Consider the following 129,969-nt stretch of genomic DNA (forward strand, 5'->3'; position numbering starts at 1 on the left):
AAATAATAATTAGAAAAAACTAACAAAATACGCTTTTATAGAAAACCCAACTAAAAAATAGAAAATAAATTTTAATAAATTTGAATTATAAGTAGTGTAAAAAAAAATTATTTTATTGTAAAAAAGCGTTTTCTATAAAAGCGTATTTTGTTAGTTTTTTCTAATTATTATTTATTTTTCATTTTTTAGTTGAATTTCAATTTTTTCAATATTTTTTTTTATATTGAATTGTCATCGGTCCTTAATAAGTATACCAAATTTCGAGTTAATGCGACGTTTTAAAGGGGGTCAAAATCATGTTCAAAAATTTCGTTACAAACATACATACGTCTGAAGCTAATAAAAGCGTATTAATATGCATAAATTGAAAATCGCGATTCATCATCATCATCAGCCTATAGCAGTCCACTGCTAGACATAGGTCTCTCCAACTGCTCGTCATAGAGCACGATCCTTGACTTCTCTCATCCAGCTTCTGCCAGCCACCCTGCACAGAGCATCACTCCACCGAGCCTGAGGGCGTCCTGAACTGCGTTTTCCAATTCGCGGTCTCCACTCAAGAACGCGTTTACCCCAACGGTTAACGGTTGTCCGGCTAATATGGCCAGCCCATTGCGCCTTAGAAATCGCGGTTACCTAACTTAATATTTATCAATATGCAAGATTTTTTGTTTGTATGATTAATAGTAAAATACTAAATAAATAGCATTTATTTGATAGAACGACTCACGAGCCACAATTCGCGAAGCTATTGCACTTGCGTTGTTAGGTCTCCTTTGGAGGCACTCGGGCAGCTGTTACTAAATCTTTTCCTTCAGTTCCCATCACATTCTCATTCCCATTCCGATCCCACACGTCCTTCCGGATCCATCAGATCCAGTAACCTTTGCATCTTCAGCTCTAACACTAGGAGCAGACTTAGGAACCCCTGTAACCGTACTCGTCGAACTCGGCAAAGAGTTCGACGTGCAACCTAACCCGTGCATCAGCCCGCTGAGTTTCTCGCCGAAACTTTTCAGCGAGTGGCGATTCCGATCCCGTGTTAGATTCATTCGCGAAGCAGCTGCTCTTGATTGGTTAGGTCCCCTTTGGAGGCGGTCTTTTTTTATTCCATGGATGGGTAGACAAGCTCACAGCCCACCTAGTGTTAAATGGTTACCGGAGCCCATAGACATCTACGACGTAAATGCGCCGTAAATACGTAAAAGTAAATGAGTTCTAAGGTCTCAGTATAGTTACAACCGCTCCCCTACCCTTTAAACCGAAACCTATTACTGCTTCACGGCAGAAATAGGCAAGGCGGTGGTACCTACCGATGCGGACTCACAAGAAGTCCTACCGCCAGTAGTTACGCAAATTATAATTTTCCGGGTTTGATTTTTATTACACGATGTTATTCCTTCACCGTGGAAGTCAATCGTAGACATTTCTTAAGTACGTATTTCATTACAAAAATTGGTATCCGCCTGCCTAGATACGAATGCACCGGACGTCTTATCCTTTAGGCTACGACGACTTTTCAGAGCTCAGGGAGCTCTTAGCAAATCTCTCACGCCTCCTGGTTGAGCCTTTGCTGGTCCACAGGTCCTTGTGAAACTGGACGGGCCTTCGAACCACCAGCAATCCTTTCTCAATAAAAAAAATCGTGTATCGATAGTACTCTACTAAAAAATGGTCAAAAGTGCCAAAAATAGATCAATCGTATCGTAACAACGACCGTGTGTACATAACACAAACATACAAAGTGAGAAACATTCCAATCAAACGTATTTTACCTGTGAACAACACATTTCAGCACAACGCATTGTATAACAACACCCTAAGCCCGTGTCAAGTAGGTACTGTTAGCCGTTGAATAAAATTTTACTAAGCATTCAGATTTTTTTGTGCTTAAACCCGTACTTAGATTAAGACTGGTTACAGTGATTAAGACATTTTTTTTCCTACAAAAGTGCCTTTAAAAAAAGAAGATCGTAATTGAACTGAACTTCGTGGTGGTTGTAATGCAAACGATACAGTAAAGGATGATTCTGTTTTAATCAATTTACTTAATACGATTTCAAATCATTTCTCTCTTCGGAATGAAACCGAAGAAGAAAAAAATCGATCTATCTTACACCATTATTCTTGTTTACGTAATAATTGAATGTGTACGTAACTATTCTAATAAAAAAATCTCACTAAGGGTCTCACAAACCCCGTAGATAGTTATAATTTTGGACTTGAAGTTTCGAATGTTATATTATACAATTGAGACTCAGACCTCATTGTCTCAAGGTAAGCAGTAGTACTCATGTTGTAACATCTATAGACTCCGGTCTCGTCAAGTTGAGTCCGCACGGGTAGGTACCACCACCCCGCCTATTTCTGCCGTGAAGCAGTAATGCGTTTCGGTTCGAAAGGTAAGGTAGCCGTTGTAACTATACTTGAGACCTTAGAACTTATACCTCAAGGTGGGTGGCGCATTTACGTCGTAGATGTCTATGGGCTCCAGTAACCACTTAACACCAGGTGGGCTGTGAGCTCGTCCACCCATCTAAGCAATAAAAAAAAAGGTAGGAAAAAAAAGGTCCGGGACCCCCTAATCGCCAGGTGAATTGTGAACTCATTTCCCCGTCCAAACAATAAAATATAATAACGATTTAAAAAAAGCGTAATCTGTTCTATAAGATTAAAGATTCCGTTTTGAAATTAAAGTAAAATAATAATGAGATTTTCGTTATCAGCTCAACTAGCAACAAGAATACGCGAACGAAAACAGATAACACGATTATTTAATTATATAAATTAGATTTTTAATGTTGTGGATAAATTTTCCACTTCGATCATTCTATTTCTGCGGTGAAGCAATCATACGTTTCGGCTTCAGGGCAGGACTTAGGTAAGGTAGGCTTAGGTACTTTTATACAACTGATCAAGCCGACCTTATGACTCATTATCCAAGAACAGCCTTTAAGTGCCTTTATGTACATTATACTAGAGTAAAACATTTCTAAATTATTTCTTTACAGCAATAATTAATGTCTCACCACGTGCTCCACCATCTTCATTTTACCACATCATAAAACGAGTATCTTTCGAAAAAATTTTTCCTCGTACAATCCGACTCTGTAATGAGTTCGGCATGTCTGTAACCTTGGTAGCACTGAGGTCCATGATAGATGACTACCAACAGGTGGTCCTTATGCTCATCTGTCTACAATGGCAATACGAACATAGTCCTCGAACAATGTTTGGTAAAAAGTCCCATGCGGCAGGCCACGCTCATATAATGTAAAGTGGTTATTTGGTTAGCAATACTCGTCTGTCTTCAGAACAATTAACAGCTTAAAATATTAGAGTAAGTCTCCAAGATATTACGAACGATACGTCCCTGTCTCGACCAATTTACTCCTTCATTGTTCCACACATAGACTTTAACAGTTCTTTTGTTCCCGTAAAATATTTTTACTCTCGAATACGTTCTTTCGTTACATAGCGACAATCACTGATCGTTGTGTTCTTTTGCCTACCTCTCTACCAGTATCACTAGGTCGGCTATGGCTGAGAAAATTGTGAAGAAATAAAAACATCACTAAGACCAAGATCAAGCTCGTTAGTACATTGAAATTCTCTAAATCTCTACAAGCTGCAGAGACGTGGACTATACCAGAAGTGGAAAGGATGAAAATAGACGCTCTGGGCATGTGGTGCTGGAGAAGAATGCTTGGGGTTTCGTGGATTGAGTTTAGCGTACAAACATCTCGATACTTTAAGCATGGGGGATAAAGCAATGTCTGCTTTTTATAATACAATCTCGAATGGTGGATTTCTTCGGATACGTATTGCGATGATACACAGAAATAATAGGTACGTGAAACAAATACTTTGTACCCCTTTTTACGAAAATTGCGTGGATGGAGGAGTATGAAATTTCCCACACTTATAGAGAACATAGAGAAGAAGTGCATGGTGCTAATATTTTTTAAAAATTATGCATTGAAAGAAAACATTACACACACTACCATAGTGTATTAGACACAACACATAAATAAAAATATACTCTTTGTGTATTGTCAATTGTGAAACTTTTGTTATTGTTTAAAGTCTGTGGTTAAATTAAGAATAGATTAATATTGTTTGTCTTTAATATTATTTGTCTGTAGTCTTGGCGAAATCTGTGATTAAAGAAGTATAATTGTCTATGACAATAGAACCTTAATAATGTTCTAATCTATAATTTCAACTAATTATAGTCGAATTTCGACTACTGCGGGACCACTAGTATATAGAAATTCTCGTCGTACAGGGAAGGGTGAACAGGTACGAGACCGCGCGGGAGCTCGCCAATACGACCAAATTAACCAACCAAATTAAAACTACAGTAGGAGGTCCCATAAATGTGTGCAGTAGGATGGCCTCAAGCAGAAAGACACGGCAGGACAACGTGAGACGCGTCAAGTCTGCCCCCTTTAATGAAGATCACGGCCATTCTGTCAAGAGTGACACGATTTAGAAAAATCTACCAATAGCCACGAATATCTATTCTGGCTTCAATAATACTGGTGGTTGAACTCACGAGGGCTTAGCCTGTAAGAATTTGCTAACATCTACTACAGCAAGGGCAGTGTTTCGCTGAATCTGTCACTGGGTCGGAACGACCCATTAAGAAGATTCGGGGAGTAATTGGATGGATTCTGTATATGGGGTATGTTCCACGAAAAAAACAAATAAAAAACAAACTATACGCGTAAAAGGACCGACATTGGATCCAGACGATCCAATAAGACATGTTTAAGGCGATGGTGGTTGTTTGTTGTCCTTTCGTCTGAGTCAATTATGTACTAGGTTGTTTTCTGCATCACCCTTGGTTGACTCTGCCGGCGATCCGGACGCATGTTTTCTTTATGGCAGAAACAAGAGGATTTTGTTACTAAGCCATGTGGGCTCACATTACTACCATTATTGAAGAATATCTACGTGTACAACTAGACCTCGAGACGCAGTAATATCGCCAATATTACCAGGTCCAAGCGTAATTCGTTCATCAGTAGAAATAAATAACACAGGTCAACACTAAATTTGACTTTGAAAATTTCGATATTTTAGATAGTAATTAGACGAAAAAAAAATACATGGCATGAAACAGTTTGCTTTTGAACTTTAATAAATTGACCACATATGAAACAAAATGCATCAGCATCGTATTTACACTGTCGTGATATTTTAAGTTTTTCTGAGCTTGTACAAAACACCTGATCGTTGTTTATGACTCGAGTGCCATCTAGTGGTACTGTGTAAACGTATACACCCCACTCTCATAGCGCGGTTTTTTTGAAAGTATTAAAATTAATTAAAATTTATAAAAAAATTGAAAAATGAGTATTATTACTATAACTATAAAAGCTAACGTTATACCAAAAAAAGGTATTTTATTTTCGTTTTTGTGAATAATTAACCGGAAAAACCTAGTATAAACGTTAGAACAAAGAACGATATTTTTTTGTAGAGCTGTGTAATCTATATATATAAAAGAAAGTCGTGTTAGTTACACTATTTATAACTCAAGAACGACTGAACTGATATGGCTGAAAATTGGTGAGGAGGTAGCTTAGAACTAGGAGAAGGACATAGGATACTTTTTATCACATTCCCGTGGGATTTGACATAAAACGTGGTAACTATAACAAAACGCAACTGACAGCTAAACGTAATAATATATTCTATGGTTAATTGTGTTAACTATAGTAGAATTTTGAAGTTGACTGGTTGATGTGTTTGAAACAAACCGTGTGGCGGAACAAAGTTCGCCGGGTTTGCTAGTAGTTTAAAAAAACTAGCCACGTTTTTTTTTACAGTAAAATAATTTAAATTTTGCCTTACACTATTTTTAATTCAAATTTATTTTGTATTTTTTAGTTGGATTTTCTATAAAAGCGTATTTTGTTAATTTTTTTAAACTATTATTTATTTTTCATTTTTAGTTGAAATTAAATTTTTTCAATATTTTTTTTAAATATTGAATTATCTTCGGTCCTTAATAAGTATACCAAATTTAGAGTTAATCCGACGTTTTGAAGGGGGTCAAAATCATGTTCAAAGATTCCGTTACATACTAACTAACATAGATACGTCCGAAGCTAATAAAAGCGTATTAAAAACAACAGTTAGGTACACAGTATTCATTTATTTGAAAACAATTACATTAACTTTATTTAAGAGTTATTTTTTTGGTTATTCATTGATCACTATCCGACCGTCAGTTTCAACGCTGAGTGGTGAGTGCTTCTCGACGTAGGCTCGGAAAACCTGCTGGTCACGGCCCACCACGACTTCATTCTTCTTATGGTCTTTGATCATCTAAAAATAATTTCCAGCCCTATAAAGGCTTCGTCAAACAGAACGCGTTCTTAGCGCTGCGTATTAGGGTTTGTAGCGTCGCTTTTTAACGTCGCGCTCTTTACATGTCACACAAATTGACTAGATGAGCCCAACGCTCCTTGACGCAGCGTAACGCCAAATCATAGTGCCTTTCGATAGCAGTGTGAAAATTTAAAAGTATTAAGATGTCGAGTGATTCAGATGTGGCATTGTATAAACATGGGTATTTCCTAACTAATTCTATCAATTTTTCGGGCATTATCCAGTATTTTAATACACATTCACTCAGACGCTAAAATAAAATTTGTAAAAAATTACAACGACTGACGTCAAAGCGTCCTTACGCCGCGACAGAGCGTTGCATACTTATAGCGCTGGGGCTCTGTTTGACGGTATGTTACCATAGTAGTACAACACATCTCGGCGTCATAGCGCGCCGTCAGTTTAGCGCTCTGACGCGCCCTAATTACGCGTTCTGTTTGACGAAGCCTTAATATCTCGAGAACGCCTCATTGGTGATTTCTTAATCAATCGATTCATAGGCGGGTGAATGACCTCTCAGGGCCTACCCCGCACTAAGTGGTTATTGGGAGCAAAGACATAAAACAACATGAAACTAGATGTGTATTTTTACTGGTTGGAGGACGTATTGTGAGTCCACAGAGTTAAGTACCAGAATCCTGCCTATTTCTGCTACGAAGCAACTAACTGTATGGATTTAAATAGATACTACAAACTCATATTTCATAGTGGCGACATTCACTTCGTGATATTTATGTGCTCTGACGGGCCATGGTGAGCCCAGTCTATCAATGCAATAAAATAATGTATTTATGTTTGTTTGTATTTCCGGAACTCGGGAATACAGGAGAAAGTTTTAACGTACCAAAATGCGCAGCATTCTCATTATTAATTTCCAAGTCATAATTAAACTAAAAAGTGAAGTCTAGGCGTTAAGACTTGAAGTGAAACACCAGGAAACTCATAGGCGACGTGATTCTGATGTTAAGATAAAAAAATTTTACCGTGAATCCATCTCCGCCATCACACAGGAATGACGTAGTAATCATATTATACATCTTCTCAACATCCAACGGTGTCTGGTTTTTTCCGACGACAACTGAGGTCACCCTGTTACCTACTGGTAGCGTAATATTGTATGTGACACGGAGACCTGACAATATTAAAAAATAATAATTACATAACGTTATGTATAGTTATATCTATATTTATAGCAGATTGGCCGTACTCGCCCGCTTCGCTGGGCATTTAAAATTAGCATTATTATTTATTTTCATTATTATTAGGGAGTCCAACACTCATATAAATATTAGCCTATCCATTAAGTACATGTATTGTCTACATGGATACTGAGTTTCAAGTCAATCAGATGCATGGTTTAGTAGTTATAACGGAACATCCGTAAAAATCACTGTAGTTTTATATATTGTAGCAGATATAACGTATGTGTGTTCACATAAAACTCGAGATCCATTAGGAAATGAAATTTTGCACGTATAAAAGTTGATATGACCACTCCGAAGAACATAATATAGTTACGTTAGCACCGGATAGGGGGGCGCTGGTGGCTATTACTTTGATCTTTTGAATCATAAGTCAAATTGATATCAAATTTTGTTTATATGTCGCAGCTTGTATCCCTACCTATTCTAGTCGCTAGTAGACCTCGAGGGGTCATACTAGATTCACCTAGCGAGTAGGTGAGCTCACGGGGCTCTAACCTGGGAACGTTGCTAACACTAGCCCTAGCAAGAGCAGTGCTTCGCAGAATCTACCACCGGATCGGAAACGTGACTCACTAAGAAGATCCAGTGAGAAACTCAGTGGGCTGTGTCTGTGGGTTAGTTTTCTCGCCGCCAAAAGCACCGTTAGTGGATCGAGAGGATCCGAAATTGGCTGAGCCTTTGCCTCCTGGCTGAGCCTTTGCTCGCCCACCTGTCCTGGTGAAACTGGAAAGGCCTCCGGGCCACCAGTAATGCTTCAATCATAAAAAAAAAAAAAAAAAAAAAAAAAACTTGTTTAGGGTGACGCGGACTGTTTGCCATTCGGTCTGCAGGATCGGGTATATGAGGCCTATAAAATCAAAGGCAGCTAATTACAAGTCTGCCAATTATTCAGGTAAACTACAAAAATCGGCCCTAAACACGTCATTACGGATCCTCCCGATCCAACGAAGTACTGCTCTTGCTAGGGCCAATGTTAGCAACACTCCCGGTTTGAGAAGCTGAAATAACTCTGTTCGAATAGCTACGATATTCTTTATTTTAAAGCAGATTTATAAAGATTGAGAATATTACTAATAATCTGAATTTTAAATGATAAAACTTCGCTTATAAGTACTTAGTACTGAGTAAAAATAAAATTTTTGAACTGAATTTGTTACAGATTTAGCTGCATTTGTTATAACATGAAAACACTAAAGGGTGTCCAACTAACTAAACAAGATAGCGCAATTGTTAATCCATTTTACGACATTATGGCGTTTAGCTGCCTTTGATTTTATAGGCCTCATATGTCGCAGCATTAAAGGCGAATTTACATTACGAAATTAGTGGCATGAAATTAATTTCGTGACATTAGTTTTACCAACAGTTTCACGTGTAATTTAATACTTTCGTAATGCATGCATTAATTTCATGCATGCAAATTAGTTTCGTGCCCTGCGCGATTTTTTGGTGAAATTAGTGTTATGCAACTAATTTCATAGTGTAGACGCGACGTGAAACTAATGTTGAGAAAGGGCCTGCGCTGTGCGGACGTGTGTATTGTTAGTCGGACGCGCTTCAAGCGTTGAAAATGGCAAACCAACGATGGAGTACAGAAAAAAAATTAGATCTTATTAATAAATATCAGCGACAAGGGTGTCTCTGGGATCCGAAACACCTACAGTAAAAAATTTAAATTATCTTCACTCATTCGAAAATAGTTTTTATAACTCTCAGGATCGTCATCTGCTAATGCAGAGACTAACTTCATTGCACCTAAATGCCTTCTTGTTGACCATCCTCGAATCTAAGTACCAGCTTTTTTTTTTCTTGATAGTCTTTTTTTAAGTTTATAGGTATATAAGCATTTCTTTAGCTACATTGAATATAGCAAAATATAGCTTTGATGCTAAAGGCGCCATGGTTACTGCGATACTGTGGATTTCGCGACACTATTTTTTTAACGAAACTACTTTTGCATATATCGAAACTACTTTCGTGAAACTGAGCTCAACATGCATGACACTAATTTCGTAATGTAAATCCCGCATAAAATACCAACGAATGTGGTTATTAAGACGAGCCAAGCGCAACGGGCATTAACAAGTAATGGTGTCTACGCGAGACACTGTGGCTTTATTGCGTTTATAATAAAACCAATTGAATTCTTGCCACTTGCTTTAATTACAATTTACAATGCTTTGTTTCTGATTGCACGTCGATGAATATATTGAATGTAAGCTTTCTCGAAGAGGAAGGATCTTGTCCAATCATGATTAATGTAAGGTATCTTAAGAATATTGTTGAATGCTGTCAGCGCGCGGTGCCGGTAGTAGTAAATGTTCTGGTATGACGTTTTGGCTGTGCTAAACGAGTCAGGCGCCGCGAAAAATGGTATAAATTTGTATGAATTTGCGTGCCTGAATGTTTGTTTGCTCGATCACGGAACAATGACCCAGGAGATTTGGATGAAACTTCGAATAAAGATTATTTATAGCCTGCATTAACACCAGACCCAGATAACCCCAACATATCTACTAAATTAAATACGACAGTGAGTTTATTTCGTGATGTTTTTTTTTTATATAGCTTAGATAAGTGGACAACCTGACAGCCCACCTGGTGTTTAGTGGTTACTGGAGCCCATAGACATCAAAACGTAAATGCGCCACCCACCTTGAATTGTAAGTTCTAAGGTCTCAAATATAGTTACAACGGCTGCCTCACCCTTCAAAGCGAAACGCATTACTGCTTCACGGCAGAAATAGGCGAGGTGGTGGTACCTACCCGCACGGACGCACAAGAGGTCCCACCGCCAGTAAATCGGGTAAAGCATTGGGTGGAGACGGGTCGAAGAAGATAAATTATTACCTGAGACTTGCAAGAGCCATGGACCTTTGAAGGGCTTGTATCCCCAAGCCTCGCTGACGCCTCTCTCCAGAGCCTCTAATATGTACTTCCCTTGTAACTCAAAAGTCTTCATTTTGTCATTGAAAGGTAACAATTCGAAGACAGCCCCTTGGGTTATATCTGGAAATTCGACACTCAATCATAAGTTTTAGGAGCACAATGTGCTATCAATAAATACCTAAACATAAAAACAACGGAACTATTATTTTATCTCGGTGATGCTTGTTGGGATATTAGGTCAAAAGCACAAGACTAGAAGTTGTCCAAATTTACTTATATTTTGTTACATAAATATATAGAAATATATATTCAGGTCAGGTTAATTAAATTTGTTACAATGTTTTTAATGCTCATATAGGTGGATGAGCTCACGGCCTAGCTTGTGTTAAGTAATTACCGGAGTTCAATAGACACCAATAACACAAACCCTACCACGCACCTCAAGACATGAGCTCTAAGTCTTAGTCTTTACAGTACAACGGCTGAAATAGGCAGAATCGTGGTACCTACCCATGCGAGCTTACATTACGCCCTACCACCAGAATGGTTTCATTGTGGAGATCCAAACACATTGAAAAACCATCAGAAAGTATCAACTACAACAGACCTTAACAAGCCTTTTGATTAAACATCAACGATCTCTTGGCATCTCCAAGCCTTCCCCCGACAAAAACCTAGTATAAGACTGACAAGTCCATTTTAACTAATCAATTTTGCTAATAAACGATCGTCGCAACACTTACCGCCTTCCATTATCGAAGCCCTTATATTGCCACGCTGCATAAGCGACAAGAACTCCTTGTCGGTGCCCGATTTAGTTTTGCCCTGAAAAAACAGTGGTTTTCAAAGACCCCGAAGGATAAATCGGTGATGCTTTTTCTCTTCCTAAACAGTGAAAAACCTTTTTTTTTATGATTGACTACTGGATTACTGGTGGCCCGGAGGCCTTTCCAGTTTCACCAGGACAGGTGGGCGAGCAAAGGTTCAGCCAGAAGTGAAAAACCGTCGAACGGAGTTAAATGCTGCGTGACGAAGGAAAATCATGAGATATACAAAAATGTTTCGTATTTAAAAGGTCACTAGATAGTTTTATCTTTTGCATCATACAAGTACAGCGGGCCTCAAATGCCAAATATTATTGCTGGGATATCTTTGGCGATCAAACGTCATTCCTGTGGCTGGTGTTACTTTAACAAGTCAGCGGAACTTTATTAGCTCCTTAAATAAGAGGATTGCCAATTTCCCAATATGAATTCGGTTTGAAGGGTATGACGTCTACGGACTCCGGTAACCACTTAACACTAGGTGGGCCGTGAACTCGTCCATCCATTTAAGCAATAGACTTCGTGTCACCCTCATAAAGATCCGATAATTCGGTTTGAAGAAGACCGTAAATTTCTATAATTAAATTATTTCGTCTACCGCTAAAAACATTTCCATTTTGAAGTCCCTTCTATCCTATCGCCCTATCCTATAACTAAGACTTTAACCTTGTAATTGAAACCTATTAAATTATTTCCTTCCCAGTAAAGAGGTTACCGTTCTAGAAATATTACGAGTTCTGGGGTTCTATTGCCAGTCGAAACCAGTGTAGTTGGGGTTATGATATAGTTTAGAATTAGTAAGTTTTGAAATTATACACTTTTAATGCGAAAAGACGATATATTTATTTTTACATTTAAAATCATTTTTGTTTATTTTTACTGTTATATCTGTGTTAATGAAATTCTCAAATTTATCAAACATCCTTTTCACAATTTTTGCTGTAGCCATTAAATAGAAGTTGCATAAAAATATGCAAGTTTTGAAGTCGTCGTGGCCTAAAGGATAAAACGTCCGGTGCATTCGTATGTAGCGATGCACCGGTGTTCGAATCCCGCAGGCGGGTACCAATTTTTCTAATGAAATACGTACTCAACAAATGTTCACGATTGACTTCCACGGTGAAGGAATAACATCGTGTAATAAAAATCAAACCCGCAAAATTATAATTTGCGTAATCACTGGTGGTAGGACCTCTTGGGAGCCCGCACGGGTAGGTGCCACCACCCCGCCTATTTCCGCCGTGAAACAGTAATGCGTTTCGGTTCGAAGGGTGGGGTAGCCATTGTAACTATACTGAGATCTTAGAACTTATAATTCGAGGTGGGTGGCGCATTTACGTTGTAGATGTCTATGGGCTCCACTAACCACCTAACACCAGGTGGGCTGTGAGCTCGTCCACCTTTCGAAGCAATAAAAAAAAAAATATAAACAGTATTTTTTTTTATACTCAAAGAAAAAAATTAAATTGCAAAACAATAAAGAGAATGTTATGCAAACGAATCTCAGTTTAGACCACTACAGTCTTTTGCGAATAATAATTGTCGAGCGCCTTACCCACTCCACAAATCCATCGACTAGCAAATCTCCAACAGTGCATTCACCGTACACGCAGTCTTCGAAGTGATATGTTTTGTTGCTACTCCCTATCGGCACGTTTTCAGCATCGTGCACGATTTTAGCGTATGGTTCTAGTTTGGCCTTTATATTTTCATCTGTAAACAAACATTCGACACTAAAATTCACTTATGTGTCTGTTTTTTAGTTCCTACGCCTCAGGGGGCTTGCGTTATATATGGAACTCGGTGGCCGATGGTAGAAGCCCATTTACTAAACGCATCCCCTGCACTCTGTCTGGTCGCTTGATCCCCGATATGGAACAACCGTTCAGGATGGAATAAGGCGGGGGTAGGGGTGTTGGGAGGGGAAACTACCGCGGTCAACACTACAACTATTTTTTTCCCTACCTATGCTGATAGCCTTGAGAGGCTATTTCAGCTTCGCTCTAACATGTAGGTGAACTCACGGAGCTCAAACGGGGAGTGCTACTAACACTGGCCCTAGCAAAAGCAGTGCTTCGCAGAGCCTACTACCGGATCGGAATCGTGACCCACTGAGAAGGTCCGGCGAGAAACTCAGTGGGCAGTGTCTATAGGTTAGGTAGTTTGCTCGTCAAACTCTTCGTCATAACCGACGAGTTCGACGAGGACGATGACCGGCGCTTAAGAGGCCTCGGCCACGAAAATCCGGGGGATCCCACAAGACATTTAATTATGTAGTCGTCGTGGCCTAAAGGTTATAACCTCGACCTCGACCTGAGATTCGAACCGGTGTTCAAATTTCAGGCGGGTACCAATTTCTCTAATGAAATACGTACTCAACAAATGTTCAATTTGTTTCAAATTATAATTTGCGTAATTACTGGTGGTAGGACCTCTTGTAAGACCGCGCGAGTAGGTACCACCACCCCGCCTATTTCTGCCGTGAAGCAGTAATGCGTTTCGGTTTGAAGGGTGGGGCAGCCGTTGTAACTATACTTCAGACCTTAGAACTTATATCTCAATATGGGTGGCGCGTTTACGTTGTAGATGTCTATGGGCTCCAGTAACCACTTAACACGAGGTGGGCTGTGAGCTCGTCCACCGATATAAGCAGTAAAAAAAAGACATATTTCGGGCGACGGCGGCTTGGCGTTGCCCCGTCGCGCAAATTTGTAGTCACTTGAGATTAGCACGGAATACAGATATACATGATCATATTTCCGTACATACCTAAACCAATAGATAGATCAAAATACGTTTTGATTGCATTAATTCAGAATCTTAAAATGTTAATGGGTGGATCGTGTCCGATACTAATTTCAATTTGAAGCTCCATTGAACAGATGTACCGTGAATTATTCTACAACTCTAAAGTAATAAAAATACAACGTAATAAAACGCTACATTGAAAACGCGTTTATCAGATTTATTTGAACAGGTGAACGCTAAACGAATTTACAATTCAAATAAAAGTACAGTGAATTATTGCAATAAGAAATAAGAAGTCTATTTATTAAATAAAAAAAACAGTCGCTTGATTTAATCAAGCTATACTCAGTCTAATTCAAGTTGGAACCTATGATCCAGCCTTCAGAGATAAGTTATGAACTGCCTCTATTGTTAAATAATATTATGACCACACGTGGGATTTTAAGTCGACTGTCTGTCGAATAAAATACGACAGTAAATAAAATTTAGTAAATTTGAATTAAAAATAGTGTAAGAAAAAATAATTTTATTGTAAAAACGCGTGGGGTACTTTTCAGGATATAATCAAAATAACCCTTCTTTCTACTCATATCTGTTCATAAAATATTTATAACTACCGATACCATGCACCCCACGCTTTTTTTACAATTAAATCATTTTTTCTTACACTATTTTCAATTCGAATTTATTAAAATTTATTTTTTAGTTGGATTTTCTATAAAAGCGTATTTTGTTAGTTTTTTTAAACTATTATTTATTTTTCATTTTTTAGTTGAACTTAATTTTTTTCAAATATTTTTTTAAATTTTTTTATTTTTTATTTTCTATTGTCATCGTTCCTTAATAAGTATACCGAATTTCGAGTTAATCCGACTTTTTGAAGGGGCTCAAAATCATGTTCAAAGATTCCGTTACAAACATGCATACTAACATACATACGTCTGAAGCTAAAAAAAGCGTATTAAAAATTATACACAACGAACCTTCCGGAATAGATCTGTTCAAAAACACCGGGCCCCCTTCCCATTGAACGTAGTCACCTTTGTAATCAAAATAAACTGATAAATTGCCCATGTATTTTGTAAAAGCCGAAGCCTGCACGATCAATACCTGAAAATGAATTTTATTGTCTCAGTAATAAGCATTAATTGCTCCTGATACAAAGATGTCACTTCTGGCCGGCAAATATTAGGAAAAAGATTTTTTCCATCCTTATCAACAAACAGACATAAATTAGCCCACCTGTTTTTTATAGACCCAAAAGCCAAAACAACTGCCCATCTATGGTACTAAGCAAAACTGAGACTTCGAACTAATGTCTTAAGATCGGTGGGGGCATGTATGTTGTCGATGACTATGGGCTCCGGTAACCCTTTGAGACCAAGTTGGCCGTGAGCTCGTCCACCTAACTAAGCTATAACAAAAAAAGACAGCTGTAGTTTGTGTGTATATGTTAAAGTGGTTGTGCTACTCTAGAAACTGTAACATATAATTACTTCGCGGCAGAAACAAGCAAGACGACAAATTTTTTCCCCTACCTATGCTGATAGCCTTGGGAGGCTATTTCAGCTTCTCCTTGACGTGTAGGTGAGCTGACGGAGCTCTAACCGGAAGTGTTGCTAACACAGGCCGTAGCAAGAGCAGTGCTTCGCAGAATCTACTACTGGATCGGAAACGCGACCCACTGAGAAGATCCGGCGAGAAACTCAGTGGGCTGTGTCTATGGGTTAGTTCACTCGTCGAGCCCTTCGTCGCGAGCGACGGGTTCGACGAGGACTATAACCGATGCTAGTGGTACCTAAAAGCACCATTAATGGATCGGGAGGATCCGTAATGACGTGTTTAGGGCGACGTCGACTGTTTACCATTCGGTCTACAGGATCGGGTATAAGACGACTCATAGCGCGCTCAATAACAACCACAAAATGTATAGAAAGTTTTAAATTAATTTCCGGATTTAAATTTAGATACAAATTCATAGCGGTTAGTTGATTGTATACCTTTTTTTGTGTCACGTAAAAAACCGACCACAAATAGTAAGAAGCATTGAACGAAAATAAAATATCTGTACTGAAAGGTGAATGCTGTCAGCGTTTCATTGTTCAAGGTCAACAACAGACAATCAATTATTTTGTGAGAAAAGGGACCGCAACCTTTCAAACATAGTCACACTCCATACAACGGTCAAACAAATATAAAATTTGGGGGTTGGTGCTTCCCGCTTCCGTAGGGGGGGTTGGTGCTTCCCGCTTCCGTAGGTTTAACCCGCGATTCCCTACAAGTGACCCCTGGGTGGTGCAAAACGGGAGCCGAATACATAATCGGTGGTAGGACTTGTCCGACTGGCTGGCGACCACCCTCCAACTAGAGTCCGCCGCCAAATAGCCTAGCTGTGTTCCGGCGTGTAGGTTGGAGAGCCAGTTCTATTCCTTCCCTTTCCTCTTCCTTGTTGGGGGTGAATCTTGATGACACCTGGAACATGCGGATCAGACGTGCGCGCGAGCTTGCGGGACGTGATTGTTTGACAGGGGTATAGGGAGACCCAGTGAAACGGTGTTCGCCGCCGCCCGCCGGTCAGTAGGGGACCTGAACCCGGGTGTCACTACTAAACTCCGCCCCGGGAAGCTGTCCCGCCAACCGGTGTAAAATCCTGTCGTGCGGTCGTCGTGCCGGAGTCGGAGACCGGAGTGGATCCCGGCGATCGTACGCAGGGTGGACTGGGGGCCCTTCCATGCCCTGCGTCGGACTCTCACGGAACCCGTGATCGACCGCACACTATGTTCCGCGCTTTATTCAGGTGTTGTCATGTTTTCACTCCGAACATCCTACCTCACCTTATCCCACTCTCCAAAAAAACAAAATGAAAATAAGAAAAAGAAAAAGGGCTATATCGGCGATCCCCTATTCCACATTTAATGTGGATTTCAGCAATGTCAGGGGCCTACATAGCAACCTTGACGCCGTACACCACCACCTTGAGACGGCGCAGCCTGCCCTACTGTTTCTGACGGAGACACAGATATCTGCTCCGGATGATACCTCTTACCTTGAATACCCCGGCTACGTATTGGAGCACAACTTCCTGCGTAAAGCCGGGGTGTGTGTATTCGTCCGGGCTGATGTTTGTTGTCGCCGTCTACGAGGCCTCGAACAACGGGACCTGTCCCTCTTGTGGCTGCGCGTAGATCACGGGGGTTGTACCCGAGTCTACGCGTGCCTGTACAGGTCCCACAGCAGTGATGCAGGTGCAGCTCTGATAGAGCATGTGCAAGAGGGGACTAACCGCGTGCTTGAGCAGTACCCATCTGCGGAGGTGGTGGTTCTTGGAGACTTTAACGCTCACCACCAAGAGTGGTTGGGGTCCAGAACCACTGACCTCCCGGGTCGGACTGCCTACGATTTCGCCTTGGCCTACGGCTTCTCCCAGCTGGTGACACAGCCCACCCGTGTCCCAGATATCGAGGGGCACGAGCCTTCTCTGTTGGACCTTCTGCTGACCACGGATCCGGCCGGATACAGTGTGGTGGTCGACGCTCCGCTTGGATCGTCCGATCACTGCCTTATCCGTGCTGCCGTACCACTCTCTCGTCCTGGTCGTCGAACGACGACCGGGTATCGAAGAGTTTGGCGGTATATGTCAGCAGATTGGGATGGATTGCGTGAATTTTACGCATCCTACCCATGGGGGCGGTTCTGCTTTTCCTCTGCTGATCCTGACGTCTGTGCGGACCGTCTTAAAGACGTGGTGCTCCAGGGGATGGAATTGTTTGTTCCCTCTTCTGAAGTGCCCGTTGGGGGTCGCAGCAGACCCTGGTATAACAATGCCAGCAGGGATGCTGCACACCTCAAGCGGTCCGCATACGTGGCATGGGATGATGCCAGGAGGCGTCGGGATCCTAACATCTCAGAGGAAAGGCGGAAATATAACGCCGCCTCCAGGTCCTACAAGAAGGTAACTGCCAAGGCGAAGTCGGAGCACGTTGCTAGAGTTGGCGAGCGACTAAAGAGCTATCCCTCTGGGAGCCGTGCTTTTTGGTCGCTCGCCAAAGCTGCAGAAGGAAACTTTTGCAGGTCTAGTCTCCCACCACTGCGCAAGTCCGATGACACTCTGGCCCACAGCGCGAAAGAGAAGGCTGACCTTCTGGTCAAACTCTTCGCCTCGAACTCGACTGTGGACGACGGGGGTGCCACACCACCGAACATCCCCCGGTGTGATAGCTCCCTGCCGGATATCTGCTTCACACAGTGTGCAGTCAGGCGGGAGCTCCGACTCCTGGACGTCCATAAGTCGAGTGGGCCAGACGGCATCCCCGCAGTGGTTCTGAAAAAGTGCGCCCCTGAGCTGACGCCTGCGCTAACGCGTTTGTATCGCCTCTCTTATTGCACTAACAGGGTTCCATCTTCATGGAAGACCGCCCACGTCCACCCTATCCCCAAGAAGGGTGACCGGTCGGACCCATCGAGCTATAGGCCTATCGCGATAACTTCCTTGCTTTCCAAGGTGATGGAGCGAATAATAAACACACAAATCCTGAAGTATCTTGAAGATCGCCAGCTGATCAGTGACCGACAGTACGGTTTCCGTCACGGTCGTTCAGCTGGCGATCTTCTTGTATACCTTACTCACAGGTGGGCTGAAGCCTTGGAGAGCAAGGGCGAGGCTCTTGCTGTGAGCCTTGATATCGCGAAGGCCTTCGACAGGGTCTGGCATAGGGCACTTCTGTCGAAGCTACCATCTTACGGAATCCCCGAGGGTCTCTGCAAGTGGATCGCTAGCTTTCTGGATGGGCGGAGCATCACGGTCGTTGTAGACGGTGATTGTTCTGATACCATGACCATTAATGCTGGCGTTCCACAAGGTTCGGTGCTCTCCCCCACGCTTTTCATCCTGTATATCAATGACATGCTGTCTATTGATGGCATGCATTGCTATGCGGATGACAGCACGGGGGATGCGCGATATATCGGCCATCAGAGTCTCTCTCGGAGCGTGGTGCAAGAGAGACGATCAAAACTTGTGTCTGAAGTGGAGAACTCTCTGGGGCGAGTCTCCGAGTGGGGTGAATCGAACTTAGTTCAATTCAACCCGTTGAAGACACAAGTTTGCGCGTTCACTGCGAAGAAGGACCCCTTTGTCATGGCGCCGCAATTCCAAGGAGTATCCCTGCAACCTTCCGCGAGCATCGGGATACTTGGGGTCGACATTTCGAGTGATGTCCAATTTCGGAGTCATTTGGAAGGCAAAGCCAAGTTGGCGTCCAAAATGCTGGGAGTCCTCAACAGAGCGAAGCGGTATTTCACGCCTGGACAAAGACTTTTGCTTTATAAAGCACAAGTCCGGCCTCGCGTGGAGTACTGCTCCCATCTCTGGGCCGGGGCTCCCAAATACCAGCTTCTTCCATTTGACTCCATACAGAGGAGGGCCGTTCGAATCGTCGATAATCCCATTCTCGCGGATCGTTTGGAACCTTTGGGTCTGCGGAGGGACTTCGGTTCCCTCTGTATTTTGTACCGAATGTTCCATGGGGAGTGCTCTGAGGAATTGTTCGAGATGATACCGGCATCTCGTTTTTACCATCGCACCGCCCGCCACCGGAGTAGAGTTCATCCATACTACCTGGAGCCACTGCGGTCATCGACAGTGCGTTTCCAGAGGTCTTTTCTGCCACGTACCATCCGGCTATGGAATGAGCTCCCCTCCACGGTGTTTCCCGAGCGCTATGACATGTCCTTCTTTAAAAGAGGCTTGTGGAGAGTATTAAGCGATAGGCAGCGGCTTGGCTCTGCCCCTGGCATTGCTGAAGTCCATGGGCGACGGTAACCACTCACCATCAGGTGGGCCGTATGCTCGTCTGCCTACAAGGGCAATAAAAAAAAAAAAAAAAAAAATATAGCTGATTATCTATATATTAATACGTGAAGCAAAAACTTTGTACCCCTTTTTACAAAAATTGCGCTGACGGAGGAGTATGAAATTTTCCACACTTATAGAGAATATAGAGAAGAAGTGCAGAATGCTAATATTTTTAAAAAATTATGGATTAAAAATACATTAAATCAATAAAGAAAACATTACACACACTACCATGTATTTGACACACACACATAATAATATACTCTTTGTTTATTGTCAAACTTTTGTTATTGCTTAAAGTCTGTAGTCAAATTGAAAGTAGGTTAATATTGTTTATCTTTAATATTACGAGTATTTGTCTATAGCATTGGGGAAATCTGTAACAATAGAACCATAATAATGTTCAAACTTATAATTTCAATTAATTATAGTCGAATCTCGACTATTGCGGGGCCACTAGTTCATATAGATTTTCATATTATACATGATATTGACACTGGTATTAACGTGTCATCGAACTATCAAGGCGAATGAAGCCGTAGAGAAAATTTCATTAATTTCAATGATAATTTAGGGCGTAAAATCTGAATGAAACAAAACGAAAATTATTTATATACCTTGTGTTTTTCATCAGCAGAATTTTCGACGAATACTGGATAGGGCCCCGCGACTTCCTCCCCACTGGGCGCTGGTCCATTCCACAGAAGAGAATGCGAATGACCTCCAACTATTATATCGATGTATTTTCCGTGTTCGCGAGCTAATTGTCTGTAATAAGCCGAATTACAAATTTACTAAATCCCTCTTTTTTTTTTTACTAGCGACCCGCCCTCGCTTCGCTTCGGAAACTGTAATTTATTATTGATTTCCCCACTATTTAATGGATGTTATTATATATATATAAACCTTCCTCTTCAATCACTCTATCTATTAAAAAAAGCCGCATCAAAATCCGTTGCGTACTTTTAAAGATTTAAGCATACATAGGGACAGATATAGGGACAGAGAAAGCGACTTTGTTATAATTATACTATGTAGTGATTCCTCTTCCCCTATATCAGGGGTGGCCAACCGGTAGATCGCGATCGACCGGTCGATCGTGGCTATTAGTTCAGTCGATCGTGGCAAGACAAAAAATATAAATACATAGAACAGAGTGCGCAACGTAATCACCAATCATAATCATACACGCATCATCTTCATCTTGTATTATTTGTTAATGACCATTACGTCACATTATTTATGCTCTCTTCTACACAATACTTCTCTTTTCTTATACTAATATTATTGAGAATTTAAGATTTGTTCGTTTGTTTGTATTGAATAGGCTCCGAAACTACTAAACCGATTTGAAAAATTCTTTCACTGTTTGGAAGCTACACTATTCCCGAGTGACATAGGCTATAATCTTTTTTGAAAAAAATTAGGGATCCTTACTAAAACTCCAATAATGTAACCCAAGGTGTAAAAAAATTACCTAAAATATTCTTTTCATCGCGTGCCCTGCGAAAACTATTGATGATAGAATAAAAGAATGTACTAGGACTTTGTAGAACAGATTATTATTTACAAAAAGTGTCGCGACAGCATATGTGTAACTATTATAGTTATGCCGCAATAAGTGTTCTTTTATTTAAAAAAATAAAACAACGTCAAATATCGTTGAAATTTTTGTTAAAGACCCGAGCGGAGCCGGAGGGGGCCGCTAGTATTATATAATTTCACGTTTATTTTAATATATTTAATAAAATAAAATATGCTACCTGCTTATTTGTATACTGAACTACATTGTTTCATTAAATTTCGAGGAATATCATTGGTAGATCGCAGAGCGTTTCGTCAGTAGACAGTAGATCTTGGTTCTAATCTAGTTGGCCACCCCTGCTCTATATTATATTTCTGGCGTGAAATATTTTTTAGTGCAGTTAAGTACCTACTCACACAATGTATTTTTAGATGTCTCTCGGGAACATCTATATTATATTTGATACACAAAAAGGCGTCTTTGTGATATACAGTTTGGAAGTTTAAATTCACAGTTACGTAAAAAATGTATAGAAGTTTTAAAATAAATCTACCGCGAAGCTTTCCTTCCACATGCAAAACGAGAATGCTCAAATCGCTTTCAATCCCACAATCCTCTGGTTTAATTAATTTATATTTTAAATGTTTTTTTTTTATTGCCCTTGTAGGCAGACGAGCATACGGCCCACCTGATGGTGAGTGGTTACCGTCGCCCATGGACTTTAGCAATGCCAGGGGCAGAGCCAAGCCGCTGCCTACCGCTTAATACTCTCCACAAGGCTCGTTTGAAGAAGGACATGTCATAGTGCTCGGGAAACACCGTGGAGGGGAGATCATTCCATAGCCGGATGGTACGTGGCAAGACATACTTAAGACAATAAAATCCTAATTCATAATCTCTCCGCTGTTAAAACTTTATTTTATTTTAGTTTGTTCGAGTTACATTCCTGTACTGTTCAACTAAACAAGTATAAAGGTAAACATTTAAAACTACATACTATATATGTGTATATATTTAGACGTATATAAGTATGTATGTCAGTCTCTGGTACCCATTACATAGGGAATCCTAAATTGGGGGCGGATGTCCGCGCGTAATTTGTTCCCAATTATTATTATTATATCAATACTAGCTGTACCCGACCGCTTCGCTGGGAATTTAAAATTATTTCTCACCCCCACAAACATTCACATCATTAACGCCCTCGCAACTGGTGTAGGGAGTCCAACACTCATATAAATATTAGTCTATCCATTAAGTACATGCATTTTCTACATGGATACCAAGTTTCAAGTCAATCGGATGCATGATTCAGTAGTTATAACGGAACATCCGTAAAAACCACTGTAGATTTATATATTAGTATAGAAGTATAGATAATAAATGAATCCTACATAGCCTGAGTCATGCAGCGGTGGTATAGCGAATTGTAAGCACGCACGGCAACTCTGCCCACAAAGCAGTCACTCATCCGTGATACACAATTCAAATGGTACTTCGACATAGTTTCTCAAAGTGGATGGCACCATTTACGTTCTAAAGTCTATGATGATCTCCGAACGCAAATCAAATTCAGTCCCTGCGACACTATATAGTCGGAATCGTTTAGACATCTCACGCGACAACAGAATGATTCCTTCCTGTCGTTTATTTAACCAATTGTACAAAGATTACACTTAAACGTGCGATTAAACACGAAGCCCAGTGGAAATAAACGCCCCTCTTTCTACACGGTTCGAGAACGATTTAATGACAATTTGAATCGAATTTATTTATTTATTTAAATAAATACTGCCACATCACAAACATTTAACATTGAAAATAACTTTAACTATTTAATTTCTGGCCTAATACAATAATAATAATAATAATAAGAAGAGAATACCTAATGAAAACATACTTTGAGAATTTTTTTTTTGGTTCCCTTGTAGGCAGACGAACATACGGCCCACCTGATGGTGAGTGGTTACCGTCGCCCATGGACTTCAGCAATGCCAGGGACAGAGCCAAGCCGCTGCCTACCGCTTAATACTCTCCAAAAGCCTCGTTTGAAGAAGGACATGTCATAGCGCTCGGGAAACACCGTGGAGGGGAGCTCATTCCATAGCCGGATGGTACGTGGCAAAAAAGACCTCTGGAAACGCACTGTGGATGACCGCAGTGGCTCCAGGTAGTATTGATGAACTCTACTCCGGTGGCGGGCGGTGCGATGGTAAAAATGAGATGCCGGTATCGTCTCTAACAATTCCTCAGAGCACTCCCCATGGAACATACGGTACAAAATACAGAGGGAACCGAAGTCCCTCCGCAGACCCAGAGGTTCCAGAAGATTCAAATTTAACAAATAAAACAGTAATAATTGTTGAAATATTAATATGAATATTTAATAAATGTCATGTGATATAAAAAAAGAAGAAATTACGAATGTCTTATTGTGTTTGAGATAAGAATGATGTAACAAAACATATATATATATATTTATTGCCTTTGTAGGCAGACGAGCATACGGTCCACCTGGTGGTAAGTGGTTACTGTCACTCATTGACGTAAACAATGTCTGGGGCAGAGCCAAGTCACTGCCGCCATATATTTTAATCGAATAAGTAAAAGTAATTGAAAAACTGAGAAAAACACGCTTATAGAGCAAGTCGCAACGAACACTAAAACGATCCATTTTTTTATACTAGTGTCCTTCATGGGGATATTAGACTAAAGTAATAAAACTCTTTTATAGTAATCGGTCGTTGATACGCGTGCAAATTTTGCAATTGAAGCCGACGTCTTGGAATTGGTGCAGATTATACCGAAATACAAAAACAGATAAGTCAATTAACGAAAAGTGTATAAATAGACTAGAATGTAGGTATCATACGCGGAAGGTTCAATAAATAATGACAACGCCATACTTTCTCATTAACAATTACATAGTAGTTGACAATTTTAATTTTAATAATTTTGATTTGGTTTAATTTTTGTTTGTTTTTGTTTTTATAGTACGAGATCCGACTGCAGGAATGGATGGCGGAATAGTGCATCGCTCAACACGAATGCACCGGACGTCTTATCCTTTAGGCCACGGCGACTTTTGAATGAGTTCCCTTCCACGGTGTTTCCCGAGCGATATGACATGTCCTTCTTCAAACGAGGCTTGTGGAGAGCATTAAGCGGTAGGCAGCGGCTTGGCTCTGCCCCTGGAATTGCTGACGTCCATGAGCGAAGGTAACCACTAACCAGCAGGTGAGCCGAATGGTCGACCCCCTGCTAGGGCAATAAAATAAACCGTTACGTAACGTAAACGTGGGTCAACGTGCTTTTTTTTTGACAATCTCATGACCCTTCCGTTATTAAAGGGTTACCGGAGCCAATAGACATCAAAAACGTAAATGTACCTTGAGACATGACTTCTAAATTTTACAGTGCAACTGCTACTCCACCCTTCAAATCGAAACGCACGCACTACTTCAGTGCAGAAATAGGCAGGGTGATGGTATCTACCCGTTTAGGCTCACAAGACACCGCACCACCGGTAAAAAGTGCTAACTAAATTGCTGTTAGAATTGACCAGCATATCAAAAGTGGGAAGGCGAAGATCATACCTCTTTTTCTGGGTCACCTGAACCTCGAACAATACAAAACTGTATCGAAGCAGGCTGGTGGCAAGGTGACTTTTTAGATGAAGTGCATCTCTTCACGCCGCCCTACCCTGCGAGACGTCAAACCGTCACCGCTACGACCGCCTACGAAGCTTCCCGATAGGCGGATTATCCAAAGCCCGCCTAGACTGTGCTCAGAACAATAAGATGCCTTATAATTTCGTACGTAGCCTGGTATCTGTGACTGTGATGTATTTGGTTAATCTGCGCATTTTTGTACAGAGGTTATCATTTAAAGCTATCAATGTTTCGTCTTAGCCATTATCTTCAACTATAAAGGTCAAATAAAACATCAAACTTTTAGCACGGAACCGAAATATGAAAAGCAAAAGTAATATTATAGAATAAAATGTGATTTCTACATTAAATATCAAATTAGGCCTTCAAATCTTGATGCAGTGTTTATGTTACTGTTTAAGACGAACTGAACGAAGTTAGTTGTTGTCCAATCTCACTGAGCTTCTCAACCGACCTTCTCAGGGAGTCGCGATTCCGATCCAGTGTTAGATTCAACTAAGCACTGCTCTTGCTAGAACTAGTGTTAGCAAAGTCTCCCAGACTGAGAAACCGTGAATTCGCCTACACGCTAAACTCTTGAGGTTACTAGCATTAGGTCTACCTATCCACTCGTTCTATTTCTATCTGAATAATGGCATCGGAGTAAATATGTATTTATACCTCATGATCTGAATCTACCGCTGCCATATCCCATATTAAATGCGCTATCATCATCATCATCATCATCATCATCATCATCATCAACAGCCCACAATCGTCCACTGCTGGACATAGGCCTCTCTCAATCCACACCACGGAGCCCGGTCTGCGGCTCTCCTCATCCACTTCTTGCCGGCCACCCTGCGGAGGTCATCGCACCACCTAGTTAATGCGCTATAGAACTTATGAAAACAATTTTTGAGTTTCCAAACATAGACAAAAAACATAAAGTATTTCTGAAGAAAATATTCTTTAAAAAAAAGAACTATTCATCTTTTTTTAATACACCCTTTCTTCATAAAACGGTACGTTCCAAACTATCAGTCATTTATCAAAACTGGACATTAAGGTTTCTCAAACATTTCAACATTGCGACACTTCTGGTCAACTTCTTATCGATCAATTTTCGCATCCCCCTTGGTATTCTTCATTGGCAACCTCATAAAACTCTGGTGACTGAGCTTTGTATACCTTTTCCTCTTTAAAAGCCTGAAGATCTACCTGAGTTCATAGGCAACGTAAAGCCCCAACATTAAGACATGGTTTAGAAACCTAAATTGTATTTATATATTAAAAACTTTACTGCCAAGCTATAAGTAATAGACCGACTGACTTGTCAACTTCAAGACCGCAATGTGAGAGAAGTATGATGATATCCACGCCTTTTTCATTCAAGGCTTCCGTTTCCCGCCTCGTGGCTTCGAATGGATCCGTAAAAATCACATTGCCGGGCAAGGACAGTATCTGGAATTGTAAAACATTAAAAAGAGGTGCTGTAAAAACTTTCCCTATGATCATTCTCCTGCCTTTCCCCAGTCACCTGGGGTCGGCGCAACATGTTTTCTCCTTCCATATTCCTCAATCATGTACCATATCTACGGTCACTCCCCTCTTACACATATCGTCTTTCACGCAATCCATCCATTTCTTCTTAGGTCTACCTCTTTATCTATATCCTTGCACACACATTCACAGTTAACACTCTCTTACCAACCTCATTTCATTTCCTCTCATCACATGTCCATACCATCCCAAACGCGCACTTCTCAACTTCTCTGTCACAGGTGCCACTTTCAGACTTCCTCTAACTTATTCATTTCGTATTCTATCCATTCTCATTACTCCACACATTCGCATCTCTGCTGCATGCAATCGCCTTACATCCGCCATTTTATTGGTCCAACAAGCTGATCCATACAAGACGGCAGGTCTTATTAAGGTCTTATATATCTTCCCTTTTAGGGGAAGAGAAAATATGTGTGAGTCACACGTGGTGCCCGTGACCTGCCGCCATCTGATCCATTCTGCGTCAATTTCATTACCTACAATTATTTCATCATATCTTTTCATAGTCGTCATATATTTTCACTGAGCTCTAAACATATAACTATAATTTAATACGAAATTTTCATTATATGTTCAGTAATGCTACGTGATTTTATTTTCACCGAGTCTACAAGAGTCTTTGAATGTATCGCAAATGCAAAAATTTCAACAACGATCCAATTTCTGACAGGGAAAACTATGAAACTTCAAAATAAACCAAAGCCATTAAATTAAGTAGCAAAATATAATATGGTTCTAGTGACAATGTTACATAATCTCGTGAACTACTTTAATCGTTTGATCACGACTTGTAAAAACAGATTCTAGTGTATGTTTATCTCGATTGGCGTCACGTAACACGGATATATGTAAGTATGTTGTTATCGTATTCAATTCTGCATTTATCTGGTATATTCTGTTTATTGCGTATCAAAAATCTTGAATTGTTCGATCTCTATTAAATTAATCGGTCGTAATTTTCATAAACAACAAAAAATCCGTCCTCAAAGATAGAGTTTAACTATGTCACGATAATCACAAAATGTTTGACATATTGTACTACCTGGGTATCAGTCGTTATCAAGCCAATGATTCCAATCTTCCTGCCTTGTCGTTCGATCACGATATGAGGCTTGGTTAGATTTTGTAGCGAAGGTTCTTTGGAAACATCCAAATTGGCTGCCACGACAGGAGCATTAAGAGCAGATAAGTATGGCGCAAGACCTTCTGGCCCGTCGTCGAATTCATGGTTACCTATGGCCTGAAAACACATAGACACTGTATTCAGGAGCGTATAGCCTTTGGCCGCTTAGTTCAAAAATATTCATGGCCTTCTAATGAATTCTAATTGTCATAAGTTCATTGCGAAAATTCACAAAAAAAAACTGCTACATATTTTTTTTATTGCTTTGATGGGTGGACGAGCTCACAGCCCACCTGGTGTTAAGTGGTTACTGGAGCCCATAGACATCTACAACGTAAATGCGCCACCCACCTTGATATATAGGTTCTAAGGGTCTCAGTATAGTTATAGTTATTTTTAGGCAATATAATATTATGGTAGCACTGAACTGAACTATGGATAAACATGAAGACAATAATGAAAAGCTTGAATGAAGAATGATAAATTCATCTAGTACGGACTCATCAAATATATTTTAACAACTCCCAATACCTGACCTCGAAATATTCCCAAACTATAATTAGAGATTTCAAACGAACATTTTTATGAGTTAAATTAATTAAAGAAAACAAATTGTATACATTACATGTGCGTCGTGAGGTAGCATATTCATGAATTCTTGAGTTACGTTCCATTTGAGCAGCGTATACCAGAAAGTTCCCTGGAAACTGTCACCCGCGTTCAGGAGTATTGAATGTGGCTTTTCCACTAGCAGTGTTTGGATGTGGTGGTAGAGCCTAGGGAACCCCCCCAGGCAGGCACTATCATTAGACTTGCATATCGGCGTATTTACCGAAGTCTCCTCGAATCTGAAATTATTGCTATGTTAAGCCGAGAAGAAAATTTCGATAGGCGAAAATATTAGCTCTGAAGAAAAGACTATACAGTTAATGTAGAAGTGACAATGTGCTAGGGTTGCCGCCACAGCTTTTTGGATGGGTATATTGAATAATAATAAATGAATATAATTCAAACTGTTGAAACATTCGTAGCTATCTACATTATAAACACTATTACACTATAATAAACATTATTTAACGCGTTCTTACCACATTTTTTACTGCGTTCAAGAAAGAGGGTAGTCAAATTTATTTGCTCCTAGCATCCTACCTACAATATCCAATTTACCCATGATCGTGACGCATGATGAAAAAATATGTTTTCGTATTGCAGGATTTGAACAATGTCATCACTCTGTACGAATACACCACAAAAATTTTAAGGTAAAGTAAAATGTAAATTCGTCTCCTTATTTGAATTATTTTCAGCAAATTAGAACCGGTTACGCGTTACACGTTACGGCTGATGATAACGATATAACTATATCAACCTTTCATGGTCCTTAATACCAAAACGTTTAGCGATTTTATTAATCTCTTTAATTTATATTTTATTGCTTATATGGGTGGATGAGCTCACAGCCCACCTGGTGTTAAGTGTTTACTGGAGCCCATAGACATCTACAACGTAAATGCGCCACCCACCTTGAGATATAAGTTCTAAGGTCTCAAGTATAGATACAACGGCTGCCCCACCCTTCAAGCTGAAACGCATTATTGCTTCACAGCAGAAATAGGCAGGGTACCTACCCGCGCGGACTCTCAAGAGGTCCTACCACCAGTAATTACGCAAATTATAATTTTTGCGGGTTTGATTTTTATAACTCGATGTTATTCCTTCACCGTGGAAGTCAATCGTGAAAATTTGTTTAGTACGTATTTCATTAGAAAAATTGGTACCCGCCTGAGATTCGAACACCGGTGCATCGCTCAACACGAATGCACCGGACGTCTTATCCTTTAGGCCACGACGGCTTCTAAGTTGAAATAAACTTCAATTGAATCTGTTAAGCACCGTTAATCGGTATTTTAGCTCTACCTATCGTTTGGCAGTGTTCTTACAACGGTCTTATGCAGCCCCAACAACCTATCTATATCTTCTTCTTCTTGCTCTTATCCCATATTAAGTGTGGTCCGTGCAGCATGTCCTCTTATCATGCTTCATAGGAATGGGCATGAGTTTTACGACCAGCCGCCTATCTGATACCAACCCCACTTGTATTATATCTCCATACATCCATTGCAACGCGCCATAGGAAGGGACTTTTCTATGTCACCTTTGGATGTCTCTTTAACTTCATCGGTTTTTGGTTCTCTGATTATCATTTTGTCATTAAAAACATTTGCACTAAAATTTCAATTTTCAATACCAAAAGCATAAAAATATCGAATTTAAAAAGTTATTTCTGTATTTTCATATAATGATGCACTATCAATCTATTAATATATTTATGTGAAAGTATGTTCCCTATAGACTCCGAAACGGTTGCACCGATTTCGATGAAATTTTCAGGAAACCTTCATGTGATCTCTCTTCTCTCTCTCTCTAGCTAGCAGATTTCCCTGTGAAGTTTGGTAGCGTCCGGATCAAACTCAAATAAAAACACGTGCGGCACTTGAGGACTGTCACGGTAAAGCTATTGCATAACATTTTTTATCAACTTATGCAATTTAAGTAGACAATAATAATTTAATATTAAAACAATAATAAAAAAGACCACGCTATATTTATAAACATTAACTAAAGCAAAACATTAACTGTCCCCTTCACACTCATAAGCTAGACCGCGCGAGAGATGGGCAGACTTTTCATGATGCGCATGCAGTGCGACGTCACGCCGGGCGCTTATTCACAAACACTACACAAGCGCAACGTGTGAATGTGTGAACGAGCTACAAGGTAGGCGGAGAGGTGTTAGGTTGTTTTCGTTACGGAATTTCTTGATTCGGTCGCAGCGCTCAAATCCCGCGATAAAATCTATGCAATAGCTTAAAAATTCGGCCAGTCAAGCGAGCCGCGTTTGACTAGTAGGTACTTTATAAAGATTACTCGATGTGTTAACATCGACTCTAATTAGCTCGCTGTTGCGATCTTGTTTAAATTAAAACATTTCTTTATTTATTTATTATTATTATTATTTATGGAACATAGAGAGCGACTTTGTTGAATAGGTATAGTAATGTATTTACGAGACTGCTTGTCGGTATACGCGTTGCTGTTGATCAAGATTCCGAAACTAAAACATTTGAAGGGCGGAACAGCTTTAATTAAAATGATAATTCGATGTAGGCTCATTCACTACTGTTACTGCGTAATACCAATTGGTCCGTGAGTCTGGTCAGCCTTGTTAATAAAAGAGATCGATTACTAAATGAATAATGAAATATCGATATCAATTAGTAATCGAATTATTACCATACAAATAATACGATCGATCCAAATAATACGAATGATCGATATAGTGAATTACCGATTGATATTTGAAGCGTGCTTTGAAGAGATGTAGTGCAATAATGAAACTTACCTCGCATGAAAGTCGTTGTAATGTATTACATCCAATCTGTACAATCCTTCGAAGGGTAAGACGAAATTGTACACATTACCCAAAAACAAACTAACCGTAACGATTATAAGATACATTTTCCTTTGATTTGGAAACAATAATTATTAAACGTATTCTTCTGTACAATATTTAGCGGATCGATTTATCAAAATAAATGCTCCTCTACAGTCTTCATCATTGTTCGAGAATTAATGGTGGTTTATTTTTAATATTAATTCGATTTTACAAAAAAATATCTTAAGTTTCCACAGGTCGGTCATGAAAACGTGGTCTATCTATTGAATTGTATCTCTTAGCACGACGTTATAACGTTATAAATGAGTGAATATTCATTTTAAGAGTTGTTATTAGTTACATTATCCAACGAACATAACATCGTTTTATGACTGACTTTGCGACCTTAACCTAATTGCGCGTAACTGTTTCTAATTTAAAATAATAATAATAATAAAGATCATTTATTGCCTTTCACATCATAAAATGAAATACAAAAAAAAAGAAAAGCAAAAAAAAAAGAGAAAAAGGCAAAAGGAGGTGGCTCAGCTATTGCTGTTCAAGGTTGATAAATCGAACAGCGCTGATTTTCAGTCACCCCCGTTTCCCTTTGGTTCTTTGCGGGAATGAAGACTCCGTACGTGTGTACATACTCAGAATATGGTATAAATTAGTAAAATTAGTAAATTATAAAAATTTAAAAAAAAAAAACAAATTAAAAATCAAATCATATTACTTTTATTTAAAAATAATGAACGGTTTATTTTCAATAAATGCACTGGGGTCCTACCTTGAAGTCTTATAGCAGGTCAACTTTGGCCGGAATTTGACCTGTCCTGCTATTTCGTACCATGAACGCGTTAAAAAAATTGGCAGCGAGCGACCACGTGACCCAAGTCGGTCAGAGGCCACGTGACTACATTTCAGTATGCTAACAGTATTTAAGCTAACGGTCTTTAATTTTAAAAAAACTCGAACTATTCCCAATTGATCAAAAAAACTTCTTCAAATTACACACGTCGTTACTTTTCCATTAAAACATAGTTTAGTAAGACAGCCTGGTCACCGTCCTCGTCGAACTCGTCGCTTGCGACGAAGGGCTCGACGAGCGAATTTACCCATAGACACAGCCCACTGAGTTTCTCGCCGGGTGATCTTCTCAGTGGGTCGCGTTTCCGATCCGGTGGTAGATTCTGCGAAGCACTGCTCTTGCTAGGATCAGTGCTAGCATCGCTCCGGTTTGAGCGCTGTGAGCTCACCTAAGGTTAAGGTTACGTTTAAATAGCCTCTCAAGGGTATCAGCTTAGGTAGGGAAAAAAATGGACTGCCAAAAAGCGAATGGTTGTTCAAATTTAAAGTGGTTAAATTATTTTTTATTCTTATTGTAACGAAACATATTTCCACATGAAATTTAAATCCCCTCGTACATAAATCAATGTAAGTAGACTAAGACAACACTTCAAATTTCAAAGTGATTTGCACCTTCAGAAAAGAGTGTCAACCACAAGTTTTTTTGGTTACGTATTATGGTACGTTATGAGGCTGTAATATCAGAAAATCGTGTATTATTTGTTCTTTAAAATTGTATCAATTAACATTAGGATAACATTAGAGTATTACAAATGATTTTATTGTTACTTTGAAATGAATCGAAAACAATAAAAATACCTACTCAATTTCGGAACGGAATTTTATTGACAAATTCAGCAAACGGGACAGAGACAACGAAGCAGGGTCAGCTAAATGTCAGGCAAAATGACTTTGGCACGAATTGAAAAAAAAAAAAACTGGTTACTGGTTTACTGGTGGTAGGGCCTCTTGTGAGTCCGCGCGGTTAGGTACCACCACCCTGCCTATTTCTGCCGTGAAGCAGTAATGCGTTTCGGTTTGAAGGGTGGGACAGCCGTTGTAACTATACTTTAGATCTTAGAACTTATATCTCAAGGTGGGTGGCGCATTTACGTTGTGAATGTCTATGGGCTCCAGTAACCACTTAACACCAGGTGGGCTGTGAGCTCGTCCATTCCTATAAGCAATAAAAAAAAAAAAAAAAAAAAAAAACCTGTCATATTCGACAAAAAGTTGAACTTGCCCGAAACTTGGCAGGTTTCTATAAAGTTCATGGTCAGGCCCTTGTTTACTATACGGTTTTTTTTTACAATAACCTAATTATTCGCTTGAATGAGAAATCGTCGTTTGAAAACTATTGCGCGTGCTTGCCTTGTACCCGTTATACGCTACACATAATAATCCAAATCATAGACAAACAAATAAAAGATTTAAAAAAAAATTATTTTATTCACGTATCATTCATTTGGCTTAACCAATCAGTACTGCTTTTTAGTCAGTTTACAAGAATAAACCACCAAAATCGTTAAAAGAAAACGCCTTACCAAAATAAAATAATAAAACAAACCAAGTATAACCCGACACTTTTTAAATTATCACTTAAAAATTCAAACGAATATGTATAATTTTCAATACCAAAAGCATAAAAATATCGAATTTAAAAAGTTATTTCTGTATTTTCATATAATGATGCACTATCAATCTATTAATATATTTATGTGAAAGTATGTTCCCTATAGACTCCGAAACGGTTGCACCGATTTCGATGAAATTTTCAGGAAACCTTCATGTGATCTCTCTTCTCTCTCTCTCTAGCTAGCAGATTTCCCTGTGAAGTTTGGTAGCGTCCGGATCAAACTCAAATAAAAACACGTGCGGCACTTGAGGACTGTCACGGTAAAGCTATTGCATAACATTTTTTATCAACTTATGCAATTTAAGTAGACAATAATAATTTAATATTAAAACAATAATAAAAAAGACCACGCTATATTTATAAACATTAACTAAAGCAAAACATTAACTGTCCCCTTCACACTCATAAGCTAGACCGCGCGAGAGATGGGCAGACTTTTCATGATGCGCATGCAGTGCGACGTCACGCCGGGCGCTTATTCACAAACACTACACAAGCGCAACGTGTGAATGTGTGAACGAGCTACAAGGTAGGCGGAGAGGTGTTAGGTTGTTTTCGTTACGGAATTTCTTGATTCGGTCGCAGCGCTCAAATCCCGCGATAAAATCTATGCAATAGCTTAAAAATTCGGCCAGTCAAGCGAGCCGCGTTTGACTAGTAGGTACTTTATAAAGATTACTCGATGTGTTAACATCGACTCTAATTAGCTCGCTGTTGCGATCTTGTTTAAATTAAAACATTTCTTTATTTATTTATTATTATTATTATTTATGGAACATAGAGAGCGACTTTGTTGAATAGGTATAGTAATGTATTTACGAGACTGCTTGTCGGTATACGCGTTGCTGTTGATCAAGATTCCGAAACTAAAACATTTGAAGGGCGGAACAGCTTTAATTAAAATGATAATTCGATGTAGGCTCATTCACTACTGTTACTGCGTAATACCAATTGGTCCGTGAGTCTGGTCAGCCTTGTTAATAAAAGAGATCGATTACTAAATGAATAATGAAATATCGATATCAATTAGTAATCGAATTATTACCATACAAATAATACGATCGATCCAAATAATACGAATGATCGATATAGTGAATTACCGATTGATATTTGAAGCGTGCTTTGAAGAGATGTAGTGCAATAATGAAACTTACCTCGCATGAAAGTCGTTGTAATGTATTACATCCAATCTGTACAATCCTTCGAAGGGTAAGACGAAATTGTACACATTACCCAAAAACAAACTAACCGTAACGATTATAAGATACATTTTCCTTTGATTTGGAAACAATAATTATTAAACGTATTCTTCTGTACAATATTTAGCGGATCGATTTATCAAAATAAATGCTCCTCTACAGTCTTCATCATTGTTCGAGAATTAATGGTGGTTTATTTTTAATATTAATTCGATTTTACAAAAAAATATCTTAAGTTTCCACAGGTCGGTCATGAAAACGTGGTCTATCTATTGAATTGTATCTCTTAGCACGACGTTATAACGTTATAAATGAGTGAATATTCATTTTAAGAGTTGTTATTAGTTACATTATCCAACGAACATAACATCGTTTTATGACTGACTTTGCGACCTTAACCTAATTGCGCGTAACTGTTTCTAATTTAAAATAATAATAATAATAAAGATCATTTATTGCCTTTCACATCATAAAATGAAATACAAAAAAAAAGAAAAGCAAAAAAAAAAGAGAAAAAGGCAAAAGGAGGTGGCTCAGCTATTGCTGTTCAAGGTTGATAAATCGAACAGCGCTGATTTTCAGTCACCCCCGTTTCCCTTTGGTTCTTTGCGGGAATGAAGACTCCGTACGTGTGTACATACTCAGAATATGGTATAAATTAGTAAAATTAGTAAATTATAAAAATTTAAAAAAAAAAAACAAATTAAAAATCAAATCATATTACTTTTATTTAAAAATAATGAACGGTTTATTTTCAATAAATGCACTGGGGTCCTACCTTGAAGTCTTATAGCAGGTCAACTTTGGCCGGAATTTGACCTGTCCTGCTATTTCGTACCATGAACGCGTTAAAAAAATTGGCAGCGAGCGACCACGTGACCCAAGTCGGTCAGAGGCCACGTGACTACATTTCAGTATGCTAACAGTATTTAAGCTAACGGTCTTTAATTTTAAAAAAACTCGAACTATTCCCAATTGATCAAAAAAACTTCTTCAAATTACACACGTCGTTACTTTTCCATTAAAACATAGTTTAGTAAGACAGCCTGGTCACCGTCCTCGTCGAACTCGTCGCTTGCGACGAAGGGCTCGACGAGCGAATTTACCCATAGACACAGCCCACTGAGTTTCTCGCCGGGTGATCTTCTCAGTGGGTCGCGTTTCCGATCCGGTGGTAGATTCTGCGAAGCACTGCTCTTGCTAGGATCAGTGCTAGCATCGCTCCGGTTTGAGCGCTGTGAGCTCACCTAAGGTTAAGGTTACGTTTAAATAGCCTCTCAAGGGTATCAGCTTAGGTAGGGAAAAAAATGGACTGCCAAAAAGCGAATGGTTGTTCAAATTTAAAGTGGTTAAATTATTTTTTATTCTTATTGTAACGAAACATATTTCCACATGAAATTTAAATCCCCTCGTACATAAATCAATGTAAGTAGACTAAGACAACACTTCAAATTTCAAAGTGATTTGCACCTTCAGAAAAGAGTGTCAACCACAAGTTTTTTTGGTTACGTATGGCTGTAATATCAGAAAATCGTGTATTATTTGTTCTTTAAAATTGTATCAATTAACATTAGGATAACATTAGAGTATTACAAATGATTTTATTGTTACTTTGAAATGAATCGAAAACAATAAAAATACCTACTCAATTTCGGAACGGAATTTTATTGACAAATTCAGCAAACGGGACAGAGACAACGAAGCAGGGTCAGCTAAATGTCAGGCAAAATGACTTTGGCACGAATTGAAAAAAAAAAAAACTGGTTACTGGTTTACTGGTGGTAGGGCCTCTTGTGAGTCCGCGCGGTTAGGTACCACCACCCTGCCTATTTCTGCCGTGAAGCAGTAATGCGTTTCGGTTTGAAGGGTGGGACAGCCGTTGTAACTATACTTTAGATCTTAGAACTTATATCTCAAGGTGGGTGGCGCATTTACGTTGTGAATGTCTATGGGCTCCAGTAACCACTTAACACCAGGTGGGCTGTGAGCTCGTCCATTCCTATAAGCAATAAAAAAAAAAAAAAAAAAAAAAACCTGTCATATTCGACAAAAAGTTGAACTTGCCCGAAACTTGGCAGGTTTCTATAAAGTTCATGGTCAGGCCCTTGTTTACTATACGGTTTTTTTTTACAATAACCTAATTATTCGCTTGAATGAGAAATCGTCGTTTGAAAACTATTGCGCGTGCTTGCCTTGTACCCGTTATACGCTACACATAATAATCCAAATCATAGACAAACAAATAAAAGATTTAAAAAAAATTTATTTTATTCACGTATCATTCATTTGGCTTAACCAATCAGTACTGCTTTTTAGTCAGTTTACAAGAATAAACCACCAAAATCGTTAAAAGAAAACGCCTTACCAAAATAAAATAATAAAACAAACCAAGTATAACCCGACACTTTTTAAATTATCACTTAAAAATCAAACGAATATGTACAATAGGGTTTAATATCAGAGAATATTTAAATCCCGGTTACAAGAACATTGTCGAGGAGCAGTTATTTCTCAATACGGTTTACGACATAATTAGAAATTTTACGTTCACCACGCGCGAGTACGGATTGTTCGCATTAGGCGAACGTCAAACTAGGACTAAGGTATGAATGATAACGTTATGTTGAACGTTAAGGCGGCGTCACGACTTTTAAGTAAATTTTTTAACACGTTCACGAAACACAACCCCATTGAGGCTTTGTTGGCAATAAAAAAAAAATTCACTGATCTAAAACGTGAAATGTTGTTATCACGAGACAGTTTTCAGTGCGGTTCTTGTAATCTTCAACTTTTAACAAAGAAGTGATTAACAAAATGACGTTAGGTTCGCGAATTTAGTTCTTTCGGTAAGTAATTGTTTGATTTGGTGACACTAAATAAAGCATTTAACTACGAAATGTAGATAATCTCATAAAGTGAATTATTGAAAAAATATTACATAGTACGATTTGTTAATTTCGTGAGTGAAGAGCCTTAAGACTTTGTCACATTAAATTGTCACGTATAGTGTCATAATATCTACGAAATGACAGTTCACCGTGACAAATCTTGTTGTAATTTTTTGTTTAAACCTTTTTGTTTTTAAAACGACTTCTACGGTTTTATCTCGCGTCTGTTAATTTTATTTCATTGTTTCGGGCATTTCGAATGCTTTAAACAGTTTTCTTGGTCACGGATGATTAAATTGTTGTATACTAGCGACCCGCCCACGCTTCGCTTCGGAAACTGTAATTTATTATTGATTTCTCCACTATTTAATGGATGTTATTATACATATAAACCTTCCTCTTCAATCACTCTATCTATTAAAAAAAAACGCATCAAAATCCGTTGCGTAGTTTTAAAGATTTAAGCATACATAGGGACAGACAGATATAGGGACACAGAAAGCGACTTTGTTTTATACTATGCAGTGATTCACATTTGAATATCGCTAAATAATAAAATGACAGTAATAAATGTGAGATTAAACTGTGAAAGCAGTTCTAATCGTGTCTGCGACTCGTGTGATGTATGCCGCCCACCTGCTGTACAAAGTTTCCCGAAATTCCTGATCCATTCTGAATGGATTCCTCGATTCACGAATAGCCAAATCGCTCTACGAAACTACATAAGCTATCTAGCAAGAGGCCAAGGTAGATCTTCATATTTTCTCTTGACAATCGATTAGATCAACCATTGATAGCAGTTTTTCAGACGAAACCTTAACTCGCTTGCTATTATCAGTAACGTGTTTAGATAAAATTTAGTCGAACGTGATTATGATAACCATTATGTCGTGACAGACGTTCGTTAAGACATCCGCATCCTCACAATCTATGCGAGATAAAATATATTATCAATTGATAATATTATAAAGCTGAAGAGTTTGTTTGTTTGAACGCACTAATCTCAGGAACTACTGGTCCGATTTGAAAAATTCTTTCAGTGTTAGATAGCCCGTTTATCGAGGAAGGCTATAGGCTATATATAACATCACGCTAAGACCAATAAAAGCGGAGCACCAATAAATAATGTTTCAAAATCGGTTTTTTCCCTTTTGAGAGCTTCTGCTGCGTGCGCTGCAGAAACGGTTAAAGTTTCGCAAAAGTAATGTATGACAGAATTGTTCCCCTTTAAAATATCGAAAAAAAAGTCCGCGACAGCGTATGTCTATATATTAAGGTTGGCTCACTATAACGTTTTTATGCTAACCAAATTTGTTCTACAATAAAGCATTATTTGTGAACGCGGACGAAGTCGCGGGCAAAAGCTAGTCAATTGATAAAACGAAAATAATAGACTCGCTGTTTGTTGACTTTGACGTATTTAAAATTACAAACGTTTCCGTAATTACGTACGAATAATAATTAATTATTTCAGTTTTATTATGATAATTACATATTTCAGATATTACTACTGACTTTTTTCGCTTATCATTAAAATAAAATTTACGATATAATTTCGCGTTTTTTTATCATCATACTACCAGACGTGACAGACGTTATCCTGTCCTAAATCTGAAAATTATAAAATCTTTTTCTCTTCGAAAATCTCTCTTAGAAAAATATTATTAATAAGAATTTTTTTTAGAGGACCGAATGGAAAATGTAAATCATTCTCGATTTCGTTGGAATACACACAAAAAAAACCATCAAAATCGGTCCAGTCGTTTAGAAGGAGTTAACTAATCTATCTAAAACTAATCTAATATACACACGGACAGAAGCATTACATAATATATTAAGATTATATGCGACATTTAGAAGACTTCACAGTTTTCGTGGCTACTAATCCGCGAAAACTGCAAAGAATTCGAAAAGTCGTATTGGTTTTCTTCTAGTGTTTCAAAATTTTATGAGTGTAAGTATATTTTCAATTGTAAATTCTCAGTCTTCAGTAGTAATTAGTATTAAAATTCTCGAGTCTCCTCTCGACAGTGCTTCTCAAAGTTTATTAAAAATCAATTATTTAACAAAGTACATTTATTTACAACATAGCTAATAAAATATTACAATTACATATTCATAATGGCGGCCAGTACAATGTAGCTTCGTTATGGGCTGACTCCGGAAGCCACTTCAGATACTCTTCAAGTAAGTCTGTGAAGAAAAATCAATGTTTTTTTCGGTATAGGTACCTATTTTTATTGCACACTAGCTGACCCGGCAGACTTCGTAGTGCCTCAATCGATAAATAAAATACCTAAACTTTTGTATAAAATAAATTTAAAACAAACAAAAGGAATCCGTCTGACGGGGGACACATCAAAGAAAAAACAAAATTGTTATTTTTATTTAATTCCGAGCATTTTCATATTTATTTACATTTTAAACTTTCTCTGGACTTCCACAAATCATTCAAGACCAAAATTAGCCAAATCGGTCCAGCCGTTCTCGAGTTTTAGCGAGACTAACGAACAGCAATTAATTTATATATATATAGATTTATTATCTCATTTATTCATTTTTTTTATTTAGTCATCACTATAAATATGAAAATGCTCGGAATTAAATAAAAATAACAATTTTGTTTTTCCTTTGATGTGTCCCCCGTCGGAGGGATTCCTTTTGTTTGTTTTAAGTTTATTTTATACAAAAGCTTAGGTCTTTTATTTATCGATTGAGGCACTACGAAGTCTGCCGGGTCAGCTAGTAAATAATAAAAATTGAACTTTTAAAAGTTTGTATTGTACCTATCTAATTACATTGTAATTAATAGTAAAATAAACCAAAAACAAAATTACGCATATGAAATTATTCTGACATATTTTAATGATATATGAAATTATTTAATTAATGTATTATACTTATTATACGATTTTACTCGGACATATTCTCTGAATCACTTGATTCTGAACTCTCTGACCTTGATTCGGAATCATCTTGTAAGTTTTTAATTTTTTAATGATTTCGTCCATCACACTACAAATGTCATATAAGCCGCACCAATAAACGAATCTAAAATGGCAGCGGCGATCATGCGCTCTCACTCTAAACTATTGCTGTCTTTAGTCGCATACGGCGCGTACTGCATGCAAAAAAAATATCAGTTCTGACTGGTAAATAATATGACCTCTCACAAACGAGGAAAAGTCCTTCACAGTGATGCCCGCGAAATCGTGTATAACGTTTTTAAATACTTTGAAGAGGAAAATAATCTCGAGAAATTAAAGAAAATAAATCCTCATTTGTTTTTTTATATTTTTTTTTTAAATAAACAACTTTTTCTTTCTATGTTTCTTTTTGTTTGTTGACCCTGCCATCTATCAGTGCAGGTACATAGACGCCATTTTCGATTCGTTTCTGTATTGGCGCGGGTTATATCAGTAATGACAGCAAGTGCCCCCGCCTTTCCGTCCCACCTCTCAAATACCTAAGGCGCGGCCAACTAGTTGCGCCCGTACAATAATTCATCGCTGATCTAATGCTAAGTGTTCCTGTCCAAATTACCTACGAGTCAGGGTTCGGTTCATAAGTGTCTTTATTAGACATTCAGCCATTGCCATTGTCCATAATACACGGGAACATACAAACTATGGGCCGTTGTATAGGGGCCGTACATTATTTGAGATGCGATACGACACGTCCCAAGGTGAGGGGACATTCGCGTTCTATGAGCTCCGAAAACCAACTCCAACGTACAAAACAAACACTATAAGCCGCATAAACGTATTTTGTTAAAAATCACTAATAGAAAAAATAGCAGAAAGAATAGCACGAAAACTTATTTAATTAAACTTACAGTTTTTCTGGTCTTCCCAGATTTTCCTCAACGACTCCCTGGTACTGGTTCTTTTCATTAACAAAGCTTTTAATAATATCTCGGTTCTGGGCTGCAGCTTCGCCCACGATTTCACCATCGTCGACGGTGGTGACAACAAAGAGGGCGTGTACTTCCGAAGTTTGGGAAACACTGACCCCTCCAGTAAGAAACGCGCGAACCATCTGTAAAATGGTATATTTTGTACAAACGTGTCCAGATCATGAAATCAAAGTAATCTCTGCACGGGTTCCAAAAACCCATGCCTAAGAAGAACCACCGAATCTAAATAACCAGTCATATAATTTTGTTGCTATGTAACTAATTTTGTGAATTAATTCATTAGCAGCAAGGCAGTAATATATTGAAACAAAAAAACTGACTGCTAACTTATGAAGTTATTTTTGCAAAATAATAAATTTTAGGCTAATTCGTGGATAGTTTATTTTTTTCTTTATTGTACTTTGTAGACAACATATCAGTATCATATAGTGTCAGATACATGGTAATGGTGTGCAATGTTTTTTTTGTTGATTTAATCATTTTTAATGCATAATTAAAAAAAAATATTAACATTCTACACTCCTTTACTGGTAGTAGGACCTCTTGTGAGTCCACGCGGGTGGGTACTACCGCCCTGCCTATTTTTGCCGTGAAGCAGTAATGCGTTTCGGTTGGAAGGGTGGGGCAACCGTTGTAACTATACTTGAGACCTTAGAACTTATATCTCAAGGTGGGTGGCGCATTTACGTTGTGGATGTCTATGGGCTCCAGTAACCACTTAACACCAGGTGGGCTGTGAGCTCGTCCACCCAACAATAAAAAAAAACCTTTTCGATATAAACTATAAGTGTGGAAAATTTCATACTCCTCTGTCCGCGCAATTTTCGTAAAAAGGGTTACAAAGATATTGCTTCACGTATTAATTTAAATAGATTACACTTACCGGTAGCGTTCAATTTTTTCGGGCATTTCGATTTCAACAACCGGCAGCTCCCAGCCCGCCTTGCCGAACGTGCCTTTGTAGTGACATAGGACTTTACCAGTTACGTCTTCGTAACGCGGCTCCGGATCAGACAGAGGCTCACCTTTGTAGTAAGAAATATTTACTTTATCATATATAGTAAAACATATTTATTCGCGGGATTTATGTTTATGTTTACATTGTTGTTTACATGTTTATGTTTACATTTTACTGGTGGTAGGACCTCTTGTGAGTCCGTACGGGTAGGTACCACCACCCCGCCTTTTTCTGCCGTGATGCAGTAATGCGTTTCAGTTTGAAGGGCGGGGCAGCCGTTGTAGTTACACTGAGACCTTAGAACTTATATCACAAAGTGGTTGGAGCATTTACGTTGTAGATGTCTATGGGCTCCAGTAACCACTTAACACCAGGTGGGCTGTGAGCTCGTCTACCCATCCAAGCAATAAAAAATAACGAATTGTAGTAGCCAGGATAATGATAATGAGATGAGAAAGAGATAATGCCTACAATATGTCTGGTCACGAAAAAAAAACAGACAGTGTGGAGAACGACATACAAAAAAAAAACCATTTTTTTCAGTCAGTGTTGCAAGTATTTAAGGAAAAACTTTTTTTGCGACTACCCACTTTTAGTGAAGCCTTATTATGGGTTTGAATTTACGCGGTGCAATAGATAATCAAAAGGAATTTTCGGGGGCAACGCGAGGAGCGAACTTGTGTGAATTGTTTTATTTTGTCTATTTAGTGTTTCTTCAGATTACGTTTTTTTTATTGCCCTTGTAGGCAGACGAGCATACGGCCCACCTGATGGTGAGTGGTTACCGTCACCCATGGACTTCAGCAATGCCAAGGGCAGAACCAAGCCGCTGCCTACCGCTTAATACTCTCCACAAGCCTCGTTTGAAGAAGGACATGTCATAGCGCTCGGGAAACACCGTGGAGGAGAGCTCATTCCATAGCCGGATGGTACGTGGCAAAAAAGATATCTGGAAACGCACTGTGGATGACTCCAGGTAGTATGGATGAACTCTACTCCGGTGGCGGACGGAACGATGGTAAAAACGAGATGCCGGTATCATCTCGAACAATTCCTCAGAGCACTCCCCATGGAACATACGGTACAAAATACAGAGGGAACCGAAGTCCCTCCGCATGTGTTATAACGGTGGTTTATTAACTGTTTAGAATCCGTGAAAGTGCACAAATTTGGGGAAATTAAACAAAGCTGCTGAACGTAGCTTCTAGAGATCCTCCAAAAAGTCCAATGAAAAAGTCTCAGTAAATGACCACCATTTTACTGATATTATATTTCATCACATATCATCTCATTGGTAAATGTAATTCGTTTTTAACCTTTTGACTGCTGTGTAGGTCACTGGTGCCCTACGTGGCGCACTAAGGTAATTATGTGGATTTCTATTACTAAGGCGTCGGAGTATCTAGTAGACTCTGGGAAATACGAATACGAAGATACTGAGAATGAATATATTTCTAAGAGACCTAAAAGACTAACATACATTAAAAACAAAAGAAGGCAAATTTAGGTAATCCAGGCGCCTCAGTAACAGAAATCGACACAGTTGCTTCAGCTCGCTACGGAGGGCACCGTTGACCTATATGGCAGTCAAAGTGTTAATTATTTATGTTATGTCGCGATTAGTTTCCTTCGTTTTTTATTATTCATAAACTGTAAATAAATAAAACTGCGAATTATAAAAATCTTATTAGGTACTTGACACTGGCTAATGCACAAGCCGTGCCGGAGCAAAAAAAGAAGAAGATAATCAATATAGACTTAGAAGCTTACCTAGATTGCACAGCTGCGGCACGTAGACGGGCAGCCATTCCGGTTCGATGGCCGTTACGTTGCTCATCACCATCTTCCTTCGTTCCTCGGCGCCCGTCTCGTATAGCTGCTGGTACACCACCCACTCCGGTATCGTTTTGCGGAGCACCGAAGCCGAGTGCAGATGCACGGGCTCCTCCAGGTCGCCGCAGTGGTAAGCGTACTTGAATTTCCTTTTGTCTTCGCCTGACGTCGATTATGTTAATCTATACATCGACGCTTGAAAAGCAAACGTGACCAAGCGACAATAACTGCTTTATACATAAATGATAGGCAATAACCATATTCGATGCGCAAAAAAAAATATTTCTAGGTCTATTAAAATAATTTCTATCCTACAGCTAAATTCGTTAAAATAGATTTTTTTTCAGATATTTCAACTTTAAATTAATCTACTGTAAAGTTCACGCATTGTCGCTTAGTAATGTTTGCCTTTCAAGCGTCGATATTAATACGTGAAGCAAAAAAATTTTTACGAAAATTTCACGGACGGGGAAGTATGAAATATCCCACACTTATAGAGAATATAGAGAAGAAGTGCACAATGCGAATATTTTTTTTTTTAATTATGCTTAAAAAATACATTAAATCAATAAAAATAAAAATTACACATACTACAATGTATTTAACACACACACACGCATGCATACTATTTGTTTATTGTCAAACTATATAGAGGTAATGCCTTATCTTTATATATATTACGATAAATGTACTTGGGAAAAGTACGCTTTTACCGTAAATGTGCACATTTGCCAAAAATATAGGTATATGGGAACTGTATATAATTTATATGTACATTTCCCGGAAAATGTGTACTCTTGCCTTTACGTTTTGATAAAATTGCACACTCTTACCTTCATGTTTTAAGAAAAGTTGGAATACAAATAAATTAATAGTGTTGTCGCAGTAAAAAAATATTTATTTAAATAAACATAATACAAAAGGCTTTAATAACGGAAATAATTTTAATTAAAAAATGTAAATGACAAACAAAACATACTTTTCTTTGCATAATAATATTGTAGTGGTGCGCACCACATTACTAGCACTTGCGATTTCGGATTTTGTATGCCATGGTCACATTTACCAAAAGGACATGGTCATTGTGAATTCAAAGTAAGTATTCTTTGAAATTGTAAATGTTAGTTGAATGCACATTACCCAAACGAGGAGGCAAATGTGCACATATACCGGAAAATGTGTACATTTGCCGCAATCTCTACTTATATCGTAACATAAGATATATACAAAGATAAGGCATTACACACGCTACCATTTTTAGGGTAAGATCACAATTGATGATTTAGTTCGACCTTTAGTAGGTCTGGTGGTAGGACCTCTTGAAGTCCGCGCGGGTAGGTACCACCACCCTGCCTATTTCTGCCGTGAAGCAGTAATGCGTTTCGGTTTGAAGGGTGGGGCAGCCGTTGTAACTATACTGAGATCTTAGAACTTATATCTCAAGGTGGGTGGCGCATTTACAAGGTGGGTGGCGTATAGTAGTTGTCTATGGGCTCCAGTAACCACTTAACACCAGGTGAGCTGTGAGCTTGTCCACCCATCTAAGCCATAAAAAAAGTAACTAATAAAGAGCGTGCGTGATAAATATACGGTGTAAATAGATTCAATGGTCAAATTTTAATTGAATATAATTAAAGGTTCTCTTACGATTTAATTACAGGTTTAATTTTTAATTAAGATTTACTCTTTTCCTGACGTCACCTTAAGCCGTAAACGCAGTTCTAATTAAGTCTACGACTAATTATGTCTATGTCTACGATGGCGATAAGGAAAATACTAGAAGTATATATATAAATAAGTACCTTCTTTGACCTCGTCCAGGCCGATTTTCCTGCCGACCTGATCTCCGAGTCCACTAAGCACCAATTGCCTGAGCAGCCTGGCTTGCTTTTCATCTGGGGGCTTCATCTCGGGGTCGACGGAGACGTCCACGCCGGCAACACTGAGATTTATCTCCGACGCCAGCTGCTTACGTATCTTGCGTATTTCTTTGATCGCCTTAAGCAATATGTAGATGTTGACAAATAATGAAGGCTTCAACTTAATCTGTCTTAAGTTATAGATTGTGTTGGGTCTTAAGTGGATACACTGAGCCCGTAGACAGCAACAACGTAAATACCGTCACCCACTTAGAGACAATAGTTCTACATCTGTTTTTACAGTACAACGGCCCCTTCTCCCCTTCCCCCCACTCCTCAAACCGAAACGCATTACTGCTTCACGGCAGAAATAGGCAGGGTGATGACACCCACAAGAGATCCTACCACCAGTAATTACGTAAATTATAATTTTGCGGGTTTTGATTTTTTTTACACGACGCTCTATTCCTTCACTGTGGAAGTCAATCGTGAACATTTGTCAAGAACGTATTTCATTAGAAAAATTGATACCCCCGGCAGCCTCGCCTGATACGAATGGACAGGACGTCTTATCCTTTAGACTACGACGGCTTTGAAATTATTTTTTAAGGGATTTTATGACCCGGTAACTAAGACATTTAGGTCAAGTCTTATTTTAATTTTAATGATAACTTTTTTATATGAAAAATGATATTATGAAACGAAATGAAGTTGATTATTATGAAACATGGCATGAAATGAAATGAAATGACTTTGAATGACTTTTTCAGTGAACTTTTTGGAGGATCACGAGAAGTTACGTCCAGCGGCTTTGTTTCATTTTCCCACATTTGTCACACTTTCACAGATACTAAGCAGTTAATAAACCACCATTATTACACATTTAAACCTGAAACATTTAGACCTAAGAAACACTAAATAAACAAAATAAAACAAATCACACAACTTCACTCCTCGCGTTCCCGCCAAAAAGTCAACGACTTTGAAACTTTCGAGTCAATGTTGCCATACCTTTTCCCTCAATCCGTATTTAGCACAGAATAGCTGTTCTTCACCCTTCCGATGTGCATATTCAGCCGCGCCCACAGCACGGAGCAATACTCCGGGGTCTCCCAGCAGCAGCGTGTGTCCCGTCGCGGGCCAATTGTCAGCTTTCCCGGACATCACCTGTAAATTTGCGTCCCTTAGGTATATATTTCTTCCAAATCTTGTGTGACCTAAAATATGACGACCCTACCTCATCGCGTGGGTTTCATTAGGATAATGAGCAGCAGTATACTCTGATACAAAATTCTCCAAAAAAATTCAAATAGTATATGAGAGGAAGTGTAAAAATAGCCCCAGTGATTGATAAATTAAATGGTTTAGCGTGGTATGGACGTGTGATGCGTAGAGGGGAGATGCATGGGACTAGATGTATGGAAATGGTAGTGCAAGGTAGAGGTGAAGAGTTCGAAGAAGACATGGATGGAGTGTGTGAATGACGATGTGAGAGAGGGAGAGGAGTGAGTGTTGAGATGACGGCTGATAGAGAAGAATGGAATAGAAAAATTCGCTTTGCCGACCCCACCTAGTGGGATACGGTGGAGAAAAAGAAGAAGCGTATTTCTGACATGAAGCAGTAACGCGAAGTGTTACTTGAAATCCTAGTGCACGATCGGATTTGAAGACTTATACTACAAATTATTATAATGAACTAATCAATTGCCATCACATGTCCGTCTGTCTGTCTTCGACACCGATAAACATCCTATATGTACTTAAAATATCTAAATATATATAAAATGGGCATTAATGGTGTAAGTTCATAAGCCTGCACAGTAAGATACCATTATTCGGCCTATTACTGTAATAATAATGCATTACAGTTTGAAAAGAGGTAAATCATCGTATAGATTCGATATCGTATCTCAACGTAACTGGTGGAATTCACGTTGCGATCTCTCTATGGGCCGTAATCAAAAGATTAACTTAAATAACTTTTTACTGGTGGTAGGACCACATGTGAGTCCGCACGGGTAGGTACCACCACCCTGCCTATTTCTGCCGTGAAGCAGTAATGCGTTTCGGTTTGAAGGGTGGGGCAGCCGTTGTAACTATACTGAGACTTTAGAACTTGTATCTCAAGGTGGGTGGCGCGTCTACGTTGTAGATGTCTATGGGCTCCAGTAACCACTTAAAACCAGGTGGGCTGTGAGCTCGTCCACCCACCTAAGCAATAAAAATAAAAAAACTTACCTCTGGTACTGTTAAAGCGGCCACCAAAGCTATAGTGTACGGTAACAAGGCCTGCTGATGACTGAGCGCCAACATTTTCCCGTAACGCGGAAGCAAAGGGAACGCCGAAACAGCCTTACCTAAAGGCGTCACTTTTAGTATCTGTGGAAAAGAAAATATTTTCACATCATTCGTTTTTTTTTTTTTAATGTATTTCAAAAGAGTCTATTATGTTGTATTTATATCGAGGGGCAAAGGGTTATTTAGTTTAAAAGACCTTTCTACAACATGACAAGAGTGCCGTTTGAAGTTTAAAATTTGGAAAAATAAATCATCACAAAAAAACTTCTTCAGCTATTTGAATGAGGTAAACTTAATTGAAATTCAATTTAAAACATCGGACTTTTGATGCTAATACCAAATAAATCGGACCTTTACTTACAAAGACAAATGTCGCGTATTAAGCTAAATGTTGTTTAAACCAAATTATTAATCAACCCTCGATATGAATGTCTCAATCAGTTTTTATAAAAGCCTGTATAGGTGTTATTTTTCGACTTCCTCCAAATAGGTTCAAATACTTCTACCTAGATAGTGGTATTTGCAGTCGCCACAAGTTTTTTTTTTATCGCAAACTATTTTATAGTTTTCCTTGAAGCGAGCCAGTAACTTTCCGACGGGCCACGGCAGTTAAGCATTCGTGTGCCTGATTCGGTTAAATGGCGCTCAACAAAACATGTCCGATTACGGTGGTCAATACTTTTTTTTTTGTTGCTTAGATGGGTGAACTAGCACACAGCCCACCTGGTGTTAAGTGGTTACTGGAGCCCATAGACATCTACAACGTAAATGCGCCACCCACCTTGAGATATAACTTCTAAGGTCTCAGTATAGTTACAACGGTTGCGCCTCCATTCAAACCGAAACGCATTACTGCTTCACGGCAGAAATAGGCAGGGCGGTGGTACCTACCCGTGCGGACTCACAAGAGGTCCTACCACCAGTAAATCGTTGATTACTAATAATTATTCGACCTCCTCTTGGCAATTCCTGCTTGCGTTCTTCGAGTCGTGCCTCTCGAGTATCCCGAGAGTTTCAAGGCGTTTTTCGGCCAAACGTAATTGTAAACGATCCGGCGCCGTCGGGAACGGAAAATTGACAACCTGCCAAATAAAAAAAGATTACTTAATAAAACTTAACATACACACACATCAATCAATATCCGGGTCAGCGAGTCGAGATCACTTTTATTAAGCGACTCGACTGCATAGTCGGCGACCATTTTCAGGAATCTCCTTTTTTTTAGTATGGCAATCGGTTTTTTGCGTTTCCGTTGTTGCCATAATTATTAATTTAAATTATAAGTTTGAACATTATTATCGTTCTATTGTCAAAGACTTTACTTCTATGATCACAATTTCGCTAAGGCTACACTATAGACAAATAATATTAAAGAAAAACAATATTAATCTATTCAAAAGTTGACCACAGACTTTAACAAGTCAAATACACGTTAGTGTGTTTCCTTTGGGTTACCATTGGGTTAATTTATTTTTTATGCATTATTTTAAGAAAAATATTAGCATTCTGCACTCCTTCACTATATTATGTATAAATGTGAGAAATTTCATACTACTCCGTCCTCGCAATTTTCCTAAGGGATACAAAGTTTTTGCTTCACGTATTAAATATATAGATTTTAAAATAATGACGTCATCAGACCTTATCGATGCCCATGCACTTCATCATGAGGACCAGGTCGTCGACGGGCCTGCGGCAGAGGTCAGGCGCGTGCTGCGGCGGGCAGTCATGCTGGTAGACCGCGCTGCTGTACAGCCGGTACACGTGGCCGGCGCACACCCGCCCCGCGCGCCCCGCCCGCTGCCCGGCGCTGGCCTGGCTCGTCCACACAACGCGCCACGCGCTCGCGCCCGTCACGTGGTCGTGTACCCTGCGACACACGATCCACCACGGATGCAGACGCTACAGATATCGCTTTCGGACCTTGTGAGTCGCAAGAGCCAAAAATTTCAATATTCAAAGTTTCAAAGTTTTTTTTTATTGTCCTTGTAGGCAGACGAGCACACGCCCCGCCTGATGGTGAATGGTTATCGTCGCCCATGGAGCGGCTGAATGCCAGGGACAGAACCGAGCCGCTGCCTACCGCTTAATACTTTCCACAAGCCAAGGAATGAATTGAGAATTTTAAAGTGTTGGTGAAGTGTTTTAAGTGTTCTAAACGTCAATACAGTCTTAATTTAAACTTCGGTAGATAAATTATTTTATTTATCCCGAACTCAAGCACGTAACAATATATTATACAAGTACTAGCGACCCGCCCTCGCTTCGCTTCGGAAACTGTAATTTATTATTGATTTCTCCACTACTTAATGGATGTTATTATACATATAAACCTTCCTCGTCAATCTCTCTATCTATTAAAAAAACCGCATCAAAATCCGTTGCGTAGTTTTAAAGATTGAAGCATACATAGGGACAGATATAGTGACAGAAAAAGCGACTTTGTTTTATACTATGTAGTGATTTGACCTTTCGCAGTCGAACATAGTGCCTATTTATAAAACCTAAAATCCGGATTTTTACTTTCATATTTCATGTATTACATACAAGCTACTTGTTTTTTTTTTCTACCTATTCCTAAGAGGGTATTTCAGTTACGCCCAGAGGGGTAGGTGAGCTAACGGGCTTAACCTGAGAGAATTTGCTAACACTAGCTCTGACAAAGCAGAGCTTCGCAGAATATACCAACGGATCGGAATCGCGACCCACTGAGAAGATCCGGCCAGAAACGCAGTGGCTTGTGTCTGTAGGTTAGTTCGAGGTGGAGCGTCACTCCAGAAAAAAAAGATGTGTGGTGTCGTGGGACACCGGATAGGAACTAAGTTCCTTATTTATAAAAATATTAATTTTAAGTTATATTAGAGGTATAAAGAAAATAAAACTGGAGGTTTCGCAACAACCCACGGTCATTCGGTAACGCGCGAACTTATTGTGGTACACTTCATTCACGGTTGTTTGCATAAGATTTAGTGTATTGCACAAACGAACGCTCTGAGATCGTGGTCAATGAATAATAAAAAAATATATTCTTTTTTGTTCGTTATTACAAAGTTAAGTATTACACTGTGTGCGTTACTAATAAAAATCTTACGTTACGGACGTTTTTTCCCGGTTAAGGTACCCCTCCGCATCGTCCCATAAGGAACTTCGTTTCAAAAACCCATTAAAACAAAAATATAAAATCACTCACTTCATTTTCTTTTTTCCAGTATCGACAACGTATTTAATGGCCGGTATCGTTAGAGACGTCTCCGCGACATCCGTGCTGACCACGCACAGCCTGGCGCCCACCGGGGGAGGTTCGAAGACCCGAGCTTGCTTGTTCGAGTTTAGCATAGAGTACAGAGGCAAGACCCATAGAGGTTGACGACACGACTTTATTTCCGGCATCAGGGAGTCTTCCTCTGCGTCTGCGTTTAAAAATATATTATAACGAGGTGTGAAAGGATATTTGATTTATGCGATATTCCACTTAATACGCAACATTTATCTATGCATATTTTTAGTATTTATTTGTAGATAATCGTAGGTAACTCTATCTTATATTATATTTATTTTTCACATGTGTATATAAGGAAATTATTTTTATGTAAGTTTATTAAGATATAGCACCGTCCATGCTAGTTTGTTTATTCCTCTCCCTGCAAGGTTGCCTGGAAGAGATCGCTTTCAGCGGTAAGGCCGCCAATTTATGTCACCGTCTATTTTTTGCTTACTCTGAAACTTGTCTATTTTTTTCAAAGATAATATTATTAATACGCTTTCTTTATATAACTCAATTCTGGAAGACGTCGTGGCCTAAAGGATAAAACGACCGGTATATTCGTATCGGGAGATGCGATTGTGCCGGTGTTCGAATCCCGCAGGCAGTCCAAATATTTTTAATGAAATACATACTTGACTCATAATCACGATTGCGGAATAACATAATGAGCAAAAAACAAGGAAAATGAGTAATCACCATAATATAATAATCATAGACCTCGAGTGTCATTTTCAAGACCCCAAGTCTCAAGGTGTATGGCGCCATTCACGCTATGAGGTCAATGGGCTCTGATAACAGCTTAACTATGCCGTGAAATGGATCACCGGTGTGTCACTATGCAATTGATAATATAAATTCCAGACCTGACATAATCAAGAGGTTCAAGAAAGTTCAAGTGTTGAGACCATATGGTGGGTTATTGGGCAAAAGAAATAATAGACCGGTTAAGTAACTAACCTGAATCACTCAAGTGCCCCTCGCTGTCGTCATCATTGCCCACCAAATCAGCCTGACCATCATCTTCAGGCATATCATAATCATCCAAATTGATCTTTGGTAAAGCTTTAACTTTCTTTTTCGCTTTCCTCCTGGCTTTGCGGGCCCTTTTCATCTCTTTCTCAACCTGTATGGTATAAATTATTAGCAGATAATGTTCAAACTGGCTTTAAAAGGATACTCATATAATGAATAAATAAAATAAAAATACTTCTAAAGCGTCTCCTTTTAACAATATGCAAACATGCAGGCTGTTGCAAAATATTTGACCAAATGTAAACTCGAACCCTCAAATTGGTTTTATTTATTTATTTAATCATGATTCAATAATACAATACCTCGTCATCATCAGAGTTGATGTCATCTGGTTCTGAATCGAGAGCAGTGTCAACCTCTACTCCCTTAGTGTTCTTAGTGATCAACTTTGAATAATCCACATCTTTGCGGTACGGGAAACAGGATTTCAATTTCCGGAGTAGATAACGTACCTGAACACAATATAACGATTAGTTATTGAATACAACAGTAAATAACCAAATTTATTGGAATAGCCAAATTAATGAATAGTTTTTTTTTTTATAAAGAATCTGGCTCCCAACGCCTTAGGCATTGATTTTGCCAATGTCAAAGTATTTACAAAAAGGGCAGGTGTTTAGTGCTTAAAAAAAAAAAAAAAGGTGCTTAGAGAGGAAAAAGTTACTAAGTCTAAATACAAATAAATTTGGTCAATAGTTATAGAAACAGTAACACATTCCGTTGAGAACAAAGGTCATTTGTTGAAACTATTTGTATGTCAGCTATCATAATATATTGATGGTATTGTCACCAAACCTGCCCTAAAGTACAAACAACTGAACCAGGTTTAAATAAAACAAACCAACTGTTCCAGATTCCAGATTGGAGAATGAAAAATTTTTTTTAACTATGCTTATTACTTTAGAGAAAAATGAAAGACTTAGATGTAGAAATAATATAATCCGTGTCAATTAAACAAATGATGGGGTTTTTACCTCCTGTTGCCCCGTGACAAATATAAGTATTCCACCCTCAGGCAACCTTGTATGTATTTTTACTGTTTTCCTGAATGCTTCCTTCAAATAATCCTTGTATGTGTTTTTGTTAAAATGCACCGTAACTGGGAACTGTCTTGATTCGATCTGCCATATTAAAAGAAAAATCATGTACATATATTTAAATATTTTTTATACTTATTTTTATTTATACTTATTGTACACAAAAAAGAAAATACAATAAAAACAGATTTAAAAGAATGTCTAAATACTAAGTACAAAGGCAAGCTTAACTCATTCATGAGTTTTCTTCAGGAAACCATTTGCAGAGAGAAATACGATGTGTAAGAGGGGAAAAGTGTGCAATATAAAAGGTATTAAAAAAAACACAACCATTATGACACAAATAAATGCGTAATATATCTAATATAAAATGAAAAATTCATATAAATAAACATACATAAAACAATAACTTAAATACAATTAAAGTGACAGGAAATGTTTCTTCATTTGACTCTTAAAAACATAAAAATGTAAAAAATACATATATTTTTCTGGGAATAAGCTGAACACGCCTGTGGATTTGTTTACCTTTATAACAGGCGGGGGCTGTTTAAACAATCTAGTGTTCTCCGTAAAGTCTTCAACTCTCAATGTAGCCGACATAATGATTAAACGAAGCGGACTGCCTCGTTTACACCTCAACGGGACTATTCTAGACAACAAACCCAAGAGTATATCTGTGTATACGCTTCTCTCGTGAGCCTCGTCTATTATCACAACCGAATACTTGCTTAATAAGAAATCTGATTGAATCTCCTTTAATAGTACACCTGTAAAAAAAAAAAAGATATTTCTATTCATTACCAAAACCAATAGACATCACAAATTGCATTACTAATTTTGAAACTATCAGATATATTATGTAGAATGGTGGCACCCTGCCGTATAATTCTTGACAATATGTATATTACAAAGAACGCTACAGTTTTCACTTACCATCAGTCATAAATTTAATTTTTGTGTCCTTCGTAGTGTTACCTTCAAAACGCATTAGATACGAGACCTCTTTGTTAGTTAAAGCCAATTCATGAGCAACTCTAGCAGACATGGCTACCGTAGCGACACGCCTAGGTTCTGTTACAGCTACCATTTTCTTCTCTGCATACCCCGCTTCATAGAGGAACTGTGGTATCTGAGTTGTCTTTCCACTACCTAAAAGATATAAAAAAAATTATAAAACAGCACCGCACCAGTATAAATAAATAAATAGAAATGAGGTTGTGCCCGCATCACATAAAGTGAATTGAGTATATTTTGGTTTACTTCTTACTCTCTGTACTTATCTAAAAAAAATGGTCTCAATTCCATCAATTTATATAAAAATAAAGAGACTATGCGGTAGTACTTGACAAATGACATAATTTATTTTCTGAACTATGCTATGCATAAGGTTGAAGTGAAAAGTTATTATTACTTTCACAAGAAAAATAACCATCTGATTAAATAATAGGTGTACAATATACCTGTTTCACCCGCAACAATAAGAAATTGATTCTCATTCACTAACTCCATTATTCTCTGTTCCTCGCCGAGTACTGGGAGTTTGAGTCTTGCTACCTGCACTTTAGGGTCTCTTTTCACATTAACATGCACTGTGGGGTGTTCTAATAAAGGTTTTTTTATTTTCACTTTATCTTTAACACTTTTACTGATTACTTTTAATTTATCAGTGATATTATCTTCTTTCTGTTCCTGTAGCGTAGTACTTGTTTTCGTATTATCCAATTTTATAGTTTTGTTGATTTCATTAATGTTGTTGGTGGCCTCATTATTATTTTTAGTCATACTTTCTGTAATATCAATGACATTTTGGGATCCATCTTCAATTGTGTTTGTCACTTCGTCTGTACTGTCAGAATCATCAGATGAATTTTCATCTTCTTCGAGTTCCAATCCAACCACATTGGGATCGTATTTTGATTTCTTCTTTTCGGACTTCTCCAGTTTCAGAAGACGTAAACGTTTTTTAGCACCTAAAATGTTGTTTTCAAATCATTAAACGATTTTTCTAAAATGCAGGGCGTATAGTAAAGCTTTTTAAACACGAAAAGAGAATATAATATAATTATATGGTATATGCAAAAAACTATATTCTTTTGTTGAACACTCCTTCAAGCTTTTTTTTTTATTACTCTTGATTGATTAGTTTGTTTTAAGTTATGGTGGATAACAACCACTGACAGTTGTCTTTTATAAAAACAATTACATACCTAGTATTAAGCCATGTCTAATTGTTATACATTCACATATAAAAATCATATTTCTCCTGTATTCCAAAAGTCCATGGGCAATGGTAGCCACTCACCATCCTGTGGGCCGTATGCTCATCGGCCTACAAGGACAATAAAAAAAAATAAAAAACTTGAAAAAATTTACCAGCAATACTGCTGATCTTCTTGTGTTGTGTTACCTCAGGTTTATCAAAGCTTTCGGTCATAAAAGCTTCGACACTGAACTCATTAAGTTTCCGCAACCCTATTGTTTGGACTGCAGATATGGCTGTTAACTGTTTCACTTCCTCGGGAGTTGCTTGTACTTGTGAAAGTGATTCTAATAGAGCAGCTCTCTGTATTAAATATATACTTGGTTACTAATATCTCAGAACAAACTTCATTGTTGAATTTTTTTATTGCTGTAATAAAGAGAATGGAGCTAACAATCCTTCTCGTATTAAATGGTCACTTGAGTTCACTGACATGAGATTAATAAAATCCACTAGTAATGCAAGCTTGAAACTTGAGTTTGATATCTCAGTTGCATTGCTTTAGATGGATTGACAGCTCATCTGCTCTCAACAAATAATTAATAAAAAAAGAAAAACACAATAATAAGGTTTAAAAAAGTATACATATTTAAATATAGTATGTGCTCACATTTTCTTTTTTCTTTTTTTTATCAACAATCTTCTCCAATCTTTTCCTTTGAGCTTTTGACAGAAAATGTGTCTTCTCTATTTTCTCTTTAACCACCCTTGTTTGCCTCTTCTTAGATGGCAAAGCCAGTGCATTACTGGCATCGGCATTTCCATATTCAGATTTTGCAAATTCTAACTTAATCTGAAAAGAGTTATATTTAAAATTTTATTATTTATATTTATAAATATCTATATTTCTTTATAATTTATACATTAATTATAACTAATTATTTTATTATAATTTGTTTTATTGTAATTTATAATTTATAAGTATTTATATTTATAAATATCTATATTTCTTTATAATTTATAAATTAATTATAACTAATTATTTTATTATAATTTGTTTTATTGTAATTTATAATTTATAAATATCTATATTTCTTTATAATTTATAAATTAATTATAACTAATTATTTTATTATAATTTGTTTTATTGTAATTTATAATTTATAAATATTTATATTTATAAATATAAATAATTCAATATTCACAATTAGTTGGTTTTCATTGGTTTTCCAGAAAAAGATGTTTAAGGGCTCTTTATCACCAAGTGTTTGAGGATGAACAGTAGCAGGAGGGGGAATGAGAGAATTACTCAAACGTCGAAATATAGAGCTTAGCCGAAATATTATGACAAAAATTTAAAAGCTTTTATTCATAACCTACTGTTAACTTTAGCTTAAATTATCATTACACTTGACAGTGAGACGCGAGGTCACCGGCCCATATCTTAACACATTAAAAGATGTAATAGCATTTCAGTTGTACAACCCTATCCATACATTTCTAGTTTCTTGATGTAATTCAACATGTTATAAAAATTATGTACCTCATTAGTTTTTGAATCATCAATATTTGTCTTTACAACTTGTCGTGCCTTACTATTGTATCTAGACTTTCCCATTTTTATTTTTTTATGGAAAAGAAATTGAAAATTCTAATTTGGATATAGCTTTTCTCTTTCACATGTCTACAATGTGGTTTATTTGTTTTGACTTTTGGTTTGAATTTTTTTCATTTGATTCGTCTACTGAGCTGGCAATGGGAATTTAAATCATAGAATATATATTTATAATAAAAGCCGAAGGCAGGTCTGTTGGGTTAAATAAAGCCGAATGAAATGAAATAATTGATTATATGATAAAACAAAAAACAAAGAGTTCCTTAGCGGCTTATAAATCTTATGTTAGGTACATGCTTAAGCTTAACATACTAAAGTAAATAAATAAAGCAATTTATACAACATGACAACACTTTCTCGCCACAAAGAATAGCAAAAACATCTACTTAATAATTATAAATTTTAATTTATACCTAATGATGTTAAAGATGATTGTATAATAATTTCCATGTATCTGTTTTATTAAGTACTGGGGGTTTTGATACACAACCAAATATATTGTACACTAGCTGATCCGGCAGACTTCGTAGTGCCTCAATCGATAAATAAAAGACCTAAACTTTTGTATAAAATAAACTTGAAACAAACAAAAGGAATCCGTCCGACGGGGGCCACATCAAAGGGAAATTTTATTTAATTCCGAGCATTTCATATTTTTCTACCTTTTAAACCTCCTCTGAACTTCCACAAATAATTCAAGACTAAAATTAGCCAAATCGGTCCAGCTGTTCTCGAGTTTTAGCGAGACTAACGAACAGCAATTCATTTTTATATATATTATTATATAGATAGAAGATAGATATATAGATTTCTAAAGTTCAATCAGTCCCATAAAGAAGCATTTCACATAATACCGAAAAAATAATAAATATGATAAGAATGAATATTAAAATAATAATAAAATCAAGTACCGGTAAAATGGGGCGATTAGGGATTGAGAGGCGAATCGGGAAAAAACCGGGAAAATCTTTCGACGCTCAATATAAGTTTTATATTCGTTGCAAAATCTTCCATTTTTTGTAGTTTAATAGTAGAATGTTGAAAGTTCACAAAACAACTCTGAACATGCATGATAATAGCTGCTAACTTATAAAAAATCGCGTTTCAAATTAACTTTCTGTGGTGGTAATTATTTTAGTGCTAGAAACTTTGCTCTCTTTGATTTATTTGATAATAATAACGACTATGATTTATAAACGTTATTTAGTGTTTGAACCAGCATATATATTAAAGGTAAGTCTCAGTTGTTATTGGTTTTAATGTATTTGATTAAATAAAAATACATGTACAAATCTGTTGTTTTTGGGGATATTGGGGACGTCTTAGGTACAAATAACAACGAAAAAGAGGTCAATTGGGATGAGAATACGTGAAATGGAAACGACCTAAGTATAAATAGGTACAGGTTTGTAGGGTTGTCTATGTAGTTATAACAATATTTTTTAAATTTGTTGGTACAAATCTGGTTTATTCGAAGCGAAATTGGGAATAAGTCTTTAGTTGAAATAGATAAGCAATTTAATATAAGTAAGTCGATTTTGCAGAGACATGTAACAAGATCAATGAAATCTCAAGGTGGACAAAAATGTCTAAGTAATACATAATAAAATATTTAATATTTGTTCAGAGTAGGGGTATTCATCTGATTAATCCATGGAATAACCGACACACCTAATCTCTTAACCCAGATAGAAATATCAGCACTGTCGATTGCACCTATAATTGAGGTGATGTCTGCCATGTACTTTTGTCAGTTTTTCAATTTTTTTTATTGATGATCACTTTGTTGGTGCAACTAAATAAATAAATAAATTAAAACTATATATAAAAATAAAAGTAGTACCAACCCTAGCCAATTTCTCATTTCGTCCCAATTAACCGCAATTTTCGGGTAAATAGGGATTACACCTATTTTTGCATTTTTTGCTTAAACTGGAATGCTAGTTGCATAATTTTAAATTAGACAACAAAGATGCCCCCAAGACTCAATCATTTTGATCCTTATATAGCATTATATACATCAACAACTACCTTAAAATTGCTCATAAAGTTGGAATTTGTCCCTAATCGCCCCATTTTACGGTATGTATGCTGCGTTTTAAATTTCTGATGCTAATATTTAGTGAAAATAATTATTTTATCAAAGGCAAACATTGTATATACAACACAATAATTTGTAAGCCGGTTTTCTATTTTAGTTAAAACAATAAGATTAAGTTTTTTTTTATGAAAAACAAAATAGTCATGATTATATACAAATTAGATATGTAGAGAAAACAAATTAATCATTGGACGAACTTTATTATTTGTCGTTGACAATGATGGTCAAAAGTCATTCGTTAATTTAGAACATAGTTTAGGCATTGTCTTAAAGTGTTTTTATGTTTAGATAATATAGTTAAAATTTGATAGCCTATTATTTAAAGTTTTATTTGAGGAAACGATGTCTGTATGATGTCCTCAATTATTCATGTTTCTATTAAAATTTATTGCCCATTTTATATTTGAGCATAATTATTACTCAACCTTTTTTACAAGTATAGCTACCCATAGGTAATATGTATTCATAAAATTAACAATTAATTATAAAAACTAGTGGAATAGGTGAGGGATGACGTTATTTATTCTACATATTTAGTTATTCTAGTATTTTTCCCACATTGAGCGTGCAATGACCAACGAATAAAAAGAAATGTTGGCTTATTGACCATATTGGCATCTGTGAAAGTGCATAAATATGATATATGCAAACAAAACAAAATCGCTGGACGTCGATTTACGGGTTCTTGAGACTAAATTGAACTCAAGAACCTTCAATTCAAGAGTTGATTGAGCTCTCGTCATTAATTAAGAGATAAATTAATTATATCTCCCCCAATATTCATTATTCCCCCATTTAATTTCCTTTATTGATAATTCTTTTTAATTTGTTCCATTTCACTTTCCAGATTTTAAAACAGACATGGCTTCAGTTTTTTTTGAGTTTCTTTAGCTGTTTAAGCTTTGTTTCTTTTGCTTGATAAATTGACACTTGACATTGCAAATATGTCATTGTGTGACATTTATCGTCTTCATAATTTCTAGGTTTCCTACTTCATTGATAATTTCAAACATACTTTAGTGATTTCATGTTAAAAAAACTATTGTCCTTTTTGTCTATTTTCGAAAGATAGTTATGAAAAACATAAAAAATGAATCAAAATATACTTTTTGAAATTCATAGACGCTCAATAACAATTAATAAAATAGAGGAATCGACGATATCGTGGCAAAAAAACGTGCTAGCCGTTCGTCATGATAAAGGAATACAAATGTATGAATTCTCACTTAATTTAGAATGTATCGACAAAAATATTGACTGTTCAGAAATTCATGTACCAACTACAAAGACGAGTCCTGCTGAAAAGCTGTTCTCTGGTCAAGTGTTTGATAGGTACACTCCAAATATGTTGTATACAGACATGCTTTTGGAACCGGCGATGTGGGCACATAACCCAACGATGCTAGACGATTTGGTGAACATAAGCCATTTTTCCTGGTCTCCAGTTGGTTTCATACAAAATAACGAATCTGCTTTAGCTATCTTAAACAATGTAGGCCAGGTTGATATTATTGCTCCCAAAGAAAATAGATGGGTCAATGTGTTCAATCTTTCGCCGTATTTGAGTCATTCTCTTAAAATACAAGCATCTATGAGCCCACAAAGCTTAAAACAAGAGGCATTCAAAGTATCTATATGTGCAATGTCTTGGGCTCCTGTCCTTAATCTGAATCGAACATGTTTTTTCGTTACTGCTCAAAAAGATGGCTCCTTATACTTCTGGTGCATTCAAAACATAGACTTAGATGTTAAAGCCTCTTTGATTGGTGAAACAAAATGTGAATGTTTTGAAATAAATTCTATATTGTGGGTCCCTAAAACAAATACTGAATTTTGGTTGATATGCCCTGATGTGACTGGTGAAATAATAGGATTTGAATGCTCATTTGAAAACAATTGTATAATTCATAAAAATGAAAATAATTTGTGGCCACATAAAGACAAAATGATAGCCCATAATTTAAATTACTTTACAATAGACAATAAATATGTACTAATTTACTCTAAACACAGACATTTGATTGTACAAGTTCTGGATAAAAGTCTCAGAATTTTAGTCCAATATGTCAAAAACGTCAATGACTACAGAATAAAAAACATAACAAACACACTTGATGCATTCTACATCTCAACGTCTAATTGTGAAATATTTAAAATTGATGTTTATTTAATGGACACAAAATTGGATGTAGTTATTACTAAGCAAGAAGTCAAAGAAAAAGACTTGGGAACATCATACGAAATGCTCGGTGCTGTTTTCTCACCGAACAAAATTATTTGTGCAATGATCATGTTCAACCGACAAATTTGGTATAGAAAATTGAGGAACCGTATAGAGACATGCTTTATGACAACTGAAAATACAATGGACAACGTGTTTTCAGTTCTCCTGGACAACCCAACAAAGAGCTTACTGAATTATCGGGATTGCTTAAATTTGCTGAGGTATAGAACTATGAAATTAAAAGAATTGCCGTCAGCTGATTATGATAAGCTATATCAAGATGGACATACAGATGTTTACAAAATGAAATTGTATTTAATATGTTTGATTTTACATAATAAATTAAAAAGCATAATGAATATCAGTATGGAACCACCACTTCCTGAGACATCTATAGAAAAAGTGAAAGATTTTATATTATTAAATCATGCAACCAAAACTATTAACAATTTGTATGAAATTCTAAATGAGAATGGTCATACAGAGTTTCAAATTGAATGTTTCAATGGATGCAAGATGTTTATAGAAGATTATTGTGAGAGAAATGAACGGAAAGTTCAAAGTGTTTTACATCTGGACTTAATCAGGTTTGTGACGGAAAGTGAAATTTTAATATGTCAATGCTGCGATGAACAATTGAATAGATTTTCGTGTAAAGAAGGGCATTTGAATATGTTTTGCTCTTTAACATTTACACAAATAAATAGTGATGAATATTTAGTATGTAAAGCTTGTAATGCTACAGCGAGATCCGAGCTGTACAATATTGATCCAATGTGTGTTTTTTGTGATTTGTATTTACAGAAAATATATAGAAATACATAAAAGTTGCAGTTTAAAACTATTGTATTATTTTCTCTTCTCAATCGTGTTTCGTTTAAACTACAACCCACTTACATTCTCTCTGAACCTGGCAAAAGGGAAACGGGAGGGGCTTCACATTCCAGCGAGGTCCACAGATATTGTAACCGAGCTATACATTTTGTTTTTACATACATTTAATATCTCAATGAATCATAAGTTATACATTAAATGCATATATTTAAATAGTTTAAATAGTTTTTCTTCTTCTCAATCGTGTCACTCTTGAGAAAGTGGTCGTGATCGTCATTTAGTGTTGGAAGGGGCAGACTTGATGCGTCTCACGATGTTCCGCCATCTCTCTGCTCGAGGCCACTACTGCACTCACGGGACCTCCCATTGCCGTTTTAATTTGGTCGGTCCACCGCATTTGTGACCTCCCGTGCGGCTTGTACCGTCAATCCTTCCCTGGACAACGAGGCGTTCTATGAACAGGCAATCTCGTCGCGAAACGTGTCCGAAGAAATCCACTTGTTAAGTCAGTTTTATACTTACTTACTAAACATGAAATGAATTTAAAACAAATTGAAATTACCTTTTTAAATACTTTATAGTTTTAATTTAGACTTTTTTTATTGTCATTTAATTATTTGCGAGGTTTTGAAAGGCATTTATCTTTGGGCATCCACGAACGGAAATCTTGGCCTTGTCCTGCTATGTCATACGTCATCGCTGCACTCACCCTTCTTTTGCATAACCTCTTTCACGCTTTGCGATTGCCTTACACGGAGATGCGATGCATTTTTATGTTATCCGAATACAGATATTTTTATGCCACCGATATTTATCAAATTGTAATTCAATGATAATGAGGTAGCTGGCGTGGTTATAATCAGGAATGGAAGAAAGGAAAGCAGGCTTAATCACATAATTGATATAAAATACGCGAGAAAATAAATTTAGTGTAAACTTAACAGAAGTTTTTTATTGTAAATTAAAACTTATTGACAGATTTTAAGGAAAATTAATGTTAAATAAAAATATTACACTTTGTAGAATCTCTTCGCGACACCGTCCCAAGAAGAGTTCGTTATTGTCTGAAAAATTGAAACGCATATTAAAATATATGTATATATATTTCCGGTTTCATTTAAAAGTCAATCGTATTTTTTATCCGACTCATAATAATATGCAGCCAAAGAAATTAAAGTTTTCAATTTACTATCGTAAGGAAACTCCTGGGCAAGCTCATGTTAAAGTGCTACCGGGGTCTACAGGAACGCGAATGTTCCTACCGAAAGACCTAGGAATAAAATCTCAATTGAATACCTATTAAAATGGTTCTCCCACCCTGCAAACCAGAACGCGTGACTACGGCAGAAACAGATGGTACTTGATAAAGCAGAATCAGATGCAGAAGAGTATAACTAGAGAAATTGTAGCTCAGTAATCTGTTAATATGCATGTCCAGTTCGGGTCAATCACAAAAATAAGCTATCAATCGATGATCGAATGAAATATAAATAATACTAGACTATTTTTTTGTTGATAACGCCATCTTGTTGTGTCTTTAAAGCGGTTAGTTGCCCTCAATTATGAAAAATAGTATTATTATTCGCCAATAGATATCGGGAAGAGTTGATTATTGAAAACACGAATAAAACAACATTTTCTGAAAATAAATCATAGCTAGAACGATTTATCGCCCCCGAAATCCCCTGTATACTAAATTTTATGAAAATCATTGGAGCCGTTTCTGAGATTCAGATTATATATATATATTACTAGACAAGAACAGGAACACAAAATAAAATAAAAACTCACCACAACAAGATCATTGCCATTGAATTCCCTCTTGAATGTGATCACTTTGCCGTCATCAAACTTTTGGACTTGAGTCATCACATTGCCGTCCACAGTAATTACTGTTTTACTCTGAAACCAGAAAAATTGTCGTATAAATTATCGTTGAAATATCCTAAATTTTAATATTGTTGAATTATCATCATATTTTTTTTATTTTGTCAAGTTCTAAGTTAAATTATGTGTTAAATTTAATGGCCACGTTCACATTACAGTGAGGAATAATAATAATTAAGATAACTTAAAAGCTTTGATTGAAAACGCCTTACTCGTCCCTAACCACGGATACAGTAAAGAAGTAATACGACAAGTCTGTAATAATATCACAAAAGGCTAGATTAAATCGGAAGACACTCTGCAAGTGGAACGCTAGCTTTTTGGATGGGCCGAGCATTACAGTCGTCGTTGTCGGCAGCTGCTTTCCACATGGCTTGGTGCTCTCAATCACGCCTTTCGATTGTATATACATCATATGCTATGCATAGAGGGCATGCATGGCTATGCGGGTGACAGCAGGGAATGTGTAATATAGCGGCCATTGGCGTCTCTCTCTGGGTGTGGTTCAGGAGAGACAACCGAATCTTGTACCCTGTCTTGTGTCGACAGCTCTATTGGACGAGTCTCCGAAGAGGTTGAATTAAATTTAGTTTAATAAACCTTTTAAAAACGCCACAGGGTTGAGGGTTCACACCCTTTTATCATGGCGCCTTAACTCTGAGGAAAATTTCTAAAACCTTTCGGGAAATATGGATTATTAATGTTGACATTTTGACCGGGGTTCAGTATTGAATTTATTTAAAGGTTACAGTATCTAAAGCTCAATAAATCACAAGTTCGATCTGGAAAAATATTCGATGTAGCACCAGTTATGTCACGTTTGTTAAAACAATATATTTTATGTATCTTAGACCTTTAAACGAGCAATTCTTGTATATTAATATGTATATAATCTGAATCTCGGAAACGGCTCCAATGATTTTCATGAAATTTAGTATACCTAGCTACGATTTATTTAAAAAAAAAAGTTTTATTCGTGTTTTCAAAAATAAACTCTTCCCGACATCTATTGGCGAATAATAATACTATTTTTCTTAATTGAGGGTAACTAACCGTTTTAAAGACACAACAAGATGGCGTTAGCAAAAAAAAAACGAGCAAAGCTCGGTCATCATCTAGTTAGAATAATAATTTCCAATAAAAGTATTACGTAAGTACATGTACATATGATGTTCCAATTATGACAATTTTCGACGATTCATATCTCGGATATTGCTTAATATACCAGATAAAATTTGCACATATCCAGTAAGTTTAAACGACTGTTTTATCTTATCCTTCCGATAGATAATAATGTGCACTTAGTTTCAAAGTTCAAAGTCCGGGTATAAAATGTGCGAGTCATATTAAGTGACTTAAAAACGGAGATAAAATCGGATAGAGGATTTGTTAAAAAATTTTAAGCACTAGGTATAAATTTCCGAAGTCCTATGATTTTTTTTGATTGATAAATAGCCCTAATTGTGTACAATAATCTTCACGGGTCATGCACGGATTTCTTTCTGTGTCACCGGACAGTATTCTTATTTTTCTCGGTGACAGCAGGTCCCAGCATCTGATAGCTGCATAGCAGGAATTAAGCTTACAAGTGTGTAACGTGTCTAGAGAGACACGGATTGAATGCCCTGAATATTTTGAATATAAAGGCGCCCATTTCAAATTTAATTATAAATTACTAGTGACAAGATCAAAATTAATACATATAATAATAACCCTATTCTGCCGAACAGATGAAAAACTTGAAGCACGACTTCGCGACGAACGTGATGACAATTAGTGCTGTTGTAATGAAAACTCTTACAACAGTTTACCTACAGTTTAGTCTTTAATTTCAATTTCACAAAATTTGTAGGGCTTAGATGAACTATTAATGCGTGATGAAGATGATTAAACTACCGTTATCTTTTGTTATTCAGGTACAACTTTTTTTATTGCCAGATTAACGAACGCGCTCACGGCCTACCTGGTGCTATGTGGTTACCGTCATCCGTTTTGAGATATCAGTTCTAAGTCTCAGTGGTTTTTACAGTATAACGTCTGCCCAATACCGTCTTTACCATAAGGGCACACGGCATATACTATGCCTATAATAGAAGATTTTGCTCAACAGAAATCCCGAAAGAAACCGTTATCAAAATCGTAACCAAAAAGCCAGCAGCATTCTAATATCATTAATTACATATTATATCATACTGTATTTGATTACCTATAATAAATGGTCATAATCAGTAAAAAAATGTTATTATAATTCGCTTTTTTTACTTTCCAAAAGGGCCTCAAATTCTTGTGTGCCCAAGGGCCCCATCCTAGTTTAAGACGTCCCTGCGTCTGCCCCACACTTCAAACAAGTAACCGAAACGCATTACCTACCACATTTGTTGGAAATAGGTAGAATGGTGGTACCTACCCATGAGTGCTCACAAGTAGCCCTACCACCAGTGTTACTTATTGATTTGATTAAATACTTATATCATATACATACATATCGCACACACGGTGCTATAAAGTCACTTATGCAATTTTTGTTAACACTGAAGTGAGTATGAGAATATACATTTTTTAATAGTTATTAGTGAGAAGAGAGAGATGTTTGCTGTTACTGATGAAGTTTGTAGTTAATTTTATTTCTATAGCCTAACAGAACTATTTAAGAATTATATAATAAGATGTTGAATTTTCCAACGCTTCTCCTGAAAAATTACATAATTTGCTTAAGTGACGTTATTGCACCGTATGTGCAATATATAATCAAAGATAGGCTCAATTTTCAGTTAAAATCCACTTACATCAAAATCACCGATTCTTTCGTCGAATTCAACGCCAGACTTGAAAACCAACTCCCTATTCCATTGATCTGATGTAGTCGTGTAAACGTATCTGTCGCCGTCTTTCATTAATTTCTGACATGGCTTGAAATTTATGTAGCCCTTTGCCTGCTCTTCAGAAAGTCCTGTCAATATTAAACGTCATGAAAAACGTTTGCGCGCAAAAAATATTGTAATACCTATATTGCAATGTGCTGCCGCCTTTAGCAAAATTAATGAGATTGCTTGCTACGCTATTTATTTTGAGAGTACATAGCCCTCGAGAAAGTCGTTCATGCGATATTTTTGTTCCAAAATGAATGTCTGTGAAGATCCTCTCTCGTTCTGTACCACGAATTGGTAGCTCTACTTTTGCATTAGATTATAGGGAGAGACAGAGAGAAATTCCTAGAGAATACCTCTCAGAGACTCTCTTCAGAGCGTTGTATCCATAATTCTGATGTTTGAAGGATGATAAAATCGACATAAAACGCCAAATTGCGTTTTTTTTCCTACCTATGCTGATAGCCTTGAGAGGCTATTTCAGTTTCACCCTAACGTGTGTAGGTGAGATCACGGGGCTCAAACCGAAGTGTTGCTAACACTGACCCTATCAAGAGCAGTGCTTCGCAGAATATACCACCGGATCGGAAACGCGACGCACTGAGAAGATCGGGCGAGAAACTCAGTGGGCTGTATCTGTTGGTTAATTTACACGTCAAGCCCTTCATTGCAAGCGTTCGACGAGAACGATGACCGGTTGGACTCTGTCAGTTGAGAGTGACATTTTGTACGCGTACACTCTACCGACGTCAACCACGTAATAGCGCGCTGAGAAACATGTGGACAGTAGTATTGGTCGAGTGCTCGTGAGCGCCTTTGATTTGTGCAGAAAAACCGACAGCGCTCCGAAGTGCAGCAAGTGGTTGCGAGCGACCGCAAGCTGTGACAAGCTAGGTACGCCAAATGAGCTCTATCACGTTGGCGCTTGACTTTACTCGGGTAACTAGGCAAGCGACACCGAGCAATGGCAAGACAATGCAAGTATACTGCCTATACCAGCCTTTCCCAAAGTTGGCGATAACGCCCCCTTGTGGGCGCTAAAGGGGGGCGGTAAGAGACCCAAAAAAAACGGGGGCGTTGGGTAGAGGCTTGGGAGGCGATTGGGATGTAATTTCATCTAGGAGGACTCTTAGACACCGCCAGAGCTCTCGCTGTAGTGGTTTTTAAGTAGATGAAAAAATGGGGGCGCTACAAAATAATTTATCCCAAAGTGGGCAGTAGACAAAATAAGTTTGGGAATCTCTGGTCTATACGTTATTATTGGCGTTCACTCGGCGATACTCGGCCAACATGTATTGCAGCCTTTAAAAAGATACAGCAGATATGTTTGCCGTACCTCCCTCGACTATTAACGGATTCCCCACCTTTAAAAAAATGTATATTTGTGGTGTACAATAATTAACAATATTCAGGATGATCTAATAAAACAAATCGAACCTGTAAACATACATATTTTGAAATAATGAAGAAAAATAAAAGACATAATATACCTAAATACATATACCTAGTCAGGTCATAAGTATTGTCACACAGTAAAAACTTTTCTTTTAGAATGCTGGGCACAAAAAAGTTTATTGAATTCGAATTTCGAATTGTTCATGAAAATAAAAATAGTATACATTTAGAATTTTACTCATTTTTAAATATGGAGTGGACGCTTAAAGAAGACCGTGTTGCAGTTATTGCGTTGCATCGTTGCGGTTACGCGCCAATTAAAATTTTTAACATACTGAAAAATTTGAATACAACCAAAAGATTCGTTTATCGTACCATCAAACGATACAATGAAGACTCTAGTGTAGATGACAGGTCAAAAAGTGGTCGCCCTCGGTCTGTTAGGACTCCAGCAGTGATAAAAGCTGTGAAGGCGCGAATTCAAAGAAATCCCAAACGTAAGCAGAAACTGTTGGCCCTTCAGATGGGGTTAAGCAGAACCACGGTGAAAAGGGTGTTAAATGAAGAGTTAGGGCTTCGGGCATATCGAAGAAAAACAAGACATCGTTTGAATGTTCGTCTAATGGACCTGAGACTGAAAAGATGCCGCGCTTTGTTGAAGCGGTACGCGGGAAAAAAATATCGGGAAATTCTTTTTTCGGATGAAAATTTTTTTACAACACTTGGAGGAAAAGGCGTGCTCAAAGCCTCATCCCAATATGGAGTCACTCAAGACATCCTTGATTAAGGCAGCCGTCGATATTGACATGGACCTCGTTCGTGCTGCGATAGACGACTGGCCGCGCAGATTGAAGGCCTGTATTTAAAATCACGGAGGTCATTTTGAATAAACTTTAGTGTCATAGGAATCTATGTTTTGTTAAGTTCATTTTGGTATATGAATGGTTACATAATGAATAAACTTGTTTCAATTATTTTACATTAAACATGTGACAGAATTTATGACCTGACTAGGTAATATACGTCTTAATATGTAATAAACCTTACCGCAAGAGTTAACAAACTCTTCGAAATTCTCACTTCTAACATATTTATATTGTTTTCCTAAGTAAGCCATTCTTTTCAAGTTTTAACTGAAAACAAAGCTATCAAAATTGATTATTGCATCTCTTTATATTAATCCTGGTGGGCTGATAAAGTACCTACTCGTAAGTTTTGATAAATTATTTACAAACAATTTCAGGGTTATCTTTGAAAAGGATTTAAATTCAATAAAATTTTATTTAAGGTGATGGGTGTTTTTTTTATATATGTATGTACCTTTACAACAAACAGAAGTTTTCCACGAATTATCTATATAATATTGGCTTTGGTTCGTAAATGTGTATTTATTTGTATATTATTTGTATTTTTATAATAAATCAGTCTGTTCGAATATTAACAAAAAGTTTATACTGGTGGTAGGACCTCTAGTGAGTCCGCACGGCTAGGTACCAACCACCACCCTGCCTATTTCTACCGTGAAGCAGTAATGCGTTTCGGTTTGAAGGGTGGGGTAGCCGTTTTAACTATACTGAGACCTTAGAACTCATATCTCAAGGTGGTTGGCGCATTTACGTTGTAGATGTCTATGGGTTCCAGTAACCACTTAACACCATGGGGGCTCGTCCACACATCTAAGCAATAAAAAAAGTATCCAATCGATTTTCATAATGCTACTGTGTTCAATAAACTTGGAAAACGGTAAACAAATAAATAGATGTGGCGGGTAACCATCATACAACGCAAGATATTTGACTGATGCCTGAATCTCGCTTACGACATTTTCAAGATAAGCTTGAATATATACAAAACAACATTTGGACCGTCGGTCTACCGAGCAAAATATCACCCGCTGGGTGGAAGATCTTCCCTTTGTCGTTTAAGCCTTCCCAAATAGGTATTTTAAAAAAACATAACCAGTACAAGATGAGCTCCAATTTTAAGTGTTCAAAACTTAATTTATAATAGCAGATATGGAGTCGTCTTACGCAACTGCATTTGTTTTATTGCGAAATTTATTTAGTACAGAAATTAATTTAATAACATTAAAACTTCAATTGCTTACAACAGCCCTTCGTTGATAAGATTAAATTCATTTGGTTATAATTCTGTTATATTACCTTAAATAAAGATAATGGGATCAGAAGTTTTGCTGAGTAACGGTATCAAGTTTGTTTATACAATAACCACTAATAGGTGGAATTTGAATACGTAAAATCCAACGCCATCGAAATTGTCATGGTCTAGAGCAGTGACCGACATTTTTTCTTCTTCTATGATTGTGTGTTTTCTGATGGCCCGGGGGCGTTTTCAGTTTTACAAGGACACGTGGACGAGCAAGAGCTCAATAAAAGAAAAAGCAATAAAAGTTTACTAAGCAAGCAGATTTGGCTCCCACCTTTTTTTTAAATTGTTATAATGTTCATTTTTGGATCTTTGGCTAATAAGTTTGGCGACCACTGGCCTAGAGTATGACTCCCAAAGAACTCATCTCAAGCGAATAAACTGAGACTGAATTTTAAAAACTTATAACTCAGCTATCAAGATGGGCAGCGACATTAAAGTAGTTGATGTCTATTGACACCGGTAATCACTTAACGGTGGACCGTGAGTTCATCGTTACACATGGAACACCGCTACACTTGGTAACAATTTAAAAAAAAATTAAGAGACAATGCTGTCGTTCAAATCTCTCAGATCTTTTTTTTATATTGAAATACATACACAGGTATATGTACATGCATATAAACACAAATAAACGAACAAAGGCCGTATTCTTGACCGACTTCTAAGAAGAAGGCTTACATCGTCTAAAAATAATCGAAATAATAAAATGTATACAGCACCCCGCTTATTTACGCTCAGAAGTTTAAAATATGTATATACTTCGAGCTTGTGTCTCATGGTGCGTAGCGTCATTTAGCACCTAAGGGTGTGAGCGGAATATGTGGCACTCGATCGCTTAAGGTAGTAAAGATCAGGGGGGCAGGACACTTCCTACAGGGGCCAGGGACCGTAGAAAAATAAAAGAAAACTTTTTTAATAAAACGCATACTATATTTATTAGACATTTTTTATTAATATAATTATTTGCATCTATAATAATATATTAATACGTGAGGCAAAAACTTTGTACCGAATCGGATGTTGTGTCAATTTTATTCACTTTTTTGTAAGCTGTGTTTCTAAGAGGATTTTGGCGTCACACGTCTTTTGTGTTTTCCAATATTACGTATTTAAATATTTTCAAGGCTTATTAGAAAATCGTCAAAGAAGCACGTTCACGAACATCAAATAATTTATAATAAGCCACAATTTATATTACATATTACCACTCGAAAATACACAAATTAAAGAAAATAATACAATGAGGCGACATGTTTTTTTTTATCACGTTGGCGCCAAAACTCCGATTTCGCAATCCAGGCAAAATGACACAAGCACGTTCACTTTACGTAAACTTCAACAGAAGAAAAAAAGAGAAAAAACATGGCTGACTTTAAAGTACAGTCATTAAAGTACTTTTTAATCACACCAATTTGCAATCCTCGCTGTTCAGTTTGCGTTAATTAATTATATGTTATTTTAATTAAATAACTTTTTTAGGTCTCCGGAGCTAATTAAGTACATAAACTTTAAACGACTTGGGGCAGAAATGAGCCGTCTCCTTTCCCATTTGAAAAGATATTGAGAAGGAGTGCAGATAATTATAAATAAAAATACATTAAATCAATAAAAAATTGACACACACGCGCATATACACATATATTATTTCGTTTATTGTTAAATTGTGGTCAAATTGAGAATAGATTATTAGTGTTTGTCTATAATGTAACCTTGGCGAAACCTACGATTAAAGAATAGTCTTTGACAATAGAACCTTAATAATGTTCAACCTTATAATTTAAAATAATCATGGTCGAATTTTAGCCACTTGGCGACCACTAGTAAATATAAAGCCTCTTTGTTTACAGTCCGCTTCAAATATATCAAAGCAAAGTGTAATCATTCTAGCTACCTAAATTATTCATAGCGGATACTTACTAACTAAGAAATGGTTACCAAATTATCAGATGCGCTTAGAGATACCGAATTGGATAATGTCGAAATAAAACGAATTATTAAAAAAAATAGTAACTGTATTTGGAAATTAAAAATGTAAATAAATAGAATTTATTTAAACTTTGTAGTATCGATAGGCAACGCCGTCCCATTTATCGGCCGAGATAGTCTGAAAAACAATAACATTAATTAAATCAAATTACGTACTTTTTACATCATTGTTTTGTAAATTTTTAGGAGTCAATGAACCAATGTAGTAACGAAATGTTGTAGTTTAGATGTAGTCACTAATTCAATAATTTTCCGTTTTGGTTCTTGGACAGGCGATACATGCCGCTCTAAGCACGCCATTTGATGTTTCAGTTAGATTAAAATAGTGCTATAATAAAATTAACTAATTATAAAAAAAAAATCCTATCTAGACTAGAGATACAGGGTATCTTTTAATCCCGCGCGGTGGTAGCACTGCCATGCCAGTTTTTGTCGGAAAGCAATAATGCGGTCCGGCTTAGGACATTTAAGTTATAATACACTATTGATACTACGAGTACTTGATGATACTTACACACAATATTTAAACCTCATGTCTCAAGATAGGTGACCTTTGTGACCTTCACAAAGTGTGTGGTTTCTGTTATTAAAGCGTTATATTTGAAAAAAAAAAAGGAAAATAATAGTGAGAATCTAACATAGTTACTAGTACGAACACTATAAAGTATATCTAGACGAGGCTAGACTCAAGGATTGCTATTAATTTCTATAATATTATTCATCGTTTAGCATCTGTGTGTGAAAGTGCAAAAATATGGGAATCTATAGTAATATTATAAAGAGGAAAGATTTGTTTGTTTGTTTGTTTCGAATAGGCTCCGAAACTACTGGACCGATTTGAAAAAATCTTTTTCCATTAGAAGCCGACATTGTCCCTGATGAACATAGGCTACTTTTTTTATTTTTTTTTTGATTTTTTTTTTGGTTTCATGTGTGTTTTAATGTTTCCGAAGCGAAGCGAGGGCGGGTCGCTAGTATAAAATAAGGTCGTGGACATAGCTTTTCGGGCTCCTCCAAAAAAGCCCACTGAAGTTTTAATAAATATCCATTTTATTGAGCTTATATTTCATTCTACCTCATCTCGTTTAGTTTAATTTTATCCCAGTTGATGACAGTATCAAATAATTCAACTTCATAACATTTCGCTCTATATCGTTATTCAAATAACAGAATATGTACGAGTATGTAGGTATCTGTTTAATAATTGAGGATTTTTATAAATTTAACGCTGGCAACAATAGCCAATTGCCATACTTGAAAAAGGAAGAAGCAGAACCATCAATTCTGAATATTAGAATGCCTAGATTATTTAAATAATCAATATAACATATACAAAATATATGAAATAATAATCATTATACTTCATCAAATAACTCCTGACCCTGACCGAGTGTATCAACTATGCTTAAGTTACAATTTATTTTGTAAAATACGCGAGACACATACATAGTTCTAAGTCATATATTCATAATAATATACTTCTGTAAAATCTGTTGCTTCCGGAAAAATATTTCATAGAAGTATTTCAGCAATTCGGTTCTTTTTATCAATCTAATTCAGTTTTAATTTTACAATAATATCTATTCTGTCATAGATTATCATGGAAATAGGAAAAGACAATGAATATTCATAAGAAAATTACAAGTTTTAAATTCAAATGTAATAAATACTATTGTTTTTTTTAAAAGGTATTTACGATCAGGCTGGATGAGAATCGAATATTGTAGAATTGATAGAATTATACTTACAACTTTTAGTTCGGTGTCACCGTATTCCCTTTTGAATGTTGCTGTGCCATTGGGATTCTCTACAACATGAGTTACGGTGTTTCCATCAACTGTGTACGTGGTTTTTATCTGGAAAATGTAAATTTCACTGAGGTGTAAAATTAGTATTTCTTCAGTTGCTCCAAATACCATTAGTTAATACTGCTATTTTTTATACAATCCGTAAATGCATAAAGCATTTGATGTGCTAATAGATAAATTAATAAATTATCACATCAAATGGCATAAAGGATTATAAATATCTCATTGCAGATTTCACTTAACGAAACATGACTAAGCTTAGGTGGCTACCGTTTTATTGAATTAAAGCCTAGAACTGCTCAATATCTATTGCTTTATTTCGAAATTTAATATGAAGATTATTCTAAACATTCCTGAAGATAAGGTAGTTTTAAAAAGGTATTGTGTTATTAACATTAAAAACGTACTGCACGCAATGTAACACAGAGAACAGAAGACGTAATGGAATTCAAATTTAACATTTCGTCACTGTCAGACCTTTATCTGCTATGTGCAAAAACTCTATTTTGAATTACCGACTAAAAACGTATTCATATAAAATTTTATATGAAAGTGATATTACAAAAGCTATATCAATAGATAAATATTAATGCTATACACATAACACTAAACACATACACATAACAGTTTTTTTTTATACGGTAGATAGGGCTGTGAACTATACGAAAAGGTCAAAAAGTTAAAATCTCAAAAAGTGCACATAGCAGATTTTGGTTTGACAACGACGATTTGTAAATTTATCGTCAAATTGAAGCTGTCACATAGTAAGCTTATCAGATTACCGTCAATACACCATCGATGGTTTCGTCGAAAGGCACACCGGACTCAAAAACTGTCTCCTTTGTACCGTTGCTGTCGACGGTGATGGTCTTGTATTTGTCGCCTTCCTTGATCAATGTAGTTGTAGGCTTGAACTGCAAAAGTTTCCGGATCTGGTCTTCGGGGAGACCTGGAACCGTTGTATTCGTGCCTCTTGAGTTTTTCTTCAATAGTCATTTAGAAAGCAATGGAAATGAAATGTTTATTTTATAGACGAAATACTTAAACATTCTTATAAGATAGATAATATTTTAGACTTCGTCTGATTCAGTCATAAGATTGTCTAATATTATCTATGGTAAGACTAGGTTAATCACAAATGTTACAGAGTGTTGCGATTCGCCTGTTTTTAACGTCTTAAGAACATAAGTACGAAAGTTGTAGACTAAAGCTATTAATGATGGTGTGATCTCACAGTTCGACTGGTGCCCACTGAGTTTCTCGCCGGATCTTCTCAGTGGGTCGCATTTCCGATCCGGTGGTAGATTCTGCGAAGCACGGCTCTTGCTAGGGTTCGTGTTAGCATCGTCATCAGGTTTGAGCCCCGTGAGCTCACCTACTAGCCACGGTTACGCTGAAATAGCCCCTAAGGCTATAAGCTTAGGTAGGGAAAAAAAAAAAAAACGACTGGTGTTAAGTAACTAGACTAAACATCAACAACATAAATGCCGCCACCCACCTTGAGACTTGAATTCTAAATCTTAATTTTATAGTAAAGCGGCTGCCCCATCTTTCAAGCCCAAACGCATTACTGCTTGGGTGGTGATATTTATATTACCACCAGTAATTACGCAAATTATAAATTTTGATTATTATTACCTACCCAATGCAATTCCTTCACCGTGGAAGTCGTTCATGAACATTTTTAAGTAAATATTTCATTAGGAAAATTTGTACCTGCCTAGGGGTGTCGAACACCGGCACAGAAATGAATTACACAAATGAAACATTAACTTAATTATGTATTTCAAACGAATGTTGTTTTCGCACTCATAGACATAGCCCACTGAGTTTCTTGCCGGATCTTCTCAGTGGGTCGCGATTCCGATCCGGTGGTAGATTCTGCGAAGCACTGTTCTTGCTAGGACTAGTGTTAGCAAATTCTCTCAAGTTGAGCCCGTGAGCTCACCTACCTCTCCGGGCGTAGCTAGAATAGCCTCTTAGGCTACCAGCGAAAAGGTAGGGAAACCAAAAGATGTTTTCGCAATGAATTGTCCAAAACAACGAACAACAAGAACTTTCCAGAAAGTACATCACCATTTTTTGCATTTCTTTGTTTTAATCGAAATGTTCATATCTCTTATTGCAAAACTCCAAAATTCACTTGACGATTAGATTAGTGATTTCAATCGACAAGGGATTTTCTGCCCTAATTCAGTACAAATTACATTTAATCTATTATCGTCGTATCAACGAAATAATATCATCTTATCAGAAAGTTAATGGCTGCATGAGTAATGCGATATAGCATCTTAATTTTTTTTTAAACTATTTTCTAGCGCTAGCTTTTTTTTTTTGGTCAGGAGGACATCGTCGGACTCCCGCCCTCTACTAGGGATGGCGGGTGGAGTATGTCGGAGTCGAACCGACTAAAGCCTCCTGTCGCTCAACAACCAACGTCCAAACCTCGGATGAGACAGAACTCATGAAAAGGCAAAGAGGGCAAAGTACACATCTCTCCCATCACCCTCCCCTTTCTAGCGCTAGCTATCATATCATAGAAGAGATGTGGCAAAAATCTAAATCGGGCTAACGACATTTTCAAGATAGGCTCGCATACATACAAGATCGAAACAATAGCATTGAGACCATCAGTCTACCGAGCAATACATAATACGATGGAAGGTCTACACTTTGTCGTTTTTCTTCACATAACATTCTCTTAGACTAACCACCGCAAACGCAAACAGGGGATCGAAGCTCCGTGATGCCGAACGCCCGGTGATATTAGTCTCAATGAGACTATGCTTTGCTCAAATCCAGACACGTGTCTGTTACTCTAAAGACGTATTTAAAGAAGAAGGATTAACATGGCGTATCGCCCCTGTTGGATGTACCACCTTAGTGCCTTGAAGCAGTGGTAACTTGTGTCTCAAGGTACGTTAGAGTCCTAGTTATTATGTCTATAGAACCCGACACATTAATATCAGTTAATCGGTTCTAACTAACGAAACGACACTGAAAATATGTTAAAAAAACTCACCGACAAACTTAAGGAACCCATCGAAGTTTTCTTCTCTATCGAATGTGTATTTTTTACCCAAGAAAGACATGGTTGCGTTGCCCAAGTTGAAACGTAAATAGAATGCAACTTGTAACGATAAGCCTCTTATATTGATCAGTATCTATCTGTAGATATGAAATTTACACACTATCTATATATTAATACGCATGAAGCAAAAACTTTGTATCCCTTTTTACGAAAATTGCGCGGACGGAGGAGTATGAAATTTTCCACTCTTATAGAGAATATAGAGAAGAAGTGCACAATGCTATTTTTTTTTAAATAATGCATAAAAGATACATTAAATCAATAAAGAAAACATTACACACACTACATACCATGTATTTGACGCACACACGCATGCATACTAGGAGTGGGTAATATCGGTTTTGCCGCGTATCGAATCGTATCTATATATCGAGGATCAATATCGGATATTGAATCTATATATTTTCTGAATCTATATATTGATGGATGCTAGTAGATTTTCTCGATTCATGATATTTGAGATTTGAAACGATACACTGATATAATATCGTAGTAGATATAGATTTAAGTCAACGTTATACGGTTGGTTTTCTGATATCAATTTATATATATGATCTTAAAGTAATAAAAAGAACATGAAAATAAAAATATCAAAAAAACTTTCCTTCATGCTTTTACCAGGCTTAGGACTGGCTACATTATTTTCAGTTTTTAGTATTTTGTGTCTTAATTTAAAATTACAAAATATACCAAAAGAGTGTAGATTTCAAAAGTTTAATACAAACACAAGAAATAAACTCAATTATTTGGATTCAACTAAAAATAGAAAAATGTGTACTTTAAAAATCAAACACAAAAAACTTTTAAGTATTTATAAACACTTGTCCAAAAATTCTAGTTCAAGGTCAAAAAGCGCGTGAAATTAAATTCAACGATGCAAATAGGCTATACTGCATTCAAGTTAGGGTCGAAAGTTGAAACTTCTTTCCTTAATTGTATCCTGCTGATACGCTAAGAATAATCTACAGACATATGGACTTAAATATAAGGTTTACAATTGTATGGATAATGCCTGTTTCTGTTTCATTCATCACATGATATCCCTATCGTGCGCTCACTCACTCTGGCCGATTCGATACGAACCAAACGAATATTGCTGATATTAACGAATCGGTACGATATGCCGATGCGCATCACATCGAGCAATATCGTGTATCGGCTGATATCGAAATATAGATTTCGATTCACGAATCGGTACGATATGGCGATGCGCATCACATCGAGCAATATCGTGTATCGGCTGATATCGATATATAGATTTCGTGCGGGGCGATATCGGATTCAACGATATTGCTGCGATATATAGATATTGAATCTATATACGATTTATATCACCCACTCCTAATGCATACTATTTATTGTCAAACTTTTGTTCTTGACGTCTGTTGTCAAATTGAGATTAAATATTGTTTGTCTTTGTTAATATTTTTTATGGTGTAGTTTTGGCAAAATTTGTGATTATAGAAGTATAAAAAACAATCATAATAGTGTACAAACTTACAATTCCAATTAATTATAGTCGAATTTCGACTACTGCGGGACCTCTAGTTATTATTAATTGTTGTGTGACTGATATTTATTCTGCGGCTTTATTTAATGTTTTTACCAAAAAGTTTCAGTATACTTTCATGATAACTATCTTACCAAATTTATTTATGTAAAATTTTACACTGAATGTCGTTTTGACGAGGTTTGGGGGTAGCATATAAGCTGTGCACGTCTGTGCACTGAAAGACAGAAGTTGGATAGGAAATATTACACTTTATGTATTGTATTATAATGCAAACATTCACAATCTGTGTAAATATTTAAACTGTTCAACATAACATTTCAATACTACAACTTTTGTTGTTTTGAATTGATATATTTTCTTCTATACCTACTATTCCGTAATTCAAAAGTTGAATACGACTAATTTTTACTTTACAGTCACGGTAGGGAACTGAATAGTTCTTATTCTATTTTTTATTTCTAACTGTTTAGAGCATAGGTATAGCTCGTTCAAGCTGGACCAGCCCTTCGAAGATACAAGCGAATAGTTTAAGCCAGCGGGTATTAAAAAAAGTGCTAAGTGCTCAAAAAAAAAAGCATTTCTTCATTAAGATTGTCAACAAATTAATGCTAACTAATGATGAATCAGGATTTATTTCGTCATAATTCTCTGATAAATGATGTAACGAATCGCGACATGGTATTCGCAGTAAAACGATAAATTCTGAATCATACGTTCGTGTATCAATATATTTGTCTAATCTACTTCAAATTAGCAAAATTATATTAAACTAGCTTAGTACATTATGAATGAAGAGATTTACAAGAACAGATGAGAAGAAATTTCAAGTGGAAATTGTATATTAGTAAAATAAATTCAAACAATCCAATTTACAACTTCACTGTGTAAAATGAAAAAAAAACCACTCTTAATTTGTGAAGCATTAATATTATTATCACAAATGCGGTGATACTCCAATCACGGAAATAAGCATTCGACTTAGAAACAGATATCTTTATAAAAGTTTTTTTTTTGTTTCAAAAATTAATCTGATTAAGATACGCAGTAATTAACTCCGTATCCGTAATTATTGTTTAACAAAGTCAGGGCCAACTTGCCAGTACCGTTTATTGCCATTATTTAAATATGAGCGCTCGTGAGCACACTGCACTTAACCACTTGTGACTGCAAATTGCGATTGTGACCTACATGGAACCTTTTGTTTGATATGGCTACATAACGATCTTCTAACAGGAATAGATGTAAGAGTAAAATATGTAGGTATACCTATTGCACTTTCTCAAAATATCACGTTTATTTTGAGGGACATATAAATTAGATCATTCGTTAATTTTATCTTGAACAAGCACAATAAAGTTAAAAGTTGCGTGCATCAGCATGAGTTCTACTCGTTAAGACTTGGAGGCGAAATGCCCAGTCAGTTTGTGTGTCACGATTTATTTTTATTTTTATGAATGAGGGTTTACTGATGACCTGGGGGTGTTTCCAGTTTCACAAGGACAGGTGGTCGAGCAAGGGCTCAGCCAGAAGGGACGAGATTTGATAACAGCTACCCGAGCGCCTCCAAGGGACACCTAACAACTCAAGAGTAGCTGCTTCCAATGAATCTACTACCGGATCGGAATCGGGTCGGCAGAGTGCCGCTCCGGAGCCGCAAGTGGCTATTTGGCTCCTTAAGTGCGACTCTGCATTTAGGGTACTACTTATTTAGTGTAATAAAAGTTTATCAAACAAGTAGATTTGGCTCCCAATTTTTTTAAATTGTTATAATGTTCATTTTTGGATCTTTGGCTAATAAGTTTTCCGACAACTGGCCTAGAGTATGACTCCCGATGAACTCATATCAAGCGAAAAAACTGAGACTGTACTTTAAAAACTTATAACTCAGGTATCAAGATGGGCGGCCATATTAAAGTGGTTGATGTCTATTGAATCCGGTAATCACTTAACGGTGAGCCATGAGCTCGTCTACACATGGTAAAAATAGTATAAACAAAAAATTTAAGAGAAAATGCTGTCGTTCAAATCTCTGAGATCTTTTTTATATTGAAATACATACACAGGTATATGTACATACATATAAACACAAACAAACGAACAAAGGCCGTATTCGTGACCGACTTCTACGATGAAGGCTTAATATCGTCTAAAAATAATCGAAATATTAAAATGTTTACAGCACCCCGCTAATTTACGCTCAGAAGTTTAAAATATATACTTCAAGCTTGTGTCTCATGGTGCGTAGCGTCATTTAGCACCTAAGGGTGCGAGCCGAATATGTGGCACACGATCGCTTAAGGTAGTAAAGATCAGGGGGGCAGGACACTTCCTACAGGGACCAGGGACGGTAGAAATACAAAAGTTTTTTGTTTAATAAAACGTATAATATATTCATTAGACATTTTTTATTAAAATAATTATTTACATCTATATATTAACCCATGACGCAAAAACTTTGTAACCCTGTTTGCGGAAATTGCGCGGACGGAGGAGTATGAAATTTCCCTCATTTATAGAGAATGTAGGGGAGTGCATAATGTTAATATTTCTTTAAAATTATGCATAAAAATACATTAAATCAATAAAAAAATTTACACACATTTTCATGAATTTGACACACCAACGCATATACACATATATATATATTTTTTTTTTATGATTGAAGGATTACTGGTGGCCCGGAGGCCTTTCCAGTTTCACCAGGACAGGTGGGCGAGCAAAGGCTTAGCCAGGAAGGGTGGGATTTGCTAACAGCTACCCGAGCGCCTCCGAAAGAGACCTAACAACTCAAGAGTAACTGCTTCGCGAATGAATCTACTACCGGATCGGAATCGCGACCCGCTGAGAAGATCCGGCGAGAAACTCAGCGAGCTGATTCATGGGTTAGGTTGCACGGCGAACTCTTTGTCGAGTTCGACGAGTACGGTTACCGAGGTCCCTAAGCCTGCTCCTAGAGCTGAAGGCGTCTAGTGCAAAGGTTATTGGATCTGATGAATCCGTAAGGACGTGTCTAGGGCGTCGACGGTGACTGGCTCCTGCATGATCAGGATTCGGGGAGTAGTCAGCGGCGGCTACGATAAGGCGATTATCATGACGGATAGCCTTATCGAAGTAACGTTCCGACACTGACTTCATCTATTTCCGGATTAACGTGCCCAGATCGACGTGTAGGTCAACGTTCCTCACGAACCACAGAGCTCCGACGGCTAGCCTGCAAAAGCGGGATTGTAGAGATTGAAGGGTGTCTATGTGTGTGCGGGCCGCGTGAGCGAACACCACACTCGCGTAAGTCATGACGGGCCTTATGCAAGTTTTGTAAAGTGTCACCTTGTTCCGAAGGGACATTTTACTCCGCTTACAGATCATGGGGTAGAGTCTACCGAGAATAAACGCGGCACGGTCACGGACTGATTTTATATGCGGGCGGAATGTCATCGATGCATCCAGGGTAACGCCCAGGTACTTGACCTTCCTGGCCCAGGGTATGGATTGACTAAAGAGAGTAATCGGGGGTGTGAGATTCCTCCTCCTAATACGGGAGGAAATCCGTGTGGAGCTTCCCCTCTGAAATAGCACCGCAGTACTTTTCGCTGGGCTGATGTCTATGCGCCATTTTCGGAACCACTGTCCTAGGGCTAGGGCTGTGCTCTGAAGCTTCTTCGCGATTAGGGACTTGTTTCTACTGGAATAGTAAACAGTCGTGTCGTCGGCGAATAAAGCTAAATGGGTCGGCGGCGACCGGGTAATATCGTTAACGAATAAGCTAAATAGGAGGGGTGAGAGGACAGAGCCTTGCGGGACTCCAGCTGTGAGAGGTCGTGGGGAGGAGCGGGTTCCCTCGACTCGATATCGAAGAAGTCCCGTATGATGAGCACGAGACTATCCGGCACACCCATGTTGAATAGTTTGAAAATCAAACCGTTGTGCCAGACTTTGTCGAACCCTTTTGCGACGTCGAAGAAGAGAGCTCCCGTGTATAACGGTTTTGGTCGATTAAGCCCCACAAGAATGTGCTCCGTGAGGCGGTGCACCTGTTGAATGCATGAGTGATTTGTACGGAATCCGAATTGTTCATCGATGAGAATGCCCTTGGATGAGACGAAGTCTCTGAGGCGTTTGTAGAGCAGACGCTCATACAGTTTGCCTAGAGACATGAGGAGGCTAATCGGGCGGTAGCTCGTCGGATGATTTTTTGGTTTACCGGGTTTATGTATGCCGATAACGTCCGCTTCTTCCCACACCGCGGGAAAGATACAGTTCGCCATAGCGGCATTGAAAATAGATGCCAACATCACGATGAGTTGGACGGGTAGAAGTTTAATAACGCGGTTGGATATACCGTCGGAACCGGGATCCTTGCGAGGACGTAGGTCTTTGATCAAGTCTTTAACTTCCATCGGGGTGACGGGTGGTAACGCATCCGAGGGTGGCAAGGAGACTCTGCGTTCTACCTCACTGTCTACTAATTCTACATGAATAGGGTCCACGGATTGAGTGCTGGGCGTGCACTGGGTTTGCAATGTATCGGCTAGCAGCTCTGCTTTTTCGTCATCATCGAACGCCGCGAGTCGGCCTGAGGGGCCTACGAGGGGGGGCATAGTTACTACCGTATCCGATTTGAGAGTACGAGCTAAGCGGTAGTAAGACCTTTGGGAGGGCGCGAGTCCTTCTAAGAAATCAGACCATCTGGCATCTCGGCGATGCGAGACTTTAGGTCGCGTTGTAGGGCACGCATTCGAATACGACTTTCCGCGGTAGGATACCTGTCGTAGGCGCGTATTGAGGCGTTCTTAGCTCTTAGGAGCTCCCTAATATCGTCGGACAATTTGAAGCGGTGAAGGAAGTCCTCCGCTACAACTTGTTTCGATGACCTATCTAATGTCGAGGTGATGTGTGACGTTAAGATGTCTATGGCTTCAGCGGTATCCTGAGGAGACGGGGTAGAGTCCGGGCTAAACGGGAGCGATGGTGGATCAGATTCAGCCAGGCTGATGCCCAGCGTGTGCCAATCCACCACAGTCCTCGTGACGGGAACGGAATCGGGAGCGCGACCGAGCCTCATAACGACGGGACGGTGGTCTGAATCTAACTCTGAAACTACTTCGATCGAGTGTAAGCGCAGAGTTACGTTTTTTAATAACGCCATGTCGAGTATATCCGGGCGATGCGCGATATTTAGCGGGTAGTGAGTCGGGGTTAGCGGAGCGACAATATCGAAGGCGAGATCATCAACTAACGCGTCAAGCAGCCTGCGATTCGGGGTTGTGGTGTGTGAGTTCCACCTGATGTGCTTACAATTTAGGTCGCCCGCCAGAATGACAGAGCTTCCCATGCCGAGCAGCGCCTCGATATCACTGCTTAGAACGATCTTATCCTGTGGAAGATAAACGGACGCGATAACGATCGGCGCGTGTCCCGTCAGTGAGATTCGGCACACTGATGCTTCGATATTAGCGAGCGCGGGAGGATCGAGTGGGACGCAATGCAGGGCTCTTCTATAGTAAATGACGGTACCACCACCACGAGCAGAGAGCCTGTCGTTCCTGACCATGTTATAGTTCGCGATTTTAGGGTCACGGCGCGCGGGCTTAAGTAGGATCTCCTGCACTAAAAAGATATCAATTTGATGGTCACGCAAAAAGTCAGAAACCTGATCACGTTGATTTGCGAGAACGTAAGCGTTAAAAAATCCTATCGTTACGGATAGGGGCTTTATTCTACTTATATACGCCATTGATTACCGGCGGAGTGAGGGGAGGACGTACGTATTTAAGGACGCGTATACGTCGGCGTATTCTTGCACAACGGCGATAGTGTTGTGCAGTGGAGGCAGCGCGAATGGCGTCGCCCAAAGCGTTAACGCGCTCAAAGTTGATCGACTGAAAGAAGTCGATCGCTAAAGCGAGATTGTCGGACGCGGTCGGAGGGCAAGTCGCGGGAGAGGGACGAGTTGCGGGGGCGGGACGAATCGCGGAGGAGGGAGTTGTAACCGTGTTCGTGTACGGCAGCGGTTTCGCCCAAGCCGAGACACTGGGCACCGACGCCGGAACGAACGTTGGCTTAGCCTGCGACATAGAGGGTGCCGAGGCTTTGATGTCTTGGCCGGAAGCTCGGAGGCGGTTTTGGCGGGCGACGCGGCGATTTATTTTCGGGGCTCGGGGGCATCCGCGGTAATTTGCGGGGTGACCCTGTGTTTGACGCAGGACGCAGCTAGGCGGTTCCGTCGCGGTTTTTTGATCGCGAGTGCATAGGGCCGTGGCGTGATCGCCTAAACACTTGACGCATCAGGGGCGCGCGTGACATTTACGGGAAGAATGCCCGTATAGTTGGCAGTTATGGCACTGGCTAGGTGTGCCTTTTTTGTGTGGGGTTTCGACGGCGATTCCGGAAAGGCTACAGACCGTTCGGATGTTGAATATTTGCTTACCCTCGGGGGTAGGCTGGAGGGCGACGAGAACCATGTTATATGGCTCCCTTCTGCGACCTGTGCGCATGCGGTGTACGGAGTTAACCGGTAGGCCTTGTTCGAGAAGGTCGGCCTTGACGAACTCGGCATCCAACTCTTTAGGGATGCCACGTATGACGGCACGGAGTTCGCGCTCCTCCTGGAGCGTATACGTGTGGAAACTTATACGCTCCTTACGGAGGTAAGAAGAGAGTCGTCGGGTGTTCGAACCTTAATTTGAATGCCGTTTGCGAGGTTACGGGCATTCGTGAAGTTGATATTTTTGGCCTTAAGGGCCAGGGAAACTCGATCCCAAGCTGCCTTCTCTTGGAGGATTACCGGGGGAGGAGTCTGGGTTTTATTTTGTGCCACCGGACGCGGCGATGGAGTGGCACGGGCTGGAGGCGCAACGGGAGTCTGAGGGTGGGGGCGCGACGCGTTCGCGGCTTTGCTAATTTTAGCGGCCGCGGGAGCTCGAGACTCCGCGGCACACTTCTTACCCTTTTGTACCAGGGTGAATCCATCCGTCGATGAGGCGGGGGCGAGGTCGACCTCCATCTCCGAGTCAGACTCGGAGGACGAGGAGGCGGGCGCAGGTGACCTAAGAGCAGGAGTTTCGGAGGGCGCGACGGAGGCCGCGGATGATCGCGCTGCTGGAACGGTGGCCACGGCGGACGACGCAGCAGTTTTACTCGCCAGTATAGGCGACGCGGGAACGGCAGGCACGACGGAGGCTGCGGTGCTCGATGTAGAAGCTTTGCACGCAGGTACAGGCGACGCAGGAGCAGCGAGCTCAGCGGAGTCCACGAGAGGGCTCGCGATGTGATCGGCCTTGAAGGCCAGAAACTCAGAAGTGAACTTTGGGTAGCGAATCCGGAGAAATTCCGCAAATACAGCGTCCATGATGGCTACGTGCCCAGGTGGGGCTACCCCGGGTCTTAGAAAACACTCGCCTTGCGGCGAGGCCCCAACTTCTCGGAACTGAGCGGTTCTATTGACCACAGGTGGCGATGCGGCGCGATTACTACAGGACAAAGAAAAAAAAACACTACAAAACTGAAATAACAAAAAGAAACAAAACAATTAAATACTTCCAGGAAAATAGTTTGTCGGCAGATGTACCACGAACACAGAAATAACAAAAGGAAACAAACAAATAAAAACTTCCAGGAAAAACACTTGGTCGGCAGATGTACCACGAACACAGGCCGCGCGAACAATGGCCGGGCTAACAAAAGCCGGGCGAATAAAGGCCGGGCGATCGAGTGGTCGATGAGCACGTCCGCGCGTGACGGGTGCCTCTATCGGAATGATATACACATAATATATTATTTTGTTTATTGTTAAATTGTGGTCAAATTGAGAATATATTATTAATGTTTGTCTTTAATGTTATTGGTATATAATGTAATCTTGGCGTAACCTACAATTATATAAGTATTATAGTCTTTGACAATAGAACCTTAATAATGTTCAACCTTCTCTTCTTTTTCTCCACCTTATCCTACTAGGTGGGGTAGGCACAGCTAATTTTTGTCTTCCATTCTCTTCTATCAGCCGTCATCTCAACACTCACTCCTTTCTCTCTCATATCGTCATTCACACACTCTATCCATGTCTTCTTCGGTCGACCTCTTCCCCCTCTACCTTGCACTACCATTTCCATACATCTCCTAGTCACATGCATCTTCTCTCTACATCATATGTCCATACCACGCTAACCTTATAATTTAAATTAATTATGGTTGAATTTCGACCACTGGGCGACCACTAGTAAATATAAAACTTCTTTATAATAATATATAGTCCGCTTCAAATATGTCAAAGCAAAGTGTAAGCATTCCAGCTACACACATTATTCGTAACGGATACTTACCAACTAAGATATGGTTACCAAATTATCAGATGCGATACCTAATTGGATAGTGTCGAAATAAAAAGAAGAATTAAAAAAAATAGTAACTATATTTGAAAATTAAAAGTGTAAATAAATAGACTTTATTTAAGCATTGTAGTATTGATAGGCAGTGCCGTCCCAATTTTCAGCTGTGATAGTCTGAAAAACAATAACATTAATTAAATCAAATTACGTATCTTTTACATTATTGTTTTGTAAATTTTGTAGGAGTCAATGAACCGATGTTGTAACGAAATAATGTAGTTTAGATGTAGTCACTAATTGCATAATTTTCCATTAAAATCGCTGGAAATAGCTTTTCGGGCTCCTCCAAAAAATTCATTGAAGTTTTAATAAACAACCACCATTTTATTGAGCCTTTGTTTCATTCTATCTCATCTCGTTTCGCTTAATTTTATCCCAATTGATTATAAACTATGCTTAAGTTAGTTTATTAGTAAAATACGCGAGATACATAGATTTAAGTCATATATTCACATACTTGTATAAATCTGTTGCTTCCGGAGAAATAATTCATAGAACTATTTCAGCAATTCAGTTCTCTTTATCAATCTAATTCAGTTTTCATTTTACAATAATATCTGACATAGACTATTATGGAAATAAGAAGAGATAATGAAAAGAAAGAAAATTACAAGTTCTAAGTTCAAGTGTATTTTTTTTTAAAGGTATTTACGGTCGAGCTGGAAGAGAATCGAATATTGTAGAATTGATAAAATTATACTTACAACTTTTAGTTCGGTGTCACTATATTCCCTTTTGAATGTTGTGTTGCCATTGGGATGCTCTATAACTTGAGTTACGGTGTTGCCATCGACTGTGTACGTGGTTTTTAGCTGGAAAATGTAAATTTCACTGAGTTGTAATAATAATACAATACATTAGTATTTCTTGAGTTGCTCCAAATGTTTTTTCAATAATATTAGTTAGTACTACTATTTTTCCTACATTCGTCAATGCATAAAGCATAATTTGATGTGCTAATAGGTAAGTTAATCAATTAGCTCATCAAATGGCATAAAGGATTATAAATTTTCATTGCACAATTTACGACTAAGGTTAAATGGCTACCGTTTTATAGAATTAAAACCTAGAACTGCTCAATATCTATTGCTTTATTTCGAAATTTAATATGGAGATTATTTGAAACATTCCTGAAGACATGGTAGTTAAATAAAGGCATTATGTTATTAACATTAACGTACTGCACGCAATGTAACACGGAACTGAAGACGTAATGGAATTAAAATTTAACATTTGTAAATTTATCGTCAAATTTAAGTTGTCGCATAGTAAGCTTTACTGGTGGTTGGACCTCTTGTGAATCCGCAAGGGTAGGTACACCACCCCGCCTATTTCTGCCGTGAAGCAGTAATGCGTTTCGGTTTGAAGGGTGGGGCAGCCGTTGTAACTATACTGAGACCTTAGAACTCATATCTCAAGGTGGGTGGCGCATTTATGTTGTAGATGTCTATGGGCTCCAGTAACCTCTTAACACCAGGTGGGCTGTGAGTTCGTCCACCCATCTAAGCAATAAAAAAAATAAAAAAAACAGAGGAGTATGAAATTTCCCATTTGAGAAGATATTGAGAAGGACTGCAGAAATTTATGAATAAAAATACATTAAGTCACTAAAAAAAATTTACACACGCACGCATATACACATATATTATTTTGTTTATTGTCAAATTGTGATCAAATTGAGAGAGAATAGATAATTAATGTTTGTCTTTAATATTATTTGTCTATAATGTATCCTTGGCGAAACCTATGATTAAAGAATAGTCTTTGACAATAGAACCTTAATAATGTCCAAATTTATAATTTAAAATAATTATAGTCGAATTTCGACCACTGGGCGACTAAGATACTAGTAAGTAAAAAACTTCTTTATTTACATGTCTATGAGCTCGATAACCACTTAAAACCAGGTGAGCTGTGAGCTCATCCACCCACCTAAGAAATAAAAACAAGATTATCAGATTACCTTCAATCCACCATCGATGGTTTCGTCGAAAGGCACACCGGACTCAAAAACTGTCTCCTTTGTATCGTCATTATGGACGGTGATGATCTTGTATTTGTCGCCTTCCTTGATCAATGTAGTTGTAGGCTTGAACTGAAAATGTTTCTGGATCTGGTCTTCGGGGAGACCTGCGAGACGGGAAGACGAATGCGATATAGCATTCAAATTTTTTTTATTATTATTATTTTGTAACGCTAGCTATCATATAATAGAAGAGATTTGGCAAAAATCTAAATCGAGGTAACACAGCCTTTTCAAGATAGACTCGCATACATATAAGTACATGACCATCAGTCTACCGATCGATACATAATACGATAGAAGGTCTACACATTGTCGTTTTTCTTCACATAATATTCTCTTAGACTAACCACCGCAAAAACAAATAGGGGGCTGAAGTTCTGTGTTGCCTTAACTACGCCCGATGATATTACTCTCAATGAGACTATGCTCTACTCAAATCCAGATACGTGTCTGTTTTTCTAAAGACGTATTTAAAAAAGAAGGATTAACTTTTTTTCTACATAAGCTGATGGTCTATAGAGACCATGTCAGCGTCGCCGGGCTTAGTAGATGAGCTCACGGGGCCCAAACCTGACGATGTTGCTAACACGAACCCTAGCAAGAGCCGTGCTTCGCAGAATCTACCACCGGAACGGAAACGCGACCCACTGAGAAGGTCTGGTGAGAAACTCCGTGGGCTATGGATTAACATGGCGTGCCGCCCGCACGGGATGTATCACCTCAGTCCCGTGAAGTAGTCGTGAGTTCCAGTTTTGAATTTCTATTATTTGAGACTTCGAACTTATGTCTCAAGGTACGTTAGAATCCTAGTTATTATCTCTATTGAACCTTTTTTTTAACGCTGGGGAACCCATTTACAGATACCCGGTTGAGGGGGGTAACGGACCGGGTTATGTCGGACCCAATTGCCTCCTGAGAGGAAGAAGGGGAGAAGAGAAGGACCGAGGTCCTCCACCTCCCCCAAGTTCGGCCGAGCTCCTCCAGCAAGCGCTCTCTCCACTTAGCATACGCCAGACTACGCGCAGCACGCCTCCGGGCCGGCCGGGTGTCCGTTTCTGAGTCGAGGACTGTGTTCTCCGTCGGTATGTCGCAGCCAAGATTTCAGCTTTGAGGTCCCAGGGAGGGGCCCGGTGAGAGCACAGGCCACATCCTGAGAGATGGTGCGGTACCCCCTGATAACCTTCACCGCGAGCGCCCGCTGAGCTCTGAACAGCAGAGCCGCGTTTTGCGCGGTAAGTGCGGGCGACCATACGGGAGCACCGTACAAGGCCATACTGCGCACCACCCCCAGGTACAGTCCCCGGATACTGGCGCTGCATCCACCGATGTTGAGAAGAAGACGGGTAAGCACTCCTGCCGTCCCCATCAGCCTCGGAACCAGCATTTTAAAATGGTGGTCGAATCTCCATTTGCTGTCCAGCATAAGGCCCAAATATTTGAGCTTCGGCTGGACAGCAATGGTGACATCCCCGACTACGAGATTCGCGCCTTTAGGCGGCCCCTCCCGAGCTGAGTGGAAGCACACTGCTTCGGATTTATTGAGGGCCACCTCGAGGCTGAGTCTCTTTATTCGACACACCACAGTCGCTACACCCGCCACAGCCAGGATGGCCGCTGACCGGTAGTCGTCTCCGCGGGCCGTCACCAGCGTGTCGTCAGCGTAGCAAACCACTTCGACGCCACGCAGGTTAGCCCCATGGAGGACCCAGTCGAAGCCCACAGGAACGAACCCAGTACCGACCAATGTGGAAGCCCGTGTTTTCCGTCCCCACCCAATCCGCTCGGGGAAGATCACAGACCGCCTTGAGAGATAATTTGGCGTTCGTGATATCGATCGACACAGCCAACAGCACGCCTCCCCCAGAGCACGCCTGATCGGTAAGGTCGCGAACGCGCAAGACCGCGTCCACGGTCGACCTACCTCTCCGGAAGCCAAATTGGCTGAATGCTAGATCAGGCCCGATGTTCTTCAGATGCTGAACAAGACGCCCGGCAACGACACGCTCAAGGAGCTTACTGGCCTCGTCCAACACGGCTATCGGGCTATACCTGGAGGGCTCATCTCTCGGGTGATCGTCCTTCGGGATGAGCATCAGCCGACCCGTACGCCACGGCTCTGGAAACCTGCCCTCTCGGAGGCACTTGCTAAAAAACCTACGAAGTGCAGGCGCCACGCCTGGACGACAGCCGCAGCCGCTCGACATCTAGGCGCTTCTGGGCCCAACGAGGACCCTCCGCGCCTCCACCGAAGGACGAAGACATTGACACTGCTTCTGGGGTCACAGGTGACCGTGGACATCTCTATTGAACCTGACACCGTAATATCAGCTAATCCGTTCTAGCTAACGAAACGATACTGAAAATATGATAAAAAAACTCACCGATAAGCTTAAGGAACTCATCGAAGTTTTCTCCTCTATCGAATGTGTATTTTTTACCCAAGAAAGACATGGTTACGCTGGCCAGGTTGAAACGTAAATAGAATGTAACTTGTTACGATAAACCACTTATATTGATCAGTATTTATCTGTAGATATGAAATTTACACACCATTATTATTAATTGTTGAGTCACTGATATTAATTTTCGGTCTGCGGCTTTATTTAACGTTTTTCCCCAAAAAATTGATGAATTAAATCAAATGGCAACTGAAAAAAACTATTAGATTTGAATATACTTTCATGATACCTACCTATCTTATCAAATTTATTTATGTAAAATTTTACAATGAATGTTGGCAGGGCAGGACCTTTCATTGTGACGAGGTTTGGGGGAAGCATATAAGCTGTGGACGTCTCCGCACTGAAAGACAGAAGTTAGATAGGAAATATTACACTTTATGTATTGGATTATAATGCAAACATTCACAATATGTGTAAATATTTAAACAGTTCACCATAACATTTCACAACACATATTAGAACTTTTTTGTTTTGTTTTAAATTGATATTTTTTTTGTCTATAATGTTCCGTAATTCAACAGTTGAATACAACTAAACCATTTTGACTTTACAGCCACAGTAGGGAACTGAATAGTTCTTATTCAATATTTTTTTAACTACTTAGACCAGTGATTCTCAACCTTTTTTTTGTTGCGGCACATATTTAACGATTTCAAGATTTGGCGGCACACAAAAAAAAAGATAAAAATTATTTACTTACTACAACACACTGCATAAATAGTTTATCAAAAAATTTTAATATACGAAATAAAATAAAATATACTATAATTTTTTTTGTGGATTTAAATATATATTCATGTTTAAAATATTTTTCTTTTAAAATGATATAATTTAATAATATTAACATTATTATATATTCGCAAAATTTGGCGGCACACTTTTGAAATTTGGCGGCACACAAAAGTGCCGCGGAACAGTGGTTGAGAATCACTGACTTAGACGCTTGAACGTGCATACAGCTCACCAGTAATCCGGTAGGTAGCTTCGAATGTCTACATCAACAATGTAATTGGCAGCACTCACATTGACTCATAAATTCTAATTCTCAGTTCCATAGTACATCAGCTGCGCCCCGCTTTCAACCTATTTCTGTTTCGTGGCAGAAATAGACAAGGCGTTAATTAGTGGACCAGTGGGGGTCTCAAGATACCCTGCTAGTGTAATAAGACCAGTAACATCCCCGGAAACTGTTATTTCTAACTGTTTAGAGAATATAGCTCATTCAGACTGGACTGGCCCTTCGAAGATACCAGTGAATAGTTTAAACCAGCGAGTATTAAAAAAAGTAGTTAATGCTGAAAAAAAAATTGTATTTTTTCATTAGGATTGTCAACCTATTAATGCTGACTAATGATGAATCAGGAATTATTTATCGCCAAAGTTCTCTGATAAATGATGTAACGAATCGCGACATGGTATTCGCAGTAAAACGATTAATTGTGAATCATACGTTCGTGTATCAATATATTTGTCTAATCTACTTCAAATTAGCAAAATTATATGAAATTAGGTTAGTAAGTTATGAATTAAAATATTTACAAGAACAGATGAGAAGAAATTCCAGTTGGAGAAATTGTATAATAGTAAAATAAAGTCAAACAATCCAATTTACAACTTCACTGTGTAAAATGAAAAAAAAACCACCCTTAATTTTTTTTTTTTTATATATATATATTTTTTTTATGATTGAAGTATTGCTGGTGGCCCGGAGGCCTTTCCAGTTTCACCAGGACAGGTGGGCGAGCAAAGGCTCAGCCAGGAGGGGTGGGATTTGCTAACAGCCACCCGAGCGCCTCCGAAGGAGACCTAACAGCTCAAGAGCAGCTGTTTCGCGAATGAATCTACTACCGGATCGGAATCGCGACCCGCTGAGAAGATCCGGCGAAAAACTCAGCGAGCTGATTCATGGGTTAGACTCTTAATTTGTGAAGCATTCATATTATTACGACAAATGTGATGATACTTTAATCACGGAAATAAGCATTCGACTCAGAAACAGGTATCTTAGTAAAAGGTTTTTTTTTTTTCAAAAATTGATCTGATTAAGATACGGAGTTAATTAATTATCGTTTAACAAAGTCAGGGCCAGCTTGCCAGTACCGGTTATTGCCATTATTTAAATATGAGCACGTGTGAGCACACTGCACATAACCACTTGTGAATGCAAAATTACGATTGCGACCTATATGGAACCTTTTGTTTGATATGCCTACATAACGATCTTTCATATTACAGCCCCCATGACAATTTTGAAATGAAAACAATAACTAAAAATTTCATTTTAAACATCATTTATTCAATGTATCAATGTAATAATACCTATAGTAGAGTTATTTTGTCGCTGCAGTTTAGGTCATAAAAAGTCGGAGCTGTGAAGAAAATATTTCGCTCTCTCTTCCACTCACGAGCCTTATGGACGGGCATAGTGATGCGCAGTATTGTTGTCGATAAGCGTTATCGATAGTGTATTTAGTTTTATCGGATGTCAGTAGCCAGTTTCATGGAAACAAAATTTCGCAAATGTATTTGACATTTCAAAAAACCGCTCGCGGTTACGCATACTGCGTGCACGGATACCTAGTTCTATGGTTTACAAATTTTCTTGCGGTTTTTTCCGCGACAATTTTGTAACATTTCGCGGTTTTAAAATCAGTCGCGGGAAAAAACCGCAAGTGCGGCCGCTTGTATTCGTTTTCGTCTTTCATAAACTCACACGGTTAATAAACGCTGCGGTTTCACCGTAGTGCCGCCTAGGCCTAATACGCACACACTACAATTATTAACCGCGAATTCTCCCGCGATTTTCACAGTTAGAAGATGGATACATTTCAAAAGAGCAGTAGCAGTGTGGCTCTGGTACTAAGAAATAGGTAAAAAGACAACGAAAATTTTACAAATGTTGGGTCTATCCACTTACTAGCCGTAGATTTGAGAAAGGTTTCGTTCATAAGAAATATCGAAATTTAAGAAAACCCCTAGTGAAATTTTTCAATTACTATTAAGCATTACTGTTACGCATACTGCGTGCACGGATACCTAGTTCTATGGATTACAAATTTTCTTGCGGTTTTTTTCCGCGACAATTTTGTAACATTTCGCGGTTTTAAAATCAGTCGCGGGAAAAAACCGCAAGTGCGGCCGCTTGTATTCGTTTTCGTGTTTCATAAACTCACACGGTTATCAACCGCTGCGGTTTCACCGTAGTGCGACCTAGGCCTATGTCTCATGGTGCGTAGCGTTATTTAGCACCTAAGGGGGCGAGCGGAATATCTGACACCCGATCGCCTAAGGTAGTAAAGATTTGGGGGGCAGAACACTTCCTACAGGGACCAGGGACGGTAGAAAAACATTTTTGTTTTTTTTTTAATAAAACGCATAATATATTTATTAGAATTTTTTTTTTTTTATAATTATTTACATCTATATATTAATACGTGAGGCAAAAACTTCGTAACCCTATTTGCGAAATTGCGCGGACGGAGGAGTATGAAATTTCTCTCATTTATAGAGAATATAGGGGAGTGCAAAAATACATTAAATCAATAAAAAAAATTACACACATTACCATGTATTTGACACACACATACGATTAAGCACGTATATTATTTTGTTTATTGCTATTTAGCAATGATAATAAAATTAATAATTTATTTTTAATTATTAGAGAAATAAATAAAATAAAAAATAAAATAAAAAAAAAGAAAATAAATTATTAATGTTTGTCTTTCATTTTATTGGTATACATATAATGTAATCTTGGCGAAACCTACAATTGTAGAAGTATTACAGTCTTTGACAATATAACCTTAATAATGTTCAACCTTATAATTTAAAATAATTATGCTCGATTTTCGGCCACTGGGCGACCACTAGTAAATATAAAGCTTCTTTATTTATAGTCCGCTTCAAATATGTCAAAGCATAGTGTAATCATTCCAGCTACCTAAATTATTCGTATACTTAAATTATTCCTAAATTATTCGGATACTTACCAACTAAGAAATGGTTACCAAATTATCAGATGCGCTTAGAGTTTAGAGATACCGAATTGGATGGTGTCGAAATAAAACGAATAATTAAAAAAAGTAGTAACTGTATTTGGAAGTTAAAAGTGTAAATAAATAGAATTTATTTAAGCTTTGTAACGTAAACGCACCCATTACCAGTTTAAGCCAGGTTCAGATTGATAAGTAGAAAATAAGTAGTTGTTCAATCACTGGCTCTATAAATTTTTTTTACGGTTCCGTAGATAGCTCTTTTTTTAAATGCAATTAAGGAACAACTATCAAAAATAAATTAAAAAAGGCAAAAAATAAAAATTTATGGGAAGGGCCATATCCCTATTACCGATCCAATGTATGGGGGGTGTTCCTATTACCGTATTTTTGGCACCTATTACCGACCGCTAAAGCAACAGAATTAGTTATGTTAAACAAAAATTATAATTTCAGTTTAATTTTTGATATGAAGCAACAGTCCTTTAATTATTAAGTCACAATTCTCTTGATAATCTCTTAAAAATAAGCTAAACGTAACCAATACTCATGGCACAGTTGGGATAATGTTTTTAGGCATGCGCTTGTAGGGGTAAAAAACAACAGGATTTCATAGTCAGCAGAAACATTAATTAATACAGTTAAACATTTTCATCATTGAAGACTCGAGTCTCCAATACGATTCGAGTTTCAATACCTCTATGGTGCTTCATTGTACGACGACTCGTTTTGTCTTGGGACACAAAAAGAATCCAGTTTCGTGGCAATTAAAACTTCTAGAAGAATTTTATTTTTGAGTACTTGATTTTATTCAAAATATTGATACACATCAGTAAACCATGACCTTACAGTTTCTGCTTTCAGCTGCGGTAGGCAGCGGCTTGGCTCTGCCCTTGGCATTGCTGAAGTCCATGGGCGACGGTAACCGCTCACCATCAGGTGGGCTGTATGCTCGTCTGCCTACAAAGGCAATAAAAAAAAAAAAAAAACTTCATTTCTATACGTTGGCAAATTTTGGACAGCTCGTTATTGATATTGTGGGATGGCTTTGATGAAATTTTGAAGCCTGTTTCTTCCTGGTACTCCGTCTTTAATTGGGTGTGGGAGATTTAATGTTTCCACTAATTTTGACACCGTCTCCAATAGCTGGGTTTTTTACAGGAAAATCTAATCTTCCCAAATAGTGAATTCAGTCTATTAATTGGCGTTGTTCATCCCTAGTGAGAACGGTTTTAACTCCATAATATTCTTCAGCATACTTGTGATCTTTTTTGTTCCGAGGAGTTGTTCTTGGAATCCGTCATCTCTTCGAGGTTTTATATACATTTATTTGCTTCTATATTATTGTTATTTTTATTGCTTAGATGGATGGACGAGCTCACAGCCCACCTGATGTTAAATGATTACTGGAGCCCATAGACATTTATGACGTAAATGTGCCACCCACCTTGAGATACTCGTATACGTTATAAGGTCTCAGTATAGTTACAATTTATTTGTTAGTTATAGTTAATGGTCATCAATGCAGAGTCAAGTTGACTAGCTATAGGTATATTGTTTACGTCTTGGTGGTTCCATGTTTCTGAAACTAATTTATCTATCGAGTCGAATATGTGCAATAAGTAAATAATATTTTTAAATACACTCAAGTAGAAGTCAATAGGTGATTATTAATATAGTTATTTTTTTATTCAGTAATGAATTGCTGTTTTATTTAATTTTTTTCTATGTATTTTAAATTTTTATTAGCCGATAATGTAATCTTAGTTACATTATATTTACGTAGTACTAAAAATTAATAAAATATATTAACACACTATTAACTTACACAGTTATATCATACAGATGAAAGGACTATAACTTTATAGAAAAAAACTATATGTGTTCCTTTTTGACTACAGGACATTTAAAACTGCAAAAGTACAGATAGATCGGTATTAGGTTATATTAAAGGACATCGTAAAACTTATTACCGACTCATAAAAATGTGTATGTAATGTGTAAACTTAATGCGTTTCAGTATATTTCTGAAATCACCTAGCTACATTAGTTATGAATATTTAACGATAATGATATTTTAACTTAAAAAATACAATATTTGAGAATTAAGCTTCGTATATTTACTAAAAAAAATACTTAAGAAAATTACTGATTTTCACAACTATCTGTACTTCTAATTATATGGCTTTAATAGCTCATATACAACTTGACATACTAACTAATCAAATTAGTATAGCCCATTAGGTACTTATTAATTCATATATCATAATGGAAAACATAGTAACAAAAATATTCATCTAAAACCAACATGGGCCGGTAATAGAAACAAAATTGTGATAAATGTTCCTATTACCGCTACTTTTAAATATTTAATTTTAGACAAATTTAGGCTCTATCACATGGTAATTAATTGTTATTTGTGTTTATTAAAGTATTAAGAAGACATAAAAAAAAATATATATATAAGCTGCATTAGAATGTTTTACTATTATATTTTTTACTAAAAACGAAATGAGTATATTTAAGTAATCGGGACCGGGTTACTATGAAATTTGTGCTGTCTCCGTACTCCAACGACGAACTAGCCAATTATTCTTTAATTCATTGGCTTAGGCACACGAGCAAGTGATGTGTATTTGCAATACAAATACATCTATGTTTTCTATAAAGCAACCACTGGTCTAAGTTTAATACAATAGTTTAAAATTATAATTTTACTAGCTGACCCGGCAGACTTCGTAGTGCCTCAATCGATAAATAAAAGACCTAAACTTTTATATAGAATAAACTTAAAACAAACAAAAGGAATCCGTCCGACGGGGGACACGTCAAAGGGAAAACAAAATTGTTATTTTTATTTAATTCCGAGAATTTTCATATTTTTATACCTTTTAAACCTTCTCTGGACTTCCACAAATAATTCAAGACCAAAATTAGCCAAATCGGTCAAGCCGTTTTCATGTTATGTCGTGACAACGGAAAACGGGTTTCATTTTTATATATATAGATAAAACGGACGGTAATGGGTGCCGATTTTAAGGGGTCGTTATTAGGTGCATTTACGTTAGTGTCGATAGGCGACGTCGTCCCATTTATCAGCTGTGATAGTCTGAAAAATAATAACATTAATTATATCAAATTACGTATTTTTCACATTATTATTTAGTAAATTTGTAGGAGTCAATGAACCGATGTTGTAACGAAATATTGTAGTTTAGATGTAGTCACTAATTCAATCATTTTCCATTTTGGTTCTTGGACAGGCGACACATTCCGTTCTAAACACGTCAATCGATGTTTCAGTTAGATTAAAATAGTGTTATAATAAAATTAACTAATTATAAAAAAAATCCTATCCTGACTAGAGATACAGGGTATATTTTAATCCCGCGCTGTGGTAACACTGCCATGCCGGTTTTTGCAGGAAAGCAATACTGCGGTCCGGCTTAGGTGATAGGATATTTATATCATAATACACTGTTGAGGCTTAGACCTCATGTCTCAAGATGCTCAAGATGGTTATTGTTAGTTTATATGAAACTAACAAATTTATTGTTAGTTTCATAGTTGAGGATTTTTATCAATTCAACACTGGCAATAATAGCCAATTGCCATACTTAAAAAATGAAGAAGCAGAACCATCAATTTTTAATATTAGAATGCTCAGATTATTTAGACAATCAATTTAACATACACAAAATATGAATCATTAAATTTCATCAAATAATTCCTGACCGAGTGCTTAAGTTACAATTTATTTTGTAAAATACACGAGATACATACATAGTTCTAAGTCACATTTTCATATACTTGTGTAAAGTCTTTTGCTTCCGGAAAATATTTCATTGAAGTATTTCAGCAATTCGGTTCTCTTCATCAATCAAATTCAGTTTTAATTTTACAATAATATCTGTCATAGATTATCATGGAAATAGGAAAAGACAACGAATATTCATAAGAAAATTACAAGTTCTAAATTCAAATGTAGTACTATTGGTTTTTTAAAGGTATTTACGGTCAGGCTGGATGAGAATCGCATATTGTAGAGTTGATAAAACTATACTTACTACTTTTAGTTCGGTGTCACCGTATTCCCTTTTGAATGTGCTGTGCCATTGGGATTCTCTATAACATGAGTTACGGTGTTGCCATCAACTGTGTACGTGGTTTTTATCTGGAAAATGTAAATTTTACTGAGGTGTAACATTCGTATTTCTTCAGTTGCCCCAAATGTTTTTTCAATAATATTAGCTACTATTTTTTCTACATTCGTAAATGCATAAAGCATTTAATGTGCTAATAGATAAATTAATAAATAGGAATATCAAATGGCATAAAGAATTATAAATATATCATTGCTAAATTCACGAGTAAGCTTAAGTGGCTACCGTTGTATTGAACTAAAACCTAGAACTGCTCAATATCTATTGCTTTATTTTGAAATTTAATATAGAAACTATTCGAAACATTCCTGAAGAAATGAAAATGGTATTTATATATAAAGGTATTGTGTTATTAACATTATTACTGCATGCAATGTAACACAGAGAACAGAAGACGTAATGGAATTTAAATTTAACATTTGTAAATTTATCGTCAAATTTAAGTTGTCGCATAGTAAACTTATCAGATTACCGTCAATCCACCATCGATGGTTTCGTCGAAAGGCGAAGAGAGAGGTCGTTCGACTATAAATGCAGGTGTAGATCTTATTAAAAATATTTTTCAGGCTTGGGCGGAATCGCCTAATGCCCTTGGGGTATTCTGCGACTTATCTATAGCTTTTGATTGTGTTGAACATAATAAATTGTTGAGGAAATTACACCATTATGGTAGGTGGTAGGGTAGACTCCGTAACGCCACAGTATAAAATGGCGGTACGTGGACAGAGTCGTGGCATTCCGTGTCAGACAGTCATTCAGTCCGTATCGGACGGTCCGTCCGTCTCAGTCAGTGAGTCTCTGGTAGTCAGTCAGTCGGTCTGTCGGTATGTGGAACGAAACTGTCGGTTTACCCTGTCATTGTGTAAGTCGTGTGTGTTGAGTTTCAATAATTATTATTCAAAAGGTTTTGTTGACTTTTTATAAACTGAGTTCAACCAAATACGAGTGATGACGGAAACTACCGCTTAGCCATCCCTGGCGCGCCGCAGACATATAAATTTGTAAGCTTGCGGGTAGACATTATCTTGTTGAACACCAAGTAAAACGATGTCACTTTTTGGTTCCTGATTTAATCAACAATATGTTATCTTAACAATTCACTTTAACACTTGTCCAACTTTAACCAGTACGTACAACAGTCACTGAATCACACAACGTAACAAGGATATAGTAAGTGCACCAGGCAAGCGCAGTCCAACGAATGTTCATTTCAAGGCACGTTCCGCCTTTTTATACTAGCCGGCGCAGCTGGCTTATGAGTCACTTCTGTTGCAGCTATTGTTTACGAGTGGAACGACACGGCCGGCGCGCCTGGCTTGTGTGAGTCACTCTATTGCACGTGCTATATAACATAAATATCGTTAACGCCGTCAAATTTATAAATTAAATAATAAATAATAATAATAATTTAATAATTAAAATATCTTATTAAAAGGAGTCCCTTTAGGCAAGGTTCCGAAGATACTGGCAGCGTTCCCCCTTTGAATAGCTAGACTAATTCTTTGTCCAAGGTAGCTGCTAGCTCTTCGGTCTCCTGTGATATCGACTAACCTTTTTGCTATTTCCTCAAAAAGCCTTATAGCGCTAGTACCCACGGACCAAGGGTCTCGACACCGAATGGGACAAAACATTTTCCGAGCCTAGACCCTTGTATTTGCAAGTTTTGGCTTTTTCAGCCGCTTCACAAGCCGCACTAGCTCTATTGTTAGTTCCATGTAGATGGGAAGGGGCGTATCTGAACAGGTTGCATCCCATACCAGCACCCGACCCATCTTCCATGGAATCAAACCCATACCGTCCGGTCTCTTGTCGTTCGTCTCTTGCAATACCAGTCGGCTCAAGTAGACTTGGCACGTTGACGGAGGCAAGGGACCGACGTATGATATCATTAAGTGCGGCATGTCTCGAGAAGCGGCCTGCACTTTTTTGGCATGACAGTCCGTGATGTCCTAGCTTGTCGACATCACTGCCACAGAGACATTTATGAGGAGCGCAGACCGGAACCCTAAGCCGTAGACAGGTAGCGATTCGGAGCGTGTCAGGCTCAAAAAATGGTCCTGTATTTGATGAAGCTGTATTGACTCACGGCTCAAAATATTGTCATATGTCAATTTGCAGTTTATGTCGTCCCAGCTCTTCTGTGAATTTAGAGAAACTGGAAAAAAAAATCCGTCTTTTTTTGTGAGGGCAATGAGGTTCGCACCGAAAAGAATGGGAACAATTTCTGGATCGACATTACCGGAATACATAAAGTTGATTAATTTGTGATCGAATTTACAAGTTGCTCCCCTGCATCACCCAGAGAATGCAATGTTAAGTCTTTCAAATGTTGGGGTGAGATTCCATCCAAACCTGCAGCCAACCTGGTTTAAAAGATAAAATCCATAACATTTTTTATAAGAAAAAATCCATAACATTTTTGTTTTGGATTTGAAGGAAGGAATACTTGGCTTGCTGGGTGGGTTGAGAAAATATGTGCTTATTGGAGCTGGAGAATGTTTTATCCGTAAGGCCTGAAGGGTGTCAGGGGTATCTGGTGATAGCACGTCGTTGGAGAACAAAAGGCGAGCGGCACCTTTTAGATCTCGTCACAGATTTTGTTTTCGATGATTTTGTTGCGATTACGAGGGGCATCATGTTTGATTTGAGGTGCGGCAAAAGGCGAGAAGCTTACAGCACATCTATTCTTAATCTTTTGAATCAAGGATAGATTCGGTTCATCAGTTTTTATTGTGTGTGTGTGCTGTATGAAAATAAAAATAAGTTCTGCCAGTCTTGAGTAGAGTTGCTTACGTAACATATCTGGATTAATTGTGACAAATGTGTGGCAACGGTTATTCCAGCCCCTCGAGGGATTCTTTTAACTATGGGTAGACTATTTTTCAAATTGCTTAGACATGTGTGGAAAGGAGTTGGATCGTTGGCAACATTAGTAAGACTCGTTGGCAACTCGGAATTACGATTAGATTAGTGATATCAATCGACAAGATTTTCTGTCCTAATTCAGTACAAATTACATTTAATCTATTATCATCGTATCAACGAAATAATATCATATTATCAGAAAGTTAATGGTTACATGAATAGTCATCATCATCATCATCATCATCAGCCTTTATCTGCCCACTGCTGGACATAGGAATAGTGCCATATAGCATTTGAATTATTATTTTTTACTTTTTTCTAGCGCTAGCTATCATGTCATAGAAGAGATATGGCAAAAATCTAAGTCGAGCTAACAACCTTTTCAAGATACATACAAGTACATGACCATGAGTCTACTGAGCAATACATAATACGATGGAACGTCTACACATTGTCGTTTTTCTTCACATAATATTCTCTTAGACTAACCACCGCAAAAACAAATAGGGGACTGAAGTTCTGTGTTGCCTTAACTACGCTCGATGATATTACTCTCAATGAGACTATGCTCTACTCAAATCCAGATACGTGTCTGTTTTTCTAAAGACGTAGTTAAAGAAGAAGGATTAACTTTTTTTTTCTACCTAAGCTGATGGTCTATAGAGACCATGTGAGGCTCAAACCTGACGATTTTGCTAACACGAACCCTAACAAGAGCCGTGCTTCACAGAATCTACCACCGGAACGGAAACGCGACCAACTGAGAAGATCCGGCGAGAAACTCAGTGGGCATGGCGTGTTGTATCACGGGATGTATCACGTCAGTGTCGTGAAGTAGTCGTGATTTCCAGTTTTGAAGAGTACTATTTGAGACTTCGAACTTATGTCTCAAGGTACGTTAGAGTCCTAGTTATTATCTCTATTGAACCTGACACCTTCTAGCTAACGAAACGATACTGAAAAAATGTTAAAAAAACTCACTGATAAACTTAAGGAACCCATCGAAGTTTTCTTCTCTATCTAATATGTATTTTTTACCCAAGAAAGACATGGTTACGCCGGCTTAGTTGAAACGTAAATAGAATGTAGCTTGTTACGATAAGTAAGTTATATTGATCAGTATTTATCTGTAGATATGAAATTTATTACACACTATTTTTTTTTATTGCTTAAATGGATGGACGACCTCACAGCCCACCTGGTTTTAAGTGGTTACTGGAGCCCATAGACATCTGCAACGTAAATACGCCATCCACCTTGAGATATAAGTTCTAAGGTCTCAAGTATAGTTACAACGGCTGCCCCACCCTTCAAACCGAAACGTATTACTGCTTCAAGGCAGAAATAGACAGGGTGGTGGTACCAATGTGGTGGTACCAATGTGGTGGTACCAGTGGTATTATTATTAATTGTTGTGTCACTGATATGTATTTATTGATCAGCGGCTTTATTTAATGTTTTTAGCAAAAAAGATGATGAATCAAATCAAATGGCAACTGAAAACTATCATATTTCAGTATAAATTCATGATAACTATCTTATCAAATTTATCTATATATTAATACGTGAAGCAAAAACTTTGTACCCCTTTTTACGAAAATTGCGCGGACGGAGGAGTGTGAAATTTCTCACACTTATAGAGAATATAGAAAAGAAGTGCACAATGCTAATTTTTTTTTTAATTATGCATAAAAGGTACATTAAATCAATAAAGAAAACATGTATGTAATGTTTACCATGTATTTGACACACATACGCATGCATACTATTTGTTTATTGTCAAACTTTTCTTATTGCATAAGGTCAAATTGAGAATAGATTAAAAATTTTTTGTTTTTTTTTTATATTTGTCTAAAGTGTAGTCTTGGTGAAATCTGTTACTATATAAGTATAATAAATAGTCTTTGACAACAGAACCATAATAATGTTCAAACTTATAATTTCAATTAATTATAGTCGAATTTCGACTACTGCGGGACCACTAGTCTTTGTAAAATTTTACACTGAATGTCGTTTTGACGAGGTTTTGGAGAAGCATATAAGCTGTGGACGTATCTGCACTGAAAGACAGAAAGGAGACTGAAACGATTACATAATATATTTTTGGTCCCGAATGTAACGTGATGAAACTAGTATGAATTAATAGATTCAGATTTAAAAGTACCTTGCTGAAAATTCTAAAAGTTTTCTCAATCTGAGAGCAAAGATAATAAAGATTTAGTAAAAGTCAGGTTATGTTACAATCTCTATAATGCTGAATAATAACTTATTTAAGCATAAGTAAAGTTTATTATATCCATTGGATAATCTTTTAAATGTCTTATTATGAATGAATATCAATGATATCAGATATGGATTTACCTAAAAGGCGTCGAAAAAAATAAAACACAACATATTGTCTACCTAGTGCATTCACCTTCACTTATTATTAAAATGTCGTTCAGGAAGAGTGCAGGGAGAACAATATTATCTTGGTATGTACCTAGCCCAGCTAAAGTACTAGGCTGCACTAAAAGTATCGGGAATGGAATATTTCCACTGTTCCTGTCATATTAAAATCTTTTTAATTGAAAACTCCTTGGTTTTAAAAATCGAATACCATTTATTTATTTAAAAAAATATTCTCGGTCTTGTCACGAGGTTTTGTCAAACTTGTTTAGTCGTTGAGAAAATGGAATTGACTCGAGAAAATTCAAGAGCGATGATTTATTATGACTTTCGAAGTGGTTTAACACAAAAACAGTGTGTTGACCGGATGATTTCTGCATTTGGTGATGAAGCCCCATCCAAAACCACCATTGCTGGTTTGCTGAGTTTCAACGTGGACGTGTCAAGCTCAGTGATGATCCCCGTCAAGGTCGTCCAAAAACAGCAGTCACCCAAGAAAACGTTGATGCTGTGCGTAAGCTGATTGAGGAAGATCGACATGTGACATACCGCGAAATTCAGGCAACTTTAGATATTGGCAAGAATCAAATACAAATAATCTTGCATGAACAATTAGGTGTAAAAAAGTTGTTTGCCCGATGGATACCGCATTCGCTCTGTGATGAGCAAAAAGCGGTTCGCGTTACTTGGTGCGTCAGAACTCTCTAAAGATTCCACGCAGGATCCTCAAATGCTGTATACAACATTGTATCAGGTGACGAATCCTGGATATACGCGTACGAACCCGAAACAAAAAACCAGTCACGAGTTTGGGTGTTCGAAAATGAGTTAAAGCCAACAAAAATTGTTCGTTCACGGAGTGTTGCAAAAAAAATGGTGGCCACGTTTGTCTCCAAAACCGACCATGTTACGACTATTCCTCTTGAGGGACAAAGAACGGTTAATGCAGAATGGTATGCTAGCATTTGTTTGCCACAGGTCGTTTCTGAACTCCGTAAAGAGAACTGCAACCGCCGCATCATCCTCCATCACGTCAATGCGAGTTCTCACACCGCGCACAGAACAAAAGAGTTTTTAGAGCAAGAAAACATATAATTATTAGACCATCCGCCGTACAGCCCCGACCTAAGCCCTAATGATTTCTATACTTTCCCTAAAATAAAGAATAAATTGCGTGGACAGAGATTTTCATCATCTGAAGAAGCTGTGGACGCCTACAAAACGGCCATTTTGGAGACCCCAACTTCCGATTGGAATGGTTGCTTCAATGATTGGTTCCATCGTATGGAAAAATGTGTAAAATTTCGCGGAGAATACTTCGAAAAGCAATAAATACATTTTTAAATAGTAATGTTGTGTCACTTCGTTAATTCCCGAAATTTTTAGTGCCGCCCTCGTACCATATAATACCTACTGTCCCCAAGGGTCCAACCATATAATATAATTCAACCATATAATACTGTAACACTGTCCAAGGGTCGACGGCCTATGGAATTGCTATGATTAATTGCTATCCAATAATTCACACAGCGATCCATAATTTCAACAGTATCCAAATCAACAATTTCAAGTCAAACGTGTGAGCATCTTCTGTGTCCAATGTAAAAGCAATTGTCGTACAAGGTAGACAGGGTTAGAATCCGTAATAAGAAAGTAGTGATCGTTGAAAATAAATAAAAATTGCCAAATAGATACACACTCAAAACGCGTCGAAAATAAAAAAACGAGTAGAGCAGAAAAAACCAACAAGCGCCAAATTCATTGTATAATCTAAGAACAAGCGTCATGTCAGCTTATTGTCAAAGCTGTCATTAAAAATCATTGACCTATATAGTATTAAAAATACAATTGATCGATTTGAAATCGATAATCATATTACTTTGTTAAGTAATAATAGACTTTTTCTTTATTTATGTATATAGTCGCAATTAAATTAGCCGTATACCGCACTTATGTATAACAAGTATAAATCGCTCATTTAATTACTTTGCATTCATTCCCTAGTGCAATGTTTTTCTTTTTATAATATTGTAATCGATTAATTAAATCGATCATACCGCTAAACCGACAAAAAGTAACTTTCTCATTTTTCCCCGGTCCCAGTAAAAGGATTGAGGTGATTTTTTATATTCTTATATAAAAAATATGACAAATTTTTTAGACTATATTCCAAGTTATTACATTTTTGGCCAACGATTTTCCGTCTCCTTTGGATAGGAAATATTACACTTTATGTATTGTAATAGGCGGCGGAAAACTTTCTTCGCATTTTTTAAGAAAATTCACAGCATATATTGTTGAATCAAACCTTCTTTATAGTTTTTATGAACGGCGTGCTTACGTGCCCTCAATGCGCAAGGAGTTTTGCCGCGAAGATAGGTTATATATCTTCGAGCGCACGAGCGCCAAATCGACATCGGTCGGATGAATCATCACACAACTCTGTTTTATTCTTTTACTTGTCACCTTGACTTAATGTCATTCTCTCTCCATAAAATAAAATGTTCATTGTGTTACTTTAAATATCGTTTATTTTAAAATCCACAACAATTGGTAGCAGAGCGTGGTTATAGCGATATGCAAGTAAATGATGTAATCATTATGGTAAGTTCCGCATACCGTATAGAAAGTCTGACGAAAAACAACTACGACACATGGTGTTTACAGGCGCAAGCTGTCCTCGTGAAAAATGAATTATGGGACTACGTATCCGGCAGAGGTGTAGACAGCTTGGAACGTCTGATGGTCACTGGAAAAGTAGAAGGAAAACGTCCTAGAGGCCGGAGCCCCAAACGTTGGTCCGACCAGATCTCCGAGCAAACCAGCGGACCACTTAACGCTGCACTACACCAGGCAACTGACCGGAACCGATGGAGGCTGGCACCTTATTTTTGAATTCTTTGAATTTTTCAAAAACTTCATCTTTGTGTCTTAAGAAAATACACGCAGCAATATTTTGAAAAACCGTCGATAAAGGTTACGAAATATTTGAATCCTGCAATAGTTTCCGTCCTCATTGGTCCGCACACATCACTATGGATTATTTCCAGTGGTTCAATCGATTGTGATCCTTCTATGGATGTGTATGGCAACTGATTCATCTTACCTGTTATACATGTTTCGCAATTGGCAATTTTTCCGAATTTTCGCAGGCTTACGCCTCTGATCAGTTCGCTTTTATCAATTAGTGTCATAGTAGATATCGAAATGAAACCATCTACATCAAATAAAAATAAAAAGGTACCACCTCCTACCATGCTTGCCCAATCTGAAAAAAATCCTGCAACTACTTCTCAGAGTAATGGAGACGAAGTTGAAAGGGTAGAGGATAGAGATATAGACCAGGATAAAAGGAGTTCACAAGGTAACACTAGATCTCAAAGACAAAGAAGAGTATCAAATTATTTAAAAGATTACGACCTTGATTCGCAACCTGATACTTCCGGTGGTTTTCAAGAATCAGTAAATCAAATAACAAATGAACACCATACCTTGTTGTGTGATTTCGAAAATCCAAGCGTCACTGACGAGGATTTGCGAGAAGCTATTAAAAAGGAGATTAAAGCGATAACAAAGCCGCAATTGAAATTAGTAAGAATAACATCGTGAGCAACAAAACCAACATATCGATATTCGAATTTATTTCCTTCGAGAACATGTGAGAAATGGAAATATCGATATTAAGTATTTGGAGACGGCAAAAATGGAGGCTGACATCTTTACCAAGGGTTTACCAGGACCTCGTTATACCGAATTAAGAAGCCCCCTCGGGTTACATTGAAAGTAGGCACAGAGCTGTGAGGAAGAGTTTGTTGAATCAAACCTTCTTTATAGTTTTTATACACAACTCTGTTTTATTCTTTTACTTGTCACCTTGACTTAATGTCAATTCTCTCTCCATAAAATAAAATGTTCATTGTTTTATGTATGTATGTATGTCCAAACATCTAAGCAATAAAAAAAAAATCTCAGTTCCATAGAACCACAGCGGCGCTCCGCTTTCAACCTATTCTTGCTTTGTAGCAGAAATACAAGAAATAGACAGAAATAGAAATAGACATGGCGTTAATCAGTGGAGCAGTGGAGGTCTCAAGTAACCCTAATAGTAATAAGTCTAGTGACTTTTCCTGAAACCTTGCTTAACTCGATCGAACGGAACTTTGTTACATAATTTATAATATATATGACCTCATTCGCAGCTGAAATAGCTGGCGAACTAACGATAAGTTATCAGGATACCTACATACTTGAGCATTTAACCTAATTTTTCATACATTAAAGAACCGACCGGAAATTGTAACAATTTATGGACTTTATTGCATAGAATAGTGCAAGAGCCCACCCATTTACCCGGTTTAAATAATTACCGGATCTCATGACGGCCTTTTAATGCGGAATATAAAGTTACTGCTTCACGACAGAAATGGACAGGGTTGCCCAGGGAGGACTTACAATACGCCCTAGCACTAGTAAGTACGCAAATATGAGTTTTTGCCGCCTTAAGTTTTATTACACGATGTTATTCCTTCATCTTGATGGTATTTTGTGAAACTTTGTCAAGTATTGTGTATTTCACAGGAAAAATTCAAATGCTATCAATTTTTTTAAACCTTCAATAAAACCAATATATCACCCATATGTGCAATAAGCAAATATAGTTTAAAACCTAAACATTAAATAAGTATAATTTTTTATTGTATTTAATCCGCTGTTCCTGTTATTTTCCTGTATTACTATATTAGACCAAAGATACTGCATTGTCATGGTCGGGAATAGCTCTGCAAATTTCCAAATTAAGCGAACGTCATGAAATTAATGATCACTGGTGTAAAAGATTCTATAACATAAGTAGATTCATTATCATCATCATCACAAGCCTATAGCAGTTCACTGGTTGACATAGCCATCTTCAATCACGCGCCACTGAGCACGATCCTGGGCTTTTCTCATCCAGTTCTTGCCAGCCAACCTGCATAGAACGTCACTCCACTGAGTCTGAGGGCGTCCTGCACTACGCCGAGTAGGGTGGGGTCAGTGGGTCGCGATTCCAATCCAGTGGTAGATTCAGCGAAGCACTGCTCTTACTAGGGCTAGTGTTAGTCAATTGCTCCGAGGGTGAGCGCCGTGAGCTCTACGGTGCCTACCAACCCGGAAAAGCTGAACTAGCTCTGCGAAGATACCAGCAAGTATTAAAAAAAGTGCTAAGTGCTATAAAAAAAAAAACTTAGCATTTCTTCATTAGGATTGTCAACGAAATAGTGCTGACAAATGATGAACCAGGATTTATTTCGCCAATATTATCTGATAAACGATATCGCGAATTCGCGACGTGCTATTCGCAGTAAAACGATTAATTGTGAAACATACGTTCTATTCGTGTATAAATAGATTTGTCTAATCTACTTCAGATTACCATAACCATATTAAATTCGCTTAGAAACTTATTAATGAAGGAAGATATTTACAAGAACAAATGAGAAGAAATTTCAAGTGGAAATTGTATAATAGTAAAATAAATTCAAACAATCCAATTTACAACTTCACTGTGTAAAATGAAAAAAAAAACACTTTTAATTTGTGAAGCATTAATATTATTACGATAAATGCGGTGATACTCTTATTATGGAAATAAGCATTCGACTCAGAAACATTTATTTTTGTAAAATGTTTATTTTTTTGTTTAATTTTTTTCTTTTAATGCGCTCACAATACACATCAGAAGCTAACAAGATACATAAAAATAACAACAAGTAAAAAAAATACACAATCTGGCTTGCAACATCAGCAATGTGCACACGATTAAGCAAGACAAATGTGCTGAATTTGTACACAATGATCCTTAAAACTTATCTCCACTCCTATTTAGTTTATTTATTAACGATATTGCACACGCTCAATAGTGTTAATCAAAGTGTATAATCTATGGTGCTATGGTGTTAGAGGACCGTATTGGACTACCGTATTCTAATACACTTTAAAAATTAAGTTATCTGATTGAGATTCGGAGTTGATTAATTATTTATTGTTTAATAAAGTCAGGACCAGCTTGCCAGTACCATTATTTAAATATAAGCACTCGTGAGCACACTGCACTTACCCACTTATGACTGAAAAATTGGGATTGCGACCTACATAGGTACCTATATTGGGCCTTTTATTTGATATGGCCACAAAACGATCTTTTAGCAGGAATAGATGTTTTGTAAGAGTAAAATCTGTATACGTATTGCACTTTCTCAAAATATCACGTTTATTTTCAGGGACATATAAATTAGAACATTCAGTAACTTTATCTTAATGAACAAGCACAATAAAGTTTGGAATTGCGTGCACCTGCATGAGCTCTTCATGACTTGGCGAAATACTCAGTCAGTCTGTGTGTCACGAATCAAAGAAAACTATATTTGAAATAAATACCAATTGTATGGGCTTCTTATTTACTGAAAGGTGCTTTTTTTGAACAATTTCAAACTATAAACTGTATTGTTAATAGAATAGATTCCGTGCGTCTTACAATACGATTGAGACTTCAACATATTCAATGTAGACAGAATTAAATTACTTATTGTAATTTGAAAGAAGAAAAAAACTTGATATAAATTAAAGTACTGCTATGGGTCATAGGTGTTGGAAATTAATCCGACGTTTTTAAGCGAGTGAAAATCACGTTCACAGATTCCGTTAAATGCTTACTCACGTCGCGTCTACACTATGAAAATTTCATTCCGATAGAGGCACCCGTCACGTGCGGACGTGCTCATCGTCCACTCGATCGCCCGGTCTTTGTTCGCCCGGCTTTTGTTAGCCCGGCCATTGTTCGCGCGGCCTGTGTTTGTGGTACATCTGCCGACTAAGTGCTCTTTCTGGAAGTTTTTATTTGTTTTGTTTCCTTTTGTTGTTTCTGTGTTCGTGGTACATCTGCCGACAAAGTGGTTTCCTGCAAGTATTTATTTGTTTTGTTTCTTTTCGTAATTTCTGTTTTGTTGTGCTTTTTCTTTGTCCTGTAGTAATCGCGCCGCATTGCCACCTGTGTTCAATAGAACCGCTCAGGTCCGAGAAGTTGGGGCCTCGCCGCAAGGCGAGTGTTTTCAAGACCCGGGGCCGCCCCACCAGGGTACTCAGCGATCATGGACGCTGTATTCGCGGAATTCCTCCGACTTCGCCACCCACAGCTCGCCTCGGAGTTTTTGGCCTTCAAGGCCAATCACACTGCGAGCCCTCTCGAGGACTCCGCCGCGCTCGCTGCTCCTGCGTCGCCTGTACCTGCGTGCAGAGCTTCTGCATTGAGCACCGCAGCCTCTGTCGTGCCTGCCGCTCCCGTGTCGCCTATATTGGCGAGAAAAGCTGCTGCGTCGTCCGCCGTGACCATCGTTTCAGCTGAGCGATCATCCGCGGCCTCCGTCGCGCCCTCTAAAACACCTACACTTGCTCGTAGGTCGCCTGCACCCGCCTCCTCGTGCTCCGACTCTGACTCGGACATGGAGGTCGACCTCGCCCCCGCCTCATCGACGGATGGATTCACCCTGGTACAGAAGGGTAAGAAGCGTGCCGCGGAGTCTCGAGCTCCCGCGGCCGCTAAAATTAGCAAAGCCGTGAACGCGTCGCGCCCCCGCCCTCAGACTCCCGTTGCGCCCCCAGCCCGTGCCACTCCGTCGCCGCGTCCGGTGGCACAAAATAAAACCCAGACCCCTCCCCCGGTTATCCTTCAGGAGAAGGCAGCTTGGGATCGAGTTTGCCTGGCCCTTAAGGCCAAAAATATAAATTTCACGAATGCCCGTAACCTCGCGAACGGCATTCAAATTAAGGTTCAAACACCCGACGACCATAGGGCCCTCTCTTCTTACCTCCGTAAGGAGCGTATAAGTTTCCATACGTATACGCTCCAGGAGGAGCGCGAACTCCGCGTTGTAATACGCGGAATCCCTAAAGAGTTAGATGTAGAGCTCGTAAAAGCCGACCTGTTAGAACAAGGCCTACCAGTGAATTCTGTGCACCGTATGCACACCGGTCGCGGTAGGGAGCCATATAATATGGTTCTAGTCGCTCTCCAGCCTACCCCCGAGGGTAAGAAAATCTTTAACACACAGACCGTCTGTAGGCTCTCTGGTATCGCTGTCGAAGCCCCCCATAAAAAAGGCACTCCTAGCCAGTGCCATAACTGTCAATTGTACGGGCACTCTTCCCGTAACTGTCACGCGCGCCCCCGATGTGTTAAGTGTTTGGGCGATCACGCCACGGCCCTCTGCGCTCGCGACCAAAAAACCGCGACGGAACCGCCTAGCTGCGTCCTGTGTCGAACACAGGGTCACCCCGCGAATTACCGTGGTTGCCCCCGAGCCCCTAAAATAAATCGCCGCGTCGCCCGCCAAAACCGCCTCCGAGCTTCCGGCCCAGACATCAAAGCCTCGGCACCCTCTGCGTCGCAGGCTAAGCCAGCGTTCGTTCCGGCGGCGGTGCCCAGTGTCTCGGCCTGGGCAAAACCGCTGCCGTACACGAACACGGCTACAACTCCCTCCTCCGCGATTCGTCCCGCCCCCGCGACTCGTCCCTCTCCCGCGACTTGCCCTCCGACCGCGTCCGACAATCTCGCTTTAGCGATCGACTTCTTTCAGTCGATCAACTTTGAGCGCGTTAACGCTTTGGGCGACGCCATTCGCGCTGCCTCCACTGCACAACACTTTATCGCCGTTGTGCAGGAATACGCCGACGTATACGCGTCATTAAATACGTACGTCCTCCCCTCACTCCGCCGGTAATCAATGGCGTATATAAGTAGAATAAAGCCCCTATCCGTAACGATAGGATTTTTTAACGCTTACGGTCTCGCAAATCAACGTGATCAGGTTTCTGACTTTTTGCGTGACCACCAAATTGATATCTTTTTAGTGCAGGAGACCCTACTTAAGCCCGCGCGCCGTGACCCTAAAATCGCGAACTATAACATGGTCAGGAACGACAGGCTCTCTGCCCGTGGTGGTGGTACCGTCATTTACTATAGAAGAGCCCTGCATTGCGTCCCGCTCGATCCTCCCGCGCTCGCTAATATCGAAGCATCAGTGTGCCGAATCTCACTGACGGGACACGCGCCGATCGTTATCGCGTCCGTTTATCTTCCACCGGATAAGATCGTTCTAAGCAGTGATATCGAGGCGCTGCTCGGTATGGGGAGCTCTGTCATTCTGGCGGGCGACCTAAATTGTAAACACATCAGGTGGAACTCACACACCACAACCCCGAATGGCAGGCGGCTTGACGCGTTAGTCGATGATCTCGCCTTCGATATCGTCGCTCCGCTAACCCCGACTCACTACCCGCTAAATATCGCGCATCGCCCGGATATACTCGACATAGCGTTATTAAAAAACGTAACTCTGCGCTTACACTCGATCGAAGTAGTTTCAGAGTTAGATTCAGACCACCGTCCCGTCGTTATGAAGCTCGGTCGCGCTCCCGATTCCGTTCCCGTCACGAGGACTGTGGTGGATTGGCACACGCTGGGCATCAGCCTGGCTGAATCTGATCCACCATCGCTTCCGTTTAGTCCGGACTCTATCCCGTCTCCTCAGGATACCGCTGAAGCCATAGACATCGTAACGTCACACATCACCTCGACATTAGATAGGTCATCGAAGCAAGTTGTAGCGGAGGACTTCCTTCACCGCTTCAAATTGCCCGACGATATTAGAGAACTCCTTAGAGCTAAGAACGCCTCGATCCGTGCGTACGATAGGTATCCTACCGCGGAAAATCGTATTCGAATGCGTGCCCTACAACGCGACGTAAAGTCTCGCATCACCGAAGTCCGAGATGCCAGATGGTCTGATTTCTTAGAAGGACTCGCGCCCTCTCAAAGGTCTTACTACCGCTTAGCTCGTACTCTCAAATCGGATACGGTAGTAACTATGCCCCCCCTCGTAGGCCCCTCAGGCCGACTCGCGGCGTTCGATGATGACGAAAAAGCAGAGCTGCTGGCCGATACATTGCAAACCCAGTGCACGCCCAGCACTCAATCCGTGGACCCTGTTCATGTAGAATTAGTAGACAGTGAGGTAGAACGCAGAGCCTCCTTGCCACCCTCTGATGCGTTACCACCCGTCACCCCGATGGAAGTTAAAGACTTGATCAAAGACCTACGTCCTCGCAAGGCTCCCGGTTCCGACGGTATATCCAACCGCGTTATTAAACTTCTACCCGTCCAACTCATCGTGATGTTGGCATCTATTTTCAATGCCGCTATGGCGAACTGTATCTTTCCCGCGGTGTGGAAAGAAGCGGACGTTATCGGCATACATAAACCCGGTAAACCAAAAAATCATCCGACGAGCTACCGCCCGATTAGCCTCCTCATGTCTCTAGGCAAACTGTATGAGCGTCTGCTCTACAAACGCCTCAGAGACTTCGTCTCATCCAAGGGCATTCTTATCGATGAACAATTCGGATTCCGTACAAATCACTCATGCGTTCAACAGGTGCACCGCCTCACGGAGCACATTCTTGTGGGGCTTAATCGACCAAAACCGTTATACACGGGAGCTCTCTTCTTCGACGTCGCAAAAGCGTTCGACAAAGTCTGGCACAATGGTTTGATTTTCAAACTATTCAACATGGGCGTGCCGGATAGTCTCGTGCTCATCATACGGGACTTCTTGTCGAACCGCTCTTTTCGATATCGAGTCGAGGGAACCCGCTCCTCCCCACGACCTCTCACAGCTGGAGTCCCGCAAGGCTCTGTCCTCTCACCCCTCCTATTTAGCTTATTCGTCAACGATATTCCCCGGTCGTCGCCGACCCATTTAGCTTTATTCGCCGACGACACGACTGTTTACTATTCTAGTAGAAATAAGTCCCTAATCGCGAAGAAGCTTCAGAGCGCAGCCCTAGCCCTAGGACAGTGGTTCCGAAAATGGCGCATAGACATCAACCCAGCGAAAAGTACTGCGGTGCTATTTCAGAGGGGAAGCTCCACACGGATTTCCTCCCGGATTAGGAGGAGGAATCTCACACCCCCGATTACTCTCTTTAGACAACCCATACCCTGGGCCAGGAAGGTCAAGTACCTGGGCGTTACCCTGGATGCATCGATGACATTCCGCCCGCATATAAAATCAGTCCGTGACCGTGCCGCGTTTATTCTCGGTAGACTCTACCCCATGATCTGTAAGCGGAGTAAAATGTCCCTTCGGAACAAGGTGACACTTTACAAAACTTGCATAAGGCCCGTCATGACTTACGCGAGTGTGGTGTTCGCTCACGCGGCCCGCACACACATAGACACCCTCCAATCCCTACAATCCCGCTTTTGCAGGTTAGCTGTCGGGGCTCCGTGGTTCGTGAGGAACGTTGACCTACACGACGACCTGGGCCTCGAATCAATTCGGAAATACATGAAGTCAGCGTCGGAACGATACTTCGATAAGGCTATGCGTCATGATAATCGCCTTATCGTTGCCGCCGCTGACTACTCCCCGAATCCTGATCATGCAGGAGCCAGTCACCGTCGACGCCCTAGACACGTCCTTACGGATCCATCAGATCCAATAACCTTTGCATTAGATGCCTTCAGCTCTAATACTAGGGGCAGGCTTAGGGACCCCGGTAACCGTACTCGTCGAACTCGACAAAGAGGTCGACGTGCAACCTAACCCATGCATCAGCCCGCTGAGTTTCTCGCCGGATCTTCTCAGCGGGTCGTGATTCCGATCCGGTAGTAGATTCATTCGCGAAACAATTGCTCTTGAGTTGTTAGGTCTCCTTCGGAGGCGCTCGGGCAGTTGTTAGCAAATCCCACCCCTCTTGGCTGAGCCTTTGCTCGCCCACCTGTCCTGGTGAAACTGGAAAGGCCTTCGGGCCACCAGTAAACTTTCAATCATAAAAAAAAAAAAAAAAAAAAAAACTATGAAATTAGTTGCATGACCCTAATTTCACCAAAAAATCGCGCAGGGCACGAAACTAATTTGCATGCATGAAATTAATGCATGCATTACGAAAGTATTAAATTACACGTGAAACTGTTGGTAAAACTAATGTCACGAAATTAATTTCATGCCACTAATTTCGTAATGTAAATTCGCCTTTATAGGCGAAGCTAATGAGGCTTATTAAATTAGTTACTGGATTTAGAAGACTGCGACTGCCACAGTTCATACTAACACAAGCTAAGTTTATTAATGACATTTTGTAATAAAACAGCTTGGGTAGGCTTTCCATGAGGCTCTCCACTTCCTGCTAAAGGTCGCGGTAATCTTCTGGATGGGGACGGCGCAAAATCGGTCGTCGCTGCGCATCTTGGAAGAGATCCACGTCCAGCAGTGAAGTCTGGTGTGAGTACGTCTGTGGGTAGTAGACGTAACTAAAACTATACTTACAAAGATAATTGGTGCATATTATCGGTGTATTGTTTAAACTGCTTAATATGATATTGAAACGATAATGACGATTGATGACAAATAGAAAAGCCAGCTTGATTATCTATCTATCAACGCGCCAATTCATTCGTGATTTCATATTATTATCATTTCACAAGTTTCGGATCCGCTCATCGGTTTTGACTTAAAATAAAAAATTTGATAACATGTAAGTAAATTAATCATTCCGTTTATCTAAAATCTACAAATCGCATTAACAAAAAAAAAAAGTAATTGATACTTGAATATTTAAAATCTAATATAAAATTCTGACATTTGTAATCTACATATTTCATGGTATATGGGCGCAAACGCCACTATTGGCAATAATTAACATACTAATAATATATAGTTTAGTATAGTCTACGTTATTATTTATTTAATAACAAGATGAAACTGTTATTCTACCATATTTAAATATTTAGCAGACACTGTTTTGATGTGAAAATGTTCAGAATATGTTTAATGTTTATATTATTGTTTAAAAACACAAATGACTGTATAAATAATTAAATATTAACAAAGCCTAAATATCAATAATATTATATATTATAATTAACAGCAATCATTCAATTGAGTATTGTAATTGTTATATGCAAATGATGTTGGCGCCATCTATTATTAGGCTGGATAATAAAATGTTATATTACGTAAGTTAAAAGTAATTTAAGTAAACTAAATTAATTTCAGAGACATGTAAAAATCACTAAATTATGTATTGTGAATATTAAGCTACATTTTGTGAATTGTTTCACAGTAATTACATTTGTTTGTATAAAAGAAGTTGTACTTCTTGGGACTTCCTTTTCGTTATTTCTTCCTCAATCCGCTATCTACGCCATCTGTTGACACTACAATAAAAACTACGCGTGTGACAACGTCGCGAAGAGTGTGTGTAAAAACTAAAACATGGTGCCGGTGCAAAAATGAAAAAAAATTGTAATTTGTTGATCAATCAGCACACATAACTCTCGCCAGTTAGAAAATTGAATAGTGCGTCAACGAACTACTAAAACTTATCCTTTTCTCAGTCCCAAACATATTAAAATTCAAAACAGTAGTTGCTATAACCATCACAAAATGGCTAATTGTGTAAAAACTAAGACGTAGCTTTTTGTAATAAACAGGTAGGTAATGTTAATGTTTTATATAATTATATAATAGATATTGTATCTTCGTTGTAATAGATCTTATGTGTGAAAACCGTGGCGTAACGCCGACATACCTATTCCTACTTGTTAAAGTGACCATCGCTAAATGTACGCAATATTATTTGTTAAAATTACCCAAGCGCCACCTGTCGTACATTGATGGTAATACGTCTGAAATGTCAAGATTCATAAAAGACAAACATAGAACTATCTACCTATGCTTAAGTCGTCGTGGCCTAAAGGATAAGACGTCCGGTGCATTCGTATTGAGCGATGCACCGGTGACGACCATAGGGCCCTCTCAAGCTACCTCCGAAAGAAGCGTATAAGTTTCCACACTTATACTGCAACTTCCTGTGCCGTACTCAGTGTCACCCCGCGAGTTACCGTGGATGCCCCCGAGCCCTAAAAATAAAGCGCCGTGTTGCGCGCCAAAACCGTCTCCGAGCTGCTGACCCTGACATCAAGCCCTAGGCACCCTCTGTGCTGAAGGCTAAGCCTGCCTTCGTGCCGGCGCCGGTGCCCAGAGTCTCGGCCTGGGCTAAACCGTTGCCGTACATGAACACTGCTGCAACTCCCTCCGTAATTGCCCTCCCGTGACCTGCCCTCCGACCGCAAGTCCACCATCTCGCAGAAGGAGGCGGCGGAACGACAGAGGGAGAGCTCTTCCCTTTCCGCACCGATCCGTCGCCGTCGAGCCGGAGGCCGGAGGAGGGATTACGCCCATACGTCCCAGCTCCTGTAGGTGGTGGCTTCCCCCCGGCGAAAGTCAAGGGGCGACCTGAGGGGGTAGAGACCGTGCGGCGCGCTACGAGCACTCTAGCGCACCGCCAAGGAGTATTGATAATAAAGCAACCGGTTTGCGGTGTATCGCATCCCGACCCGGCAGGTTGGTTCTGGTCCGGCGGGCTATTCCGGGACACCAGCGGCATCGTCTGGATGGCCTAACGGGCTGCCGTATCGAGACTGCCGACGTTTCAGAGCCTTCGATTCGCCTCGAAGACTTCGTCGGCCGGGCGTCCTTGGGGTGAGCTGTGCCGTCTGGTTGTAGTGTTTACCGCGGTGACCCCCTTACCTCATCCGGGTTCTGACTTCGGAGGGGATCGGACGCTTGGGCGATGAGTGCAGGGGAGTCGTTTAGTGGGTGGGGCCCTGAAAACATCCTTGGGCCCGCGGTCTCGCAGTCGCGGACCAGTCCCACATACCCCGCGCGCCCTCTAGGCGCGGGACCTCGAAAAAAAAAGGCTAGCCGTCGGAGCTCCGTGGTTCGTGAGGACAGTTGACCTACACGACGACCTGGGCCTCGAATCCATCCGGAGACACATGAAGGCAGAGTCGGAACGGTACTTCGATAAGGCTATGCGTCATGATAATCGCCTTATCGTTGCCGCTGCTGACTGCTCGCCGAATCCTGGTCACGCAGGAGTCAGTCACCGTCGACGCCCTAGACACGTCCTTACGGATCCATCAGATCCAATAACCATTGCATTAGACACCTTTAGCTCTAACACTAGGAGTAGGGACCCCGGTAACCGTACTTGTCGAACTCGGCAAAGAATTCGACGTGCAACATAACCTAAACATCATCCCGCTGAGTTTCTCGTCGGGTCTTCTCAGCGGGTCGCGATTCCGATCCGGTAGTAGATTCATTCGCGAAGCAACAACTCTTGAGTTGTTAGGTCTCCTTTGGAGGCGCTCGGGTAGCTGTTACCAAATTCCACCTCTCCTGGCTGAGCCTTTGCTAGCCCACCGCCCCTGGTAAAACTGGAAACGTAGAACTGGAACTGGAACAGAAATAAAACTTGTAATATTGAAATGTTATGTTGAAATGTTTCAATATTTACACAGATTATCTATGTTTGCGTTTTAATACAATTTATTTTTTTTTTTTGTTCAGTAGGAAATCGCCGGACTTCTGCCCTCCACTGGGGATAGAGGGCGGAGCATGTCAGAGTCGAACTGACTAAAACCTCCTGTCGCTCAACAACCAACGTCCAAACCTCGCATGAGACAGAACTCATGACAAGGCAAAGGGGGGAAAGTGAAGCGTTTAGTATGGAGAACATCTCTCCCATCACCCTCCCCCTCGGGACGCCGGACTGGCGGTCGTCGGCGCCACGACCACTAGCCCTCTCGGTCGGCAGACTGTTCGAAGCCCGCCCAGATGGCGCCGGTTAGAGTGGGTTACCCTACGGAATACCCCGCTGGGCCAGAACCAGCGTGAGTCGAGGATAGCCGGCCTTCCGTCACCCGGATGCTCTTACGTAAAACGCGTGCAGAGCAGCTTGCACGTCGTCTTCTTAGGCCCCCCTCGCCGGTCCCCAGACCGACATGTGAGGGGAACCCGAAACACTTAGAGGGCCAGGGCTTGGGCGAGATCCGCGTCCCTGGCCCCCGTTCGACGGCGGCGGGATTGTGCGTCTCTCACGCGCCCCGCCGCCTCATTCTGCGAGATGGTGCACTCGCAGAAGTCGAGCATCGCCTTCCACGACTCGTCGTCGCCGAGCATCGATGCCGCAGCACTCGGCAACGACAAGTCGGTTCCTATTTTTGCGACGAGGACACGGCGCCACCCCTCCCATGCGAGGCAGGCGACGAGCGTATGATTTACCGTGTCCAAGTCGCAACCACAATGGTGGCACTCTGCCGTCGGCTCGGCTGTGATCCGATGCAGGAACTCACCGAAACAACCATGCCCAGTGAGCACCTGCGTGAGCCGGAAAGTGAGGCGTCCTCTGTCACGATTCACCCAATCCACAAGGACCGGGCGAATCGCCTCGACGGTCCTACGACCAGCCGAAGGATTTTCCTATCTAAGCTGATGATCTTGAGAGACCATTTCAGCGTACATAATATATAATAATTCCTATCTAACTTCTGTCTTTCAGTGTACAGACGTCCACAGCTTATATGCTTTCCCCAAACCTTCACAACGACAGGTCCTACCTTGCCAACTTTCAGTGAAAAATTGTAAATAAATAAGTTTCATAAGATAGTTATCATGAAAGTATACTGGAATCTAATAGTTTTCAGTTGTCATTTGATTTGATTCATCATCTTTTTTGGTAAAAACATTATATAACGCCGCTGACCGAAAATTAATTAAGGTCAGTGACGCAACAATTAATAATAATAATAATAAGTAAATTACGTATCTGATACGCCTTCTTATATTGATCGGATAGATACTGATCAATATAAGAAGGCGTATCGTAACAAATTACATTCTATTTACGTTTCAATTGGGCCGGCGTAACCATGTCTTTCTTGGGTAAAAAATACACATTAGATAGAGAAGAAAACTTCGATGGGTTCCTTAAGTTTATCGGTGAGTTTTTTTAACATATTTTCAGTGTCGTTTCTTCATCGTGTCGTTCGGTAGCTAGAACCGATTATCTGATATTAAGGTGTCGGGTTCTATAGAAATAATAACTAGGACTCTAACGTACCTTGAGACACAAATTCTAAGTCTCAAATCGTGCTCCCTTCAAAAGTGGAACTCACGACTGCTTCACGGCACTAAGGTGGTACATACAGTGCGGGCGACACGCCATGTTAATCCTCCTTCTTTAAATACGTCTTTAAAAAAACAGACACGTATCTGGATTTGCGTTTATGTTGGTTAGTCTAAGAGAATGTTATGTGAAGACAACGACAATGTGTAGACCTTCCATCGTATTATGTATTGCTCGGTAGACTGATGATCATGTACTTGTATGTATGCGAGTCTATCTTGAAAAGGTTGTTAGGTCGATTTAGATTTTTGCCATATCTCTTCTATGATAGGAGAGCAAGCGCTTGAAAATAATTAAAAAACCATTTATAAGATGCTATATCGGATTGCTCATTAACTTACTGACAACATGATATTATTTCGATACGACGATAATAAACTGAATGTAATTTGTATTGAATTAGGACATAAAAATCCCTTCACACGGTGGGTGGCGGCATTTATGTTATTGACGAGCGACCCGCCCTCGCTTCGCTTCGGAAACATTAAAACACACATGAAACAAAAAAAAAAATTAAAAAAAAAAGTAGCCTCTGTTCATCAGGGACAATGTCGGCTTCTAATGGAAAAAGAATTTTTCAAATCGGTCCAGTAGTTTCGGAGCCTATTCGAAACAAACAAACAAACAAATCTTTCCTCTTTATAATATTAGTATAGATGTCTGGTCTAGCTAATTAGCACCAGTCGAACTGTGAGATCACACCATCATTAACAGCTTTAGTCTACAACTTTTTTGTTTTTTTTATTGCTTAGATGTGTGGACGAGCTCACAGTCCATCTAGTGGTAACGGGTTACTGGAGCCCATAGACATCCACAGCGTAAATGCGCCACCCACCTTGATTTACAAGTTCTAAGGTCTCAAGTATAGTTAAAACGGCTGCCCCACCCTTCAAACCGAAACGCATTACTGCCTCACGGCAGAAACAGGCAGGGCGGTGGTAACCACCCACGCGGACTCACAAGAGGTCCTACCACCAGTAATTACACAAATTATAATTTTGCGGGCTTCATTTTTAGTACATTATGTTATTCCTTCACCGTGAAAAATTGGTACCCGCCTGAGATTCGAACACCGGTGCATCGCTCAACACGAATGCACCGGACGTCTTATCCGTTAGGCCACGACGACTTGCGTACTTATTTTCTTAAGATGTTCAAAGCCGGTGAATCGCAAAATATGTAAAATTTGTGATTAACCTATATACTTATAGTCTTACCATATAAAACATTAGACAATCTTATGACTGAATCAGACGAAGTCTAAAAGATTATTTATCTTATACGAATGTTTAAGTATTTCGTTTATAAAATAAACATTTGATTTCCATTGCTGTCTAAATGACCATTGAAGAAAAACTCAAATGGAAGGAATACAACGGTTCCAGGTCTCCCCGAAGACCAGATCCAGAAACATTCGCAGTTCAAGCCTACAGCTGTATTGACCAAGGAAGGCAACAAATACAAGTCCATCACCGTCAACACCGACGGTCCAAAGGAGTCAGTTTTTGAGTCCGGTGTGCCTTTCGACGAAGTCGTCCCAGGTGGATTCAAGGTAATCTGACAAGCTTACTTTGCGACAACTTCAATATGACGATAAATTTACAAATGTTAAATTTGAATTCCATTACGTCATCTATTCTCTGTGTTACATTGCGTGCAGTATGTTAATGATAATAACACAATACCTTGATATAAAACTACCATATTTGTATGTCTTCTGGAATTTTTCGAATAATCTCCATATTAAATTTCTAAATAAAGCAATAGATAGCAACAGTTCTAAATTTTAGTTCAATAAAACAATAGCCACTTAAGGTTAGTTGTGAATTCTGCAATGAGATATTTATAGTCCTTTATGCCGTTTGATGTGCTAATTTATAAATTTACCTATTAGCACATCAAATTATGCTTTATGCATTTACGAATGTAGGAAAAATAGTAGTACTAACTAATATTGTTGAAAATAACATTTGGAGCAGCTGAAGAAATTTACATTTTCCAGGTAAAAACCATGTACATAGTCGATGGCAACACCGTAACTCAGACTGTAGAGAATCCCAATGGCATAGCAACATTCAAAAGGGAATACAGTGGCAACGAACTAAAAGTTGTAAGTATAATTTTATCAATTGTACAATATTCGATCCTCATCCAGCCTGACCGTAAATACCTTTAAAACAAAACAATAGTATTAAATCTCGCTGGCGGGTACCAATTTTTCTAATGAAATATGTACTCAACAAATGTTCACGATTGACTTCCACGGTGAAGGAATAACATCGTGCAATAAAAATCAAACCCGCAAAATTATAATTTGCGTAATTACTGGTGGTAGAACCTCTTGTGAGTCCGCACGGGTAGGTACCACCGCCCCGCCTATTTCTGCCGTGAAGCAGTAATGCGTTTCGGTTTGAAGGGTGGGGCAGCCGTTGTGACTATACTGAGACCTTAGAACTATATCTCAAGGTGTGTGGCGCATTTACGTTGTAGATGTCTATGGGCTCCAGTAACGACTTAACACCAGGTGGGCTGTGAGCTCGTCCACACATCTAAGCAATAAAAAAAAAAATTAAAAAAAAAATTTGAATTTAGAACTTGTAATTTTGTTATGAATAATCATTGTCTTCCTATTTCCATGATAATCTATGACAGATATTATTGTAAAATTAAAACTGAATTAGATTGATAAAGAGAACCGAATTGCTGAAATACTTCAATGAAATATTTTTCCGGAAACAACAGATTTTACACAAGTATATTATTATGAATATATGACTTAGAACTATGTATGTATCTCGTCATCAACTGGGATAAAATTAAACGAAACGAGATGAGATAGGATGAAATAAAAGCTCAATAAAATGGTGGTTGTTTATTAAAACTTCAGTGAATTTTTTAGAGGAGCCCGAAAAGCTATGTCCAGCGACTTTATTTTATTATATAAGTATTCCCATATTTTTGCAATTTCACACACAGATGCTAAACGGTGAATAATATTATAGAAATAAATAGCAACCCTTGAGTCTAGCCTCGTCTAGATATACTTTATAGCGTTCGTCTGGTAACTATGTTAAATTCTCACTATTATTTTACTTTTTTTCAAATATAACGCCTTAATAACAGAAACCACACACACACTTTGTGAAGGTCACAAACGTCACCTATCTTGAGACATGAGGTCTAAGCCTCAATAGTGTATTATAACATAAATATCCTATCACCTAAGCCGGACCGCATTATTGCTTTCCGGCAAAAACCGGCATGGCAGTGCTACCACCGCGCGGGATTAAAATATACCCTGTATCTCTAGTCTAGATAGGATTTTTTAATAATTAGTTAATTTTATTATAGCACTATTTTAATCTAACTGAAACATCGAATGGCGTGCTTAGAGCGGCATGTGTCGCCTGTCCAAGAACCAAAATGGAAAATTATTGAATTAGTGACTACATCTAAACTAAAACATTTCGTTACAACATCGGTTCATTGACTCCTACAAATTTACAAAACAATAATGTAAAAAATACGTAATTTGATTTAATTAATGTTATTGTTTTTCAGACTGTCACAGCCGATAAATGGGACGGCACTGCCTATCGATACTACAAAGCTTAAATAAATTCTATTTATTTACACTTTTAACTTTTAAATACAGTTGCTACTTTATTTAATTATTCGTTTTATTTCGACACCATCCAATTCGGTATCTCTAAAGTTTAAGCGCATCCGATAATTTGGTAACCATTTCTTAGTTGGTAAGTATCCGTTACGAATAATGTGGGTAGCTGGAATGCTTGCACTTTGCTTTGATATATTTGAAGCGGACTATAAATAAAGAAGTTTTATATTTACTAGTGGTCGCCCAGTGGTCGAAATTCAACCATTGGTAAATTTAAATTATAAGTTTGAACATTATTAAGGTCTATTGTCAAAGACTATACTTCTATAATTGTAGGTTTCGCTAAGATTACTGGTGGTAGGACCTCTTGTGAGTCCGCACGGGTAGGTACCACCGCCCCGCCTATTTCTGCCGTGAAGCAGTAATGCGTTTCGGTTTGAAGGGTGGGACAGTCGTTGTGACTATACTGAGACCTTAGAACTATATCTCAAGGTGTGTGGCGCATTTACGTTGTAGACGTCTATGGGCTCCAGTAACACCTTAACACCAGGTGGGCTGTGTGCTCGTCCACACATCTAAGCAATAAAAAAAAAAGTTTATGTACAATATACTTTTGTATGTATTTCAAGATAAAAAAAAGATCACAGAGATTTGAACGACAGCATTTTCTCTTAAATTTTTTTTTAATTGTACCATGTGTCCGTCCGTCCGGTCCACCGTTAAGTGATTACCGGATTTAATAGACATTAACCACTTTAATATCGCTGCGCGTCTTGATACTTGAGTTCTAAGTTTTTAAAGTACAGTTTATTCGCTTGAGATGAGTTCATCGGGACTCATACTCTAGGCCAATCGTCGGCAAACTTATAAGCCAAAGAGCCAAATAGGAACATTACAACAATTAAAAAAAATTGGGAGCCGAATTTGCTTGTTAAGTAAACTTTGATTACACAAAATAAGTAGTACACTAAATCCAGAGTCGCACTTAAGGAGCCAAAGAGCCACATGCGGCTCGGGAGCGGCACTCTGCCGACCCGATTCCGATCCGGGAGTAGATTCATTCGAAGCAGCTACTCTTGAGTTGTTAGGTCTCCCTTGGAGGCGCTCGGGTAGCTGTTAGCAAATCTCATCCGTTCTGGCTGAGCCCTTGCTCGCCCACCTGTCCTTGTGAAACTGGAAACGCTCCCGGACGACCAGTAAACACTCATTCATAAAAAAAAAAAAAATTGTTACACACAAACAGACTCGGCATTTCACCTCCAAGTCATGTACGAGTAGAACTCATGCAGATGCACGCAATTTTTAACTTTATTGTGCTAGTTCATTAAGATAAAATTACCGAATGATCTAATTTATATGTCCCTGAAAAGAATCGTGATATTTTGAGAAAGTGCGATAGGTATTCAGATTGAACTCCTACATCTATTCCTGCTAGAATATCGTTATGTAAGCATATCAAACAAAAGGTTCCATATAGGTCGCAATCGCAAGTTTGCAGTCACAAGTGGTTAAGTGCAGTGTGCCCACGAGTGCTCATATTTAAATAGTGGCAATAAATGGCACTGGCAAGCTGGCCCTGACTTTTTTAAACAATAATTAATCCATATCTTAATCAGATTAATTTTTGAAACAAAAAATAAAAACGTTTTTATCTGTTTCTGAATCGAATGCTTATTTTCATGATTAGAGTATCACCGCATTTGTCGTAATAATATTAATGCTTTACAAATTAAGAGTGTTTTTTTTTTCATTTTACACAGTGAAATTGTAAATTGGATTGTTTTAATTTATTTTACTATTTATTATTTATTTATCTTATTTTATTATTTCCACTTGGAATTTATTCTCATCTGTTCTTGTAAATATCTTAATTCATAATTTTTTAAGCTAATTTAATATGATTTTGCTAATTTGAAGTAGATTAGACAAATATATTGATACACGAACGTATGTTTCACAATTTATCGTTTTACTGCGAATACCATGTCGCGAATTCGCGATATCATTTATCAGAGAATTCTGGGGAAATAAATCCTGATTTATCATTTGTCAGCATTGTTTCGTTGACAATCTTAATGAAGAAGTGGAGTGGAGTGACGTTCTATGCAGGTTGGCTGGCAAGAACTGGGTGAGAGAAACCCAGGATCGTGCTCAGTGGCGTGGGATTGAAGATGCCTATGTCAGCCAGTGGACTGCTATAGGCTTGTGATGATGATGATAATGAATCGACCTAGGTTATAGTATCTTTTACACCAGTTAATTTCATGACGTTCGCTTGATTTGAAAATTTGCAGGCGTATCGCCGACCGACGACAACGCAGTATTTTTGGTCTATTAGAGTAATCAGGAGCATCAGATTAAATAAGTCCGATAGAAGCACCCGCCGCCTTGCTCATCGACCACTCAACCGCCGGGCCTTTGTTCGCCAGGTTTTTTGTTAGCCCGGCTTTTGTTCGTGTCACGTCTGCCTGCCCACAAAGTGTTTTCCTGGAAGTTTTTTGTTTTGTTTTGTTTCTTTTAGTTGTTTCCTTTTTTTTGTTCTTTCCTTTTTCCTGTAGTAATTGTGCCGCATCGCCACCTGTGTTCAATCGAACCGCTAAATTCCGAGAAGTTGGGGCCACAAGGCGAGTGTTTTAAGACCCGGGGCAGCCTCACCTGGGCACTCAACCATCATGGACGCTGTATTTGCGGAATTCCTCCGGCTTCGCCACCCAAAGCTCACTTCCGAGTTTCTGGCCTTCGAGCCTGATCACGCCGCGAGCCCTCTCGTGAATTCCGTTGTGCCTGCCGCTCCCGCGTCGCCTACACTGGCGGCTAAAACTTCCGTGTAGTCCACCGTGACTACCGACCCATTGGCGCGATCATCCGCGGGCTCCGTTGCGTGCGATGGACGTCCTGCACCTGCCCGTAGGTCGCCTGCTCCCGCCTTCTCGTCCTCCGACTCTGACTCGGACATGGAGGTTGACCTCGCCCCTGCCTTGTCGACGGGTAGATTTACCCTCGTACAAAAGGGTAAGAAGCGCGCCGCGGAGTCCCGACCTCCCAAGGCTGCTAAAATTAGCAAAGCCGCGAACGCACCGTCCCGTAATTGTCACGCGCGCCCTAGATGCGTCAAGTGTTTGGGCGATCATGCCACGAGCCTTTGCACTCGCGTTCCAAAAACCGCAACGGAACCGCCTAGCTGCGTCCTGTGCCGTACACAGGGTCACCCCGCGAATTACCATGAATGCCCCCGAGCTCCAAAAATAAATTGCCACGTTGCCCGCCAAAAGCGTCTCCGAGCTTCCGGCCCTGACATCAAGGCTAAGC

The 129,969-nt window shown here is 38.8% G+C and overlaps 6 protein-coding genes and 2 long non-coding RNA genes across 34 annotated transcripts; 2 read left to right on the forward strand and 6 right to left on the reverse strand.

Annotated features, from left to right (window-relative positions):
- Positions 1-6,146: 6,146 nt before the first annotated feature.
- On the reverse strand, positions 6,147-37,876 carry LOC101736450 (apyrase). 22 transcript variants are annotated; one of them, XM_038016257.2, is made up of 13 exons: positions 37,295-37,506; positions 35,685-35,733; positions 34,862-35,069; positions 28,412-28,634; positions 27,706-27,903; positions 26,431-26,561; positions 20,540-20,690; positions 15,052-15,178; positions 12,876-13,033; positions 11,240-11,321; positions 10,458-10,616; positions 7,386-7,534; positions 6,147-6,339 (listed from the first exon to the last, which is right to left on the reverse strand). In XM_038016257.2, exons 3-13 carry the CDS (start codon positions 34,975-34,977, stop codon positions 6,214-6,216), a joined length of 1,620 nt encoding a protein of 539 aa, XP_037872185.1. In that variant the 5' UTR covers positions 34,978-35,069; positions 35,685-35,733; positions 37,295-37,506; the 3' UTR covers positions 6,147-6,213. The 22 variants fall into 22 exon arrangements, with proteins under 22 accessions (XP_037872185.1, XP_037872186.1, XP_037872189.1 ...); XM_038016258.2 differs by lacking the exon at positions 35,685-35,733 and having other exon boundaries at positions 34,862-35,018; positions 37,272-37,876; XM_038016261.2 differs by lacking the exon at positions 35,685-35,733 and having other exon boundaries at positions 34,862-34,981; positions 37,295-37,610.
- LOC134200341 (uncharacterized) lies at positions 37,837-52,774 on the forward strand. Its single transcript, XR_009975211.1, has 3 exons — positions 37,837-39,748; positions 44,360-50,584; positions 51,868-52,774. It is a non-coding gene; the product is annotated as an uncharacterized LOC134200341 (long non-coding RNA).
- Positions 39,853-57,927, reverse strand: LOC101744182 (probable ATP-dependent RNA helicase kurz). The gene is made up of 19 exons (XM_038016263.2): positions 57,739-57,927; positions 56,866-57,048; positions 56,369-56,558; positions 55,456-55,965; positions 54,929-55,144; positions 54,521-54,762; positions 53,930-54,076; positions 53,258-53,407; positions 52,881-53,046; positions 51,849-52,068; positions 50,300-50,528; positions 49,612-49,740; positions 48,599-48,739; positions 47,372-47,527; positions 46,304-46,499; positions 44,439-44,663; positions 42,594-42,735; positions 41,630-41,832; positions 39,853-39,987 (listed from the first exon to the last, which is right to left on the reverse strand). Exons 1-19 carry the CDS (start codon positions 57,811-57,813, stop codon positions 39,911-39,913), a joined length of 3,597 nt encoding a protein of 1,198 aa, XP_037872191.1. The 5' UTR covers positions 57,814-57,927; the 3' UTR covers positions 39,853-39,910.
- A 5,967-nt stretch (positions 57,928-63,894) lies between these two features.
- On the reverse strand, positions 63,895-70,282 carry LOC101744035 (fatty acid-binding protein 1). Its single transcript, XM_004928798.5, has 4 exons — positions 70,166-70,282; positions 67,643-67,806; positions 64,761-64,871; positions 63,895-64,033 (listed from the first exon to the last, which is right to left on the reverse strand). Exons 1-4 carry the CDS (start codon positions 70,233-70,235, stop codon positions 63,980-63,982), a joined length of 399 nt encoding a protein of 132 aa, XP_004928855.1. The 5' UTR covers positions 70,236-70,282; the 3' UTR covers positions 63,895-63,979.
- Positions 70,283-73,280: 2,998 nt separating this feature from the next.
- LOC732863 (fatty acid binding protein) lies at positions 73,281-78,183 on the reverse strand (the record flags this gene model as incomplete). The annotated part of the gene is given in 4 exon segments (NM_001044109.2): positions 73,281-73,391; positions 75,022-75,129; positions 75,864-76,030; positions 78,104-78,183. Coding segments are annotated over 4 exon segments (399 nt in total). The 3' UTR covers positions 73,281-73,337.
- A 9,893-nt stretch (positions 78,184-88,076) lies between these two features.
- LOC101743891 (fatty acid-binding protein 1) lies at positions 88,077-104,701 on the reverse strand. Of its 5 annotated transcripts, none has more exons than XM_062673070.1 (6): positions 93,584-93,875; positions 92,791-92,900; positions 92,480-92,625; positions 90,036-90,202; positions 88,777-88,884; positions 88,077-88,186 (listed from the first exon to the last, which is right to left on the reverse strand). In XM_062673070.1, exons 3-6 carry the CDS (start codon positions 92,547-92,549, stop codon positions 88,133-88,135), a joined length of 399 nt encoding a protein of 132 aa, XP_062529054.1. In that variant the 5' UTR covers positions 92,550-92,625; positions 92,791-92,900; positions 93,584-93,875; the 3' UTR covers positions 88,077-88,132. The 5 variants fall into 5 exon arrangements, with proteins under 5 accessions (XP_062529054.1, XP_004928854.1, XP_062529055.1 ...); XM_004928797.5 differs by having other exon boundaries at positions 93,525-93,875; XM_062673071.1 differs by lacking the exons at positions 92,480-92,625; positions 92,791-92,900; positions 93,584-93,875 and adding an exon at positions 104,565-104,701.
- On the reverse strand, positions 99,623-104,529 carry LOC101736328 (uncharacterized). Its single transcript, XR_009975216.1, has 3 exons — positions 101,191-104,529; positions 100,623-100,729; positions 99,623-99,664 (listed from the first exon to the last, which is right to left on the reverse strand). It is a non-coding gene; the product is annotated as an uncharacterized LOC101736328 (long non-coding RNA).
- Positions 104,702-119,246: 14,545 nt separating the features above from the next.
- LOC101743740 (fatty acid-binding protein 1) lies at positions 119,247-126,712 on the forward strand. 2 transcript variants are annotated; one of them, XM_062673072.1, is made up of 5 exons: positions 119,247-119,502; positions 122,415-122,854; positions 124,427-124,593; positions 125,044-125,151; positions 126,603-126,712. In XM_062673072.1, the coding sequence occupies exons 2-5, from the start codon at positions 122,785-122,787 to the stop codon at positions 126,654-126,656; spliced, it is 399 nt and encodes a 132-aa protein (XP_062529056.1). In that variant the 5' UTR covers positions 119,247-119,502; positions 122,415-122,784; the 3' UTR covers positions 126,657-126,712. The 2 variants fall into 2 exon arrangements, with proteins under 2 accessions (XP_062529056.1, XP_004928853.1); XM_004928796.5 differs by having other exon boundaries at positions 119,254-119,502; positions 122,712-122,854.
- The last annotated feature ends 3,257 nt before the right edge of the window (positions 126,713-129,969 follow it).

The sequence above is a fragment of the Bombyx mori genome, chromosome 16 (assembly GCF_030269925.1).
Source record: "Bombyx mori chromosome 16, ASM3026992v2".
Classification (NCBI taxonomy): Eukaryota; Metazoa; Arthropoda; class Insecta; order Lepidoptera; family Bombycidae; genus Bombyx; species Bombyx mori.

Bases quoted from the DNA above. Each gene is read 5' to 3' on its own strand.
- LOC101736450 (XM_038016258.2), bottom strand. From the start codon at position 34,977: ATGTATCTTATAATCGTTACGGTTAGTTTGTTTTTGGGTAATGTGTAC. The intron at 13,034-15,051 runs GTTCGTTGTGTA...GTTTGTTTACAG, and splicing joins GAACAGATCTATTCCGGAAG to ATGAAAATATAAAGGCCAAA. The intron at 11,322-12,875 runs GTAAGGCGCTCG...CTGTTTTTTCAG, and splicing joins TCGATGGATTTGTGGAGTGG to GGCAAAACTAAATCGGGCAC.
- LOC101743891 (XM_062673069.1), bottom strand. From the start codon at position 104,634: ATGTCTTTCTTGGGTAAAAAATACATATTAGATAGAGAAGAAAACTTC. The intron at 90,203-104,564 runs GTGAGTTTTTTT...CCCGTCTCGCAG, and splicing joins TGGGTTCCTTAAGTTTATCA to GTCTCCCCGAAGACCAGATC. The intron at 88,885-90,035 runs GTAATCTGATAA...TACATTTTCCAG, and splicing joins CCATCGATGGTGGATTGAAG to CTAAAAACCACGTACACAGT.
- LOC101744035 (XM_004928798.5), bottom strand. From the start codon at position 70,235: ATGGCTTACTTAGGAAAACAATATAAATATGTTAGAAGTGAGAATTTC. The intron at 64,872-67,642 runs GTAAGTGGATTT...TTCTGGTTTCAG, and splicing joins AAAGAATCGGTGATTTTGAT to AGTAAAACAGTAATTACTGT. The intron at 64,034-64,760 runs GTGAGTTTTTAT...TCAATTTTTCAG, and splicing joins ATGGCAATGATCTTGTTGTG to ACAATAACGAACTCTTCTTG.
- LOC101743740 (XM_062673072.1), top strand. From the start codon at position 122,785: ATGTCTTTCTTGGGTAAAAAATACACATTAGATAGAGAAGAAAACTTC. The intron at 124,594-125,043 runs GTAATCTGACAA...TACATTTTCCAG, and splicing joins TCGTCCCAGGTGGATTCAAG to GTAAAAACCATGTACATAGT. The intron at 125,152-126,602 runs GTAAGTATAATT...ATTGTTTTTCAG, and splicing joins GTGGCAACGAACTAAAAGTT to ACTGTCACAGCCGATAAATG.
- LOC101744182 (XM_038016263.2), bottom strand. From the start codon at position 57,813: ATGGGAAAGTCTAGATACAATAGTAAGGCACGACAAGTTGTAAAGACA. The intron at 54,763-54,928 runs GTAAGTGAAAAC...TTTTTTTTACAG, and splicing joins AATTAAATTTATGACTGATG to GTGTACTATTAAAGGAGATT. The intron at 49,741-50,299 runs GTCTGATGACGT...TTTATTTGGCAG, and splicing joins AGTGCATGGGCATCGATAAG to GTTGTCAATTTTCCGTTCCC.